Raw genomic sequence first — 109,024 nt, 5'->3', positions numbered from 1 at the left:
AAGGTGCAAACAGGGTCTGAGCGGAAGGTAGCTGTGTACAGGATCCCTGGACTGGAGCCTGGTGTAGTGGGCAGACCCAGGTTCCCCTAGCAGCCCCTGGGGAAGTGACCCTCTTAGGGCCGTGGTGGAGAAGACTGCCTGAGGACTGTTGTGGGGCAGGGCTTTGGGCCCGGGCAGGGGGGAGCCGGGCTAAGGCCACAGGGCTGAGACGCGAAGAGGAGCCGCAAATGGAGCATGGTGAGTATAACAGCAGGAAGGGGTGCTGGCCGTGCAGCGCTAAGCCCCAGGATGGCCAGGCAGGGGGGCTGCCTGTGCTGATCAGAGTGCCCTGTCCCACCTTGGACCATGGGGCATCTTGCCTGCTCCTTTGAACCGTGTGGGATTTCTCCCTGTGCAAGTAGCCCAGGGCCTTGTGTGATGCCCTGGCAGGAGGTGAGGAACACCTAGCAGGCCCTGCCCCACGACAGCCCAGCCCCCCCAGTGCTTGGCATGCCCACTCCTTTGTGGGCAATGCCCACAGGTGTCAGAGGCCAGGCTGTCACCTGCAGGAGACAGGCCCAGTGGGAATCCATGGCCCAGTGGGCTCCCAGTCCTTGGCCTTTGCCCACGGAGCTGTGAGCCCCCAGAGCTCCTGGCTTTCCAGCGGTCCAGCTAGCCTGTGCTGTCTGCTCTGGAGGAGCATTTTCCTGCCTGTCCCTTTAAATCTGGGGGAGGCACCCACCTGCCAGCCTATGGGGCTCCTCTGGCCCTTGCCAGCTGTGCCTCCCTGCCCATGCCCAGCCAGGGAGCCCTGGAGCCCTGCTCCCTTCCTCCCGTGCACGGTGCCTGTTCTGGGTGCCAGGCTGGGATCACAAAGAGCTCCGCCTGCCAGGGAGGCGGTGGAAGGCGACATGGTGCTAGGGTTGGCTAGATGGGGCAGCCAGCATGGCAGGGCTGCTTGGAGCCCTGCCTGCTCTCCCTGGGAGCTGCCCATGGGCCCTTCCTCCATCAGGCCAGCGCAGGGTGCGGGCAGGGTGCATGCCTTTCTCTCTGGTTTTGCTGTGCTGAGGAATTGGCGATTTGGGGAGGTGGATGGCCCTGGGGTGCTGAGTTGCACCCTGCAGGTGGGGCTGCCTGGCACCTGGCCTAGCAGGCATGGACAGCACTGGGTTTTGGCTGGCCAGGCAGGGTGCGGGGAGCCTCGGGGAATCGGGCCCAGGTGTCCAGCTGGTTTCCCTGGAATCTCAGAGCTCTGTGCAGCCAGTTGTGCTCAGGGAAGAGCTCAGTGCATTAGCCATTCACGTCCTGAGCCCCACACCCATGGTGCAGGTCTGCATTCTCCTCCTTGCTCTACATGTGGGGAGACCATTGAGTCACTGGGAGAGCTGCAGAGAACCCAGGAGTCCTGGAGCCCAGTCCCTGCTCTAACCACTAGGCCACACTCCCTCCTGTAGCTGGGAGGAGAGCCCAGGAGTGCTGGCTCCCATGCCCCAACTCTGACTAGCGCTCATCCCTGCCCAGAGAACCCAGGAGTCTGGTCCCGCCCCCCCATCCCTGGCTCTAACCTCTAGCCCACACTCTCTGTGAGAGGCAACCCCAGCAGGTGCCTGGGCAGCTGACTGACTGGGGGGGGGGGCATAGCTGTTGGGGGGTGGGGAAGGGGGGGATGCTGTCTCTGATGCTGTGGGCATTCCCAGCAGGGTGAGCAGCTGTGCCCCTGGGCTGAGCGGGGTGCTGGGCCCAGCCCGCTCTGTCACTCACCCGACAGCTGGGCCTTGGCCTGGAGGAAATGACCTCTCCGGTGCTAGCAGCCGAGCCTGAAAGGCAGCACCAGGGCATGGGAGGCAGGGGGCCATCTCCTGGGGCTGCCAGGGCAGCTGGGAGGGCCAGGTGGGGGGGAGGGGTGTGAGAGCAGGGGGAGCGTGAAGGGAGGGCAGACAGCCTGTGCAGGCCCCCTGGGGGGAGTTTGCCTGTGAAGAGATTGGTGGACGCTCACCACCTGCTGGAGGCGCTATAGCCCACCAGCTGCCCCCTGCCACACCCTGGAGCCCAGGGCCCCCAGGGCATCTCAGCCATGGGGGGCCTGCCCAGCAGCAATGCCTGGGGGGAGGTAGAACCCCAAGAGGGGCCCCTGCCTGGCTGAGATGTGGGGAACTTACCCCCCCCCGGGCATATCAGCTGGGTAGAACCTGGAGTGGGGGGTCCCTGGTGGCAATGCCTGGGGGTGAAATCCCCTTTACCCCTCTCTGGTGCCTTGCGGGGTTTGTTTGTTACGGACACTTTAGTTACCATAAAACATAGCTTTAATTTCAAAAATAACCCTTTCTTTGTACAAATAAATAGCTTCTGAGAGGCATGCCCCCAAGGGGGAGCCTGCAGACACCCCCAAAGGAATCAGCTCCCTCTGGTGGCTGTTTGACAGGGAGCCGAAGCTGCTGGGGCTGGCATGGGGGTCTGGAAACGGGCCTGGGGGGCCCAGGATTAGAGCCCTTTAGGACCCAGCTTGACCGAGAAAGGAAAGCCCAGGGGGAGGCTGTTCCTTCTGGTTGCCCATGTCCAGGCCATGCCCTGCCAAGGGGCACTCAGCTGCAGTTCAGCTTAGCCCTCTGAGGTGGGGGGGGGGCTGCATTTCAGCCCCATGTAGCCCCTGCAACAGCTGGGGGGGCTGGCCCAGACTCCAGGGAGCTTGGGAGGTGGAAGGGACCCCTCCGGTCTTGGCTGCCCCCCTGCCCAGTGAAGGCCTTGCTGTGAGGAGCTGGCTTTGGGGTCCCGGCATTCTCCATGGCAACAGGGTGTGCCAGGCTGGGTCCTGCTTGCTGTGCCAAGGGACCTGGCTGGCACCTGGCCCTGGTGCTGCCCTGTCTCCAGGCTGGCCCTGAATAGGGACCCCCGGCCAGTTCTCCTCTACGAGGGGGCAGCAGGGGTCCCGTTAGGTCTGCAAAGCTGCCAGTGCCAGGGCGATGAGGCCGGGCATGCTGCGATACAGCGAGTCGCTCTCCAGCCCCACCAGGGCGGGGAAGGCAGTGGCTTTCCCGCCAACTGTGGCCCGAACCCGTGCCCTGTACAGCCCCTTGGTGTTCTTGGAGCCCAGGTCCACCAGGATCTGTGGGGAGAGGGGAGCAGCATGAAGGGGGAGAGGGGGCACAGAGCCACAGGGGAGCCCCTGGCAGCATGGTGACCCGGGGCAGCAGGTGCTCCAGGCTGCACAATGCCTGGGCTGGCAGAACTGCCCTGAGCGTGGGCTGGGGGCCTGCCTGCCTCTGCAAGCCGCCTGCCCCACTGCTGTGTGGTGCAGCTGGCTGGCAGCCCCTGAGGGGAGCTGGGCTCAAGGGCTCCTCTGAGGGGTGGCACCCTCCCCACCCTGGCAGCAGGATTTGAACCCAGGCTGCATGGAGGTAAAGGTTAAAGGGCTCAGCCCCCAGCTGGCACCTGGGTCTGCCACCAGAGAGGGACAGACTCTCCCCGCCCACCCCCCCAGCCAGGGGATGGGGCAAGTGGAGGGTGGGGATGGAGACCAGGAGGGAGAGGCAGCATGTTGGGGGTATGGGGAGCGGAGGCCAGCGGGGGCAATGTGGGGAGCGGGGGAATGGTGGGGTGGGCCTCTCTGTGGCAGTAGCCCTTGCAGCCCAGGGGGGCCCAGTGGGAGGCAGGGTGTGATGCTGGGGGTTGGCTCAATACCCCCCAGCCCCTGTGTCCCCGTGGGGCATGGCTCACTCACCTCCTGGAAGGTCATGACCAGGTCCCCCTCCGGCACCCGCAGGACCCAGCGGTAGAGCTCCTGCACGGCGCGGACCTGCAGCGCTGCCTCCTGCAGCCCTGGGCAGCCTGCGCCAAGAGGGGGAGAGGCAGTCAGGGCACTCACCGAAATCCCCCAGCTGGTGGAGAGCCAGGCTGCCAGGAGCTGGTCCGGGCCTGTCCCCTGCCACCCAACCGTTGGCATTTCCCTGGCACCTTTTGTCTCAAAGGGGCCAAAAGGACTTGATGTGCTATACTGGCTGGGCAAGGATCACTGCAGCCACCTCTGGGATGGTGGGTAGCTGGTGTGTAATGGGGCCCAGCAATGCCACGGAGCCATTGGGGTGGGGGGAGGAATGTTTCCAGCTGAGAGGGCAGGGGGGTTGCATGGCACATGAGTCCAGTGCCCTGGACTCAACAACCCCCTAGCCTGGCACAGCCCTACCCCTGGGGCCCTGACCCCTGAGGGGGAACAGGTAAGCCTGGCCCCCCACCCCTGGGGTGGAGAGGGAAAGGCCTGGAGGGGGCACCTGGCTCAGCCAAGCTGCACGGGGCCCTCTGGGCTGATCCTAGCTGCCAGGCTGGGTGTAGTGGTGAGCTCAATATGGCTCTGCCCCAACAGGGCATGGTGGAAGCTAGGCACCTCTTGGCTGCAGCGGGGGGTCCCAGTGCAGCCCTCCCCCCCCCCGCCTTGGGTGGGGGAGGTGGGAACCCAGGCCCTGTGCCACACAATCGCTGCGGGGTGGGCATACCTCTGTGATCACCTGGTCCCTCATTGCTGGGGAGGGCTCCCCCCAGTTCTCGCCTCGCCCGCAGGGACGGGTCCCCCACAGCCGCAGATCCTGCCACAGAGAGAAAGATGCCCCAACTGCCCCACGGGGAAAGGCTCCCCCCAGGCCCCGTACGCTGCCAGTGCACCCCTGGCAACACAATGAGATGGCACCATGAGCCAGGTGGCATGGCTGGCACTGGAGTGCCCTAGAGCATCTGAGGCCAGGCTGCCCAGTCCACAGCCAAGCCCCCTGGCATGAGGCAGGGCAATGCCATGATGGGCCCTGCAGTGCCATCCAGGCTGAGGTCTAACTGGGCACAGCTGTGCCTTGCACCACCCCCTGCCGTGAGTAACTAGCTGGGGTGAGTGCCCCAGACATGCCCCCACCTCACCCCTCCGCAAGCACTTACGGTTCAGCGGGGAGGCAGCTCCTGGGGGTGGCCCTGCTCCTTGGGCCCCCAGCTGAGACCGCAGCTGCTGGAGAAAGGCCCAGCCGTGCCCCTTCAACGCCTCCACTGCCCCCTCGGCCTGCTGAAGCAGAGGGACGCAGGGAGTGAGTGGGGCCCGTATGGGTGGCACCCGCTGGCAATGCCAGTGACACCAGCCCCAGGCAGTGCTGGGTGCTGTGGGAGGAGGGGGCTCCCTGCGGCTGGGGGTTCAGGAGGGGGTGGGGATCGATAAGGTGCAGGGGATGATGGAGAAGGAGCTGACGGGGGGGAGTGCGGGGATCTGTGTTGAGGTCAGGGAGGGGGTGGGTTGATGGGGTGCCAGGGTCAGTTTGGGGGTGCTGGGGTCAGATGGGATTTCCAGCTGTTCCTGCCCCTGGGCTAGGGCCATGGTGGCCTGCGGGAGCTGGATTTGGGGTCCAGCTGAGTGGAGGCTGAACCGGAGGGGCCAGGTGCCCACGGGCAGCTTCAGGCTGCAGTGCTGCCCTCTTTGGAGAGGCTGGGGGTCCCCCCTCCCCAGTCAGAGCCCACCCCCCCTTACCTGCAGGAAGAGCTGCTCCTCCCCTCGGAGCTGCCCAGCGGCCAGTGCAGGAGTTGGGGGGGCTGTGTCGCCCCCAGCCATGGCGCTCAGCTCCCCCACCCAGTCCTCCAGCGCAGGGCCCACGGCCTGGAACAGCGCCAAGAAGGGTGGGGGCTGGGTCCTGCGATGAGGGGCAGGGTGAGCAGCGTCTCTCCCCCCCGCCCCCCCCGGCCAGCAGCAGAGCATTTTTGGAGGTGGGGGTCCCAGCAGCTCCGGGGTACGCCAGACAGCACCAGCCCATGAGACTATAAGCCTGCAGCCGGACCCTCTATTGCCCACCTTCGAGTCAATGCCACCCCCACATGCCCAGCCTGGGGGGACCGTGCCCTCCGTGGAGCCTGGCTCCCGTGGCCGGCTGGCTGTGCAGCCCCTGGCTGAGGGTCTGTCCAAGAGGTGGGGGATGTGTGGGGTGAGGGAGGGGTGGCACATGCCCCCTGGACCTTGACAGGGGCCACCTGTGTATCCCCCTGGCACTGGCCTGAGTCCCATGGCCTGTCTCTTCCGTGCCCCCCTCCCCCCCAGCCCCAACAGGCCTCTTCCCTCCCCCCCCCCCCAGCCCCTGATCCCGAGCCCCACACCTCCCCCCAATCCCTGGCCAGCACCTCTTTCCTCCCCTTCCCCCCCCCCCCCATCTCACACAGGGCCCCACCCAGCCCTGGGACTGGCTTTACCTGCTGGGGGCGCTCAGGACCTCTTCAGGGCTTGCCTGCCCCTCGGCCCCCAGCCCTGGGGAGATGATACAGGACTCAGTCTCGGCAGCAGGGCGCTGGGGGGTGTGTGGGGCAGGATGTGGGGCTGGCAGTGGGTGGGGCAAGTAGTGGCCATGCTGCTGTGGGCAGGTGCCAGGGAGCTGGCCCAGTGCCCCAGCCCAGCCCCAGCCATGGGCTGAGACAGCCCCTCTGCAGGCAGCTGGATGCTACGGGCGTGGGGGAGGCAGCCAGCTCCCGGAAAGACCCCGTACCCCTCGCAGTGCTGAGGAGGGACAGGAGGTGCTGGGCTGTAGCTGACCCAATTGGGGAGCCCATACTGGGGGTGCCTTCAAAGTCCCCAGTGGAGGTTGGGGGTGGGATCAAGGTTCCCGAAGCAGTGCGAGTGGATCCCCCTATGTCCTCGTGCGGGCCCAGAGCTGGGATGTGGGGATCCAGAGGCAGGGTATGGGGGTGGGGTGCAGGTCGGGAGTCCCGGCAAGGGCAGGGGAGGTGGGAAATCCAGGGGGCAGGGGTCCCTGCCATGTCCCAGGTGGGGGAGATCTGGAGGGCAGCTACCTGCCATGGCCTGGGGAGGTAGGAGATCCAGGGGGCAGGGGTCCCTGGTGTGGCCTGGGCAGGGGAGAAAGGAGATCAGGGCAAGGAGGTCCCTAGCATGGCCTGGCCGGGGGATGTGGGAGATCCGGGGGGATGCGGGTCCTTAGCATGACCTAGGAGGGAGATTGGGGGGAGGAGGTGGGGGTCCCTGGTGTGGCCTGGGTGGGGGAAGTGGGGGGTGGCAGATCTGGGGGGGCATGTACCTGCCGTGGCCCAGCATGTCTGGCTGGGGGATGTGGGAGATCTGGGGGGATGGGGGTCCCTGGCGTAGCCCGGGTGGAAGATTGTGGGGGGAAGGCGGGGGTCCCTGGCGAGGCCTGGGCAGGAGAAGTGGCAGATCCGGGGGGCAGGTACCTGCCGTGGCCTGGCACGTCTGGCCGGGGGATGTGGGAGATCTGGGGGGATGGGGGTCCCTGGCGTGGCCCGGGCAGGAGAAGTGGCAGATCCGGGGAGCAGGTACCTGCCGTGGCCCGGCGAACCCGGGCGGGGAAGAGATGCCCGTACAGCTGCTCCATGAAGCGGGGCAGGGTGTGGGTGAAGAAGGCGAAGTCCACCTGGTTTCGGAAGAACTCCTCGGCCCGGCGCAGGAAATCCAGCAGTGTCTGGGCATAGGCGCGCAGCTCTGTGGGGAACTGGGCGTTAGCGGGACGTCCCCCAGTGCCCCCGGCGCCAGGGCCCACAGAGCAGCTGGCACAACCCTGACTCAGCGAGGCCTTTGTCACCTTAGCTCCTCAGCCTGGGCCTGGGGCACTGTGTGCCCTCCCTGTCCCGCTCTGCCCCTACAGCACGTTATCAGCCACCCCATTAGCTATAGGACCTCAGCCTACCCCCCCGGCCCTGCTCTGCTCCCCCCTGCCCTTCCCCTCGGGTGGCCCCATCTGCAGAAGGTAGCTTTGCCCTGGGGGGCAAGGGGTTGGTGCCAGGTTGTGGGCATAAGCCTGAGGCCCGAAGAGTGCTGAGGGTCAGAGCCCCTGGGCCACAGCTCTGGGTGTGTCCCCCAGGCCTCCCAGCCTGGTGCCCCGGCAGGCTTTGCACCCTGGCAGCACCCAGCCCCTCCCGGCCAGCGCCACTCACCGCATCTCCTCCTCTTCATCCTGCAGGTCTCCTCGGCGACCCGGGCGCAGGCGGCCCGGCCTTGGGGCGGGGCGCACGACTGGGCATAGAAGGAGCACAGGTGGGCGAGCTCTGCGTGCTGGCGCTCGGCGGGCAGCTGGGATGCGGCCAGCAGCTCGAAGCAGGTGGGCTCTCTGCTCTCGGGTGATTCTGGGGAGGGCAAGGGGCTAGGGACGGAGAGAAAGGGCCACACCCCTGGGCACCACCCCCTCCCCTGGGGAACCCCCGGACGCCGCCCCTCCCCTGGGGGGACCCCTGGGCACCACCCCCTGGGGGACTGCCAGGGATCGCCCCATCACACCCTCCTATCCTGCCTAGGACAGAGACTCCGGTGTCCTAGTGGCTCAGTTCCCCGCCCTGGCGCTGCCATCTGGGCCCCTCTTCCCCCATGGCTGACAGTACCTGGTCCCAGCCAGGCAATGCCCATTCCTCGCCCGACCCCCGCTGTTATCCAGCTCATGGCCCTGAGGTTCAGGCTGCTCTGCCCTGGCCTGTGCCCCCCGCAGCCCCTGCTGCCGAGCCGGCCGTGGCACTCACTGTCCATCTGGCGGCGGATCCAGTCGGCGAAGGCTGTCACGCGGGTGTACACGCCCGGCTTGCCCTGCTCCCCGCAGCCATCTCCCCAGGACGTGATGCCATACAGCACGGACTGCTGCGACCCGGACTCCTGGCACGTCAGGGGCCCACCAGAATCTCCCTGGGGGAGAAGCAGCCACAGGCTGGCATAAAGCTTGGGCAGGGGTGGGCAAAGCAGGGACCAGCTCTAAGGTCCCCCAGGAGCACGTGGCCCAGGAAGCCTCCCTCCACCTGGCCCCATCCTGCCATTGGCCCCTTTGGGTAGAGGGTAAACTGAGTCACAGAGCCGGGCAGGCCCTGGCCAGCAGCTGAGCCGGCAATAGGACCCAGGAGTCCTAGGCTCCTCAATGGTCAAGACTAAGGGAGCCCCCCTGCTCTGCCCTGCCCCAGCCAGGCAACCCATGCCTGGGTCTGCCCCCAGGTCACGCCCGGTGGAGGGATTCCAGCCGGTGTGTGCCAGCCCCAGCAGCCAGCAGCTCCCAGCTCTGCCCTCTGGTGGATCGCAGTGGCACTGCTGGCCTTGGCACTGGTTGCTCCGTGGCACGTGCTGTGGCTCCATGCCTGGCCCATCGTGGGGGCACCCTCTCCTCACCCTGGGACCCCCCCAGCCGTTACCTGGCAGGAGTCGATGCCGCCGGCCAAGTAGCCGGCGCAAAACATGGCATTGGTGAGCAGCTCCTTGCCCAGCGCACTGCGGCAGGCGTCCTGGCTCAGCACAGGCACCCGAGCCTCCATCACCACCTTGGCCGACGGCCCCTCTGCCAGGGCAAAAAGCAAGTCACGGGAAGGGGCTGCTGTCCCCACTGCGCCCCCCACCCCTGCGGTACCTGGGCCTAGTGCCCGGGCAGCAGGGAGCCATCCCCGGCCTGCTGGGTTGGCTGAGATGCCGGATGCTCCGTCCCAGTTTCGGGGAGATGCCCGGGTCGCTGGGGCCCACTGGCTTCCAGAGGACACTACTCCGGCAGGGAAAGCACCTGGACCAGCCCCCACTCCCCTGGCCTGCCAGCAGGGGGCGCAGGAGAGCGCTGGGCGGAACTGCCCCGGCCCCGCACCCGACCTACCTTGGTAGAGGGACCCCCAGCCGGCGATGTAGCAGGGTGTCCCTGGGCCGGGCTCCTCAGGACCGTCGGGCAGGCACACCGGGCTCAGCCAGGCCGAGGGGGCCACCGGGCGCCCCAGCTCCAGCAGCGCCACGTCGCTGTGGAAGGTCTTGGGGTTGAACTGTGTGGGGAGAGGAGCAGGGGGTGAGGGAGTGGGGGTGCGGGGGATGGTCAGGGTGCTGGGGGATTGGGATGCTGGGGGCAGTCGGGGCCCCAGGGTGGTTGGGGGAGGGGAGGGGGCCGGGGGCCTCTGGGAACAGGCACTGGGGCAGGCAGGTGGGGGACATGCTGGGGGAGCCCCCCCCTTACCTTGGGGTGCGTGATGATGCGGTTGACGGGCAGCACCTGCTCGCCCTCGTCCCACTTGGCGAGATCGTAGTCCCCCACCACCACCGTCCAGGCCAGCTCGTTGCCGTTCCTGCGGGAGGGTGGAGCAGGGAATGAGGGGGGGCAGGCAGAGACAGGCCCCCCCTCCCGCTCCCCACACAGGGGACCTGGCCCCAGGCAGCTCTGCCAGCTGGGCCCCTTGGGGCTTCCTGCCCTGGGGCTCAGTTGCCCTGCGCCAGGCACCTTCCCCCCCCCCCCCCCCATCAGGGGACAGCAGGGCCCGGCCCGAGCAGTGGCTGGGCAGGGTGGCATGGTGAGAGGGAGGCTGCCCCATTGCCCCTGAAGCTGAGCTGCACAGGGGCCATGCCCTGTCTCTGCCCTGGGCTGGCACCGGCCAGCTGCACTCAGTGCTCCCATGGGAGACGCCCCCACTCGGCTGCAAGGCTGTCGGGTGCCTGTAGCTGCCTGTGCCCCCTGGGGCTATCCCCAGCCTTACCCGGCGAAGCAGTGTGCAGCCGTGAGGACCCAGGTGTCCCCCACCAGCACCCCGCCGCACATCAGCTCCCCGCCCAGCCGCACCGAGACCAGCCAGGGCCAGGCGCCCCGCGGCGCCACACTGCCCCCCACGATCTTGCCCTTGGTTGCTGTGGCATTGGGTGCCACCACCCCCCGGCCACACGTCCCTGGGGAGGAAGAGAGAGAGAGAGAGAGAGAGAGAGAGAAGAGATCAGATGGGGGGGAGAGAAGAGGCTCCCCTACAGCTTTGCCAATGTCCCTCACTCCCGACCCGCAGCCCCCTGCTATCCTTGTCCTACATGTTTCATGAGACATGAGGCTCAATTGGGCCCCAATATTCTTGGGTGCCACCGAGGGCCCAAACCAGGCTGGTTAGAGCGTCTGTTCCTTTAACAGGGCTCTGCAGGGGCGGGTCCAGCTGGGACTGGGAGCTGGTGTGGAACGGCCTGTCTTCATGGAGCTGTCATGCTTAATTCCAGGAGTGCTTAATAACAAGGGGTGTGTGTGTGTGTGTGTGCGTGCACGTCAGGGATGCACTGCGTGGTGCGTGTGTGTGTCTGTGCCAGGGATGCACTGCACGGTGCATGTGTGCGTACGTCGGGGATGCACTGCATGGTGCATGTGTGTGCGCGCGCTGGGAATGCACTGCATGGTGTGTGTGCGCGCGCTGGGAATGCACTGCATGGTGCATGTGTGCGTGCATTAGGGATGCACTGCATGGTGCGTGTGCGTGCATTGGGGATGCACTGCATGGTGCGTGTGCGCGTGCATCAGGGATGAACTGCACGGTGCGTGTGTATCTGTGCCAGGGATGCACTGCATGGTGCGTGTGTGTGTGGGCCAGGGACGCATGCAGCTGTGTCCTGGGGCAGCCCCGGGCGCCCCCACAGCCCTGCCGACGCCGACCTCGGTGCCCACCAAGGCAGCGAGCACTGAGGGGTGGTGCTGTGGCCCCATGCAAGCCTAGGCAGGGTGGGCAGAGGGTATGAAGAGCTCAGCAAGCTGTGCCCATCCATGGTGAACCCTACGGGGCAGCTGCCCCTGCCCCCATCGCCACCTGTTACTGAAGCTGGGGCACATGGGAAGGCATGTCCCTGCCTGGCAGCAGGGTGATGCCCAGCCCTCGCTCCTGCGCCCACCACACACCCATGGGGTGTGGCCCCAAATGCCTTGAGCAGCTGCAGACTCACCTGGCACTGGCTGGTCCGAGAGGTTGTTCATATCGTCCATGTTGCTCTCCAGCCCTGCAGGGGGATGAGACCTGAGGGATGGGCTGCGCTGCCGGGGACACATGCCACCCGCATGCTGGGGCCTCCTGGACTCCCCACCCACCCCCTCGGCTGGGCCCCCTCACAACCCCTGGAAATCAGCCTCCTGCCCAGGCTGGGGTTTCCCTGCCATTTGCTGTTTGTTATTGTAGGGGCTCCTGAGAGCGTGGGGCAGCGCATGCTGGTTTATTAAGGGGTCTCCCGGAAATGCTGGGGTTGCACACACTGGTGTGTTATCGAAGGTCTCCTGTGACTGTGGGGGCTGCTCACAGTGGTTTGTCTATTGTAGGGTCTCCCAGGAGCGAAACCCAGCTACGCAGTGGGCTGGGGTCATCCAGCTGGGGAGGAGCTGTGACAGCCTGGGACCTAGAGCTTCCCTCACTCTGTCCCACCTGTGGGCGGGGGCAGGGAGGTGTTTGCCCTGGCGCCAACCCTCTAGGAGGGGATGGGGCTGCAGGGCAGAGCAGCGGGCACCAGAGCCCAGTGCTGGGGCCTGATCTGGGCCTGTTTTCCCTGCACTGTGCACTGCGGGTCACTCCCACAGCACGACTTCTCTGTTGTCTGGGCTCCCTGTTTGTTATTGTAGGGTCTCCTGTGCGATCCCTCCATCAAACCAGCCCACGCCGAGCACACCGCTTAGGCTCAGCCCAAGGGAGCAGCAGTGAGCCCTGTGCTGCCCAGCGGCGCCCCCTGTGGATGCAGCTGAGGGTGGCGGCTGGCACAGCAGGCCAGGGGAGGGACGGGAGCCGAGCCACGTTCGGCACCCGCTCCTGGGCTAGGGCTGCTGTGGGGGGGATGGGCTCAGGCCCAGTGGGTGACCCCCCTCCAGACCCTGCTGTGAGGGGTCCCGGGATGAGGGGGCGCTGGGTCTGGAGTCACTTGGCCAGAGACCAGGTGGGCCATCCCCCTGCTCGGTGAACTCCACTGAGCTGCCGCATGAGGTTAGGATTCCCCCACCCACCCCATGCCGCCATTTGGGGCTGGTACCTACTGCACTCCTGCAGGCGCAGCTGGCAGCGCCTGGCCATCAGCCGAACGCAGGCGTCAGGGCTCAGGTCGTCAGCGGGGCACAGGCGCTGGTAGGGGGCACACGCCTTGCTCAGCGCCCAGTTCCTCTCGGCCTGCTCCGGGGTGGCCTGGGCTTCCAGGACAGCCTGGCAGCTGGGCAGGGGAGCCAGAGGGGCCTCCGGGGCTGGGGAGAGAGGAGACAGGTCAGAGTGGAGCCCACTCCCTGCCCACAGGCTATGCACGGGGCTGGGCTATCAGCTGAGGGCACCATGCTGCCGAATTTCCTTCCTTACCCTCATGCCCTCCCTCCGGTTCTTCCCCCATAGTGCAGTCTGAACATCCATTGGATGGGCCCTTGTTTGTTATTGTAGGGTCTCTCCAGAGAGCTGGACTGTGCACATGTAGGGTTTGCTATTGTAGGGTCTCTCGGGAGAGCTGGGCTGCACGCATGCAAGGTTTGTTGTTGTAGGGTCTCTCAGGAGAGCTGGGCTGTGCACATGTGGGGTTTGTTATTGTAGGGTCTCTCGGGAGAGCTGGGCTGTGCACATGTGGGGTTTGTTATTGTAGGGTCTCTCCAGAGAGCTGGGCTGCACACATGGGCTTGCTCTGGGGGGTGGCATGCGTGTGTTTGGGTCTGGGCATGCACGGCTGTGAGATTCCACGGCCTCTTACAGTGGTGCTCAGGTTCCCAGGAGTAACCTCAGAGCGGCCCCCGGGCTGGGATCCCAAGGGCCTCTCCAAGGCTCCCCGTGAGGGCTCAGCCCTTCCCTTCGCCTGGCAATTCCCACCCAAACAGCAAGGCGGGGTTTGGCTGCAGTGGCTGGGGTTTAGGGATGAGCCCACCCCGGACCTGGTATTTTGGTATGCAGGTTTGTTATTGTAGGGTCTCCAGGAGAGCTGGCCTGTGCACAGGCGGGGTTTGTTATTGTAGGGTCTCTCAGGAGCGCAGGGTTGTAGGGTGGTCTGTGGGGGCTGGTGCTGCCCACACAGGTTAGCCTTTCTAGCCCCCGCGCGTGGTGTTACCGGGACAGCTGTGAGGCCGGCTGTGCGGGTTTGTTATTGTAGGGTCGCTCGCTGGAGCGAACAGGCTGTAGGCAACAGCAGGGCTCCTGCTGCTCCGGCAGGTCACCCCAGCCTGCCCCACCGACGACCTCCCCGCCGTGGGACTGCCACTGACCAGGGGACAAGCCATGGGGCCTCATGCAGGAGCCCCCAGCCAGCCTGCGCTGCTGGTGTGTGTGGCTGGGCCGGCGGGGCGGGGGGCGGGCACTCACGGGCACACTCCCCGCTCCGGTTGCCGCAGTCCCCAAAGAGGCAGGGCGCGCACTCCCCACACTCCCGCAGCTGCCGCTCGTGCTCAGCCAGCGCCCCCTCCAAGGCCACCAGAGCGCTCTTCAGGGCGGCCTCCAGGACTAGCGTCCCCCGGCTGGAGAGTGCTGCAGAGAGAGAGAGAGAGAGGAGCCTGGTTAGCCCTAGCCCGCGGCCCTGACTGCCAGCCGCTTCGGCCTGGAGGGCGGCTCCAAGCCCCCTTGCCTCCCCTTGGGGCTGCTCTCACTTACGCCGCGCCTTGGCCGTGCCCCCTCCCTACCCCTGGCCGCGCCCCCCATCCCAGAGCACAGTTCCACCCCTCTTCTCCCCATTGGGCCTCTATGTGGCTGCGACTGAGGCCCCGGAGTGCAGAGAACAGACCAAAGCGGGTGTGAGGTTATGAGTGTAATAAAACCTTAAACTCACGGAACATTAAATCCCACCAAATGAGGGTAAATCCATCCTCATCATCGTATCCACTCATTATACTCCGCACCTGAACATAGCCATTATATGAACAACATACCCCCATATCTCAATGTCTGTACTTTGACCCGTTAAACTTTTACCCCCAGTTGGGGAGACTGCAGATTATGTATTCCTTACGCCACCGTCCTAAACCAAATTTCGCCCCCCTTGATCATCTGTACCTTATTCCCTGATAACCAGAAACTTCTATGCTTAAACTCTGTACCATTTTCTTTTTACTTCAACATCATCTTAATGAAATTAATATATCTCATTGAACGGTGACAGGGCCAGAAAGAGTTAATTAACTCACAGACTGACCTGACGCATTGCCGGACTTTGGTTAGGAAGAGATGGAAATAAACAGAGCTTTGAAATGCAAGCCTGCATTGTTAGAGATAGAAGGGTAGGTGTTTGCTCAGGGCTTGTGAGGTAAGCAAACAAGTCTTGTCTATTGCTATGGCTTTGATTCAAAGATCAAAAAAGGAATATTAACATTTAGGAAAACACTTGAGTGAAATAGTGTTATTGTCAATATGTCTCTTTGAAGGTTGGGTAACCTGCACGTGAACTACAGTATTGAATGGATAAATTACACTGTGCTAATTGCCATGATGTTTAGGAGAAGGAAAGTTAAGCCTGTTGTTTTCTCAGGCCAAAAGGCTGCTGGAAATGTATAAAGACCCTGGGACATGATCCTTCTTCATCTCCGATCTGCTTTGGGTTTCAAGAGGGGGAAACCCTGAGCCATAAGGATTGAGATCCCCAGTCACTGACTGGAGTCACCCTGAATATGGACATTGGACTATAACCTCTGGACTATTTCTAAAAGGACTTTGGGCAACTACAAGCTCATCTCTGCTCTGTATCTGGACCTCAAGAATTGAATTCAAGTCTGTCTGTGTATTGATCATAGAATCATAGAATGTCAGGGCTGGAAGGGACCTCAGGAGATCATCTAGTCCAACCCCCTGCTCAAAGCAGGACCAATCCCCAACTAAATCATCCCAGCCAGGGCTTTGTCAAGCCTGACCTTAAAAACCTCTAAGGAAGGAGATTCCACCTATTGATCTTTCAACCAACTCTCTCTCTTTTCTTTTTTAATACATTTTAGCTTAGTTAATAAGAATTGGCTCTGAGCGTGGCTTTGGGGTAAGGTCTAAGTTAGAATTGGAGCTGGGTGTGTGGCTGATCCTTTGGGATTGCAAGAACCTTTTCTTTTATATGATGAGACAAGATTTTCCGTAATCGTCATCGTATCTGACGTGGGTCTGGCTGGAGGCCGGAGGCTGGGCACTGGAAGGGAACTGCGTTGTTTGGATGTCTGAGTAACCCAGGAGGTGCTGCAGAAGCTGTTTTGGGCTGGCTTGGGAAATCGAAGTATTGGAATATCCACCAGCTTCTGGGGTTTGTCTGCCCCGTTCTGTTTGCAGTTCACCCTAATTGAGTGACCTCAGCAGGCTCACAGGGGGACAATGTCAGGCCCTAGCAGCCAGGGAGATCTGGGGCTGAGCTGGGTCCTCCTGCCCACCTCGGCCTCTCCTGGGCAGGTGGTCTCCCCTGCAGTAGTTGGGCCCGGTCCAACCCTGCGCATGGGGAGCCCGCTGCCTGGGATTGGCTCGCCCCTGGCGTGGGGCCTGTCTCCCCCCCCTTGGGGCTCAGGAGGTTGTGGCTGCTGTCCCCGCTGGGTGGGATCCCATCCCATGCCTGGCGGTGAGAGTCAGCGGGAGACGGGAGCCCCCCCTCCGGCGCCATGGCATCACAGCTGGTGAGCCAAGCAGGAGCAGTGAAGCCATGTGCCTCCCAGGTGGCCAGGTGCCGATAAGGAGGGTCTTTCCCCTGTTGTGCCTGACCCTCGGACAGAGCACGTGGCTGCCCCGGGGGGTCCTGAGGTGGGGCCCACCCTCTCACAGCGGGGCAAGCTGGCACACAGAGGGCGAAGGGCCTTGCCCACTGTCCCAGGTGAGTACGTGGCAAAGTGGAGAATAGGACCCCGGAGACCTGGCTTCCCCGTGTGCATTGTGTGCGTTGCTGGTCGGACAAACAGAGTCCTCCCCTGCAGCAGGGCACGGCGCCCGGGTTTCAGGCCAGCCACTTCCAGGCCTGTAGAGTCTGGGTGCCGAGTGCCAGGCTCTGGGAGCTGGAGAGAGCTGAGCTTGGGACCCGGTTCAGCCTGTCTGGGCACCCCACCCCTCCAAACGGCAATGGGCTTGTCAGGGCTTCGTGCCACAACACGGGCGTGTGCTGGGCACCGGGCATGGCGCTTAGCAACCAGACTCACTGCAGGGAAGGCGCCCTGCCCCTCCAGCCGGGGTTGGAGATGTGTTTGCACTGTGGGGGTGGGGGGGTTGCATTGCAGGGGTGTTTTAATGAGGGGTTGTATTGGGGGGGTTGTTTGCATGGGGGTGCCTTGGGGATTGCACTGAGGGGTGCATGCGTGTGTTTGCATGGGGAGAGAGGTTGTGTTTGAATTGTCTGTGTGTGGTTGCATTAGGGGGTTGCGTGGGTGGTGTTTGCATTGCGGGCTTGCTCTGGGGGGTGGCATGCGTGTGTTTGTGTCTGGGCATGAACGGCTGTGAGATTCCACGGCCTCTTACAGTGGTGCTCGGGTTCCCAGGAGTTACCTCAGAGCGGCCCCGGGGCCGGGATCCCAAGGGCCTCTCCAAGGCTCCCCGTGAGGGCTCAGCCCTTCCCTTCGCCTGGGAATTCCCACCCAAGCAGCAAGGCGGGGTTTGGCTGCAGTGGCTGGGGTTTAGGGATGAGCCCACCCCGGCCCAGGTATTTTCTTCGATTTACTCTGCAAAAGCCAGCAGGTGCATGCAGGGTGGGGACAGCTCCCGCCCCGACACATCTCCCCCTCGGCCCTTCCTGTTCCCGGCAGTGCCCCCCACGAGCCTGACCAGCCCCTGCAAAAAGCCCGGGGTGGCCCGGTGAAACCCACCAGGATGGGAGCCCCGAGCCATTACAATGAACCACACGGCCCTGGGGATCCCCAGGGGGGGACCGCGAAGGGGTTTGCCCACTGTCCCAAATGAGCAGGAGGCAAAGCTGGGAATATAGGACCCAGAAGTCCGGCTCCCAGCTGCCCTGCTCTAACCACTAGACCCCACTCCCGTCCCAGAGCCTGGAACGGGACCCAGGAGTCCTGGTTCCCAGAACCCCTTCCCCCCCACACCACTTGTCAGCTGTACCAATCCTGTAAGCAAAGCCCCCTGGCAAGAAATGAGTCCCTTGCCTGGAGCCTGGTTGCCCGGCGGGGCTCTGCCTGGGCTGAGCAGGGACTGGTGACCCACTGGCGCCTGCACTGACCTTGCAGGATGCTGGCTGGCATCTGGTGAAGCTCCTTGCCCACGGGGGCACCAGCCGTCAGCTGCAGGATGCAGACCAGCGGCAGCAGCATGGTGTGGCAGGTGGGAACACTAGGCTGGTTCTGGGCCGGCTCTTCCCCTCTGCCTGCCTGGCTGCTGTGCTGGGAGCTGGGCCGGCACAGGGGTCCCCCCCTCGCTCCTCGTCTCCACCGCTGCGTGCTCTGGAGATGACAGGGGAACAATGGGCCCCGGGGTGAACGGCGTTGTATATATACAGTGCCCTGGGGGGGGCCGGGGCCGCGCTTTCCCATGCTGGGGGACTCACAACAGCTGAATTCATTAAGGCAGCGCCCGGCGGTGGTGCCAGGGCCCTGCCGTGGGGATGGGCCGGGAAGGGGGAATAAAGGTGCCGGTAAATGGGGGCGGGAGGGCAGCTGATCCAGTTGGAATTCATTAGGGTAGTGAGTTCGCCGGGCCCGGGCTGGCTGGCTTGGGAGCAGGGGCCTGGCTGCAGCCTTCCCCGGTCTGAATGAGCTCATTGTTCCCGGCCCCCGAGCGGGCGGCCCCATCAAAGAGCCCCCTAATGATCACAGGCGACCCGCCTGGCTTGATCATTTTCACGCTTTTAGCCTCGCCAAGCCGTTGTTGTCAGTTCACATCACTGCGGCCCCGGCACGGACTCGGGGCCTGGGCCCCCCAAACGGCCCAGCCGTTAGCGTCGGCGCTGGGGGCTCAGGCTGAGAACAGGCGCGTCAGCAAATCCTGCCAAGGCCCCGGTCCCCAGGGTTCTGATGCCGACCCGCTCGCCCAGAATGATTCATGATGCAAGGCCTCGCTGTGCCCAGTGGCACCCGCGCTGTCCTGTGACCCTGCCGATGGCAGGGCCTGGGGGCAGGGACAGGGCCTGGTGCTTGAGGGTGGGTAATTCCTGGGGGCTCAGAGACCACACTGTCCTTGGGGTGGGGCTCTGCACAGCCCGAGCTATTGCAGTGCCCCCCAGCCAGAGATTCCCACTTGCTCCCTGGAATGCCCACGTGTCCCAACACACCTTCCGGGCCCCAATACTCCCCCTGCCGCTGTGCCCCCATCACCCCCTCTGAACATTGGGGCTGTTCAGCTTGGAAGAGAGACAACAAAGGGGGGGATGTGATAGAAGGCTATAAAATCACGACTGGTGCGGAGACCGTGAATAGGGATGTGTTATTTACCCCTTCACATCATGCAAGAGCCAGGGGTCACTTGCTCCCATTAATAGGCAGCAGCTTGAATACAAAGTAGAGGAAATACTTTTTGCTATAATGCACAATTCACCTGTGGAACTCCTTGCCAGGGGATGTTGTAAAGGCCAAAAGCAGAACTGGGTTCAGAAGAGACCAGGAGGAGTTGATGAAGGATAGTCCATCAATGGCTATTAGCCAAGATGGTCAGGGACACAACCCCATGCTCGGGGTGTCCCTAAACCTCTGACTGCTGGAAGCCAGGAGTGGAAGATGTGGGTGGACTGCCCCCATAATTGCCCTGTTCTGTACGCTCCCCCTGCAGCTCTGGTAGGAGCCACTGTCAGAAGCAGGATACTGGGCTGGATGGACCATGGTCTGACCAAGGAGGGCAGCGCTTATGTTCCCATGACGCTGCTGTATTTTGGAAGGGCCTGTCACCCTCGTATCACAGCTTGGGGTGCAGGCACAGTCGTCCCCAGGAGTCTGGCCTAGCGTGCTGGGATCCAGGGGCTGCAGGGACAACCCAGCCCAGCTCAGCAGTGACTGGGAGCCAGGCAGAGTCCCAGGGTCCCTGCCGGCGCTCGCTGTCTGCCTTGCTGCAGCGCCCCAGAGTGGAGGTGGGGGTGCCTCCCTGTCAGCAGGGGGGTGCTATAAACCAGGATGTTTGGGGAGCAGGGAGCGCAGGGACCGTCGGTGCCTGGGTCCCACCAGGATGGGAGAGCCGAGAGCTCCGTGTGCCCTCAGGCTGGCCGCTTGGCACCATGCACAGAGCCGCATTGTGGGGTGCTGGGAGCTCAGGGCCTGGCGAGTCTCAGGAAGCAGGGACCTGAGCAGATCCCTGCAGGCTGGGCCAGGGGGCATTGCCTGGCTCTGTCTGGGCCAGGGGGCATTGCCTGAGCTTCGGGGGGCATTGCCTGGCTCTGTCTGGGCCGGGGAGCTGCATTGCCTGGCTCTGTCTGGTCCAGGGGCATTGCATGGCTCTGTCTGGGCCAGGGGGCTGCATTGCACGGCTCTGTCTGGGCCAGGGGCATTGCACGGCTCTGTCTGGGCCAGGGGGCTGCATTGCTTGGCTCTGTCTGGGCCGGGGGCATTGCACGGCTCTGTCGGGGCCAGGGGCCATTGCCTGGCTCTGTCTGGGCCGTGGGGCTGAATTGCCTGGCTCTGTCTGGGCCGGGGGCCATTGCCTGGCTCTGTCTGGGCCGGCGGCATTGCATCCTCTGTCGGGGCCTGGGGGCTGCATTGCCTGGCTCTGTCTGGGCTGCGGGGCATTGCCTGAGCTTCGGGGGGCATTGCCTGGCTCTGTCTGGGCTGTGGGGGGCATTGCCTGGCTCTGTCTGGGCTGCGGGGGGCTGCATTGCACGGCTGTGTCGGGAACGGGGGGCTGCATTGCCTGGCTCTGTCTGGGCCGGGGGCCATTGCCTGGCTCTGTCCGGGCCAGGGGGGCTGCATTGCCTGGCTCTGTCTGGGCCGGGGCCATTGCCCAGTTGTCTGGGTGAGGGAGACACTGCTCCCCAGCTGGGCTGGGGGCCATTGCCTGGCTCCCCCGTCTCTCTGCCAAGGCACTGGGGGCCTGCAGCCTTTCCGGTCCCGCTCTGCACACAGGCTGGCTGATGACGACATCACGTTGCCTGGGCCTTAATTGTCCTACAATGTGTCCCTGACAATAGCCGATTCTCCGGCGGATCAAAGTGCGGTAATTGCCGAGGGTGAGCAAGCCGGGGCTGCTGGCACCGGGACAGGGGCAAAGGGAAAGATGAAAGGCCCCGAACAACTGATGCTGCTTCTGCATGTTCCCACCTCAGCCCCTCCCCGCTTCTGGCTGCCAGCCAAGGTGTGGGGCACGTAAACCCCTCTGGGGAGGGGGGGTTTCAGCTACCCCCTTTGCAGGCTCTGGGTGCCTGGGGAAGGTGCCCAGAACGCAGTCAGTTGCTCTCAGCCCACGTCAGCGGTGCTGTGTCTGCATCCCTGGCTCTGTGTCCCCCCATGACACCCCTAGGAGCTGGGACAGAGAGATCGCCAGCTCGAGTGGGAGCAGGGGCCTGTCTCCAATGGGGCCGCCCCATCCACTGCAGAGAAAGGTGCAAGGACTGTGTAACAGAGGGTTCTTGTGTGACCCTCTCCCCAACCCCCTGCTTGATTCCCCCGAGACATTCTGACCCTCTGCAGTGGGTCACTGCATGCTCTGTTTTTGACTCCAACCAAGCCCTTGGCCTCACTGATACTTTGTGGCAGTGAGTTCCACTGGTTAAACTGCCATTGGTGATGGCAATGCAGCCATCTACCCCTGGCCTGGCCTGCAGCCTGTGGCTCTGCTGGCCCAGGGAAAATGAGAGACACTCGCCCTGTGCCATGATGAGGGTGTGAGTGGCCCTGGGCAGCCCCCCTCCTCCTCCTTGGGGCTAAGGGCCAGGGCTGCCGTGGGGATGGAGCAGAGCCGTCGAGGGCAGAACCTGGCTGGGCTGGCGGGACGCTCCCAGCAGATAGCAACGTGCTCCCAGGTGGGAGTGCCACGTTCACATCGGGAGTGACCCAACGCCACCCTGGCTGGGGCCTGCCCAGCGGGTCTCGGTGCGGATCCTGCTGGCTGCGTCTGCATCGCCCCTGGCAGCACGTGCCCCCACAGCAGAGGGGCCGAGGGCTGACTGGCCTGTGAGCCCAGCTCCCCGCCAAGCCCTAGAGATGGTCCCTCGGGGGAGCATTGCGGCGTGTTGGCTGGGCACCGTGTGGGGGAAGTGTGCCTGCCACTGCCTTGGATACCCCGGTGCCATGCTCTCCCTCGGCCTCTCCGAGTCACCCCCGTGGCCTGGGCTGTGCCCCCCACAAGTCATCCTGTGACCTGCCCTGCGGGCCCCCATGTCACCCCCACAGCCCCTCACTGACATGCCGGTCCCGCCCCGTTCATTAACCTAATTGGCGAGACTCTCAGCAGCTGTGTCAGTGAGATCATGCTGGTTGTGTGGATCCCAGCCCTCCCGGCCCACCGGCTGCTGGCTGGGGCCCCGCGCTCCCCGGGCCTGACCAGGGCCCCTGAGCACGGTTCGGGGGGAAGGTGGGTCCCTGCCAGGCCAGCTGCGTGCAGCGCTGCTCGCTCATGGCTCATTGTCTGGTAATTGGTGTGAACAGCGGAGCCCAGCGGCTGGCAGGGGAGGCCTGGGAACCGGCCGCAGGGCGAGGGACAATGGAGGGCAGACAATGGCTGCAGGTTCTGCAAACGCCCTCCCGTGACAATAGGGCTTGGGAGGCAGCCAAGGCCTCAGGGCTCGCAGCAGGGCCCGGGGGGCCAGGAAGGGCTGGATCCTCCCCACCGGGCACGGCCCCGTCCACATGCACAGCAGCCGGGCCCGGGGCGAGAGGACGCTGCTGCCACCTGCAGGCCGACGGCTTGGCCCAGCCGGCCCTTCACGCTGTGCTGCCAGCCTGGCGCAGGGCAAGGTGGCATGGAGCGACCCCCTGCCCAGCCCGGCTCCGCTCAGTGCGGGCCTTCTAGCCCAGCCCAGGGGGAAACCCCCCCATGATGGTCCCAGCTCCAGCGCCAGAGGGAAAGTGTGACCCACTGGGGAGTGTTACAGGGTCCCTGTGTGCTGAGCCCAGGGCTGGGATGGCAGGGGGCTGTGGGTCAGGAGTGAGGGGCACCGGCAGAGCTGGGTGTGGGGCGCACAGGGCTGGGTTAGCAGGGGCTGTGGGTCAGGAGTGAGGGGCACTGCCAGAGCTGGGTGTGGGGAGCGCAGGGCTGGGCTGGCAGGGGGCTGTGGGTCAGGAGTGAGGGCACCGGCAGAGCTGAGTGTGGGGAGCGCAGGGCTGGGTTAGCAGGGGCTGCGGGTCAGGAGTGAGGGGCACCGGCAGAGCTGGGTGTGGGGAGCGCAGGGCTGGGCTAGCAGGGGCTAGGGGTCAGGAGTGAGGGCACCGGCAGAGCTGAGTGTGGGGAGTGCAGGGCTGGGCTGGCAGGGAGCTGTGGGTCAGGAGTGAGGGGCACCGGCAGAGCTGGGTGTGGGGAGTGCAGGGCTGGGCTGGCAGGGAGCTGTGGGTCAGGAGTGAGGGGCACCGGCAGAGCTGGGTGTGGGGAGCGAAGGGCTGGGTTAGCAGGGGCTGCGGGTCAGGAGTGAGGGCACCGGCAGGGCTGGGTGTGGGGAGTGCAGGGCTGGGGGGGCGGGGGGCTGCAGGTCAGGACTGAGGGTGCTCTAGCTGGGCAAAGGTGGGAGGAGGACCTACCCATTAGTGGCTGGCTGTAAGAGGGAGGCAGAGCCTCAGTTGACTCCCCCGGCTCAGCTCTCGGATGTGGGACCCTAAATCCAAGTTTTGCTCTACGGACCCTGGCACTGGTGGATGCTGGTCACTATCCCGGGGCAGGAGCCAGGGCATCGAGCTGAGCGACCAGCCATGCCACTCAGCAGCTGGAAGCCAGGAGGAGACCCTCCCCTCCCCCACTCTGCACAGCAGCAGCAGGTCCCTGGCGTGGCACGAGGACGTCTGGCCTAGGGGATTGTGGGCCGGGAATATCTGAGTTCTAGACCTGTCTCAGTGCCTGACTCCCTGGGTGACTGTGGGATTTCAGTGTGCTGCTCTGTGCCTCAGTTTCCCCCTATGGACAGGTGATGCGTGTTGCCTCCTGCTCAGACGGGCTTGGGGGGTCAGTGCTTGTTGTCACAGAGTGCCCGGGCGCTGCTCTGGAACTGCTCCCCATGAAGCCAGGCAGGACTCTGGGGAAGTCTCCTTTCTGGGAGCAGCCTGTCTGCAGGGCAAGCAGCTCACCCGGCTTCCACCTTCCTGGGTCTGACCTCGGAGCATTCAGCCTCCTCTGCCCCTCCGTGCGCTTCCCACAGCGAGTCCGCTCAGGCGGGGTCCTGGGGAAGCCAGAGGGTCCTGCCCCCCAACTCCGCAGTCAGACGTGACTCTCAGCCAGCCAGTAAAACAGAGGTTTATTAGATGACAGGAACATGGTCTAACACAGAGCTTGTAGGTGCAGAGAACAGGACCCCTCAGCTGGGTCCATTTTGGGGGGCAGGGAGCCAGACAACCACGTCTGCCCTTCACTCCATGTCCCAGCCAGCCCCAAACTGAAACTCCCTCCAGCCCCTCCTCCTCTGGGCTTTGTTCCTTTCCCAGGCCAGGAGGTCACCGGATTCCTTTGTTCCCCAACCCTTTAGCTCTCACCTTGCACAGGGGAAGGGCCCAGGCCATCAGTTGCCAGGAGACAGAGTGTCGGCCATTTATATACCCTGGCCCTTTGCAACAATTACACCCCTTATCCCACCACTTAATAAATGCACAGGGGAAACTGAGGCACCCCTACAGTATTCAGAGGAAACATTAAGAACAGTCCCACTTCGTCACACTTGTGCCTGTTACAGGCAATGGACCTGAGCTGATCTGGCCACCTCCTGCTGGGGGCGCCCTCACTCTGCCAGGACAGTACTTCAGGCTGGATTTGCTGCTGCCCAGCCCCATGACTCCTCCTTCACCCCGGCAGCACGGGGTCACCTTCTGGCCCCACTGAGCACGGGGGGCCAGGCCGGGGGAAATCGGGGCCAGTGGCTGCAAAACAGCAACGTGGGACTTTATTCTCTGGTAGCTAGAGGACAAGGCAGAGGACAAGCTGGGGAAGGCAGGGGGTGGGCTGAGGGGCCGGGGGGAAGGGGCCCGCTGATTTACAGCCACCGATTGCTGCTCTCCTCTTGTTTCTTGCTTTGTGAAGTGGCTCCGCATGCCGGAAGCGCTGGCGTCGGCAGAAAAGTAATTGCTCCAATGCAAAGTCCAGGCTGCTGGCGTGACGGGTGGGGGGCTGCGCCGGGGTCTGGGGAGCAGGAGGTGTTTTTCATACCATGCTGGCTTCAGAGCTGTGCAGCGCGTCGAGTGGCCCCCAGGCTCTGTCCTCTGCGCTGGGGCCGTGTCCCGCCCCAGAGGGGGCTGCATTTCTTCCCCTGAGGCACGAGTCATGTCACTGCTCCCAGGCCTCTAGGCCCCTCGCTGGGAACAGCAAAGCAGGTGGGGAGGCCGGGGTTTGCGGATCGGCGACCCGCTCCCCTCCCGGCCCATCGCCGCGGGAGTGATCCAGCACGTGTGTTGGGAGCCCAGAGAGCTTTGCCATTCGCCCCCTGGTCCTACACCCATTTCCCCACCCAGCGGGAAGGCTGTGCGAGAACTGCCATGGTGTGAAATGCAGACAGTGCCCTCCGGTCTGGCCCCGGCAACCGCCACCTGCCCAGAGCAGGGCACCCCAGCACGCCGGACGCCTGGGTCCCTTAGTTGTTTTTGACCCGCTGGCAGGTTGGTTGGTGCTGCCGCTCTCCTCCCTCTTCCAGGGTTGTTTCTGATCACTCAAGGGAGTTCCTGGCTCGTGCTGCCTTGTGTCCTGGAGCAGCCGGTGTTGCTACTTCCCAGTTTGTCCTCTGCTTGGACACACGGTCATTCCCACTGCGCTTGGGGGCTGCGTTGCCACCTCTGGTTCCCGGCCCCGACGCTGACCGGCATGAGTCGGCCTGCGCTTTGCACGTCCCCCTGCACCGGTGCGGCTGGCTTTGCCGCAGCTGTGCCGTGTCCCCAGCCCCCCACGGGGGTGGCTGTGTGTGATGACACACTTGTGATGCCCTGGTTCCATTTCAACCTCGGGGGCCTCCTCCCAGCCACGGCTCTGCAGGAGAAGCCGGAAGAGCAGGGTTGCCAGGTCTGAGGGCCGGGCCCAGCACCTGCACTTCCCCTTCTCCCAGGCCGGGCTGGAGCCCCGGGGCAAATCCTGCTCCCATTCAACTCAGCGACTTCAATGGAGCCTGGATTTCACCCTGGCTGCAGAGTTCCCAGGATGGTGGCAACTCCATCTATTTGGCAGTGAAAGACAGCAGCAGGGATGGAACACGGAGCCCCTCCAGCCCTGAGGCCCTGCCTCTTGAGCTAAAGGAGACTCTCCCTTCCCTGCTGACAGTATAGGGCTTATGACACACAGCCCAGCTGCTCCATTTCTATAAGGTAGGGGATAGCAGAGTGTGGCGCCAGCCCCATTCATAGCCTAACTGTCTGACTTGCAGGGACTGACTTATGAGGGAAGAATCAAACAGTTCAATCTGTCTGAGTGGGCTGAACAGTGTCTAAAAGGAGAACAGCCTCCTAATGACTGAGGGCCCAAGGAGGAGAAAGTGCAGGCTATCCAGGGAAAGGCCCTGCACTGAGGTGGACATGAACATGGCATGGCCTCTCTCCCGGGCCCCCAGTGAGTCACTCATTCTTGGAGTGTCCCAGAGGGTGGTGTCCTGCCACAGGTGAGGGTGTGACTAAATAGGAATTTCTGTAATATTTTTATGAAGCCTGTGTGTGCCTCAGTTTCCCCATATGGGTGCCTCAGTTCCCCCTATATGCTGCAGTGATACCTAGTGTGCGTGTGTGTTGGGGGCTGTTTGGTCTCCGCAGAGGCTCAGAGTCTCGGGGGGATGGCTCCTGGCTGTCTGGACCTTACCTATTAAAAACTGTATTTTCCCTCCAACAGTTACATTTTTCGTCAAAAGATTAAAACCACAGAAACACTTCGCTTTCTTAGGCCCCGGATCATGGAGCGTTTGCGAAGACAATGGCAAACCCCATCACTGGGACTTTGATACCTCGCGAGCAACTGCCACAGATGGCCCCCGTCTCCCGTGTACGCCCAGCTGGGGAACAAAGGCTGGGGGGGGGCGGATGAGGTGGAAGTTAAGTGTGGGGGGCAGTCTGGGCACACACCTGAACGGGGACACAGAGAGGTCACCGACGGGAGGGCTGTGGCTCTGGCTGACCAGGATGGGCCAGGCTGTAACTGTCTTTTCTCTGGGCTCACCAAGAAAATGGCGTAGAACCAGCTCCCTAAGAAGGACGTCACAACCCTGCCCAGGGACAGAGCGTCAGGCGCTGGGAAGCTCCACAAGGCGCAGCTGATTGCACAGCCGGAGAAGGCGGCTCGGTCCACGGCACAGGTTCCAGACCCCAGCGGGGCTCCAGGAGGGGCTGCGAGTGACAGGGGCTCGCAGGTCATGAGAGGGAGAGAGCGGACGGGGGGAAGCAGCCCACTGTGAACTGGAGCTGGAGAAGCGGCGGGCTGCGGGGAAAGACTGCGGGATGCCAATTCCACAGGGAACCTAGATACCTAAATGCCTTGGGAGACAGGCCAGTCCTCGCGTACAGACAGCCCCCCAACCTGGAGCAAATACTCACCAGCAACCACACACCACACAACAGAACCACTCACCCAGGGACCTATGCTTGCAACAAAGCCCGTTGCCAACCGTGTCCACATATCTATTCAAGTGACACCATCAAAGAACCTAATCACATCAGCCACACCATCAGGGGCTCGTTCACCTGCACATCTACCAACGTGATATCTGCCATCATGTGCCAGCAATGCCCCTCTGCCATGTACATTGGCCAAACCGGACAGTCTCTAGGCAAAAGAATAAATGGACACAAATCTGACATCAGGAATCATAACGTTCAAAAACCGGTAGGAGAACACTTCAACCTCTCTGGCCACTCAGTAAAAGATTTAAGGGTGGCAATTCTGCAACAGAAAAGCTTCAAAAACAGACTCCAACAAGAAACTGCTGAGCTTGAATTAATATGCAAACTAGATACCATTAACTTGGGTTTGAATAGAGACTGGGAGTGGCTGGGTCATTACACACATTGAATCTATCTCACACCTTCTTGTCAACTGTCTAAATGGGCCATCTTGATTATCCCTACAAAAGTTTTTTTCTCCTGCTGATGATAGCTCATCTTAATTAATTAGCCTCTTATAGTTTGTATGGCAACTTCCACCTTCTCTGTATGTATATATATATATATATATCTTCTTACTATATGTTCCATTCTATGCACCCAGTGAAGTGAGCTGTAGCTCACGAAAGCTTATGCTCTAATAAATTTGTTAGTCTCTAAGGTCACAAGTACTCCTGGTTTTTTGTTTTTGTTTTTTGTAGATACCAAATGGTTACCCCCATTAAAGGCAGGGGCGCGGGGGATAGATACCAACCCCAGTGCCTTTGAACAGCTTGTGATCTGAACCAGGTAGACCCCGCGGCTCAGCTCCGCTGTCTCACCCCTTAGTCGGTCCCAAACTCGGAGAGGCGGATGGACGGAGTCGATATTGGGGACTCCAAAGGGCTCAGCAAGGTGCCACTGCTGACCCTGAGGCTCATAGGAAGAGGTTTCGGGGTGTGCAAAAGACCTAGGGTGTGACCCACGCTGCTGGGAGAATCTCTCTGAGAATGGGGTACGGGTGCTGGGGTGACTATGCGGGAGGATTTGTATAACCCGGGGGGGTTGGAACAACTCTGTGAGATCCGTCCCCATGTGCTTAGTGGGCAGGGAGCCTGGGGATCTGTGTATCGCCGGCCGGTTGGCAGAGTTTGTGGGCAGTAGGTCCGGGGAGGAGAGACCCAAAGGGGACTGGCCTGAGAAGGGGAGCCAATGGAGGCATCCCAGAAGTGGGACTCGGGTGAACCCAAAGTGGGGGAGCGGCCAACGTGAGCAGACTCCCCCAAGGGACCTCCAACCCCTGCGGTGGAATATCTGTAGGAAGCCAGAGTGTAAGTGGGCAAAAGGCCCATGGGTGGATGACATGAGGCTGGCCCGAGATAGAGGGATTAACTGGGGGGCACAGGGGGTGGCAGACAGGCTCCTGGCACCAGCACACACCCGTCACATAGGGCTCTCTGGGGCTCAGCCTCACCTGACCCCCGGTGGGAGTGGACGGTGGTGGCCAATGGGGAGCCACCCAGGGGGGCGGAGAGATTCTGGGACGGAGAGACCCCTTGTCACGCCTCTGGCCCAAATGCGGAGCCACTTGCCCTGCCCAGGGCCCAGCTTGCTGTGCGGACCCAGGAAGGGCCAGGGTGGCTGGGAGCTGGGGTTCTCCTGGGTATCGGCTTTGACGTCCCGCTGGACTGCATCACGCCGAGACAAAGTTCAGTCCCTTCTTCTGCGCCACTGGGCTCAGCCTGCAGGCATGGGTGGAGATGCAGAGCTGGGCTGGCAGGGAGAGGGAGGGGTTCTTCTCCCCCCCCCCCCGCCCCCGCTCCCGCTTGCACCACCAAGGAAAGGCTGCTCGGCAGGAGAGGCCTTCCTGGCTTGTAACCAGACACCTGGGGCTGTGTGGGGCAGAGGAACGGGCCCCACCCCTCTCCACATGACTCACACCGGCTCAGGCTGTACTTCCCGGAAGCCTGGTGCCAGGGAGCTAGCGCCCCGGCTGAGCGTGGGGAGACTCAGGCAGGGCAGGACCCAGCCCAGATTCAAACCCAAAGGTTTGGGGGGTGGCAAAAAGGCAAAACTCCTCATGTGCCCCCTGCTAGTGCCATCGAACAGTCCCGAGCTAAGGGAGGCCAGGACGCTGCTCTGAACTGGGCATTGCCAGCTGGCCGTTTGATCGATTAGCAGCCGTGCTATAAGGATCTCGGAAGTGCCTGGTAGGACGGCCAGCAAGAGATGGGACAGGTGCTGTGGCAACTCTGGATAACACTGGTGGGGGTGGACTTCTGCAGGGTAAAGCCACCCTGCTCAGTGCAGCCTCAAAGGGGAAAGCGATGGGATGAAGGGGGAATTTCTGTAATATGTTTATGAAGCCTGTGTGTGCCTCAGTCTCCCCTGTATGTGGCTTGTTACCTAGTGGGTGGGGTGGGGGGGGCGGTTTGCTCTCTGCAGAGGCTCAGAGACATGGGTGAATGGCTCCTGGCTGTCTGGACCTTTGACCCCATATCAATGGAGCGTTTTGAGAAGACAATGGCAAACCCAGTCATGGGGACTTTGATACCAACGCCAAGCCTTGGTATTTGCCCAGCTGGGGAACAAAGGCTGGGGGATGGGGGGTGTCACGGAGTCCCTGGGCGATGCTCTGGAACTGCTCCTTATGAAGCCAGTCAGGACTCTGGAGAAGTCTCCTCTCTGGGAGCAGCCTGTCTGCAGGGCAAGCAGCTCACACAACTTCCACCTTCCTGATTCTGACCTCAGAGCATTCAGCATCCTCTGCCCCTCCGTGCGCTTCCCACAGCGAGTCCGCTCAGGCGGGGTCCTGGGGAAGCCAGAGGGTCCTGCCCCCCAACTCCGCAGTCAGACGTGACTCTCAGCCAGCCAGTAAAACAAAGGTTTATTAGACGACAGGAACATGGTCTAAAACAGAGCTTGCAGGTGCAGAGAACGGGACCCCTCAGCTGGGTCCATTTTGGGGGGCAGTGAGCCAGACAACCCCGTCTGCACTTCACTCCATGTCTCCAGCCATCCCCAAACTGAAACTCCCTCCAGCCCCTCCTCCCCTGGGCTTTGTCCCTTTCCCGGGCCAGGAGGTCACCTGACTCCTTTGTTCCCCAACCCTTTAGCTCTCACCTTGCAGGGGGGAAGGGCCCAGGCCATCAGTTGCCAGGAAACAGGGTGTTGGCCATTGTCTGTGTCCAGACCCCTGCACACACCTGCCCTCTAGGGCTCTGCAGTGATCATACCCCCTTATCCCACCACCTAGATACTTAAGAACTGCCTAGGGGAAACTGAGGCACCCCCACACTATTCAGAGGAACCATTAAGAACAGTTCCACTTCATCACAGGGGGTGAGATGGAAGTTAAGTGTGGGGAGCTGTCTGGGCTCACACCTGAATGGGGACACAGAGAGGTCACCGGCGGGAGGGCTGGGGCTCTGGCTGACCAGGATGGCCCAGGCTGTAACCATCTTTTCTCTGGGCTCACCAAGGCCGCCCTGTGCTGTGTCCTTTGACTAATAAACCCATCTGGGTGCCAGTGCTGGCTGGCTGAGCGCCCTGCGGGTACTGGCGGAGGGCTGCATTGCCCCCTGAGTTTGTACAGGTCTCCCTCAGGGCTCTGCCTCAGTGGGGCTGGCTGAGCCGAGCTCATGTGGGAAGCAGGGGGGCTGCAGGCCCAGGCCCAGCCTAAGGAGGCGGTGAAGCCGTGGGGCTCACCATGGAGGAAGATGAGACCCCTCGGGGGGTCTGGCACGCTGCAGGGGGCCTCCCAGAGACTGTTCCGAAGCTGGGCCCATGGCCCCGATCCTGTGGGTCTGTAACAGAGGGCTATGCAGGTTCTGCCCTATGCTTCTCTTTCCCTGCCTCCCTGGACAAGTGACACCCAAGAGTGGGCAGCCATGGGGCAGCCTCTGGCAGGCTGTGTGTGCAGAGAGCTGCCTTCCTGGCCAGCCCAGGTGATGCCATCTCCCCCACACCTCTGCTCGCTGGCAGGGCCCGGATCCCACCGAAAGCCAGACGCGTTCCTCTCCCCCAGCCTTCTTCTCCCCAGCGATGGGCTGGTGCAGAGCCGAAATGCCCCACAGCCCTGGTGCCCTTTGCTCCCGTGGGGCCCCTGCCGAAGGCCCCCAGAAGTCCTGCGAGACAGGCTGGTCCGTACCACGGCTCGCGCTGGGCAGAGGGAGCGGGCTGAGTGCCGGGCCCCGGATCTGAGAGGTCAGCTGGCAGAGCCAGGCAGCGCTGTGCGTGAGGGCCAGGTTTCAGGCCTGATGGTCCCCAGGGCAGGTTCTGGGCGCACTGGGCAGGCTGCCTGCAGCACCCCCTTTGGCTGTGCCTGAAGGGAGGCGTGACCCATCCGGCTCCCTGTGGTGGTGGGGGGGACCGTGGCATTCATGACAGGGGGATGGCTAGTTACATTGGGGGATCACGAGAGATCACAGGCGCCCCCAGCCCCTCCCGGGGCAGGGATGTCATCCAAGCTGCTGTGTAAGAGTCTCCTCTTGCCAGGGCGTGTTGATGCCCCGGGCTGGCCACTGCAGGGGAAGGAAGCAGAAGCCAGGAGGCGTTTGGAGCAGAGTTTGCAGCCTCGGAAAGGTTTGGCTTGTGCTTCTGAGTCTGTGAGCGCAGGAATTGCAGAAATCGACCCCCAGCCCTCGCTGGCAGAGGCAGGGATCCTCCTGGGGGGTCTGCAGAGCCAGTGGCCAGCCAGCAGCTGCCCCACGGAGTCAGGGGGGGATGTGCCCAGGGAGCCTCCTGGAGGGCAGCTTGGCAGCTGGGAAGAGAGGTGATGCCACCGCATGCCGCCAAGGCCCTGTCCCTTCCCCTTCCACCTGATCCCAGCCCGCCCCCTCCACCTGGGCACGGGTGAGGCGTTCTCGATTTGGACTGGCTGGGCCCCCTTGCAGTCAGGTCTTCACCTGACCCTTCCCTCAGCCATGCTCTGAGGTCCACAGGTGGCCCAGGCCCTTCCAGCCTCCCCTGGCTGCTTTGCCGTTAAACGCACCATTAGTGCATTGAGCGCTGCACACCCAACACGTGCCAGCAGGAGAGGCCATTTAGAGAACAGAGCCCGGCCGGGTCCCAGGGGTCCCCTGCCAGCATATGACATGCCCCCACAAGAGCAGGGGATGCACAGGACTGGCAGGGGTATGCACCACCTGCAGGACCCTGCACCCTTAGAGAGGGAGCTTTGTGCCACCTGCAGGGCCCATGGCATCCATGGTCCAACAGCCCTTGAAGCACAGGGGGAAATGCCCTGACAACAGCGCCCCCCGGAGCCCAGAGGGCGGGAGGGCACCAGCACACACACAGAGTGGCAGGGATCCCCCAGAGCTTTCTCCACTGACCCCACAGCCATGGGGCAGTGGCCTGCGTTTCAGGCTCAGCCCTGCTTCTGTGGGACCTGGGGGAGGTCGGCAAGCCGGGCGCAGCGTTTCCGAGCCGACCCCGGGCCACGGAGGGGTTATCGCTGCCAGGTTCTTGCAGGGCGGTGGCTGGAGGAGTCAATGCAGCGGGAACGGTCTGCGCTACTTTCAGGCATGATACGCACGGCAGCGATTGACGGGCCCGGGCACTGCTCGGGTTCAGGGGCTTCTGGGGCAGGTGCCACGGAGCTGCCTGGGATGCGATGACAGTGGGTGCCCCCAGGACTGAACCACCCACACCCAACAAGAGGAGCGTGTGAACTCAGCCTGGGGCTGCGGGGGCGGGGAGGGGGGCAAGGGACAGGGGAGGTGTCCGGTGGCTGGAATAAGTGGCGGCTTAGCCAGGATCCCTGCTCTGGCTTGAAAAGGCTGCCAGGCCTTGCTGAGGTGCACTGGTCCCTGAAGAGTGGCAACGCCTCTGAGCAGAGTCTGTCTCAGGTGGGCTCCCTGGGCCGTGTCGGAGGTGGCGAGGCCGTGTGGCCTGTCCTCGCGGAGGAGCGGGAGCCTGGGGAGGGTCTGGCACGCTGAAGGGGCTCCTCCCAGAGATGGGGGAAAAGCTGGGGCATAGCACCGATCCTGTGGATCCGTGGCAAGCTCCCGGCCGCAGCTGCCTGGAGCCCGCTGGAGTCGCAGGGGGGATACGAAGACAGCCAGCGCTTGGCAGCGTCGGTTCCTGTGGAGCTTTGGGCGTAACTGAACCCTGGCCTGCGCTGGCAGGAGCCTAGCTCAGCTGGGTGGTCCTGGCCCTGGCCTGGCTGCTGTGCACTGGGCTGGCCTGCCGCAGGGCTGGGGCCTCCCACTCCCACCTCCCGCTGCAGGAGACTTCCCGTGCCCGCGGACCCCTCGTCCAGGGGGCTGCAGCGCTGCTGTGCCCGGCGTGAAGGTTGGGCCCCACAGCAAGGGGGCTGGAGGCTGGCCGCCTTGCACTGAGGGGGCTCTGCTCTGCCTGGGCCCTGGGCTGCTGGCTGAGTTTTATTGTCTGGTTTAACTGTCCTTTTATTTTCTCTCTCTGATTATGATGGTACCCGGGAGAACTCCACTCTTCCAGGGGCTGCTTAAATCACCCAGCCGGGAAGGGAAGCGGGTGGGCTCGAGGGGAAAGGATGGAAGGGGGGTTGGAGGAGAGAGCATGGAGCAGAAAAGAGGCCAAGGCCGAGAGCGGGGTGGGGTGAGAGGGGGAGTTCAAGGAGAGAAGAGGGTGTGTGGGGGGTATGTGGGGTGGATGAGGATGCAGGGGGAGCAGAAGGCTACAAGTGCATGAGGATGTGGGGGGCACAGGGGTGTATAGGGACATCACGGGAGTGCAGCAGTGTATGGAGGTGAATGGGATGCAGGGCTGTGGGGGGTGAGGAACATGGGGGTTGTGGCTCTGGGAGGTGGAGAGGATGGGTGGGAAAGCGCTGTAAGGGGGACAGGATGGGATGGGGAGGGATGCAGTGAGGGGTATGGGGGCATAGGGGGTGGGATGGGGAGGGATGTAGTGAGGGGGATGGGGGCATGGGGGGATGGGGAGGGATGCAGTGAGGGGGATGGGGGCATGGGGGGGACGGGGAGGGATGCAGTGAGGGGGGATGAGTGCAGTGAGGGGGATAGGGAGGGATGCAGTGAGAGGAATGGGGGCATGGGGGGTGGGACAGGGAGGGATGGGGAGGGATGCACTGAGGGGGATGGGGGCATGGGGGACGGGGAGGGATGCAGTGAGGGGGATGGGGGCATGGGGGGACGGGGAAGGATGCAGTGAGGGGCATGGGGGGACGGGGAGGGATGCAGTGAGAGGAATGGGAGCATAGGGGTGGGACAGGGAGGGACGGGGAGGGATGCAGTGGGGGGGATGAGTGCAGTGAGGGGGATGGGGGGATGGGGAGGGATGCAGTGAGAGGAATGGGAGCATGGGGGTGGGACAGGGAGGGACGGGGAGGGATGCACTGAGGGGGATGGGGGCATGGGGGACGGGGAGGGATGCAGTGAGGGGGATGGGGGCATGGGGGGGACGGGGAAGGATGCAGTGAGAGGAATGGGAGCATGGGGGTGGGACAGGGAGGGACGGGGAGGGATGCAGTGGGGGGGATGAGTGCAGTGAGGGGGATGGGGGCATGGGGGGATGCAGTGGGGGGGCAGGGGTGGGGGGGAGGTGCCCAGAGTCCGGGGCGGGGCTGCCGGGGCCAGCGGCGGACCCAGGAGGACTGTCCCGGGCCGGGGGCGGGGCGGGGCGGAGCGGCCGGGCGGGGCTGCCGGGCCGGGCCCGCCCCCGACTCCCCGAGGTGGCCGGGCCGGGCCGGGCGCTGGGTTCGGGCCGGGCGGCGCCATGGCGGGCTCGGAGCGCAGCCCCCTGCTCACCTACCGCCTCTGCAGCAGCACCTCGGTGGAGGAGCCCGGGCCGGGGGCGGCGCGGGGCTCCCGCAAGCTGCGCACCTTCCTGGGCGTGGTGGTGCCCACCCTGCTCTCCATGTTCAGCGTGGTGCTGTTCCTGCGGCTCGGTGAGTCGGGCAGCCCCCCAGCCGGCCCCCCAGGGACCGCCCAGCCCCCCAGGATCCCTCCCAGCCCGGCCCCCCAGGATCCCCCTCAGCCTGCCCCCCCCAGGGACCCCTCAGCCCGGGCCCCCAGGATCCCCTACCTGGGACCCCCCCCCCCAGCCTGGTCCTCAACCGGGACCCCTCACCCTGCCTCCCAACTGGGATCCCTGAGGACTCCCAGGGGCACCCCAACCCTTGCCCTCAGTGACCCCCCCAACACCCAAACCTGCATCCAACTTCAGCCCCCCAGTGACCTTCCACCCCCTAACCCAGCCAGCCAACCATGACCCTCACACCAGATCTCCCCTAGCCTGGCCCCCCCGGTAACCAGCCCCCAAACCTGGCACTCCAGTAACCATCCCCTGAAGCTCTTCTGTTGCCCTTATCCTCCTGATCCTCTTATACCCTGGGACCTAACTTCTCTCAGCCCCCCTTCCTGCCATGGGCTGTCCTGGGGTGTCCGGGGGTTACTGGGCATGAGGGTGCCAGTATCCTCACACCTGCCCCACAGCCCCTCACGAACTCCCCAGTTCATCTCCACACAGCCCTGAACCTGCTCATCCCACCCAGTTCCTGTAACCCCCACTAACTTCCCATCATCTACACCTCCCCACTGTCCTACCATCCCCCAACCCCTCCCCCACCATCCGCAGCCCGGCCCTCAGTCCACATCCCCAAACCTGCTCTAGCAGCACCCCGATATCCCTGGCACCCTGTCCAAATCAGCGGCCTGTGTCCAGCGTTCCTGGATCGCAAAAGATCCTGCCTCAAGCCCAGGCCCTGTAAGACTAAGGTGCCTTTTCCCAGAGTTTGAGGAGCAAGTTTTAGCGGCTGGGAAAATAAAGCCCAGAGCTCGCAATGGTCCAGGTGGGAGCTGTCCGGCGCTGCGGAGTGCCCTTGTGCCACCCGGAAGGTGAATGTTGGGCTCCTGCTGGAGGAAAGCCCCCGGTTGTGTTCATGAACGGTGGGTGGGCACAGGCAGAACCTGCTGGAGACAGAGCCTGAAATGGCTCCCAAAGCTGGTGGCTGGGGAACTGCTGCCTGCTTGCGGCTGGGCTCCACCTTCCTAGTACAAATACAAACCAGAACTGAGAAAAGACAAAGCGCCAGAAACTTGGGTTTGTCCGGGGGGGGCTGGGCTGAAATGAGCTAGCAGCACCCTTTGGAGCCTCTCCAGCTCTCGCAGGGAATGTGGAAGTAAAACTGCTTTTGAGTTGCACTTTCTGGCTCCTGGGTGTGGTTCTCGTGAAGTTTGAGGCTCAGGGACCTGCTGTGAACTTCTGCTCCCAGCCCTTAACGTCTAACTGTGTCGTCACGGAAACCCCAGCCTGGCATCTCTGTGCCATTTTCTCTCTGTCTCCCCCTTGGTCTGGTGGATGCCCGTAGTTGGCGGTCGTGAACCGCGATCCTGGGTTGGCATGTGGGATGCCCCTGACAAGGGCAAAGACCCACCGGCCTAGTGCGATCCCCTCTCAGGGAGTATCCGCCTCACATCTGTTGGGACCTCAGGGATGCCCAAAGGTGTTTCACTCCTGCTAGGAGTGGTTCTTGGCCCCTGGCGCTATGGGAGAGCGATCTGGAGTCTGTTCCCTCGTTAGCAGGGTCATCAGCTAAGGTGCTGCGGACCCCTGAGCCTGTGCAAATTCAGTTGCCGGATTGGGGTGTAAATCCAAGACGTGTGGCTGGATTCTGTCCCCCAGCTCTCCCTCCACCCCCGAAGACAATGGGGGATGGCATGGGTGTAACCAAGGGCAGAATCGATCCTGCAGGATCTGTTCGGTGGGTGACGCTGCCCCAGCCAGAGGGAGCCCAGCGTGACTCCGGGAGCCCAGGCTGGGTTTGCAGGGCTGACTGTTCGAGAAAACATCCCTTTGCCTCTCACCTGAGCCGATCTGCTCCAGATGGATTGAGACACAGTGAGCCTGAACCCACAATGGCTTACGTACAGACAAGCTGCTGGATCCGGTTCCCCCTCCCCAGCGAACCCCTCACCAAATTCGCTTGGCTGAAATCCAGCCTCCTGTATTTCTCACCCCTTCTGGACCTGTCTCCCTCCAGAGATCCAGGGCTGCTGCCACACTCCTGGTTCTTCCAAGCTGTGCTGCGAATCATTCCTTTCCGTGCCCCCTCCCTGCTCTGCCAGGCTGGTCGGCCAGCACTGCTGCCCCTGACTCCTCCTAGCCTCGCTGTCTCCATTCATGCACACCCAGGGCTTCGCTCCACCATGAGGTTTGACAGATGCCCACTGGCAGGAGCCCCAGTGCCAGGCCCATCCACTTCTGGCGTCTTTATCACCATGTTAGCTACTGGAGCCTTAGCTAGACTATAGAATCCTGGAATATCAGGGTCAGAAGGGACCTCAGGAGATCATCTAGTCCAACCCCCTGCTCAAAGCAGGACCAATCCCCAATTAAATCATCCCAGCCAGGGCTTTGTCAAGCCTAACCTTAAAAACCTCTACGGAAGGAGATTCTACCACCTCCCTAGGTAACGCATCCCAGTGCTTCACCACCCTCCTAGTGAAATAGTGTTTCCTAATATCCAACCTAGACCTCCCCCACTGCAACGTGAGACCGTTACTCCTTGTCCTGTCATCTGCCACCACTGAGAACAGTCTAGATCCATCCTCTTTGGAACCCCCTTTCAGGTAGTTGAAAGCAGCTATCAAATCCCCCCTCATTCTTCTCTTCTGCAGACTAAATAACCCCAGTTCCTTCAACCTCTCCTCATAAGTCCTGTGCTCCAGCCCCCTAATCATTTTTGTTGTCCTCTGCTGGACTCTTCCCAATTTTTCCACATCCTTCTTGTAGTGTGGGGCCCAGAACTGGACACAGTACTCCAGATGAGGCCTCACCAATGCAGAATAGAGGGGAATGATCATGTCCCTCAATTTGCTGGCAATGCCCCTACTTATACAGCCCAAAATGCTGTTAGACGGAGGTGCTACCAGAGGATCAAGCCTTAGCCTAAGGCTAAGGGTGTGTCTGTACCACAGTTGCTGGGGTGGGTGGGGGTTCATCTATCTAGCTTGGATACTGGAGCAGAGAAGCCATAGCAGTGCGTGGTTTGGGGTGGACTGTACTGCGCAGAGCCCTGGATAACTTCTCACCGAGCTGCCGCAGCTTTGCCACTGTTTGTACACCCGCTAGCTGGATTAAAGCCATTTTGGGTACGTCTAACTTGAGCTGCCCCGGGACTGCTGTGCGGGCACACCCTAGCAAACTCCGGCCTTCCCCAGTGCCGAGGAGTTCTTCTTCCAAAACACTGGGACAGTTTTATCCCGTGTTCTCACCCCGTGCTGAGTCTTGGATTGGTAGGAAAACCCAGGCAGATGCATGAGTAAATCCTGCTGGCCGGGCAACCTGCAATTCTGTTTACCTCTCTATTGCTGTAACTGCGGCCAAGCCAACGCTGAATGGCGAAGGGTTTTACGCTCTGAGTCCTGCTAGATCCACTTCTCTGGGGTTCTCCTTCATTTAGGTTCCTTAATCTGTCATTTTGTGAGTGCCTGTCAAGCGCTTCCCACCAATAATTATTAAAGCCCGACTTGGGAAATTTCTGTCCTGGCTTATGACCAAGGGGAAGCTTGCTGTGGCCGGGGCAGGCCTGAGCCTCCAGCTTCTGCAGAACAGAAGCCTTAGAAGCTAGTTTCTAGCGTGTATTGTGGGAACAGCTGTGTGCATGTGACTGGAGTGGGCTCCAGGGTGTGAAATTCGCCAGTTTCACACTGCTGCACTGGGGGAAACCCTGCAAGTTACCAGAACTGGGTCACCTTCATGCTGCTCCTTGGGGAGCTATGAGCCCGGCTGCAGAGATGCCAGGGGCTGATTTTGCAGCAGTGGCCTCTTCTTTTGGGACCCCAGGGCCTGTCTCTGATCTTGCCTGCCCCAGCCATGTAGCGGAATAGTCCCATTGGCTTCCGTGAGTTGTTCCTGGCTCCTACTGGTGTAACTGAGTGGAGGAGGAGCGGGCCCGCAGTGCCAGCTTATCAGAGGTGCCGAGCGCTTCCTGCTCCCTCTGGGCCTGCTTTGATGGGCACCGATGACAGTCAGGCCATTGTGTCTGAAGATCCAGGCCCCCAGAAGGGGAGCCCCTCCCCCCTGATTAGATGCTGCATCTTGAAGTTTGATCTTGTGACTCTGGAGGTGCAGAAGGAACTGGGGAGGAGGGGGAGATGGGGATGGCGCCTCAGCAGGGTGTAGCCCCTGGATGCTGCGGGCCGGCCCTCGTGCCTCGCCCCAGCTTTGGCTTCTGGCAAACAGGATTCACGTCTGTTAAATTCGTCAAGCCCTGTGCATCAAAGCCTTAAGTACAAGGGAGGTCAGTGTACTTGGCAAGACCATCTGCCGCCCTGCATCCTGGGATGGCAACACGGAGCGCTCACCATCCCGTGTGTCGGTTCCAGGAGGATGGGAGCCAGCTTCTTCACCATGGGGCTTTGTCACTGTGGAGCTCCTCCATACGTGCAGGAGCCTGGCTGAGGTAGCCTTCAGGGTGAGGCGCCATGGCCTGCTGCTTCCCATTCGGGATGTGTCGGTTTCCTATCTGGTTCGCTTCCTGCATCTGCCCGGCTGCCTGAGCCCGCCGTGACTTGGATTTTAGTTCCATCATCTTCCCAGCTTGGGAGAGCCTTTCTAGTGAAGCGCAGTGGCCTTACGTCCTCCGTCCCGGTGCTCCCTGTCTATCCAGGCAGCCGGCTGATGTGGCGGTAATGGGCATTAAGAGGGGGCAACATGCAGGAAAAGGAGAGATCTAAGCTGCTGATTGCTCTGCACTGTCTTGCTCTGTTCCCTGGCCATGGAGGGATAAAGCTGTCCTGACTGCCAGGCACCCCCCCCATTCCGTCACTTCCCAAGCCGGCTCCCTCCCACCCCTCTGCAAGGTCTCCTCTGAGTCCCCGCTGCTGGCGTGCCTGGGGCTCTGTGGGCCATTAGAGGGCCAAGCCCCGGCCCTAAGGAGGTCACAATCTAATTAGCAGGATACCAGAACATGCTTGGGGAGGGGAGCCCTGCTCTTGGGCGGTGCAGGTCTTGCAGCGTGGCTCGTTTGGCCTGTTTGGTAACTGGTCCATGGCCCCTGATGACTTCCTGGGGGTGGCAAGGATAGAACTCAGCTTCCCCTGCTCCAGAAGCTCTGTCCTCTGCCTCTGGAGCAAAGGGAGAGTCTCTGGGAGCGGCGTGGGGCCTATGACGCCACTCCTGTGTGCAGTTCTGAGTCCATCCAGCAGAGGGCAGTGGTGCTCTCTCTCTCTCACACTGATCATGGCAACAGGTGGCCTGGACATTGCACAACATAGGCTGTAAAGTGCCAACAGTAACTACACACGCACACGCACCTGCCCAGAGAACCAGGCCAGTGCATTGCCAGGCCCCCCTGGCTAGGCCAGGCCTCTGTCACAGCTCACATTCCTCTCCCAGGTGTCAGATCTGAAACTGGGGCATTACTCCTGGGAGGAGCATCCTGGCCGGGGCCAGTTGGGTGGGGGAGCGATCCTGGCCCAATTTGGGGAGGGGGGGAGGGGAGTGATCCTGGCCCAGTTTGGGGTTGGTGGGAGGGAGGGAGGGAGTTATCCCAGACCCCATGGAGAGGACCCGACTGAATTGGTCTCTCCTCTCCATGATGTCTCTGAGTTCTTGCTGACTATCCGTGCAGAAATGACGTGGCCCAGGCAGGCCATCTCCCCTCCCGCCACCCCTTTCCTCTTCCGCTCCTTGGCCCAGGTGCCCAGCATGGCCGTGGCCTCTCTTCCTGGCTGGAGTCTCCAGACCCTTTCCTGGGGGTGGGTGTGATTCGCCTGGATCCCTTGGCAGGCTGGGTAGCCCTGGGCTGTGGGAACAGGGCTGTCAGCAGAGGCTCACCCTGCCTAGCGCCTTCCATCTGGGGCCTGCGCAGGCTGCGGAGGTCTCGGGCGCTTGGCGGAGTCCCCGCGATCCCTCAAACTGCCCTGCCCAGGCCCCACCTTCCCAGTGGGTGTTTACAGTCAGTGCTGCCGGATCAGTTTCCCCTCTGCACCGGCCTTTGGGTACGACTCCCCCACGGGAGTCACATACACGTAGAGCATCAGAATGGCCACAGTGGGTCAGCCCAATGGTCCATCTAGCCCTGTGTCCTGTCCTCCGGCAGAGGCCGGTGCCAGATGCTTCAGAGGGAGTGAACAGAACCGGGCAATGATCGACTGACCCATCCCCTGTCGCCCCCACCCATCTTCTGGCAATCAGAGGCTAGGGACACCCAGAGCATGGAATTACCTCCCTGCCTATCCTGGCTAACAGCCATTGATGGACCTATCCTCCAGGAACTTATCTAGTTTTTGTTTTTGTTTTTTTGAACCGTGCTATACTTTTGGCCTTCACAGCATCCCCTGGCAGTGAGTTCCACAGGTTGACTGTGTGATGTTTGACGAAATACTTCCTTTTGGTTGTTTGAAACCTGCTGCCTATTAATTTCATTGGGTCACCCCTGGTTCTTGTGTTATGAGAAGGAGAAAATAACCCTTCCTTATTTACTAAGAGAGTCAGGGCGCAGGCAGCCACAAGCATTGTAAACCTGCCTTTCAGAGCTGCACCGTCAAAAACCCTGTCTCACCTGGTGCAGCGCCATAGCCACACTCAGCGGGGCTGCAGCCAAGATCCCCCAAAAGGTGCCTGGAAGTTAGAGCTGTCTCTCTCCCCTGGCCTGCCCCTGGGGTAGATTTGTGCTGGGGACACCCTGTCACGGAGTCCGTGGGCGATGCTCTGGAACTGCTCCCCGTGAAGCCAGTCAGGACTCTGGGGAAGTCTCCTTTCTGTGAGCAGCCTGTCTTCAGGACACAAAACTAACACAACTTCCACCTTCCTGGGTCTGACCTCGGAGCATTCAGCCTCCTCTGCCCCTCCGTGCACTTCCCCCAGCGAGTCCGCCCAGGCGGGGTCCTGGGGAAGCCAGAGGGTCCTGCACCCCAACTTCGCAGTCAGACGTGACTCTCAGTCAGCCAGTAAAACAGAGGTTTATTAGACGATAAGGTTTATTAGGAACATGGTCTAAAACAGAGCTTGTAGGTGCAGAGAACCGGACCCCTCAGCTGGGTCCATTTTGGGGCCAGTGAGCCAGACAACTGCGTCTGCACTTCACTCCATGTCCCAGCTAGCCCCAAACTGAAACTCCCTCCAGCCCCTCCTTCCCTGGGCTTTGTCCCTTTCCCGGGCCAGGAGGTCACCTGATCCCTTTCTTCTCCAACCCTTTAGCTCTCACCTTGCAGGGGGGAAGGGCCCAGGCCATCAGTTGCCAGGAAATAGGGTGTCGGCCATTCTGTGTCCAGACCCCTGCACACACCTGCCCTCTAGGGCTCTGCAGTGATCATACACCCTTACCCCACCACCCAGACACTCAAGAACTGTATAGGGGAAACTGAGGCACTCCCACACTATTCAGAGGAAACATTAAGAACAGTCCCACTTTGTCACACGCCCGTCCCGTCTCCACCCGGTGGGTCACGGTGCCTGTCCCTTTTGCCCACTCTCATTTGGGGACTCATTATGCAGGTAGCTTATTGGTGCATAGTTAAAGCTGACAGGGTTCTGGGTGGGCAGGAGAGGATGTGGCATCACTCGCCCGCTTTGTGCCCGTCCCAGTTCTCTGTGGAACAGGGTCACTTCCTGCATTCCCCAGGATGAGCCTGAGTGCGCCGGGTTCTTCGCATGGCAGCGGTTCTCTTCCGCCCTTTGCTCCGTCTGGCACTGCCTGTGAATGCAGCCCAGGGGCACGTGGTGTCTGGCTTTGCCTGGTGCTGTGAGCCGTGGTGCTCTGCCCACATGTGGGACCCAGCGGGACAGTGACCCAAGTCCGGGGAGTCTCACTTTGATGTTCCACCGGAGCAGCTGGCTGTTTCTCTGCAGCGATTCCCTCCTGGGCGGCTGCCCTGCGGTGCCCAGAGGTAGCTGGTACCAGCAGGAGCAGCTGTGGGGCTGCAGGGAGCTGGGCGGGTGTCGTCCTTGCCCAGCGCAGGAAAGCAAAACCTACAAGAGCTGTGTCACGGAGTCCCTGGGCGCTGCTCTGGAACTGCTCCCTACGAAACCAGTCAGGACTCTGGGGAGGTCTCCTTTCTGGGAGCAGACTATCTGCAGGACGCACAGCTTCCACCTTCCTGGGTCTGACCTCGGAGCATTCAGCGTCCTCTGCCCCTCCGTGCGCTTCCCCCAGCGAGTCCGCCCAGGCGGGGTCCTGGGGAAGCCAGAGGGTCCTGCCCCCCAACTCCGCAGTCAGACGTGACTCTCAGCTAGCCAGTAAAACAGAAGGTTTATTAGACGACAGGAACATGGTCTAAAACAGAGCTTGTAGGTGCAGAGAACAGGACCCCTCAGCCGGGTCCATTTTAGGGGGCAGGGAGCCAGACAACCACATCTGCACTTCACTCCATGTCCCCAGCCAGCCCCAAACTGAAACTCTCTCCAGCCCCTCCTCCCCGGGCTTTCCCCTTTCCCAGGCCAGGAGGTCACCGGATTCCTTTGTTCTCCAACCTTTAGCTCTCACCTTGCGGGGGGAAGGGCCCAGGCCATCAGTTGCCAGGAAACAGGGTGTTGGCCATTGTCTGTGTCCAGACCCCTGCACACACCTGCCCTCTAGGGCTCTGCAACGATCATACACCCTTACCCCACCACCTAGATACTTAAGAACTGCATAGGGAAACTGAGGCACCCCCACACTATTCAGAGGAAACATTAAGAACAGTAGTACTTGTGGCACCTTAGAGACTAACCAATTTATTTGAGCATAAGCTTTCGTGAGCTACAGCTCACTTCATTGGATGCATTCAGTGGAAAATACAGTGGGGAGATTTATATACACAGAGAACATGAAACAATGGGTGTTACCATACACACTGTAACACAGAGTGATCACTTAAGGTGAGCTATTACCAGCTGGGGGGGGGAGCCTTTTGTAGTGATAATCAAGGTGCCCCTCTGCCGTGTACATCGGTCAGGCTGGACAGTCTCTGCGTGAAGGAATGGATGGATGCAAATCAGACGTCAAGAATTATAACATTCAAAAACCAGTTGGAGAACACTTCAGTCTCTCGGGTCGCTCGACTGCAGGCCTAGAGGTGGCAATACTTCAACAGAAAAACTTGGGGACGGACTCCAACAAGAGACTGCTGAATTGCAGTTGATTTGCAAACTGGATACAATTAACTTAGGCTTGAATAGAGACTGGGAGTGGATGGGTCATTACACAAAGTAAAACTATTTCCCTATGTTTATCCCCCGCCCCCCACTGTTCCTTGGACGTTCTTGTCAACTGCTGGAAATGGCCCACCTTGATTATCACTACAAAAGGTCCCCCCCCCTCCACCGCTCTCCTGCTGGTAATTGCTCACCTTACCTGATCACTCTCCTTACAGTGTGTATGGTAACACCCATTGTTTCATGTTCTCTGTGTATATAAATCTCCCCACTGTATTTTCCACTGAATGCATCTGATGAAGTGAGCTGTAGCTCATGAAAGCTTATGCTCAAATAAATTGGTTAGTCTCTTAAGGTGCCACAAGTCCTCCTTTTCTTTTTGCGAATACAGACTAACACGGCTGCTACTCTGAAACCTGTCATTAAGAACAGTCCCGCTTCGTCACAAGCTGTGTCTGGGATGGTGGGGGGGGGAAGGCTGGTACAATGACAGGAGGACGATCGGAAGGTGGGGGCAGTGACTGCTCCCTCCCAGCAGCCCCAGATGGAAGCTGCTTCTCCCTCACGCCCCTTAGGGGGCCAGGCACTTAGCAGCCACCGAATAGCCATGGTTGAAGCAGAAACCCCGTGGGGGGGGGGAGGCCAGACGCCAATGCCCGTGGGCAGCTTGGTATGCCAGCCTCCCCCAATCACCCTGTGCTCAGGGAGTGCCCAGGGCATTGTCCCTGCTGGAGGCTGGATTCCTCCCTGCTCCGGCTCTCCCCCTCCCTGGGGACACCATGCCGGGGTAGATGTACAGGGACTCGCCCTGGTGATTTGCTGGTTCCCCCCCCCCAGCCCTTCATGGGTGCTGTACCCCCACCCCCCCATGCTGTCTAAAGGCTCTCCCTGCACGTGGGGCTGAGCGTCGCTTTAATCCCCCGGCTTCGCTTTAAGCCCCTTGTGCCGCAGCTCGTGGGCTCTGATAATTGCTCTTTTCCCTGGAGCGGAGCTGCTGGCGCAGCATGGCCAGGCCGTTCAGCACAGCGGGGACGGGCGCCCAGGCTCCCAGCACCCCTAGCATCAGGTCCCTAGCGGGTCCCCCACTGGTCTCTAGCTGGAAGGCTGTTCCTACAGTGGGGGAGCAGGCCCATGGGGGGCAGGTTCTTGGGGCGGGAGGACAGACCCCTGGCCTGCCCAGGGCTCCTGCGCCATGTCCCTCACCCTTGCCCGGGGAGACGGGGGCAGGCTGGGCTGGCCTGGCTTCACAGGGAGCTGAGAGGAGGCGGGGGCTCCGTGCCACGTTCCCCTTACTTCCCCCCTCTGCTGGCAGGGTTTGTGGTGGGCCAGGCTGGCTTGTACGAGGCACTGGGCATGTTCGTGGTGGCCTACGTCATCATCGGCATGACGGTGCTGTCGGTGTGCGCCATCTCCACCAATGGGGCGCTGGACGCCGGCGGAGCCTACTGTATCCTTCCCTGGCACCCCCGCCCCGGCGCTGCCTCTCTCTCGGCAGCCCATCTGGCCCAGTTCCCCTTGGTCTGGGTCTGTGGGGCAGCAGCCTGGCCTGGCAGAGCTGGTCCCCTGGCACGTGCTGTGGGGGGCGAGCCTTGGGGCTCCGCAGACAGACTGAAATCCCCACAGCCCGTGCCCCCTGGCCGGCAGCCGTGTGCCCTGGGCAGGGGTCAGGCTGTGCCCGGTTGCCAGCCAGAGGCTTTGCTTCTCTGCAGCCACCCCTCCTCCCAGCACGTGCCCCCTTCCCAGCTGGGCGGTGGCCTCAGGCGGCCCCGTGGCGCTGCGGGGAGGGGAAATCCTCACCAGCTTTAACTGGAAGTGCCCTAGAAAAGGGAAGCTGAGGGCACTGGGCTCCCGCCCTGCTCACCGCAGCCAGCTGGGAGCTGATCCAGGTCGCTAGGAATGTGCCACGCCCAGAGCAGCCGCTGTGCCGGGCACAGGGACCCCCCTCCCCCCCCCCCACACACACCCTGTGCCATGGGCCGGCTCCTGCCGTGGAATCAGGGCATGTCAGGCTGGTGCCAGCGCCTGGCCCTGCATGGCCAGCATCTCCCCGGGCTCCCACTGGCCCGGGGGTGGGGGGTGGGGGGTGGGCAGGAGCTGCTGACCCTGGGATCCCCCCGCGCCCTTGGTGTTCCTTGACCCCAGCGCAGACATGATCAGCCGTGCGCTCGGCCCTGAGTTCGGGGGCAGCATCGGGATCATGTTCTTCCTGGCCAACGTCTGCGGCAGCGCCCTGTACATCCTGGGGCTGGTGGAGGCCATTGTCGACATCTTCGGGGTCCCTCTAGGTAAGTGGGGTCCCCCTTCCCTCCCCACCAACAGCCCAGCTCGGCTGCCCGGTCAATCCCTCCTCCACCGCCTGCCCCAGGATGGGCCCGTCTGACCCTGGCTCCAGCCCCCCGGTTGTGCCGGTGCCCAGGGTGGGTGGGCTGGAGGCAGCGCTCCCCCGCCCAGAGCTGAGGTAGGGGCATCGCCTGGGGTTTGTGGGCCTGCAGAGCTACTCCTTGGTTTGGGGGCTGCAGTTCCCCACGTAGCCAGAGAGTGAGCCAGGGAGCGGGCGAGGCTGCTGTTAGACCCCAGGAGACTGCCCACGAACCACCCTGCTCCTGGAGGGAGGGGACCTTGCCCGAACAGTGAAAGCAGGGGTCTTGGACACCTGGGTCCCTGCCCGCCTCTGTCATTGGCTCCCTTCCTGACTTTGGGCAAGGCCCTGCCTTGCTCTGTGCCTCAGTTTCCCCTGCTGTTACATAGAGGGCTTGTCTGGCCTTACCTGCAGGGGCCTGTGGGGTTCTGTCCATGCATGGTTTACGGGGGGAGCAGCCGTGGGGCTGCCAAACCCGGGGACTATGCTGCGTAGGGCTGAGCGCCACCTGCTGGTGCTATTGGCAGCGACAGTGCTGTGCTGGGTGTGGATGGCTGCCATCCCCATGGCCCCTGCACTCCAGCTTCCCCTCATGTGGCCCACGGGGGTGCAGGAAGGCCCCTGGCAGCTGCCTGCCGATTCCCCTCCTGGCTGCACTAGCCCTCCAGCTGCTCTCTCTGATCAGCCCCATTGGCACAGGGATGTGGGGCAGGGGGAGGCGAAAGGTTAAGGCCCCAAGGAGCCTGCCACTCCCAGGTAGGAATGCCCCCCCCATACCGGGTTACCTACCTGTGCCCGGGCAGTGATGGCCCTCTTGAAGCGGGGGTGAAGGTGACCCCCACCCTGGCATGCCCAGGGCTCAGGCTGCCCCCACTGCCCCACCCCGCAGCTTGGCCTCTCCAGTGCAGAGCAGATGCCTATGGCATAAGGCTGTGGGGCCCATGGGGGAGAGGGCAGTGACCCAGGAGAAGGGAAGGGGTAGGGGGTGCACATGGGGGGTAAGGACACCCACGCAGCCCCCAAGCCAGCAGCCACCACCCTTGGGGAGTGCGATTGGACCCTGGGGCAGAGCCCCTCACTTTCTGGGTATGGTCCTGCCCCACCCAGCATGGCAGCGCCTGGCCCTCGGGGCTCTGTGTAGAGAGTGGGGGGGGGGCTCAGTCTGGTGCCCAGGTGGGCACAGCGCAAAGCTGGCATGGATTGGCTCCCCCACTGGCAGCCCCAGCACAGGCCTGTGCTCCCGTCCCAAGGCAGGGGATGTGTGGGGAGCTGCCCCCATGCCATGCCCACTCTGGGCCCCTTAACCTGCCCCATCTCCCGGCAGGTCAGACCATGGGCAGCAGCTTCCAGGTCCTGCCCCGCAGCTACTGGTACGAGCTGCTCTACGGCACAGCCCTGCTGCTGGTCTGCCTGCTGGTCTGCCTGGTGGGTGCCTCCATCTACGCCAAGGCCACCTTCCTCATCTTCCTCATCGTCATGCTGGTGCTGGGCACCGTCTTCGTCAGCTTCTTCGCCGTGGGCCCCACCGTGGTGCTGCTGCTGCTGCCGCAGGGCAACGGCTCGCTGGCTGTCAATGGCTCCTTCACCGGCTTCCGGCTTGCCACCCTGCGGGGCAACCTGGCAGGTGGGCACCGTCCGGCTCTACCCTCAGCCCGGCAACCCCTCGCCCGGCCCGCCCGGCCAGACCGCCCCGCGCCCGACGCCGCCCGGCAACCCCTCGCCCGGCCCGCCCGCCCAGACCGCCCCGCGCCCGACGCCGCCCGGCAACCCCTCGCCCGGCCCCCCGCCCAGACCGCCCCGCGCCCGACGCCGCCCGGCAACCCCTCGCCCGGCCAGACCGCCCTGCGCCCGACGCCGCCCGGCAGCCCCTCGCCCGGCCCGCCCGCCCAGACCGCCCCGCGCCCGACCCTGCGTGGCAACCCCTCGCCCGGCCCGCCCGGCCAGACCGCCCTGCGCCCGACCCTGCCCGGCAACCCCTCGCCCGGCCTGCCTGCCCAGACCGCCCCGCGCCTGACTCTGCCCGGCAACCCCTCGCCCGGCCTGCCCGACCCGACCGCCCCGCGCCCGACCCTGCGTGGCAACCCCTCGCCCAGCCTGCCCGGCCAGACTGCCCCGCGCCTGACGCCGCCCGGCAACCCCTTGCCCGGCCTGCCCGACCCGACCGCCCCGCGCCCGACCCTGCCCAGCAACCCCTCGCCCGGCCTGCCCGCCCAGACCGCCCCGCGCCCGACCCTGCCCGGCAACCCCTCGCCCGGCCTGCCCGCCCAGACCGCCCCGCGCTCGACCCTGCCCGGCAACCCCTCGCCCGGCCTGACCGCCCCGCGCCCGACCCTGCCCGGCAACCCCTCGCCCGGCCTGCCCGCCCAGACCGCCCCGCGCCCGACCCTGCCCGGCAACCCCTCGCCCGGCCTGCCCGCCCAGACCGCCCCGCGCCCGACGCTGCCCGGCAACCCTTTGCCCGGCCTGCCCGACCCGACCGCCCCATGCCCATCCCTGCCCGGCAACCCCTCACCTGGCCCGGCCACCACCCGCCCGACCCTGTGTGGCAGCTCCTCACCCAGTCTGCCCGACCCAATCACCCCTCGCCCAGCAACCTCTCACCCAGCCTGCCCACCACACACCTGACCGTTCCTGGCAACCTTCAACCCAGCCCTCCCAACCCCGCCCAGCAATCTCCCACTCCACTCGGCCCCTGGCCCTGCCCCGAGTTCACCTCCAGGCCCCCCACCTAACCCTGCCCCCGGCTTCCCCCCAACCCCCTGGCACACCTTATCCCGTCCAGCTCTGCCTGCCCTGCCCCGCAGAGCCTGGCACTTTGCTGGGACTCACCTTGGGAGTTACAGTTCCCCCAGCCCTTAAAGGCTCAGGCCATGAGCCATCTTCCAGCTTTACTGCCAGAATGGCCGTGCCCACAATCTGCCCTTGCCCGGTGCCACTAGAGGCAGATGGCAGGGGCTGTTCCCTGGCTTTGCCCCAGCTGTCAGGGGAGCCCCACACCCTGCCAGCGTGGCTGCGCTGGGGAGCTCCCTGGCAGTGTGGCAGCGGCCCCCAAGGCTGTGCCCCGAGTGGCGCTGCCCCGCGCCCAGCAGGCTCCCATGCCAGTTTCGCTCGGCAAAGAGCTGTCTGCCGGGGTGACCTCGGCCCCGCCCTTGCCCAACGCTCTCAGACCGGCCTGACGCAGCGCTCGAGCCGGGGGGGGTGTGGGGGGACAGAGCCGGTGCCCGTGCTCCGGCCTGCGTTGGGGGCTTGGTGCTGGGGCTGCTGGGCCTTCCTCACCTCTCCCCTCCGTCCCGGCAGCCGCCTACGGCGTGGACTACACCACGGGGCGCCTGATGAGCTTCAGCACCGTCTTTGCCGTCATGTTCAACGGCTGCACCGGCATCATGGCCGGCTCCAACATGTCTGGTGAGGAGGGGGCCGGGCGGGCGGGGGAGGGGAAAGGCCAGGGGGGCCGGGGGCCATGGGGCAGGGCTGACGGCGTCCCCTCGCTTTCCCCCCGCAGGGGATCTGAAACGCCCCAGCTACTCCATCCCCAGAGGCACCATCGCCGCCGTGGTCTTCACCTACGTCATCTACAATCTGCTGGCCATCACGCTCTGCTGCACCTGCGACAGGTACGTGCCCCCGGCCCACGCCAGCCCCCCCCGGGGCGAGCGGGCTGCAGTGCCGTGGGGGCCTGCCGGAAGCCCAGCTCCCTGGAGGCAGCGGGTGTGGGGGAGCCCAGCTATCAGGGCGGAGTGGAGCCGGAGCCCAGGGAAGGCCGAGCTGATGGGCCGCAGGCTGGCTTGGGCCAGGGGGCTGCTGAACAATCCACCCGCAGAAGAGCCGCATTGATTTGGGGCTGGCAGGCAGCCAGGCATGGGCGGGCTGGGAGGCTCTGGGATTGGGGTCACCCAGAGCCATTGGGGGCCTGCTCCTCCCAGCAGTGGGCTTGCGGCTCTCAAGGACTGGGTGCCAGGGCCATGCCGCTGTGCCAATGGCACCACACTCAGAAGCACCTGCTTGGTCCAGCTGCGCTCCCCGTCCTGGAGCTGGGGCCCTGCAGGGTTGCCGGGCAGTGCCCGCCTTGCTATGCCGGCGCCGGGGGCTGCCCGGAGCACGCCCCGGGCTCAGCTGTTAATTTTCCATTCTGGAAAGTGGTGCCATAAATCGGGCCGGTGGCAGGCGGCTGGCAGGAATCGGGAGAGTTATAGCTGTCAGCAGCTAATATCTTAATGCACAGCCATTGCTCAGAGCGACAGGGGACAGGCCGGTGTGGGGCTGCCACTCAGGAATGGGTCATGGGCTTCGCTCGCCTCCCCTCCCCCCCCCCAACTAATTAGCGAGACAGGCCCAGGGCATGGCCCCCACCCCTGCCTCCAACCCCTGGGTAGTGCGGGGGTGGGGTGTCACTGGCTGAGCGATGTTGGGGCACCTAGTGCCTTGGGAGCAGGCAGCGGGCACGGCACGGCAGAGCTTGGGCAGTGCCTGGGGCTGTGCAGAGGGACAGCTCCACCAATGAGATCCAGGGCAGTGGCCTTGTGCCTGCTGGATAACATTGGGGGAGGGGGGTCTCCGGCTCCAGTCCTGCCCCCCCAGAGCCCTCTGGCTCCCCTAGGGGGGCCCCCACTCCCCTCCCCAGCCTCCCTCCCGGTGGATAGCTCCAGCCTGCTCGCTGCTCAGAGCTGGGCACAGCGGGCCAGCTCCGCAGGGGCTGGCCTGACCAGACTTTGTCAGGAGCGAGCACATGATGGGGAGCTGGAAACCTGGGGGCTGTGATTTACCTCCAGCGCCCGCCCACCCCCCCCCTGCTGCCACGGACAAGGCTCTGCCTCAGTTTCCCCCTCTAGTCACTAGGGATAGTAGGTCTGACTCAGCCCTGCTGTAAGTCCCATGGCTTCCCAGGAAGGGGGCTGCTCCCTGTTGGAGACCATTCACCCCGGGGTGGGGTAGCTGGGAGCCTTGCCCTGGCAGCCTAGCTCCGCCGAGCCCTGGGCTGGCATGGGACGGGGGTGGACCCCCGTCCCATGTGAGGACTTCTGGGCTTGGCTTGGAGCCTACAATTGCGGGTTCTCCCCCCGCCCCCATTCCCCCACCATACAGGGGAGATAGGCTAGCATAAGGCAGGGGAGGGCGAGGTTTCACACTTGGCCCTGTCAGCCTTGAGAACAAGCCTGCAGGAGCTGCTATTTAGCTAGGACCTACACAAAAACAATCCTCTTCTCATTTAGGGTGGCCTCACCAACCATTCTTTCTACAGCTCCTCCTGCACGCTTGGGGCCTGCCTGGCGGGGGCACCTCCCCAACGCCCCCTGCTGGCAGGCACCACACCCCCTTCATTCGCACTAGCAGTGCTACTTGGCAGGTTAGGGGCAGCAGCCTGCTCTGGGGAGGAGGACATCAGGCAGTGCGCGAAGACTCGGGGCAAACCCAGCCCCAAGGGAGAGGTCCTGGGGGGCTCCTGTCCCTGTGGAGAAGGCAGGACTTTGATTGCCAAGGGTTGGTGCAAACGCCCCGTACAATGGAACTGGGGCTGTCCAGCCTGGTGGGTGAGAGGCTAGGCGACCCCCCCACCCCCACTGCCTTGCAGGTCGAGCCAGCCCTTGAAATGCAGCCAGGGGGCAGCCAGCCAGAGCAGTGGGGCTGGGCCAGGATTCCCCAGTGGGTGTGTTGCAAGCTGGGGTGGGGGAAGCTTGTCCTGGGCCCCCACACTGGACCATCCGCTCTGCTGCCACTCTGAGCAAGGTGATCAATTTCCAGATAATTAGGTATTAATTGCCAGATACACTGAGGTTTCAGATCTGGGCTAATTTATCTCCCACCTGCTCTCAGACTCTTGTTAAAATCCAATTAAAAGCTGGGCCATTTGTATCCTTGTAAAGCATCGGCAAATGGCTCCTTCCCCGCTTAGTTCCTCGCTGAGTTTTGGCCAGTTGGCTGCTGCGGGGCTTTATGGGCCGCTGTCTCGTAAACCCCGGGTAGGTGGCTTCCAGCTGATCGATGGCTCCTGTGGCTTCCAACCCACAATGAAATGCTCGTGGCCAGGCAGCTCTGGCTGCCGAGCGGCTCTGAGAACCCACCCTTCGCGCCAGCAGCAGGAATCTGCCAAGAGGCTGTGTCTGCTGGCTGCGGCGGGGCCCGTGGCCCGGGATGTTCCTACCAAGCAGTAGTGCTACCCTGCGGGCATCCAGAGGGCAAACAGGCCATAACTGGGCACCGTGGGGCCCCAGAGCTGATGCCCCAGCCCGGATGCTGCCTCAGAAAGGATATTCCCTTCGCCCGCAAGCTGGCCTGGCCATACTCCCCCAGGGGAGGGGTTCCCAGGGCCTCCGAGAGAGTAGCCCTGAAATCCACATGTCCAGGAGCGGACACAGAGGCCTGGCGGGGCCAGGTCTCTCCCACGCTGGTTTTCTGACTCTGCAAGTGACGGGTGAGTTACCTGGACGTCCCTTCCCACTGCGATTTCCCTGGGAGTATTAGAGACTCCAGCCACCAGTGTGATGCAAATCACAGGGTGCCCGCCTCAGCCAGACACGGCACACGTGGTGTCCTGCTTCATCCAGCCCCCACACAGCTCTGACCCGCAGCCCCCTGCTAGCCCAGCCCTGTGGTCACTCTGCCCAGCTGCGTCACTCAGGGGTACACCCTGATGTGCAGAAGGTAAAATCTCCAGGTTCCCTTGCCCGTGTCTCTCCCCCGGTGCGGAGCCCGGCCCTGGCAGAGCGTTCGGGCAGCATCCCAGGGAGCCCGGAGCTGGGCCCAGTAGGCTGCCCCACCGGCAGGGCTGTGTTGGAGCCGCTGATCTGCCCGCCGGTGGCTGTGCCTTGTGCGCGGGGATGGGCGTGATGCCATGCTGGGGAGGCCACTTCGCGTGGCCTGGGCTCCTCGCCCTGCCGCCTTTACAAAACAAACCCCGGGCTGGAAGCGCCACCCGGTGCCAGCCTGATCCCAGGCACCCCATCCCTGTGTCCCTGACCGTGTCTCCGATGCCAGGCTGGGTTTGTCGGTGTCTTTTGTGCACCCCCATCGTTGCTGCGGGACAGGACTTGGCCAGTGACGTGCCCCAGCAGAGCTGGTCCTGCTGCGGTGCTAGCATGAGGGTGGGGAAAGGGGGGTGTGTTTTAGGTCTTCCTGGAAATCAGCTGCCTCGGGGCTGGATGGTTTGATTAACCCAGCGCCCAGCACGAGCCGTCTGCCAGCCTGGCCGTAACTGCTTTGCTATCGATCGGCCCTGGCCCGACCCGCTGCCTCCTGGGAGACTGATGGTAGCAATTGGCTCTGCTGGGCCCTGGCACAGTAATGGGCTGGGAGAGCAATTACCAGTGAGCCGCCTGGGGGCCCCGCTGAAGGAATCGTGCTCTGCAAGGGCTGCAGTGTTCAGGGGCTTGGGCAGGGCACCCCCATGCCCGCTCCCTCAGCCCGTCAGGGAACCCCCCTGCTCTGGCCCCCACCGCCTCAGCCTGTCAGGGACCCCCCGTGCTCCTGTGCCTGTCCCCAAGGCCTGTCAGGGCCCCCCCCCACTCCTGCCCCCATCCCCTTGGCCTGTCGGGGACCCTCCTGCACCTGCCCCCTTGGCCTGTCACGGACAACCCCGTGCCTGCCCCTCGGCCCATCAGGGACCCCCCCATGTGCCCAAACCTGGCCCTTTGGCCTTTTGGGGAGTCCCCCCCTCGTGCCCATCTCCTCGTCCCCTTGGGGACCCCCAACACTACTGCACCCGCCTGCACGGTGCTCATGATGGCCACCGCACTAACAAACAATAAACAAAGTGCTTGTGAGAGACCCTGCAATAACAAACCCCTCCGTGTAGGTGATGGAGCAGCAAGGTGTGTCTGTCCTGCAGCCAGAGCTTTCCAGTTCCCCTCTCTGGGGGGTGGCTGCGCCTGGCTCCTCGGGGAAGATGGGGCAGATTTCCCCTTCAGTTCTGCTCATGGCTCTGGTCCAAGAAGCGTGGGCAGAGTGCGGGCGCCAGGCGGCTGGGCAGTGCCTTGCGGGGAAGGGGGGTGTAGTGAGGTCAGGCTGGAGCTGGGTGGGGAGGCCAGTGCCAGGTCACGCTGTGTCTGCCCAGGGCTGCTGGCACTGCACTGATGGCTGCTCTTAGCATCGTTGCTTCTCCAACAAGCTCCACGGCCAACTTGCCCCTGGATCCTCCTGGCGTCTGCTTTTCCTGCTTCCCTGGGCCAGCCCTGCCAGGCACACGGCGCCCCCCTACAGGGGACACCCAGCCCCTACACCGGCTCCCCCACTCCCATGGCCTCTGTCCTCATCTTGCCCATTGGGCAGGGCAGCTGGTGCGGGAGAGGTGCCCCGGGGGAGGGGGTTGGCTCCAGGAGCTGGGGCTCTGGTGCTGCTAAGAGGGCCCAAGGACCCAGGCAGAGGCTGGTACGAGGGTTCGGGGGAGATCTCTTCCCCACCAACTCCCTGAGACGTCCTGGCCAGAGGGGGGCACAGACCAGCTGCTGGAGCCACTCTTCACCCTGCCTGTGCACGGCCGGGTGTGGGGTGGGTGGGTTAATTGCTCATTGTGACCCGGGCATGTGTGTGTGTAGGGCATGTCGGTGCATGCTGGCATATGTGGGTGTGCCCCTGGGCATGTCGTGTGCAGGGTGTGTTGGTGTGTGCTGGCATACGTATGGGTGTGCACGTGGCAAAGCGTGCAAGGGTGGCTGGTTGGCCTGCGGCATGCACGTGGGGGTGCCGCTGGGGGTGGCGTGTGCCCCCGTGCTCTCGCCGAGGTGCCCCGGCTCACCCCTCTCGCCCCGTTGACAGGACCCTGCTCCAGAAGGACTATGGCTTCCTGCGAGACATCAACGTCTGGCCCCCCTTTGTCATCATTGGCATCTACTCGTCCACCCTCTCGGCCTCCATGAGCAACCTGATCGGGGCCTCCCGCATCCTCTATGCCCTGGCCAAGGACGACATCTTCGGTGAGTGCCCCCCCTCCCCGAGCTCCTGGGTCAGTGAGGATCCCCCCCAACCCGACAGAGTCACGGGGGGGCGGGCCCCTGGGCATACCCCTCCCCCAACCCCCTAGATAAATGGGGATCCCCCCACAACTCCACAGAGTGACAGGGGGCTAGGCCCTGGGAATATCCCTCCCCCAGCCCCCTAGATCAGTGGGGATCCCGCCGCAGAACGACGGGGGGCTGGCCCTTTGGGATACTCCTCCCCCCAGGTTAACAGGAGGAGCACTGAAGCCATCCCATGCTCCGAGACAGCGCCCAGGCCCGTGCTGTATGGGGCTGACTTGGCTGCAGTCTCAGTGGGGTGGGGCAGCCCTGGGCACTGCAGCATCTGTGCCCCAGAGCTGTACCCCCTCTGGGAGCAGGGGGAACCCCCCACCTAGCCCACTGCCAGCACAGTCCATGGGAGAAGGAAGGGGCGTGCCAGGTCAGCCCCGCCACACAAAGGCAGCCAGGAGAGCCGCCAGTGTGGGTGGTTTTTATGCTGTGCACCTGTCCCCAGGAGCAGGGACTGAGGCCCACACAAGGGACACTGAGCCATCCCCGGGGCACGAGCCACTCCCTGCTACCCTGCCTGGGCTTTCCCTGGGGGAACAGCTCTGAACCCCCCTCGCCATCTGCTGTGCAGCCACCCTGTGGGCCTGGGCCAGATACAGCGTCACTAAGGTATGGCCAGGGAGAGAACTTGGAGCCTCTTCGGGGGAGTCTCCACAAGCTGTGAACTGTACGGGGCCTCTGACATGTGGGTGAGCAGTTCTGATTCCATCCAGCAGAGGGCAGTGGGAAAACACCCACACACTCATCCACCCACCCACACATGGAGGTGGCTTAGATTCTAGCTTCCAGTCCTGTGTGAGCAGGGGAGGGTGGTACTGGGCTTCTTGGCCCCATCCATCTGCTCCGCCCCGGTCCATACAGTGCCCTGTCACTCAGGGCAGTGGACAGGGCACAAGCACTGGGTAGGGTCTGATGGTCCATTCAGGGAAGGCTCTTTCCGTGGCTGGCTGTCCCTCCTTGAGCCAGCCCCACCCTCGCTGCTGGGAGGGTGCCACTCTCAAACCCCCTGGGTCTGCCCTGTGGTGCCCTCGGCCCCTGCAGCAGCCATGCCAGCCCCCCCACTCCAAGGGCACCCCCTTGGCCATCTGCTGGGGGGAGCAGTTCTTCTCACGCATTGGGCACAGAGCCACCCAAAGCCCTCGGCTCCCTGACCACCCTACTCCCGCCCCAAATGAGCTCTTCCCCACCCCCAAAATGGGCTGTCCCTGGGTGGTGGTGGGGGATCCCAGTCCCTTGCCCTTCAGCCCCGCTCCAGTCATATGGACCCTTGCAGCTGCTCTCCCTGGCTCCCCCTGCCCGCCCCCCTCCTCCCTCCACGCTCGCTAACAGTCCCTCTGGCTCCAGGCGCAGGTGCCCGCACGTCCTTTCAAGTCCCCTGGCCCCTTGGCAGCCTTCCCCAGCAGGTTTGCCTACAGCGCTGGAGTGGGGCTTTGGGGCGGGCACCCACCTTTGCTCAGCCAGCCCGTTGTTTGTGCTTGGCTGGCTGCTTGGCTGGTCCCGGGGAGCCCCGGGCCGGCATGGCTGTGCCCGTGCAGTGCTCTGAAGACATGAAGTACAGACCTGTGGGGGGCACCAGTGACTTGGAGTCCAGGCTGCAGCAGCGCCAGGCCCTGCCAGGAAAGAGCATGGGCACTTGGATTGCATTAGCTCCTCGGCCCACTTGGGCTTCTCCAGCCAATGAATAAATATCCCTTGGTGCTCCCTGCTCTCCCCCCACCACCGCCTTCCAATGCCAGGGGCTGCCAGCCCCCCGCTGGCACTCGAAGACCCCAGCCTTGCAGGGTGGAATGGGGGATGGTGCAGTGATTAGTGTGGGGGGGTGGGAGACAGGACTCCAAGGTGCCTTTGGTGCCTCAGTTTCCCCATGTGTAGTATAGGGACACCTCTGCCCCACCCTGGAGATGCTCAGATGCAGAGCACGGGGTTACCCCATGTCGTCGCTGAGGGCCTGCACTACAGAGCACTCCCGAGATGCCCTGGAGAGCTATGCCGAGCCCTCCCCCGGGACAGACCGTAGCTGTGCTTGGAGGGATGCCCAGGCCTATGTGTCCATGGAGTTCCATCCCAGGAGAGGGGCTAGTGAGCCCCTGGGGGGGTGGGACCCCCATGTGCTGACTGGGAGCCCCCCACTCAAACCCTAGACCATAGCTGTGCTTGGAGGGATGCCCAGGCCTATGTGTCCATGGAGTTCGATCCCAGGAGAGGGGCTAGTGAGCCCCTTGGGGGGTGGGACCCCCATGTGCTGACTGGGAGCCCCCCACTCAAACCCTAGGTGAGCGGGTTGCTGATGTGGTTCCTTCGATCCAATTGGTTCCTGTCGGGCCGTTGATTCTCAGCGATGCCCCTTCCCTGCCATGCAGAGCAGCACCCTTCTGCCCCGGGCTGCGTTCTCCTTGGCCTGGCGGGTGGTGGGCAGGAGCCTGGGGCTCAGCATGACCCAGGGGCAGAGCACAGCCCAGGTGCCTGCCCGTCTCTGATCCCCTGTGCATCTGTGACAGTGGATACCTCTGTCTCTCTGGCAACAGCTGGCGCCATTCCCTGAGCCCGTGCCCAGCAGTGGGGGTGTCGGGGAGAGGCCCGGCTTGGTTGGCACTGACCCGAGCTTTGCAGCCCAAAGGGAGGTGGGGGGCTGGCTCATGGGGAGCTGGCTCTGCCAGGTGCCGTGACGGTAACCAGAGAGAGGCGGGTCCATTAGGTGCCCTGCGGCGGATTTTGTTGGGCTGGGGTTAGAGCCAGGATTCCCAAGGACGTTTGTGACAATCACTAAACCCCCTGGAATGGACTAAACCAGGCAGCTCTGAAAGCCTCTCTGGCGGGTAGTTTATGTTCTCGCGGCCGTTGGCGGCATGAAATATTGCACTCTCGGCTCGCTAATGCATGCAGCCACTTAACCGTTTGCATAGCGGCTCGGCACTGGGGGGGGGCTGGGGTCTCTCTCCGGGGCTAGTTCGGGGAGGGGCCGCGGTGGCAGTTTGCACCCCAGGCCGGAGCGAAGGGCCGTGTTTTGGGTTGTTCCCCTTCTGGCACGGCACGTGCGACACTCCGGGCTCTAGGCGCTTTTCCTGTGTGCTAAGGCGTGTCCCTGCTCCACTGCCCCCGGCCGGGCGGCTCTCTGCTCCTGGGTAATGCGCATCAGCCACCCGGTAGCGATCACCAGCTGAACCTGCCGTGAGCCCAGGCCATGCGCCTGCTTGCCGGGGACGGGGGTTGGTGCACGTGTGGCCTGCAGCTGAATGGCCGTTGGCTTGGAGCTCCTCGGAGCTCCCCAGCTACGCCGGCAGGGCCACTTCCCAGGGCCCACAGGCACGTTACTGATTCGATATTCCCCTCTGAATCGGTGCTGTCCCCTCTGTCAGTGCTGACCCCAAAGCTCCAGCGTGATGCCAGGGGGCGCTGTGCTGCGGGAAGTGGGGCTCAGTAGGGGGCGCTGTCCCCTCTGAGTCAGTGCTGACCCCAATGCTCTAGGGGGTGCTGTGCTGCAGGGAGCAGGGAACGGGGCTCAGAAGGGGTGCTGTGCTGCAGGGAGTGGAGAGGGGGGCTCAGTAGGGGGCGCTGTCCCCTCTCAGTCAGTGCTGACCCCAAAGCCCCAGTGGGGCTAGGGGTGCCATGGTGCTGGCTCTGAGTTAATGCCCATTGGAGGTGCCGCTCCTGTGGTGACTGCTGGCACTCTGGGGCACTGCACCCTGCCTGCTGGCACAGGACTCCCCACTTCCTGCCCCCCCACCCCCAGTCACACTGTGGCTGGTCTCCCACCCCCCCAGGGACTGGGCTGCTCCGGCAGGCTGGGTCTTGGTGGAGGGCCATTGATGAGCGGAGTGGCCACCGAGGCCAGTGCTGCTGCAGCCCCTGGAGCCAGCCTGCGGGGACCTGTCTTGGCTGGCGCTCCCAGGCTGGTTTGTGAAACAGGGCCAGAGTAGGGCTGTGGGGTGGGGGCAGTTCCTGGGCCTCGCTGCCGCGTTCCCCGTATTGCCTGGGAAAGCAAGCCAGCTTTCGACAGGGCCCCGATCCGCTGGCTGGGGGTGGGGCCATGCCAGTCTGAGCTACACGCGCTGTGTATTTCAGACCTCGCGGTTGGCAGGGACTGAACCTTGTTCCTGCGTTGGCCCTGATCCTCCCCCCCAGGGATGCTGGGACCCGCTGGTTCTGCCACTGGGTGTGTGATGGGCCGGGGCGGGGAGGGGCAGTGCCTGTGGTGAGGGTCACACAGGCGAGGGCTGGACGGGCTGCGATCACTGGCTTTGCTGGCCTAGTGTCCCGGCTGGGGCCTCTGCAGCCCTGCCCTAACCGATGCTGATCCCTGCCCCGCTCCTGGCACTGTCTCTGCTCCCTTTGAAATCCTCTCTCACACAGAGCGTCTGGTTCCTTTTCCCCTGCAGGCAGAGCTCTGGCGCCAGCAAAGAAAACCTCCCGTGGTGGGAACCCCTGGGTGGCTGTGATCCTCTCCTGGGTGTTGGTGCAGGTGAGTTGGCTGCGCTCTTCATCTGGCACCTCATCGCAGAGGAGCCCAAAGCTAGACCCAAGCAGCAGTCAGATATGCAGTCACCTCTGGGGTGGAGAGCAGCAGCCATAGTGCCGCACGTCCATGGTGGGCCCAGACCCGTAGAAGGGCCATGGGATCTCAACCGTGAACTGGGCACAAGGCGTGTATTTAAAGGGGCTGGCTGGCCTTGTTATTAAGGCTCTGGGCTGGGATTCAGGAGGTCTGGGATCTTTCCACAGTCTCCCTATGGGACCTTGGAGACTGTGCCTCAGTTTCCCGCCTGTGAAACGGAGAGGTCAGTGCTTGGTGCGAGCACACAACCCTGCCCTGCTGAGCTGGTGCAGTGAGGGGCTGAGACACCAGGGCCTGGGCAGTCCAGAAGGGGGAATCACCTGGATCTGTGGGCCAACCGGGCCTTGGGGCTCCCTCCTGGCTGGCCGGTATCCGCAGCACAGAGATCCCTCTAGTTCTGCGGCCGGCAGGATCCCGGACCCACTCTTAACCCTTTCACTGCTGTGTGCCAGCGGCCACTCTATGCAGCATTGGCACCTGGTAACGCCCCTTGGCTGGGCTGCTTCCACTTCTGCCCCTTGGGGTGAGTCTGGCCCTTGGCTTGGCTCCCTGTGGGGCACTTGGGGCCTCATTTTCAAAGGAGTCTGCCCCCCACTGAAGTCAACAGGAACTGGGAGGGGGCACTTGGCCCCTTTGGCAGCCAGGCAGGCACCATGTGGGCCCTGTTCTCAAGTCCCAGCATGTCACAGGCATTAGGTTTTACGTGGGGGTGTCTCTAGGGATGCTGTTCAGTCGGGGTCCCGGGGCAGCAGCTGGGGTCCCAGGGCTTCACTCCCCAGTTCTGTGTGAAGCTGTGAGCTCTCCCCCCGAGACCTCCCAGGGGAAGGAAACAATCGCTCTAATTCCATGCGCAAAGGGCTCCCCGTGCGGGTGCGGGGGGTGTCGCTGTGCCGCCGCATGGATCATTGCGTTGTGCCCGGAACCTGCCATCAGCCAGGCTGCAGGAGTGGGGAGGCAGCGCCAGCTTCGCGACTCAAGAGCGAGCTCGTCTCCACTCCGCCAAATTGGACAAATATATGTAATGCTAAAAAATTGCCCCATTAGCCGGCAGGGAACATGGACACACGCATGCATGAGATGTCGCGCTGACCTCCGCCAGCTCAGCCCTGATTGGAAGTGGCTGGGATAACAATCCATTTCTGGGGCCTGGGCTCCCAGCGCCCACCTGCAGAGAGCAGGCACGTGACGGGGCGCTGGGGGGAGCCCAGTGCCAGCTCCATGCCAGTACAGGAGAACCAGGGCGATGGACAGCAGGGACTCACAGAGAGAGCCGCAAACCCAAAGGTGCCTAACTCTTATGGAAGCCAATGGGAGTTAGGAGCCTAAATCCCTTTGAGGATCTGGCCCTTTGTACCTTTGGCCACTGGCCACGTGTCCGGAGCTCTGGGACCACACCTGGTTGGCATGAAGAGGAGTGGATTGCTGCCAACGTCCAGCTAGAGCTGCGGCCCGTTGAGACTCCAGGTCCCAGCCCGCTGTGCCGTACAAACACAGAACCGAGAGACGGCCCCTGCCCCGGGGAGCTGACAGTCTCGGTGTAAGACAAGGGGCAGCTGGTGGAGACCAGGAGACGCCAGCGAGCTGCACGCTGGCCACTGGCCTGAATGCAACAGCCATCTGGGCCCAGTGCTGAATGGCAGGGCAGCGCCAGCCGGTGCGAGAGGGGGACCCGTTGCCTGGCCAGCTCCAGTCGGCAGCTGCTCCTGAGAGGAGTTTTTCTTCCTCTGGAGTCAATTGAATCACAAGCCCCGTGGTGTGTGGGAGGAATCGCCCTCCCCTGCCATTAGCTAATGGCTGCGTCTTGCCAAGGGGCCAGGCCCGGCCCCGGGAAAGGGGAGAGCGCCCACCCATGCTGGTGCGGGCCAGGCAGCAGGGAGCTGAAAATTGCCTCAAGGGGCTGGCGCTGGGCGGTCTCCTGCTAGGGGAGCGTCATTCTGCCATGGAGAGGGACCTGCCCCAGGCCCTGGCTGCCTGGCATCTGTCCCAGCTGGGTTGCCCTGGGGTGCTTGGGCCCAGAGGCAATGGGGGTCTCTCCAGCCCCCCAGGCACTCTGGTGACTCTCACATGAGCTCCAGACTGCAGATGCAAAATGGCGGGCGGCTGCCCTGGCTGATGGGCACAGCGTGCCCCATGGCACTGACACATGGCAAGGGGTGAGGGCCTCACACACGGCTGTTGAGAGAAATGCCAACCCCCTGCCCGAGCTGGCACCTTGGCGCTGCCACCGGAATCATGGAAGCTCGGCCTGGACAGGCCCCAGGCAGACCCATCCCCACCAGCTCCGGGGCCCAGGGTGGGGGAGGCCCCCCCGACAGACTCCAGCGATGGGGCTCCCAGGCCAGGAGCTGAACCCCAGCTTCCCGCCAGCAGAGGGTGACGTGAGCTCAGAGCCCAGTCCCAGCAGCAGGGCTGGGGGGGGGGAGCCCAGACCCAGACAAGCCAGGGCTGCGGGGCAGAAGTGAGGGGCAGCAGCAGAGCTGGGGGAGCCCAGGGCTGGGGTGGCAGGGGGCTGTGGGTCAGAACTGAGGGGCCTGGGCCGAGCTGGGGAGTGGGTGGGGAGCCCAGGCTGAGCTAGCAGGGGGCTGCCGGTCGGGAGTGAGGGGCACGGGCAGAGCTGCGTGGGCAGGTCAGGGCTGGAGTGGCAGGGCTGGGGCACCATACCAGCCCTAGGGAGTCACCCCATGTCCTAGCAGCTAATGGCCCTTGGCAGCCTGCCTGAGACAGCCATTTCCAGGCCTGCTCCCAGCCCCCTGCAGGTTCCCGTTCCACCCCCCATCTCCCCCTCCCAGCCTCCCCAAACAGCAGCTAGTTGAGGACTCCCTGATAGCAGCCTCTCCCGGCACCCCCTGCTGCCTTCCCCCCACCCCATGCCTGGCCCCCCTGCCCTGCTGGCTCTGGGGTTTGCTACCTTTCAGCTCAGATCCTTTCCCTTGATGAGCAGCTAACTGAATTATAAATCAAAGGCAAACGGCTGGGCGAGCGAGGGCGGGGGGTGGGGGACTCCATTAGCGCAGCCAGGCACGATTACCGTGGCTCGGCGCTATTAAGCTCCCAACGAGCTGAAATTCCCAATTGCTGAAATGGGTTGAATAATCTAAAGCGCCCCACGTGGAGTGGTTGCTGCGGGTCAGTCTGCACTGCTGGCTTCGCGGCTCAGAGCGGCTCCCGGCCGCACTGGGGTGGGGGTGGCTGGGGTGCAGCTCCCCAAGAGTGCAGCAGGCCCTCCCCGGGGGTGCGGGCACCAGCAGGCTCAGGATCATGGAGCTGCCGGTCACATCTCTTCAGTGCTTAGATCTAGCTCCCTCCATCCAGCTGAGGTGCCCCCGCTTTACCCCAGGACTGGGCGTGGTCCGGATGCTCCCCTGCACGTCCCCTGCTTTACCATAGAGCTGAGTGTGGCTTGCACACTCCCCTGCATGTCTCCCCTTTACCGCAGAGCTGAGTGTGGCTTGCACACTCCCCTCCATGTCCCCCCTTTACCCCAGGGCTGGGTGTGGCCCGCACACTCCCCTGCGCATCCCCACCTTTGCCCAGGCTGCTTGCTTCCCTCCTATGCCCAGGGTCTTGGGGACAGGCCCATCCATTGTTCTCAGGGCAGGAGCCAGATTCAGTGAGCCCCCCCACCCCAGCCTCCGATCAGCTCTTCCCCCAGGACTCAGTCGAGATCCCGGTCCAGATGACCAGACGCACGCGGCCGGGCAGCCTCTGAGAAGCTGTTTCCCGGCTGACGCACTGGGCTGGCTGTGACCCATGGCCCCGTGGACTCCCCAGGTGCGGGCTCCGCTGCTGGGCTCAGCCCACTGGGATCCCCAGCGCAATGCAGCCCATGTGGGGACAAACCTTCAGCCATGGCTGGGCTGATTTGGAGCCACTGGCCCGGCCCCTGTGGGAGAGGCTGTGGCCATGACTCGGGGCGCCCAAGCCAGCTGCCCCAATAATGGACGTAGCAGTAATGGCTGGGTGGGTTTAGCTGTCGAATACATCAGGCTGGAAGGGGCCATTATTCCCCCCCACAAGCCCGGCCACACTGCGCGTGCCCTGTCTCATGCCAGCGCCTCAGCCTGGGGTGCGGCCCTGGCACTGCTCCCCTCCCAGCAGGAAGATTTCAGCTGTTCAGTGGCTCTCTGGACCCTGAGAGCAGATCTGGCTCCCGCCCTATGCTGCTCCTCTCAGGGGGATGGCTCCACGGTGACCCCCAGGGTGGAGGGGCTGGATTTCACTCCTGGGGCCCCCCATGAGAGGTGAACGGGAAGGGCCAGCGTGGGGGGCATGGTGGGGCGCCGTGCCTGGGGTTGGGAGCCAGGTGAATGTGGTGCCAGTCCCTCCGTGCCGCACAGGTGGGCGCCGGAGGAAGGGGGGGCGCCCTGGGCGGAGATGCCAAGGGAGCCCATGGCAGGGGAGCTGGCATCCTAGCTTCCCTCAGAGGGCCATGGGGGCCCAGTATCTGGCTCAGCACTTTCAGAACCAGTGGGGCAGGTCAGAGCTGGCGGTGCCCTTGGGGTTGCCCAACGCTGCCTCCTGCCCTGCCGCTGGATCCTGCCCTGCTCTGGCTGGTTGCCCAGCCAGAGTAGCCTCCAGCCCTCTAAGGTGTGCGGGCTCCATTCGCCCAGCCCCGGGTGCCCCCGTAGCTCAGCCCAGGGCTGTGCCAGCCAAGGTGGCACCTGACACTCTTGTCTCCCCCAGCTGGTGCTGTTCTCCGGGAAGCTGAACACCATTGCCGCCATTGTGACCATCTTCTTCCTGCTGGTCTACGCCACCATCGACCTGGCCTGCCTGGCCCTCGAGTGGGCATCAGCCCCCAACTTCAGGTACCCGGACCGGGGTGGGAGGTGGGGGGGGGAAGAGGCTGTGGCAACAAGACTGTCTGCTAGCGGGGTGTCCAGGAGCGGCTGGCACCAGCCATTGTGACGCACTCACACCCCCGTGCCATGCCCCGCCTGGTAACCCCCGACTCGCAGTGCCACTAGTGCCCCCAGGCAGTGGGAGGCCAGGCTGGGCTGTTAATTAGGTACCCCATGCCCCCCAAACCCACCAGGGAGGGAGGGCAGGCCTTTCCCTGCCAGCCAGCACTGGGTTAGAATCTGCCAGCCCCACATCCCCTCCCTCACCCCGCCACCCTTCCCCAGGCTGCATGCGTGGAGGAAGCAGGTGGAGTGGAGGGATGGACTGGACGGGGCTTAGGTCCCCCTAGCCCTGCGTTGGCAGCCGCTGCCACCTAAGTCCCCCCTCTTGGGTGCCCCGTGCTTGGCAAACGGGGGCAGGAGCTTGGCCAGCAAGCGACACGTATGCAGGGGTTGTGCGGGTCATGCTGTCTCCCCTCTGCCCCACCTCCCTGGGACTGGGGGGCAGAGATACTCTCCTGGCTTGGTCAGCCCTCCCCAGAGCAGGGATCTTAGCCTGCACCGAGGTATCAGAGGAGATTCCCCCCTGCTTCTCACTGATGAACCTCCCCCGTGCTGGGCGCGAACCGATCAATGTGAGCCCCCCCCCCCCCCCCCCCAGCACGGTGTGATCTCGTGGTGTTGGGGGGGGGGCGCGTGTGATCAATCCCACCCACCTCCAATCCCATCAAGCCGAGCACGGCGCTGGGTAATAAGCATTTATGAGGCTGGTTAAAAAGCTTTTGCCCTTGAGCAAATTCCATTTTTAGTCAGGGAAAAAACCAACCGCCCAATGGAAACACAAGCCCCGAGCGCGCCGGGCGATTGGTGGGAAATTTATGGCTCGCGTCCTGCTGCGCTCCTGGGGCAGCGTGCCAGGCAGGGCTGGAGCACGCCTTCCATTAGCGGTAATTAAACCGAGGGAGAGCCCAGCCTCCTTCCTGGAACAGCACGGCCGCCCGCTGCCCTGCCCCCCAGCAAAGGCAGGGCGCTGCCGGGGGCAGCGGGGCCTGCTCAGGAGGAGGAAGGTGGCTGGGTGGTGAAGACCCAGACGGAGTCCTGGGCTCTGGCCCCATTCCCCTTGGTCCAGCCACTGCATCGCTCAGGGTTCACCCGTGCAACAGGGGTGGGTCCCCTTCTGCAGGGGAAGGGGCTAGAGGCTGAGATGAGGACCCCATGGTTAGAGTCTAGGATACCCAAAGGAGGCCCAGGGAGGGGGACGTCCTATCACAGGTCAGGGCAAAACCCAGCTCTGGTAAGCCTCAGGAAACGTCTTAACCACTAGCCTGCGCTGCCTCTCCCTACTGACATTCCCCTCCCCGCCCCCGTTAGCTGGTGCGTGCGTCCAGGCTGGGAGCGTGTGGGGCAGGGACTCTCTCTCGATGGGCACGTGCAGCGCCTGGCATAATGGGGTCCTGACTGCGGTGGGGTTCTCCAGGTGCTAACTACCAGACCCGGCTGCTGGAGGGGAAGAGCGAGTGCTGCGCCTATGGGGTGGATGCCACAGGTTTCCCAGGCCTGGAGAAAATGGCACTTGAATTAGGAAGAGTCTAGTGAAAACGGCCCAGTCTCTGTCCGTTTTTTGCGCCAGGGCCCGGGGGTCACGTGCTGAAGTTAATGGCTGGGAGTGGCACAGCCCTCCAGAGGCCAGGGTTCCTGTGGTTGGCATGGCTCAGGCTATGGCGCCCCTGCCTGCAGGGGACCTGGGGCTGGGAGCTGGCACTTCTAAGGCACCCTGGTGTGGAGTGTGGGCAGGGCTCCGCACGTCAGGCTGATCCGGTCTTACTCATCCTCGGTGTGGCACAGCCCGCATGGCCTGGTGCTTGCTGAGAACTGCTCTTCCTGTCTTGTGCTGCCCAGCGTTAAATGGCAATGGCGCCAGCAGCCTGTCTACACTATGGCTCCCTGCATTGCCGTTGCAGGAGGAGCACCTGGGGTGCTAGGGCAATGGAGGGGCATTTGCAGGAGATACTAAGGAGGAGCCTGCTGTGCCATGGGGACCCAGGTGAGGGGCCTGGCCGTGGGGGGCAGCACCTCAGTGGGGTTGGGTTCTCCCTGGGTACCTACTGTTTATGTCAGCGCTGATCTCAGCCACTTCACTCTGCACAAACCTGCGCTGTCCTCCCTGGGCCCCAAACCAGACCCCAGAGCGTCTCTCACTGCTGGGCAGAACCCCTGGGCCCAGAGCGGGCCCCCACTCCCTGGAGAACAGCCACTGCCACCCTGGAGGAGACCATTGGTCCATCTGGTCTGGTATCCTGCCCCCGGGCCTGGTCTGTCCTGTTCAGTCCCCCGGGTATCTGAGCACCTTCCGGCAGCTCATGGAGCTAGGGGTGCCGTGGGGTGCCCTCACTGCCTCGCCGGGGTCTTTCCTCTTTGTGCGGGCCATGCCCTGCGTGGGGAGGTTGGTCTGGGACCGGCCCCTGAGAAAGCCCTGAACTGATGAGCCTGACCCTGGTGGTGGAGAGTTCCTCTGGCCCGAGGAGCAGAGCTGCCGACCACGGTCCCATCCCAGAGCTCAAGGCTCTTCTGGATACCCTGGGCGCAGGGCATGGACTGCCTTGACGGGGAGGAGCTGAGGCCTTGAGAGTGGCCCTGTTCTGCGTGGGTGGGGTGGGCTTGCGGAAGCCTGTTGCCAAGGTGTTGCAGAGTGCTGGACTGGCTGGCGTTTGCTGAGGCCTCTGTGCCCAGGCCTGGCGCTTGGCTGTCGTCCTGCTGAGAGGTGAGAATAACCGAGGTCGGGGCGTCGTCCGCGGCGGGACCGTCTCCCACTCAGCCGCAGAGGGGGGAGGCATTACTCATGGATGCTGCTAGGCGAGAGCTCAGTGTCTTCCGGGAACCCAGCCGACTCCTGACCCCAGGCTGACTCAGCCAGCTGCGGTCGTGCAGAGCAGACTGTGCCGTAGCTGCAAACTCTGCTGGGAGCTGTCCTCTGCCCACCCGCGTCCCCGCTGGCTGGCTTGGTTCAGCCGCTGTCAGGAGCTGAGCTTGGCTGAGCCCTGGGCCAGCCGAGTGACGGTGGGGCCCTGCGTGTCCCCTGGTCGTGGCTTTCCAAAGAGCCTCTGGGCTGCCCAAGGTCTTGATTCTCCTGCGGGATGAGGTGCCAGCGTGTGCCTGCCCCAGTGCTGCCTCGGCTGGAACGCCACCGTCCCCGTGGGGCCAGGCTCCAGTGCAGGGCCCCAGAGCAGAGACAGGGCAGGTGACGGTGGCTTCGCCAGGGGTGGCAGGAAGCTGTGCCAGGCAGAGGGGACAGCGTGAGAAGATGCCCCGTGAGTTCCCGGGGCTGGGGCGAGAACGGAGAGCTGGCAGGGAGAGGTAGCCCCAGAGCCAGATGGGGGGGGCAGCCCCGAGCATGTGCTGAGGGGTGGGCGGCTGGGCTTGGTTAGAGTGTGGCTGGGGCTGGCCTGGCTAAAGGGCTCTCTGCCTGCCCCATCCAGCATCTCCCCCTCCCTCTGCATCGCTCTCCCCCTCCCCTGCCTCAGTGCAGCATTCTCCCCCCGTTCCCCACCGCTCGGCTCCCCCTCCTGCTCCTCGCCGACATGCGAAATAAAAAGGGGATTTTAATTACCTTTCAGCAAAAACAACAATTAGAGAAAATAACAGCTTCTGCGGGCCCGCCTCCTCTTTGCTCCCGTGCCGCGCCGGCTTGGGCGCCCTGGTCTGCTGGCACCCATCTGGCTGGCTCCGGCTGCGTCTCGTAGTGGAGCTGCCCCGTGGGCCGGGGCTCTTCACCTGTTCTAGCCACGCTCTGTCTCTCTCTCTCTTAAAGGTTAAGGGCCTGGGGAGCGGGTTCTGCTCCACGTTCGTGGCTCATGGATCTGGAGTGCAGGACGGCTCCATCAACGCTGTGCCTGCCGGGATCTCCCCTGCTTGGGGAGAGGCATGAAAGGGTGGGAGCCAGGGTGCCCAGGTGGGAGCCCGTCTGAGTCTGCAGCCAGCCTGAACTGAGCTCTGAGCAGGGCAACCTGCCCCACTCACCGCAATGATGGCGTTCACTCTGAAACCTACTGGTGGCCATTCACGTGGTTCTAGGGTGCCTTACTGCCCTGCTAGCAGAAGCTGTCAGCTCCATGCATATCCCACAACCCCAGTGCCGTCCCCCACCTCCCACCATGCACTGACCTGTGCCTTGGATTGGAGACGCCCCAGCCTGTGCGTGCCTCCTTCAGCGCCCCTAGGGTGAGGGGGCCGGAGGGCTGGGGAGCAAGTAGTGCGGAAGGAAAACTCCGCGCCCCCCAGAGGCGGCACGTCTCTTTCCAGCCAAGCGGCCAGGCCCCTCCCCTACCGATCCCCAGGGGCCAGGGTCACTGGCGTGGGATGGGGGGTGTGGGGGGTTGCCACGGCGATTGAGGGGGCTGCGGCTGGAGCGACCTGGGGAGGGGGCCCCTTGGCAGCGCTGAGGCGGAGAGCAATTTTCGCAGCTGGCTGCATTAGCGCAGGCGGGGGCCTGCTGGAGATGGTAATTGCCGGCGCCGGGCCCTGCCTAATGGATGTTGTGATTAAGCTCTTATTATGGAGCGGGAGATGGGAGGGGGTGGGTGGTGATGGGGGAGGGGGTGGGTGGCGATTGTGAGGGGGGCGCAAGCAACTCACGGCTTTGGAGATGGAAGGAGAGAGCCTGGGGTTTCTCTGCACGCCCCCCCCGTCCAGCCCCACTGGAACAGCAACCCACCCACTCCACGGCACTCACAGGCCCTGCCTCACATGGCCCCTTCCCCTCCCAAGGAGGTGCCACGGTCGGGGGGGTGGGGTGGGGTGGGCCGCTCAGCTGCCCCCCAGGCCCTCCCGCACCCCCAGCCACAGCCCCTTCTCTCCCCTCAGCTGACCTGAGCTCCCCACTCCAGCGTAGCTTCCCCTCCGGGCACCTGCCCGAGAAGGGGGCGCTGCGCCCCCGCAACCTCCCTGGGGTAGGGAAGTGTCCATCAGCCCCCTCTGGCAGAGGAGAGGGGGACTGAGGCAAAGGATAGCTCAGGGTCACATGCCACAGCTGTATGAGAACCCAGGAGTCCTGATTCCCAGACCCCGCCCGCCCCGCTCTAACCCACTACCCCCCCCACCTCTGAGAGCTGTGCACAGAACCCAGGGGTCCTGACTCCCAGGCACCCCCACTCTGCTCTAACCCACTACACCCCCCTCCCCTCTGAGAGCTGTGCACAGAACCCAGGAGTCCTGACTCCCAGGCACCCCCGTTCTAACCACTAACCCCTCCCAGAGCTCAGTATTACATGCCAATGCTGAGCAAATCCCCCACTTCCCTCCCGCCCCCCCCCCCAGTGACAGGGCCAGGCAGGTGACAAATAGCTTTTACCTCCTGCCCACTGCAGCCACCTGTAGCTGCCCAGATGCCGAGCCTGTCCTCCTGCCCGCTGAGGCCCCTTGGGCTACGCCTTGGCTCAGTGTGAGTTGTGATCACCTCTGGCCGGCCTCCCTTGCTCTCCAGGCCGGCTCAGTAGCCATCAGCTAGTCCCCAGCTGATGCCAGTCCCCGCCAACTCCCGGGGCCGTGGGCAGAGGAACAGGGGTGGGAACGCCTGGCCTTGCCCTGCGCCCTGATCACAGCAGCCTGGCGCCCAGCAAGCCCAGAGGGGGCCACTCCTGCCCGGTTGGGGCCACTTCATGCTGGCTCCTGCAGCCACAACACAGCCCTGGGCCGAGCCACCCGCTGGCTCTCCTGGGCTGGGCAAGGTGCAAGCAGGGGACGGGGATCGCTGCTGAGGCCAGCATGCTGCCTGGCCAGGGGGCTAGAGGCTGGCAGAATGAGGTGGTGGGTCCCAGCCCTGCCCCACCCAAGAGCGCCAGGGCGACCACAGCCATCTCGGCACAAGCGGAACTGGCTTTGTAGCCCCCAGGCTGGCGGGTGCTCCTTCCGGCTGCTCCCTGCAGGGGGCGCTTGGCTGGCGGCACCCGCCCTGGGGGGAAAGGGAGGCCTTCAGGCGCGGGGCCACTGGTCCAGCCCCATTGACACCCTCCGTCTTTGGGAAATAAGGGGCTTTGCCTTCACTTTCCCTGGTTCTCCTTCTGGTCCTCAGTTCTCTCGGAAACATCCTCTCCCTTAATTTCCTGTCGCCCCCCTTCTGGGCCCCCCATGCGCCCCTCTCCCTCCCCGCCTTGCCCTGGTCTGGATCCTGCAGCTTGGCCTTTCCTAGAAGGCTCCTCCTCTCGGCTTGCTGGAGCGCTGCTTGTGTTCCTGCCAGCCCCTCTCTCCTCCGTTGCAGCTGCCCCGGGTAGCGGGCAGATGGCAGTAGCGCTCTCTGCCCATGCCACCCGTGGGCACCAGCAGCAGACTCCTGTGCTGGGCAGTTCTGCACAGTTTCCAGACCAGCTGTTCCGGGGAGGCCGGGCCTCCTGCCTCAGAGGCCACGGATCTGTCGTCACTCAGTGCCCGAGTGGGATTGCACTTGGTCGATCTGGCTTCAGCCTTGGCCCCCAGGGCCGTTGGTGGGGGTCCCGCTTTGCCATGGTCGGAAGGAGCGAGGAGGGGGGGCGTTTTCCCCGAGTGCTCCCTGCCTTCCCACGCCCTGAATTCGCCCCATGCTGAGCCGTGCGGCCGAGGGCAGGAACGGCCCCTGGAGGATCTGCTCCAGCGAGTGCCGCTCGCCGGGCGCGCCCGTGCCAGGGGTTGGCGCTGATTCAGCCTGCAGTCTGTTGGCGGCGCAGTGGGTAATGAATTGTTTATGACCCATGCCTCGGCTTTGCAATGAGCTGAAACGTGTCAGATAATAAGTTGTTTATAAGCCGTAAATCTGGGGCACAATAAACCAAAGTCGGGTTGTTTAAGCATGAGTTGTGAGCTGATGCCCCATTGGGCCGGGCATTGATGATGAGTTGCGAGCTGGCGTCCCATTGGCTAGCGGTTCGGCGCCGAGGCACGGGCATGGCTTCCGTTGGGCGGCGAGCTGATGATGAGCCCTGAGCTGCGAGCCCATTGGGCAGCAGGTTGGTGATGCGTCGTGAGCGCCAGTCTCATTGGGTAATGGCTTGATGATGAGTTGTGAGCTGAAGTCCCGTTGGGTAATGAATTACGCAGAGACATATTTGCTTGGGAGAAGTAAATCTGGTCTGCACATTGTTGCCGAGTTGTGATTATATTGTACCACGCTCTGTAAATCATGGATAACGCCTTGATATACGGCGCCGAGAGCGGGTTGTAATTGAAACCAAATGCAGGCAACTCAGTGGCGCGGCGTCTCTCCAGCAAGGCCGCTTTGCTTCCCGCGCAGAGCGAAGCCGGGCAGCGATGCCCAGGGTGCAGCGTAGCTGGCATTTTGGGATGCCCTGGAGCTTCCCTGCCGGAGCCGTCTCCACCTTCCCTGGAGCTTCCCTGCCGGAGCCGTCTCCAGAACTCCAACTCGCCACCATAATCATCCCCAAAGAGCTCTCGGGCTCTGCCAGTGGTAGGTGGCGTTTGTGAGCTCACGGGCTGACCTAGGCTTGGGATCCCGGACTCCGGGGTTCTGATTCTGTCTTCGGACAAGTCACTCCCCCGCTTTGCCTCAGTTTGCCCACCTGTGAAATGGGGACGATGCTCTGTGCCCATCTCCCAGGTAGGTTAGGGATGAAGAAGTTAATGGGTCCAAGCCTCATGGCAACGGGATTCCCAGCCTTTGGCATGATCGCTGGCTCCCTCCCTCTCTCACTGAGATGGGAGATGGGGGTCCCCTTGGTGTCTCACTAGGGTGCCACTTCCTGCAGCACCTGTGCACTGAGCTCCCCAATGTGAGGAATTGCAAGCCCTGTGAGGGTTTTCTCGGCCAAACGCTGCCCTTTTTTTCAGCCCGGAAAGGAGATTCCCAAGAGGGAATGTGCCTCAGAGTTGTCCCCCTGCATGGTACGCTCCTGCTGCTTTAGGGCATGGCTCTGGCTCTGTGACCATGAATGGAGCACAGGTGCAGGCAAGAACATCTGTTGCAACAGTATGTATCTCTGATCATTTTAGACTGCAGTGTCTAAGGGCTAGACCCCAGCCTAGCGTCTGTTACTGCTCCCCGGTGCTCCTGGCAAATAGCTGGCCGTTATGGGGCAAGCAGCATAATGGGATGACGGGAAGCTGTTCTCGGGTGCGATCCCGGCGCTCACCCCTTACCCTGGGGCTAGGCAGAGGTCAGAGGAGGAGAAATCTCTGGGAGCCGGGGAACAGCAGCAGGGCGAGAGGAGCTGGCTGGCTGCAGCTCATGCACATAGCCTGTTGCTGGGGCGGCTGCTTCAGCCACACAAGGACACGTCAGGCATGTTCCCTCCAGGCCGCGGCTGTTCGCTGCTCTGCCCAGAGCAGCACTGGGCTCGTTTTCGCACAAAGAGCAATTAGCGGCTTCCGATGTAATTAGCTAACGATCAAGCAGCCTGACACATAAGGAGAGCGGGCTGCCTGGCTGCATTCTCCTCTCCCAGCCCTACGCTCGCCGAACCACCCGCCCGATTCACGCAGGATGCTGGGCTCAGGCTTTGGGGGCAACGGCCCTGAGCACCCCTTCCTGTTCACTAGGACATGCTCAAACCCTCCTCATGGGGAGCAGCCCCAGAGCTCGGGCCGGTGAGCAGGCAGAAGGGAGCCCCCAGTTCCTCAGCCTTTGGAAACCAGAGAGGTGGCCTGGCCCGGTGAGATCTGGCGTTTGCCCCATAGATCTGAGTGCTGGGCGGGCAGGGCGCTGGGCTGGGCGTGGCCTGTGATCTGGTGAGATGTGAAGCAACAGGGTTAAAACTCAGAGGGGGCTAGTGGCAGTGGCCCAACTCTGCGCCCTCCCCCGGCACACACACACGTGTGCCCACATCCACACACGCATGTCTTCAGCGTCCCCACAAAGGGGAGCTGGGCAGCTCTGCATGGAGGCACGGGAGCAGACAGGCTCGAGGAGCTCAGGATAGTTTCAGGTGTGTCTGGGGTCCCGCTGGCCCAGCTGTCCAAGCACAAATTACTAAGTGGATGGTAATTGACAGTCCCTGTCCTGCTCCAGTTTGCTGGGCACCGCAGCCAGCTGGGGAAGCCAAGAGGCCTCCATGAGAAGGAATTAATGATCCAGACACATTTTGAAGGAAAATAAGCCCCGAATTCGGCTTGACACAATCCTCCCCCTGAAGATCTGTGGGGAAACTGAGGCCCGGGGTCACACAGGGAGCCAGTGGCAGAGCTGGGAAGGGGCCTGTGATGAAGCGGGACTGTTCTTAATGTTTCCTTTGAATGTTGTGGGGGTGCCTCAGTTTCTTAAGTATCTAGGTGGTGGGATAAGGGTGTATGATCGTTGCAGAGCCCTAGAGGGCAGGTGTGTGCAGGGGTCTGGACACAGAGAATGGCCGACACCCTGTTTCCTGGCAACTGATGGCCTGGCCCTTCCCCCCTGCAAGGTGAGAGCTAAAGGGTTGGAGAACAAAGGAATCAGGTGCCCTCCTGGGCCTGGAAAGGGACAAAGCCCAGAGGAGGAGGGGCTGCAGAGAGTTTCAGTTTGGGGCTGGCTGGGGACATGGAGTGAAGTGCAGATGTGGTTGTCTGGCTCCCTGCCCCCCAAAATGGACCCGGCTGAGGGGTCTTGTTCTCTGCACCTACAAGCTCTGTTTTAGACCATGTTCCTGTCGTCTAATAAACCTCTGTTTTACTGGCTGGCTGAGAGTCACGTCTGACTGCGGAGTTGGGGGGCAGGATCCTCTGGCTTCCCCAGGACCCCGCCTGGGCGGACTCGCTGTGGGAAGCACACGGAGGGGCAGAGGATGCTGAATGCTCCGAGGTCAGACCCAGGAAGGCGGAAGCCGTGTGAGCTTCTTGCCCTGCAGACAGGCTGCTCCCAGAGAGGAGACTTCCCCAGGTCCTGACTGGCTGCGTAGGGAGCAGTTCCAGAGCAGCGCCCGGGGACTTCGTGACAGATCCATGGGGCCAGATTCTCAGCCCCATGCCCCCTGCTCCAGCCCATGCTGTCTGGCCGTGGCGTGGGGCTGAGGCTAGGAGTCTCCCTCTTCTGTCAGCACCCTGCTGCGTGCCCCAGGGCTTCCCAGCCCCTCAGCCCAGAGCAGTGTGTCCCCTTGCAGATAGCTCCTCCTGGGCCCATCCTGCAGGTGCTGGGTGCTTCCCCAGAGGCGCTGCCAGGCCTGCTCCTGTAGCCTCCAGCGAGAGCAGAGGCAGTGCCGCACAGCTCCGGATCGGGGCCCCTCAGCCTTGATTACGCGCGGGGAGCCTGGAGATGAAGGATAAAATGCCTTCCCCAATCGATCACTGCCGCTGTTATCAGACACCCGGCACCGGCTCTCCGCGGTGATTGGCAGGCCCCGGCGCTCCGAGTCATTGAATTCCCCTCACATCCTCCAGCCCTGCGTGCTCAGTGCTGCCCTTCACCCTGCCAGCAGGTGTCCGTGGGGGGCTGGTCCGGCTCCCATGCCCAGCCGCAAGGGGAAGGGACCCCGTGCCTGCCAGGAAGGGTGCCCTGGGCAGGGAACGCTCCTGCCGTGGGGGCTGAGGAGCAGACCGTGCGCCAGTGCACCCCTGGGCGGCCTGTGCCCACCCACAGCCCCCCCGGAGGGAGAGGATGGGTCCGTCTGGCTGCGCGGCCTGGCCTGCTGAGACCCCAGCCCAAAGCTCCATGGTACGGGCAATCGGGGCTGCCCCCGGCTCCCCACCCCGGGGCGACACAGGTACTGCTGGGGTCGAGTGGAATGGTCCTGGCAGAGCGGGACTTGGGACAGTCTGCTCCCCAAGTGGGCTGGTCCCCCTCGGCTAATGCAGCGTCCCCATGAGGTGCTGGATGGGGGGTAGCTGGTGCTCTGGTACCGTGGTGCTTCCGGGTGTACACCTCCCCAGCACGCTTGCAACCAGGCGGGCCCTGGAGATGGGCCCTGGTTGAGGGCGGGAGGGGCCTGGGGGAGCATGCATGTCACCTGCCAGCATCCTAAGAGTTAACATCCCAGCCGGCTCTTCTGCTGGGCTGGTGGGGGGAGCGTTTATGAGGATCGATTCCCCACTTAGCCGCAATCTCACTTTATTATTCACCTTTTTTCCCTTTAGAGCAGAAGCAACGCCCCCCCCCCCCCCACTGCCCCCGCCTCCCTCCCCTCTGGCCTTTGTCTCTGGTTTGCAGGGTTGTTGCTTGCGGCTGGGGGTGGGGAGCATCATTACCGGCCTTCCTTAAATCTTCCCAGGCAATCTCGCTCAGACAGCGGGTGAGATGAGTACTGGGTAATTAAGCCATATACGGCCCCCCCAAGCTGAGCCCTGCGCCGGCCTTTTAATAAAATGCACCATTGGAAATCCCAGCCCCTCTCGAGCGCTGGCCCCGGACTGGGGAACTGTATTTCTACTGGGCTCATCCCCAGGTCCGACCCCCCCATCCCCCAAGTATGAAATTAAAACAACTAAGGATTGCCAGTGATAAAGCAGCCCATGAGAGCCTTCGGCCCATGCCTCCCATCCAGCCACTGCTGCTCTGGGGGGCCAGGGAGGGCTCTTCCCCATGGATGCTGAGTGGGGAGACAGCCAGGGTGTGGTCGGGCTCAGGGCCCTGCTGGATGAAGGCAAGCGGCTGGCCAGCGTCTGTCCCGTTTTCACCAGCCAGAAGGCTGGGCTGGTGCCCGCTGGTGCCACAGAGCACGAGTGGCTCCTGCCATCACGGGCAGCTGAGCTGTGACGGATTTGCCATGCCTGGCTGGTCGGGGTGGTGCCCGGCCTAGGAGGTCCATCCCACAGGCCCCAAGCACTAGGTTTGAGATGGGGATTGGGAACCACCGGCTGTAATGCCCGGCCCTGGCGTGGCCCTCTCCCGATGCCCCTTCCCAGAGGGGTCAGTCGTGCTGGGTCCTGTTCTCCCCTTGGCTGCTCTCCTGGGGGAAAGATTCCCCCCGCCCCCGCACAAGTCCCCAGTTGAATTAGAACCAGCCCAACCCCGAGGCTACCCCCGCCTGAGCCCTCTCCCTGCCCCCACTGACTAGCCCTGGGCTCCCTCTCACTAGCCGAGGGGCCAGGTGCCTGTGCGGCTCCCGGCTCCAGCTGCCCGTGCTGAGAACCCATCTCTGCTGTCCCCTGCAGGCCCACGTTCCAGTACTTCACCTGGCACACCTGCGTGCTGGGCATTCTGGGCTGCGGGGTCATGATGTTCCTCATCAGCCCCATCTACGCCTCGGCCAGCATGGCCTTCATGCTGCTGCTTCTGCTGGCCCTGCACTACCTGTCCCCGAGCAGCAGCTGGGGCTACATCAGCCAGGCCCTCATCTTCCACCAGGTAAGCGTGGGCGCCTCCCCCGGTTAGGTTAGCTGGGCCTGCCCCCTCCCAGGTGTCTCCCTCCCTGCTGGGGATCGGGGGCACCTTCCTCCCTCACCTTGCCGCCTTGGGAGCCCCGGCTCCCTGCTCGTTCAGAGCAATCCCCTGCCCCGGCGCAGCCTGGGCCTGGCCCCATTCCCCAGCGCTGGGCTCACGCTCCCAGCGGCCTCCCCAGCCCCGGGGCGGGAGCCACCTCGCCCGCCCAGCCTGTCATTTCGAGGCATCAGATCACCACTGAAAACTCCCATTAGAGCTTAATGGACGGTACGCAGAGCACCGGGGCGGCGTTCGGGAGCTCGCGCCTCATTGCCGTTCCGCCGGGCGGTGTGAGTGGAACGGGAGCGGGGGGGTCTCCTCTCACTGACACGGGTGTAAATCCGGGGGGACCCTGCGGGGTCAGTGGGGCTGCTCCAGAGTCACACGCTTCAGGGAATGGCCAGCTGCCTTTGACGGCAGGTGGTGTCCTAGCAGCGGGCACCATCCTAGCAGCGGGCACTGTCCCCGGTGGGAGCCACACCCAGAGGCCGATCCCAATCTCACATTACTCCACAGGCCTCGGCGGTGTCACTCCTGATGACGCCAGTGTGAGATCAGTCAGGCTCCTAGTCTGTGGGGCTCAGGGAGTTGGCTGGGCGGGGTAAACATGGCTCAGGCAAGGGTATTTAGGTTCCTAATTTCCATTGAAAGCAATGGCATGAGGCTTGGAGGAGCTGGGCTGCGCCGTTTGCATTGCTGTGGCCCCGGGGCACCACTCACACCCCCCAGGAGCGAGGGGGAGAGCAGGGAAAGCCACTGAGGCTCACTAGAAGTGAGTGGGGGCGGGTGCCTGCCTTCCCCCCGGCATGGAGGGACCCAGAGCTCTGGCCTCTGCAGGGGACTAAAGCTGCCCATACCTGCAGCACATGGTGTGAGCCGTGCCCGTGCTCTGGGGGTGTCCCTGGGGTGGGGTGGGAGGAGCTGCCACCAGTGGGGTGCTGAGTTACCGAGAATAAGGATGTTGTTTTCTTGGGGCTGAAAGGAATGGGGGGGGGGGTGTAAAATGCGGGGGAGGGGCTGGACAACTTCCAGCATAGGAGGAAGCAAGCTCCTGACCTGCTTCAGCCCGACCTACCTAGCACCTCCCCCTCCCCAGGTGTGTCCTGTCCTTCTCCCCCCTCCCCCCCATGCAGCAATCTTGTCCATTTCATCCCAAAGCTCACGGATCCCCAGGATCAGAGCTACGCCCCCAGCTATGGGACAGGCCCTTTGCCGGGGCAGACCCCAGACTCCCCCGGGTCTCACTTCGGGGGAGGCCACACACCTCCATAGCCTGGACCACTGGGGCTCCAGCCCTCCTGCTTCACCCTGTGAGCTCTGTCCAGAGAGTCCAGCTGAGACGGACCCTGGTAGAGACTTGTCCACCCTGTAGGGATTAACGCACTAGGTGCCACAAGTACTCCTTTTCTTTTTGTATTTGCAGTGACGCTCAGTGTCAAAAACCGTCAGGTTTATCAGTCAATTGGTCACAGCCTAGGAAGTCCTTAGATGAGCACAGAGAACTGAAGGTTAAAGCATAGTCCAAGCCCATCCTGGTTAGCCCAGAGCCCAGCCAAGCTGTAATGAACTCCATGTTCAGGCTCTGTCTCTCTCTCTCTCTCTCTCTCTCACTCTGACCTCCAGGGGCAGTTCCCAGGTGAGAGGCCCGACTCTTTCCAACAGCCAACTCCGATCCCTCCACCTCACTCCTTCCCAGTTCTTTGTTCTCGAGCTGGGGGATTTTGCTCAGTTTCCCTGCTGAGCGGTGGGGAAACCCCTCTCCCTCTGGGCATCAGTTGCCAGGTGTCAATGTCCTGGTGACTGGATTTGCCATGGTCTTCTCAGATTTTCCACTCAGATGGGGTCAGCCTCGGTCAGTCCTTTTTAAGGATCCATTCAGGCTCAGATGGATGACATTCATACCCATGTCTCTCTCTCAGCCTGCCCTGAGAGCAAACGGTTCCTTTTCCCCGACCACTGGGTAGCCATGCGAAATACAGGAGAAACTGAAGCACACATGGGGTCATAAAAATGTCACAGTAAATTCCCACTTCATCACACAAACCGTCTGGAATTCAGTGCCTACGAGAGCCTCACCTCTGAAATGCAGCCACCTCTGGGGTAGAACATGGCAGCTATCTACCATGCAGCCATTTAAGGCAGGAAGCAAAAAAGACTTTGCAGGGGGAGACCAATGGTGAGCAGGGCTCAGGAGCTGTATGAAATCCAGCTGGGGGGTCCCGTAACAAACAGGCAAAGGGCTAAGCTGCCCAGGCCCGGGCCCCCGCGTCTTTGGGGCTGGTGTGAAGCAGTGATGGGCTCCTAGGTGTGCCACAGAGAGGCCCTGGCAGTGGGGTAGCACCCGCACTGAACTAGGCACTGCCCACAGGCAGAAACAACAGCTCCCGCCATCCCTGGTGTGGCTGGGGGCTGCTTGGCAGGCTGCAGAGATAGCGCCACCCGCAGGGGCTGGGCCTTGAGTGGTGGGACACTCCCGCTTGGCCAGACCCTGCCAGTTGGGCTCGCCCAGTCACCCCTTGGAACTGGGGTCCAATGGGAGTTAGGCACCGAAACCCCTTTCAGGAGCTGGACCTCAGGCCCCTGGTGGCTCTTCGCCAAGCCCCTCCTTGGGGCAGAATCATTCTGGCCATGGGGTGCCCATAACTGTCTGCAGCCTCCTTGGGGTGGGGGGGTCTCCTAGGGCCCTGCAGAGGGACTCTCCCCTCCCCAGGGGGTGATGCCTGAGGCTGTCTGCGCCCGTGGGGCAGTGTGTGCCCTAGTGTAGACGGGGCTTGGCCGCTGGTGGGACTTGGCGGGGAAGACGCTGCAGCCCCGCCTTCCCCAGCGCTCACACCACCCTGGCACAGGGCAGATACTGCCCCACTGGAATGGCACTGGCTCCCAATGGACCCCAGAGCTGAGTCGGCCCCTGTTCCTTGTGCCGGGGTGAGTGGGAGGGGTAGGGGGCAGCTGGGTGCGGAGGTGCCTATGCCAGGTACACAGACCATGCCAGGCTCCCTTCAGGCCGGCCAAGGGCTAACGAGATGCCATTGAATCTGGGGGGAGTCTATCCGCCCTGACTCTCCGCTCTGCCCCTGCCGCCAGGTCCGGAAGTACCTGCTGATGCTGGACGTCCGTAAGGAGCACGTCAAGTTCTGGCGCCCCCAGATGCTGCTGATGGTGCAGAACCCCCGGTCCAGCATCCAGCTGATCAGCTTCATCAACGACCTGAAGAAGAGCGGCCTGTACGTGCTGGGCCACGTGGAGCTGGCAGAGTTAGGTGAGAGCAGGGCCTGCTGCCCGGGCCCCCATGGCACAGAGGGGCTGGCACGCGGGGCTGCCGTGGTGACAGAGCAAACCCCGGGCAATCCAGGCCGTAGGGGAGCAGAGCTCAGGGGCTGGGGGTGACGCCAGGTGGGGGGACTGGGGGTGACGCTCTTGCGAGAAGGAGGACGCCTCGGACCTGAGCTCCCCCCGGGTGTGGGGCCTGGGGCTGGCAGCTCAGGGAAGGAGGCTATTCTCACCACCAGCCGCAGCGCGCAGGGGCTGACGCTGCCCCATCTCTCCCCAGACTCCCTGCCCTCCGACCCCCTGCAGACCCATGCCGACTCCTGGCTCCTGCTGGTCGACAGGCTGAATGTCAAAGCCTTCGTGAATCTCACGCTGGCGAACTCGGTGAGACACGGCGTCCAGCAGCTGCTCTTCATCTCCGGCCTGGGTGAGTCCCCGCCCACCTCGCGGATGCCGCTCGCCACCTGCAGCCCCCCGGCCGCATGGCCTGTGCTGGGCGCTGCAGGAGGGGGGCCCACGGCCCAGCCATCAGGGTTACCTCCTGCTGGTGCCTCTCCTGGCAGCTGTGGGGATGGGGCAGAGATGCCTGCCTGAACTGCCATGCCTGCTCCCTGCTCAGGGCAGCCGTGGGCCCTGGGCCAGTGTAGCCTGGGATTGCCCATGTTCCCCCCATGCCCTCGGCCCTGTCCTGAGCTGGGGGGACACTCTGTGTGCGTGCCAGGGCGTCTCATCTGTGTGTGGGTGTCACACCAGCCACCCCAGCCCTCCCCTGCCAGGTGGTGGGAGCCGGTGGCGACAGAGAGCTCGGGCAGGACATGGCTTCGCTCCCCCTGGGAGGCCAGCTGGCTCATCCCCCCTCCTCTCTGGGAGAGCTGGAGCTGACAACCCCTCCTTGCCCAGGGCATGGTGCTCAGCCGGGGCAGAGCGTGAGGGCTGGTGTCACAGACCCACAGGATCGGGGCCATGGGCCCAGCTTTGGAACAGTCTCTGGGAGGCCCCCTGCAGTGTTCCAGACCCCTGAGGGATCTCATCTTCCTCCATGGTGAGCCCCACGACTTCACCGCTTCCTTAGGCTGGGCCTGGGCCTGCAGCCCCCCTGCTTCCCACGTGAGCTCGGCTCAGCCAGCCCCACTGAGGCAGAGCCCTGAGGGAGACCTGTACAAACTCAGGGGGCAATGCAGCCCTCCACCAGTACCCGCAGGGCGCTCAGCCAGCCAGTGCTGGCACCCAGACGGGTTTATTAGTCAAAGGACACAGCACAGGGCGGTCTTGGTGAGCCCAGAGAAAAGACGCTTACAGCCTGGGCCATCCTGGTCAGCCAGAGCCCCAGCCCTCCCGCCGGTGACCTCTCTGTTTCCCTGTTCAGGTGTGAGTCCAGACTGCTCCCCACACTTAACTTCCACCTCAACCCCCCGCCGCCAGCCTTCATTCCCCAGCTGGGCAAACACGGCTTGGCGTTGGTATCAAAGTCCCAGTGACTGGGCTTGCCATTGTCTTCTCAAAACGCTCCATGATATGGGGCCCAGGCCCCAGACAGGCAAAAGCCATGAGTCTCTGAGCCTCTGCAGAGACCAAACAGCCCTTTCTTCCCCCTAAATAGCCCTGCAGCATATAGGGGAAACTGAGGCACACATCAGCTTGGTAACAATATTACAGCAAATCCCCACCTCCTCACTCCTGGCTCCGGGGGTTCAACAGTCCCTGGCTCTGCACAGTAGGGCAAAGCCGTGGTGCAGCGAACTGCAGCTGCCAGGCGCCGAGTCAGCAAGGCAGGCAGAAGGTGGCGCGGTGCTGCTCTCAGGGCAGGCCGGCCGGCAGCACAGAGTACCTAGAGCCCGAGGGGCTGCCCCCAAGCACCTCAGGGCACAGATGCGCTGGCCCCGCGCCCCCAGGCTGGGCTGGGACACCGGGAGCGCTCAGTTGGCAGGGTGATGTCTGTGAGCAGCCAGCCCCAGCAGCTAACTTTGGGCCGCGCTCTGTCTCGCAGGCGGCATGCGGCCCAATACCATCGTGCTGGGCTTCTACGACGGCGCGGTGCCACAGGACAGGCTGGCGCGGCACCCGGCCTTCGAGGGCAGCGAGGAGACGGCGCTGCTGAGCTTCCCACCCGTGCGGGGGGCCACGGCCCCCAGGAGGCTGTCGCCCCAGGAGTACGTGGCCGTGGTGGCCGACGCGGTGAAGATGCTACGGAACGTGATGCTGGCTCGCTCCTTCGAGCACTTCGACAAGGCGCGGGCGCCCGCCATCGACGTCTGGCCCCTCAACCTGCTGCGCCCAGACAGCGCCCGCTACGCCGACACCTGCAGCCTCTTCCTGCTGCAGATGGCCTGCGTGCTCAGCATGGCGCGCTCCTGGCGCCGCGCCCAGCTCCGCCTCTTCCTGTGCGTGGAGACCGGGGCCAAGACCCGCGGGCAGGAGGACAAGCTGCGCCAGCTGCTGAAGGAGCTGCGCATCCAGGCTGCCATCCGCATGGTGCCCTGGGACGCTGTGGTGGCCCTGCACTGGCAGAAGCAGCAGGAGCAGCGGGCCAGGCCGGTGGAGGCAGCCATGAACTTCCCTGGCAATGCCACCTGCATCTCCGACGAGTACCTGAAAGCAGCCAACAGGCTGATCCTGGAGCAGAGCCCCTCGCCCACCATCCGCTTTCTCTACCTGCCCCGGCCCCCCGCCGACACCAGCCTCTACCCCAGCTACCTGCACCAGCTGGAGCTGCTCACCCGGGACCTGGGCCCCACCCTGCTGGTACACGGCGTCAGCGCCGTCACCAGCACCGAGCTCTAGCCCGGCCCGGCCCCCAGGCCTGGCATAGCAACGGGCAAGGGGACTGCGGCACTGGGACCGGGCTGGCTCAGCACCTCCCTGTCTGGATTCTCTGACAGAGAACCCCCCAAGCTCTCCCCCCATGCTGCCCTCACCCGGGGACTCCCTACACACACCCCGCGCTCACTCAGGTCTCCTGCACCCCGGTGGGTGCTGTGCTAGTCATGCCCAGTCCTGGCTGGTGCGAGTGGCTGGGTAATTGCCGGGACGTGGACTGCTCCGCAGGTTCCCGGCCGTCAGGCCTCTCCCAACCCAGGCTCTGCGGCCCCACAGCACCTGGCCTGTGGCTGCAGCCCCTGCCCTTGCTCCTGGCCCCGCTGGTGTGGTGTGAGGACGAGGCCCTGGCAATCCCACGAGCCAAAGCACATGCAGCGGTCACTCTGCTAATGCCCAGCAGAGCGGCCGGGATGGGGGCTCAGGACGCCTGGGTTCTCGTCCTGACGCCGACTGTGGGCAAGTTGTTGAACTGCTCCGTGCCCCAGCTGGAGAACCGGTGAGCCCCCGAGAAGCTTGGGCAGCAGCAGTGATGGGCACGGAGACTCCGGCCGGTCCTGGTGGTGAAAGGCCGGTTGTCATGAGACACGAGGAGCACGTGACGAGCGCCCTGGAGTCTCTGTGTTCCCTGGCAGGCTGGGATCTAGGGGGGGCGTGGAGTCGAACAAAATCCCAGCAGGTGCAATGGCCCTAGCCCAGCGTGGACGATCAGCAGGGCCCGTGTCCTGAAGCTGCCAGTAACTTAATTTGCACTGAACCGTGTTACTGAAATAAATCTGCCATGGGAGGCTCCAGGCAGAGCCCTGGCCTTGGTTATTGAGTCTCTGGGTTTGATGTCCCCATGTCTCCAGCTGTCCCCCACACTAGCCCGGCGGGTGCCCCAGGGCAGGATGCGCCCACCCGCAGCCTGAGCCCGCCCTGTTTGCTGTAGGCATCCCAGGAAAGGAGAGTTTGCAAGGGGATAATGTAGCTTTGGAAGTGGTCCCGGGGAGCTTCTGCCAGGCCTGACAGGCAGCCTGGGAGAAAGCGCCAAGGTGGGCGATGGAGGCTGGCAGCATGGGCTGATGGGAGGCGAGCATCAGGGAGAGCTGATGAGGCGGGTGGACCAGGAAGGCAAAGACAAGCAGCTTGTGTGTGCGGCGCTGGAGGGGGGAGCGAAGAGAGGGGTGACGTGGCCCCAGTGCCGGGCTAGGGGAGAGCGTTCTGAATGGAGATGGTGGGGGGGGTGTTTGCCAAGGCTGGAGCGAAGGAGGCGGCCGTAAGGGAGGTGTACGCGGGGACAGCCGGGCCAAGAGCCGCTGTGCTTAAGGAATCAGCAGGGGTTGGACCCAGCCGGGCTGTGAGGGGCTAGAGAGTTGAGTGATGGGCAGGGTGGTGGGGCTGGAGGAAGGCTTGGGAGGGGAGATTAGGAGCTCCGGTTGAGCCTTGTCAAAGACAGGCTGAAATCTTAGTCTGCACAGGAGACCGGCCCGGAGGGGGTGGGGGAGCTGGAAGACCTCAGCATGGCGATGGGGGAAGCATTTGTCTTTGCGGATGAGATCACCTGGTGCTAAGGTGTGGAGGGAGAAGAGGTCCCAGGAACGAGCCTTGGAGAGCCCCCACAGAGCACTGGCGGAGGGGTGAGAGGATCCTCCCGGGGGACACTGAGGCAGCGATCAGAGGACAGTGGCGGGAGCCCAGGGAAGATGAGACGTGGAGAAGAGGAGCATGGCCGGCGGTGTTGAAGGCCGGGGAGGAAACTGGAGGGCTGGTTCTAGCTTTGGCCAGGAAGAGGTCGTTGGATCCTGGCGTGGGGTGGGGTGGACCTGTAGCTGCGTTCAGAGAGCTCAGCAAGGAAAGGGAGCTGGAGCGGCATTGGAAGAGGCATGTGGGGCCAAGGGTGGGTTTTCTGAAGCATGGCTGTACGGTGAGGGGCAAGCCGGGGGGGGAGATCTGGAGTGGGGGCCGGCTGTGAGAGCAGGAGTGGAGGTGGTGGAGGGCTGGCGGGGCAGACCATGCAGTGGGGAGGGCGGAAGAGGGACGGGTGGAGAAGAGCGAAGCATGGAGAGACACCACGGTACCGCTGGGGGCCAGGCCAGCTTACGACGCCGGTGATCTGTCTGTGATCTGGGTGTGAAGGGCTGAGGGGTGAAGTGCAGGTGGGGGGCGGAGGGGGGCCATAGTGACAGAGCCAAGTGGGGGAAAGACCTGGACAAGTGAAAGGCCGTTCTGGAGGGTGGGAGTGTTGAACCAGGGCTGCAGTGGGGAGGGTGAGGAACTGGGCAGCCAAAGGGGCGGCTGGAAGGGCCGGAAAGGAGGTGGGAGGCAGGCAGGGAAGGGATGGGGCAGGAGGAGGCAGATGGGGGACCTAGATCTGTGGGGGGAGGGGAAGAGGGGCAGGTAGAGCTGGTGGCAATTGCAGAGGGGCTGTTACTGAGCTCTCCAGCCATAGCTAAGGCAGGAGACTCCTGGCTGCAGCTGGGGAGGGCATGGTCTTGCCCCATGGGGGGCTCTGCTGTGCCCCATAAGGATGGCCCCAGCTTGGGCAGTGCAGCCTCCCATCTGGAGAGCCCCCCGATGGAGCACGAACTGCCCTTTCAGGCCCACGCTGCCACCCTGCTGCCGGGGGTCAGGGCTGTTCCCCTGAAGTCACTGCAGCACTGGGTCCAGCCTAGCCAGGGGGCCCTGCCCCTTTGAGCCAGTTCCTGGGGTGCAGAGAGCTTCCCACTGTCACGGAGTGTGGGGGAGTCCAGGCCCTGCACCCCTCTTCCTGGGATTCACTGAGACTCTCAGCCAGCCAGTAAAACAGAAGGTTTATTGGACAACAGGAACACAGTCCAAAACAGAGCTTGTGGGTACCCCCAGGACCCCTCAGTGAAGTCCTTCTGGGGGAGCAGGGAGCTTAGACCCCAGCCCTGGGGTTCCCTGTCTTCCTCCACCCAGCCCCAAACTGAAACTAAACCCACCGAGCAGGTTCCCTGCTGCAGCCTCCGTCCACATTCCTGGGCAGAGGTGTCACCTCCCCCTCCCCCTCCTGGCTCAGGTGACAGGCTCTCAGGTCTCCCGTCCCCAGGGCACATTCCCAGGTCAACACTCCCCCCTCCCTGCTGCGTCACATCTCTCCCCCCTTCGAGACTGAACTGAGCGGGGTCACTGTGACCAGTGACCTGGGGAAGTTCGGGGCCCCCTCTCCGGGACAGCGCATCCGCTATCAGGTTGGCACTTCCCTTCACATGGACCACGTCCATGTCGTAATCCTGCAGGAGCAGGCTCCACCTCAGGAGCTTGGCGTTGGCTCCTTTCATCTGGTGCAGCCAGGTCAGGGGAGAGTGGTCGGTGTACACGGTGAAGTGTCGCCCGAAGAGATAGGGCTCTAGTTTCTTGAGGGCCCACACCATGGCCAGGCACTCCTTCTCGATGGCCGCGTAGTGTTGCTCCCGGGGTAGCAACTTCTTGCTCAGGTACACGATGGGGTGTCTCTCCCCCTTTTCATCCTCCTGCATTAACACCACCCCCAGTCCCGTGTCGGAGGCGTCGGTGAACACCACAAAGGGCTTGTCAAAGTCTGGGTTTGCTAGAACTGGGCCACTGACCAGAGCCTCCTTCAGCGCCCGGAAAGCCTCCTGGCACTGCTCGGTCCAGACCACCTTGTCTGGCTTCCCCTTCTTGCATAGCTCAGTGATGGGGGTGGCTATGGCGCTAAAGTGAGGCACAAACCTTCGATAGTATCCTGCCATCCCAATAAAGGCTTGGACCTGCTTTTTGGTGTGGGGAGCGGGCCAGTCTCTGATCACCTCCACCTTGGCCGGTTCCGGCTTTAGGCGGCCGCTCCCCACCCGATGGCCCAGGTAAGATACTTCAGCCATCCCCACCTTGCACTTCTCCGCTTTGACAGTCAGCCCAGCCCCCTGGAGTCGGTCCAGCACTTGTCTAACCTGGGACACGTGGTCCTCCCAGGTCTGGCTAAAGACACAGATGTCGTCAATATATGCCACGGCAAAACTCTCCATCCCCCTCAGGAGCTGGTCCACCAGGCGCTGGAAGGTGGCCGGCGCTCCCTTGAGGCCGAAAGGCAGGGTCAGGAACTCATAGCGCCCCAGAGGGGTGATAAAGGCCGATTTCAGCCGGGCATCTGCATCCAGCGGCACTTGCCAGTAGCCCTTTGTAAGGTCCATGGTGGTAAGGTACCGAGCTCCTCCCAGCTTGTCTAGGAGCTCGTCCGGCCTGGGCATGGGGTAGGCATCCGATACAGTGATGGCATTGAGCTTCCGATAGTCCACACAGAACCGGACTGACCCATCCTTTTTGGGGACCAGCACCACCGGCGAGGCCCAAGGGCTGGCCGATGGCTGGATCACCCCCAAAGCCAGCATGTCCCGGACCTCTCTTTCCAGGTCCTGAGCAGTTTTCCCTGTGACTTGGAAGGGGGAGCATCTTATCGGCGGGTGCGACCCTGTCTGCACCCGGTGGACAGTCAGATTAGTGCGTCCCGGCTGGTTGGAAAACAGCTGTCGGTACGGATGCAGCACCCCCCTGACCTCAGCTTGCTGGGCAGGGGTGAGCTGATCCGAGAGGGGGATTGTTTCCAGGGGGGAACCAGCTCTGGTCCCAGGGAATAGATCTACTAAAGGGTCATCTCCCTGCTCCTCCCACTGACCACACACAGCTAACACCACATTCCCCCTGGCATAATATGGCTTCATCATATTCACATGGTACACCCGGCGGTGGTGGGCCCGGTTCGACAGCTCCACCACATAGTTTACCTCATTGAGCTGCTTGACGACCTTGAACGGGCCCTCCCAGGCGGCCTGTAGTTTGTTCTTTCTCACGGGGATGAGAACCATCACCTGATCCCCGGTGGCGTAGGCACGGGCCCGCGCCGTGCGGTCATACCAGACCTTCTGCTTCCTCTGGGCTCTGGCCAGATTCTCCCTGGCCAGGCCCATGAGTTCAGCCAGTCTCTCTCGGAAGGTCAGGACATACTCCACCACTGACTCTCCATCGGGAGTGGCCTTCCCCTCCCACTCGTCTCTCATCAGGTCCAGGGGGCCCCTCACCCTCCTTCCATATAACAGTTCGAAAGGCGAAAATCCGGTAGACTCCTGGGGCACCTCCCTGTACGCGAACAGCAGGTGAGGTAAGTACTTGTCCCAATCCTGCGGGTGCTGGTTCATAAAGGTTTTCAGCATCATCTTTAGCGTCCCGTTAAACCTCTCCACCAGCCCATTGGACTGGGGGTGATACGCTGAGGCCCAGTCATGCCGGACCCCACATTTCTCCCACAAGCACCGGAGCAGGGCCGACATGAAGTTGGAGCCTTGGTCTGTCAAGACTTCCCTGGGGAACCCCACTCGGCTGAAAATGGTCAGGAGCGCATCTGCCACGGTGTCTGCTTCAATGGAAGCTAAGGGCACTGCCTCGGGGAAGCGGGTGGCGAAATCTACCACCACCAGAATGTATTTCTTCCCCGACCGGGTCGTCTTGCTGAGAGGCCCCACGATGTCCATGGCCACCTTCTGGAAAGGCTCCTCTATGATGGGCAAAGGTCTCAACGCCGCTTTCCCCTTGTCCCGGGCCTTCCCCACCCTCTGACAGGGGTCACAGGATCGGCAATACTGCTGGACGGTGGTAAAGACCCCGGGCCAGTAAAAGTTCTGTAGCAACCTCTGCCGGGTGCGCCGGATTCCCTGGTGCCCTGCGAGGGGGATGTCATGGGCCAGGGACAGGAGCTTGCAGCGGTACTTCTGGGGGACCACCAGCTGCCTCCTGATCCCACAGGACTCCCCTTCCCCTGGGGGAGCCCATTCTCGGTACAGGAACCCCTTCTCCCACAGGAACCTCTCCTGGCAGCCTCTCCTCATGGTCCGTCCCTCACTGAGGTCGGCCAGGTCCCTGAGCTTCTGCAAGGAGGGATCTTTCCTCAACTCGGCCTGGAACTCAGCGGCTGGGGAAGGGATGGGGCCCGGTTCCCCCTCCGTGGCCAGGTCTGAGGCCGCAGCCTCTCTGAGCCGTGCCCCTCGGCGCTCCCTCCCCACCCGAGTAGGGTCTCGCGCCTCCAGTGTGGTACCCTCCCCAGGGTCAGGTCGCAGTGCCCCTCGCCGGCTCTGGCTACGGGTCACAACCAGGGCGGTCTGGGGGTCGCTTGGCCAGTCCTCTAGGTCTCCCCCCATCAAAACTTCAGTGGGCAAATGGTGGTGTACCCCCACATCCTTGGGGCCCTCCTTGGTCCCCCATTTCAGGTGTACCCTTGCCACGGGCACCTTAAATGGGGTCCCGCCCACCCCCGTCAGGGTCAGGTAGGTGTTGGGCACCACCCGATCTGGGGCCACCACCTCGGGCCGGGCCAGCGTCACCTCCGCGCCCGTATCCCAGTATCCATTGACCTTTCTCCCATCCACCTCCAGGGGAACAAGGCACTCTCTCCGGAGGGACAGCCCCGCACCCACCCTGTAAACCGAGCACCCTGAGTCCAGAGCCTCCAGCCCTCTGGCGGGGCTGGCTGGGGGTACTCTTCCCTCCTGAGCAGGTGGCAAACTGGTAGCCCCCCTTTCCTGGGTCGCCTGCCCCTCGTCCAGCTGAGTCCCTACCCAGTTAACCCTGGGTAGGTTGGGTCTGCTCAGTTTGTCCCTGAGCCCGGGGCACTGGGCCCGTACGTGGCCTCTCTGGCCACAGTGATAGCAGCTCAGGTCACGTTGGTCCCCTCGAACGGGTCGGAGGGGCCCGACACCAGGCGTTCCCCTTTGGAGGGGGTTCTCCCTATTTCCCCGCTGGGAGGCCCCATGGTGACTCTCTCTCTGCATTGGGGGGGGCCTGTTCTTTTGGGACTCCTCCCGGCTACCCCCTGACCGACTGTTCACAAACTCGTCGGCCAGCTGCCCTGCATGCTTGGGGTTCGCGAGCTTTTTGTCCACCAGCCACAGCCTCAGGTCGGAAGGGCACTGTTCATACAGGTGCTCCAGTACAAACAGGTCAAGCAGGTCCTCTTTAGTTTGGGCCCCCGCTGTCCACTTGCGGGCATATCCCTGCATCCTGTTGACCAGTTGTAGGTAGGTGACCTCAGGCGTTTTACGCTGACTCCGGAACCTTCTCCGGTACATCTCGGGGGTCAGCCCAAACTCACGGAGCAGGGCCTGTTTGAACAGTTCATAGTCCCCAGCCTCTGGCCCTGTCATCCGGCTGTACACCTCCACGGCTTTGGGGTCCAGTAAGGGGGTGAGGAACTGGAGCCTGTCGGCAGGGTCAACCCTGTGCAGCTCGCAGGCATTCTCAAAGGCCGTCAGGAAGCTATCTATGTCCTCCCCCTCCTTCCGCTGGGCCAGGAAGCACTTATCAAAGCTCCTTGCAGTCTTGGGTCCCCCCGCACTCACCGCAGCCGGGGCCCCACTGCTCCTCAGCCTGGCCAGCTCCAGCTCATGCTGTCTTTGTTTCTCCTTCTCCTGCTGCTCATGTTGACGTTCCCTCTCCTTCTCCTGACGCTCCCTCTCCTTCTCCTGACGTTCCCTCTCCTTCTCCTGACGCTCCCTCTCCTTCTCCTGACGCTCATGTTGACGTTGTTTCTCCTTCTCCTCCTGCTCATGTTGACGTTGTTTCTCCTTCTCCTCCTGCTCATGTTGACGTTGTTTCTCCTCATGTTGACGTTGTTTTTCATGATCCTCCAGCTCCCTCATTTTCCTCTCCCTCTCCCATTCCAGCCGCATCCGCTCCAGGGATGGGGAGCTCCGCTGGGAGGATCCCCTGCTGGCTGCTGGGGTCAGGGGGCCCTCGGTATTCGCTGGGCTTCCCACAACCCCTCCCCCAGGCATAGGTAGGAAGGGTCTCGGGGTGTCCTGGGCAGCAGTCTGACCCCTCCCAGCCTGGTCAGGCCCCAGGGCCCACGCTGCGTCCGCCGGGCGGCTTCCCTCAGGGACAGGGATCGGGTCATCCAAGCGATCCCTCTCCTCCAGCTGGGCAATCAGCTGTTCCTTGGTGGACCTCCCGACGCGCAGCCCCCTCTGCCTGCACAGCTCCACCAGGTCGCTCTTAAGGCGTTTAGCGTACATCTCCCGGCTGGCCACTCGCAGGCCGGGCAGCTGTCCACGGTTTCCAGGAAAAGCCCCTAGTGTGCCAGTCCTTCTTGAGGTCACCACCTCTTTGCCAGGGTCGAGCTGCAGACTCCTCCGCCCCTGGGACCGCTCGCTGCAATCCCCCGGGGGACCCTGTTACTGCAAAAGTCCTTCTCTCTGGTCACACACTCCCAGGGGTTAACCGCCCCCTGGAACCGTCTCTCTCTGAATCTTCAGCACGCCTGGTCCCCGTCAATCCCCCTTCGTTTTACTGTTCCCCAGTCACTTACTGCAGGAAGCGCCGTTCACGGGGTGCAGTAGATCCCACCGCTGCCACCAGTTGTCACGGAGTGTGGGGGAGTCCAGGCCCTGCACCCCTCTTCCTGGGATTCACTGAGACTCTCAGCCAGCCAGTAAAACAGAAGGTTTATTGGACAACAGGAACACAGTCCAAAACAGAGCTTGTGGGTACCCCCAGGACCCCTCAGTGAAGTCCTTCTGGGGGAGCAGGGAGCTTAGACCCCAGCCCTGGGGTTCCCTGTCTTCCTCCACCCAGCCCCAAACTGAAACTAAACCCACCGAGCAGGTTCCCTGCTGCAGCCTCCGTCCACATTCCTGGGCAGAGGTGTCACCTCCCCCTCCCCCTCCTGGCTCAGGTGACAGGCTCTCAGGTCTCCCGTCCCCAGGGCACATTCCCAGGTCAACACTCCCCCCTCCCTGCTGCGTCACATCGTCACACCCACTGGGCGACGTTGCTGGAAGTGCAGCATGCACACTCCTGCCCTGGCTGTCCCCCACCCCGTCGCTCCAGCCGGATGGGCCCGGCTAGCTGATGCCAACCTCTCAGTGTCCCAGCAGCACTAGGGCACCCGGAGAGGAGCATCCCGGGCCTCCCCTCCCCACCCAAAGCACACGCTGCAGGGACGCCACTCCCAGTGCTGAGTGGGGCCCGGGGGAGGGAGGAAGGTGTAGGACAGAGAGTGTCACGTTCCTATGGCTGAAGGGCCTGGGCTGAATGCCAAGCGGGTGGCATGATGCCAGGGTGGATCCAAGCCCCCCACCCTCTCCAAAGCACGCCCCCTTCCAAGGCTGGGGGCCCAGCAGCACAAGAGAGGAGCTGTCAGGGGAGAGACAAAGGCAGCTGAATTTAATTCGGTGTGTCCCCGCTACCCGCTGGCGCTGTCTCGCCATGGCGCCACCTCTCCTTAGCAGCCCCTGGAATTGCGCCAAACGCGCCGCTGGCTCTGGCTGAAGCGTGGCCAGATTGGCAGCCCAGGAGCCTTCCTCTTCGGGGAGACCAGTGCCTCATGCTCCCGGCCCCAGAGGCTGCAGCTCAGACGCTGACGGGCGTGTGGAAGTGGCTGGGCATGGGGGCCTGGCACACGTGGTACCGCTGTCCTGTCCTTGCACCCATCCCTGGCGGGGATGGTGTACAGCCAGCAGGACGGCTAGGGATCCACGCACTGGCAGAGACCCCGGGACAGCCTGGCTGGGGATCCATGCACAGGAGCAGACCCCGGGACAGCCAGGCTGGGGATCCACGCACCGGAGCAGACCCCAGCTGCCCCTTGCGTCTAAGCCGCTCTTGACACTTTACAAAGGGTGGCCAGCCACCCCAGGGATGGGCACTGAACTAGAGCTGATCTGGCATCATCAGCCCGACTTTACTGAAGTACCAGGTCACTCAGTCAGTGGCAGCGCTGGGGAGAGAACCCAGGCGTCCTGCCCTGGGTTTACCCACCAGCCCACCCTGCCTCCTTTAAAAGCAAGGGCTGCCGTCTGCTCCACTGGGCTCCCGTCACCTGTGCCCCCCACCCTCATCCTTGCTGTCCCTGGGGTGGCTCTGCCCCCACAACTCTCCCCCTCCCCAGCACTGACAGGGATCACCCACTGGGGGGGTCAGAGAAAAGGAGCAGGCCGGGCCGAGCCATAGGGCGTCACCCTGCCTGGGTCCCCACCAGTTCCAGAAAGGCCTGCTGGGGCCTGGCCCGGCCCCCAGGGCAGCGGGAAGTGCCAGGGTGGCACGGCTCTCCCATGGCACTGGGCTGTGCCAGCTCCAGCTCCGGTTCGCCCTTTGCAGCATTACAGCCAGGCGCCCCAAGCCCTGCACTGGGCACTGCAGCCACTCCAAGGAGATCGTGGGCCCTGCTCGTTTGGGACCATCAGCAGGGAAGGCTCCGGGACAGCCGCCCGCGGCAGCCGGGGCCAGCAATGGGGGCAGGCAGTGGGTAGGGAGGGGCTGGGTCCCAGAGCCAGGGCTACCACGTAACCCCTGCCTGTGTCCCAGCCAGGCAGATGCAGCACCGATGGGGCCTGACCCCGGACAGCCTGGTCTCTCTTAACAGTGGGGCAGCGCTTGCCTCCTAGGCTGCCAGGCCCAGCCTGCCCAGGGGCTGGGGCGATGGGGGGAACTGACAGTTGGATCATGCTGCTCAGAATCCCCCCACCCAGCTGACATTGTGGGTAATTCACTGCAGCGTTTTCCTGGCTGGTGCAGGGCCAAGGCTCCTCCCTAGGGAGCAGCTGAGTGTCCCCTCCTCCTGCTCCCCCCACCATCGACCCCCACTCCGCAGGACCCCGATCCCTCAGACGGCCCCATCACCACCCCCCATCGACCTCCCTGCTGGGCTGTGATCCCCCTGTGCCCACAATCACAGACCCCCATCTCCGCCCCGCTGGGCTCTGATCCCCCTCTGGCCCTCCCATCATCCCCCCCTCCTACCCCACCGTCCCAGGGGTTCCAGCAAGGATGCATGTGTGGGGCAGGCACATTGGGCTGTCCTTAGCCCCTCGCAATTAGCAGGGGAGCCCAGTGCTCCGGCCTCATAAATCACTCGGGTGAGTCAACGACAGCGCTGCTGGCAGGCCCCCGGCGCAGTGTGTGGCGGCTAAGCAGGGAACGCCGGGCCGGGGGCTGGGCGAAGGGCCCCGCCCGGGATCCCCCAGCCTCAGGCCGGAGCCTGGGTGCCAGCCCCGGGGCCTGCATGGCTCCGGGCCGCCGAGCCAGGCGGCAGCTCGAGCGGCTCTGCCAATTACGCCAGCCATTTCTCCTCCGCCTGACGGCGGTCGGGTTCGTCTCGGGCAGGGAGCTATTGATTAGCGGGAGGGGAGGAAATTGCCTCGGTGACGGCAGATAAATATATCAGCCGCCTGCCATGTCGCGAAGGGCTTTGCAGACTAAAAGATGATGGATCGCTTCCGATTAGCCCCGGAGCAGGTGGGGAATTGCAGCGGGCTTGCCGGGGGCTGCGAAGCGAACGTGCCGGGGGCGGGGGAGGGGAGGCAGGCAGCAAGAGCCTGGTCGGGGGCGCCAGCAGGAATTAAGGCCTGGGCTGGGTTGAGCTGGGGGGAGTTGGCAGTGCCCCGATGCAGCTCGGTTGCTCGGTCTCTCAGGGGTCCCCAGGGTGCTGGTGGAGGGGGGAGGCAGGAGGCTGCGTCATCCCAAGGCACTTTGCGCAGAGGCGGGAGAACCCCGGCGTCCTGGCCGGTCCTGAGTGCAGCTGGTTTGAGTGGGGGCTGGAGCAGGAGAGCTGAGGCGAGTCGCAGGCCTGCTCCGTGCCCGCCCCACCCCCGGATCCTGTAAAGGGTAAATGCCTGCTGCGATGGACGCTGACGCCCTCAGCTTCTCCCCAGGCCTGGCACAGTCTGGTGCCCGCTTCCCTGCTGCCAGCTGCTGCCCTGCCGTCGAGGGAGCGATGCACACGCAGCAACGCGTGCCAGGTCGTTTGGCCCGGGACACAGGGCGTGGGAGGCTGGGCAGAGACCAACCAGACTGGGGAGCAGCAGCCGGCTGGTGCCCAGCATACGTGTTGTCCTGGGGACAGTGCCAGGCCGGGCTGCCGCTCTGCTATGCGGGCACCTGCATGTCTCATAGCCCAGGAATGGCCATGGGGGGTGAGAGCGCCCTGCAGACATGTTGGCACGGGCCCAGCATCAGGCCCAGCAGCAGGGTGGTGGGTGCAGAGGTACCCGCGGGCCGCAGCTGCCCGGGCACCTGTCTCAGACCAAGCCCTGCTCGGGGTCCCTTGATTTCACTCCAGGACTGAATTGTCTGAGCAGGGCCCTGAACTCCAGCGTCGGCCAAGTGCCAGCATCCCCCCCACCGGCCCAGCCAGGACCTGAACCCCAGCGTCCCCCCAGCTGGCCCAGCCAGGTCCTGAACCCCAGCGTCCCCCCAGCTGGCCCAGCCAGGTCCTGAACCCCAGCGTCGGCCAAGTGCCAGCGTCCCCCTCGCCGGCCCAGCCAGGACCTGAACCCCAGCATCCCCCCAGCCGGCCCAGCCAGGGCCTGAACCCCAGAGGGTCCCCCCCGCCAGCCCAGCCAGGACCTGAACCCCAGTGTCGGCCAAGTGCCAGCGTCCCCTCTGCCGGCCCAGCCAGGACCTGAACCCCAGCGTCCCCCCAGCTGGCCCAGCCAGGTCCTGAACCCCAGCGTCGGCCAAGTGCCAGCGTCCCCCTCGCCGGCCCAGCCAGGGCCCTGAACTCCAGCATCGGCCAAGTGCCAGCAACCCCACCACCGGCCCAGCCAGGACCTGAACCCCAGCATCCCCCCAGCCGGCCCAGCCAGGGCCTGAACCCCAGCTTTGGCCAAGTGCCAGCGTCCCCGCCACTGGCCCAGCCAGGTCCTGAACCCCAGCGTCGGCCAAGTGCCAGCATCCCCCACGCCGGCCCAGCCAGGACCTGAACCCCAGCGTCCCCCCAGCTGGCCCAGCCAGGTCCTGAACCCCAGTGTCGGCCAAGTGCCAGCGTCCCCCCCGCCGGCCCAGCCAGGACCTGAACCCCAGCGTCCCCCCAGCTGGCCCAGCCAGGGCCTGAACCCCAGAGTCGGCCAAGTGCCAGCGTCCCCCCCGCCGGCCCAGCCAGGGCCCTGAACTCCAGCATCGGCCAAGTGCCAGCAACCCCACCACCGGCCCAGCCAGGACCTGAACCCCAGCATCCCCCCAGCCGGCCCAGCCAGGGCCTGAACCCCAGAGTCGGCCAAGTGCCAGCGTCCCCCCCGCCAGCCCAGCCAGGACCTGAACCCCAGCGTCGGCCAAGTGCCAGCGTCCCCCCCACCGGCCCAGCCAGGACCTGAACCCCAGTGTCCCCCCAGCTGGCCCAGCCAGGTCCTGAACCCCAGCGTCGGCCAAGTGCCAGCGTCCCCCTCGCCGGCCCAGCCAGGACCTGAACTCCAGCATCCCCCGAGCCGGCCCAGCCAGGGCCCTGAACTCCAGCGTCCACCCCTGAGCCCCAGCGTGTCTGTCATGTCCCCTCAACCCGTGCCCCGGCCAGCACAGCCCGGGCCTGAGCCCCAGCGTTGCCCTCTGAGACCCAGCGTCCCGTTCCCACACCCCCCTTCCGCCAGCCCCGTCAGGGCTTGAGGCCAAGTGTCCACCCACCGGCCAAGCTTTCCCCCTCCCCCGCCAGCCCAGCCAGGACCTGAGCCCCAGCGCCCGCCCCCCCTTCCCGCCGGCCCAGCTGGGGCCACCATGGGGTTGAAGGTGAGCGTCTCCCCCACACAGAGGCCCCCATCCTCCCGGCTGTGCCCCTCTCTCTGGACTCTGCACCAGCCCCCCCAGATGCGTCCGTGTGAGCCAGTGCCCGTGGCGGGGTGGGGGGCCTTGGCCGGCATTTGTCGTCGCCAGGCACCTCTGCCACGCGGCGTCTCCAGATAAATCAGCCGGGAGCCGGGGCCGTGCTGCAGTCGTCAAAGCTCGTAAAGAGCCTCCCCCCGGCCCCCCCCCCCGGCCTGTCGCCAGCAATTCCCCAGCAGGGGAAGCAGAGCCTGGCAGCGACGGCTGCTCCGTACCAAGGAGCCTGGCGCCACCTGAGCAGCCTGGCAGCGTGCATGGTGCCCCTGCCCGCAGGACCCGCCCCAGCCCCTCAGCCTGGGAGCGGTGGGGCTCATGGTGCGGGGGCGGGGGGGTCTTAGCACCACTCCACAGCCCCTCCCGGTCGGTGTCTGTGGTGTTAGCACCCCGGCCTCAGAAGGATGGTGCCCAAAATGGCGAGCGGTGGGGAGGAGACAAACTGCTCTCTTCAGGGGCAAGTCCCTGGGGCTTGGCTGGCACCACGGGCAGCCGCCCCGGGAGCAGAGCCGGGCCGCCAGGAGGGACGCCCGCGGCACTGAGAGCGACCCCAGGGAAGCGTGAGCAGAGGAACTGGGCAAGTTCCACCCAGGGGAGGGGCTTGTGCCTATTACCCAGAAGCACCTGCTGAACATGTGGCAAGGATGCAAGGGGTGGGCGGGTGACTGGGCCCGGGGCGGGGGTAAGAATGGAAACCTACCATGTTACCACTGGGCAAGCGGTGCCCCTGCCCTGGGGTCACAGGCACTGTGGATTCGGTCGGGGGGGTCTCCCTCCCATGCTGGAATCGGCAACAACGGGGGTCCCCAAACCTAGCACACTAACTAGGGACCCCTGGAGGGGCCATCTGTGTGACTGTTGGCAATGGGGCCTCTCCCCACGCTGCCCCCTGGCCGGCCGGACCCTGCGGAGGGGGACACGCTGGGTTTCAGGGAGCTAGGGAATGAAGTACACAGACCGGTCTGGCAGGGCCCGGGTGGCTGGTTTTATTTACGATCAGGCTGGGGCAGCACAGGGCCCGGGCCCACACTGTTAATTATCACGATGTAATTAAAAGCACATCACAAGCCGCGCACTGCATTACGTTCGCTTTCCAGGCTGTGCAAATTCGTCCTCCAGGAGAGTGAACCCTTGGCACCCCGAGGAGAGGGCAGCGTCCCGGCCGGTCTGGTCCCCCGCCACACTCAGCCAGCAAGGGGCACGCTGGCTGGCACAATTCCCCACCCCCCCAGAGTAACCTAACGCCCGAAATACTGCCTTGCGCTCTCTGTCTCTCACGCACGCACAGTAACCCGACTACACAATAAAGGCCACAGCATCAGCCACAATGCAGCTCTCCAAGCTACGTCCCTGGTCTCCAGCCCTGAGGTACCTGAGAGCCTCACAGCCCTCATTGGGCAGGGCCAGCTGTTGTCCCATTGTGCAGAGGGAAACTGAGGCACAGTGCGGCTAAGGGCCTTGCCCAAGGGCGCATGGTGCCTGTGGCAAAGCTGGGCTTTTGAGCCCTAACTTCCCACAACCCAGGGTAGGGCCCTGACCGTAGGGTCCCCCCACTCCACCCCCGGCGTAACAACACACACAAAACGCTGCACACTAGAGACGCACGCGCTAAACGCCTCACCATGTCACCCCCAGCCCCCGGCTGCCCACACACCACTGCCTGCCAAAGCACCTGCCCACTGTCCTGCCCGTGGCAACGTGCTCCCTAAACACACACACCTCCGAACCGTGTCACCCACTCCTGGCACAACCCCCGCACACACAGACACCCCTCTCTAGCCCCTGCTCCCCACGGCCGGTGGTCTCTTCTCACCCCACATTGGGGCTCTCAGCGCTCAGTGCTGGGATGGTGTGTGTGGGGGGTCACCCCTTCACTCCACACATTCCTGCAGCTGGTGAATTTAATTCCCCCTGACACCTGCCCCCCACCCTGCCCCAGCCTCCCAGCCATGGTTACCCATGCTTACAGCATGACCCAGCCCCATGGGGACACAGGCTCGGGCAGGGGGAGCGGGGGAAATGCAGCTAGTGGGGGAGGGCCACACACCTACCCCTCCGCGGCCCCACAACTCCCCCCCGCCCCACATCCCCCTCCAACATAGAGGTCACAGCTCAGACCCCGGCCACATGCCCAGCAGGGGAACCAAGCCGTTATAGGTCCCTGGGGGGCGCTATGCGGAGGGGCTGGGCAATCAACCCCCCCACACCTGCCAGATCCCAGGTTAGCCTTTGGGACCCACAGACGCTGCTGCCAGGAGAGATACAGACCGGGGGGGGGCTGCTCCGTGGAGCAGGTTAGCCTCGACTAGAGGGGCTGGCTGTGGTACCCTGGCTGCCCTGCCACAGGCCCCTTCCCGAACACCCCTGGACAGCGCCTCCCAGCAGGCCCTCCCGGCCCTGCAGCTGCACGTGGCGGGTCTCTGCTTGCTCAGTTGGGCCCTGGGCCCAGAGAGGGGCGGCCGAGCTGGGGAGGGAGCTGGGCAGGCTGCAAGGTCTGGGGGAGACCGACTGCCCCCTTCCCTCCATGCTGCCCCACCCCATGTGCCCCAAACACGCTCCCCGCCCTTCCCACAACCCCCCTCTGCAATCAGTGTCTCCAGCACAGCCCCTCCTACCTCCCGAGCCAGCCCGGTCTCCAGCCTGAACGTGGCGCCCACACCCCAGGCAGACTGGGAGCTCTGGGCCGGCCCTCCCCTCCCGGGCGCACATGCCAAGCACGCTGGCAGCGCCCACTCGGCCAGCCCCGCTGCCGGAGCTAGCTATCACCCCGTGCAGGAATGGCGGGGGGCTAGTGAAAACGTCCCCTTAGCCCCAAGACTGTGAGAAGGGACGAGCACTGGGAGACAATTGACACAGGCGAGCGAGTCGGCCTGGGGAACTCCCTGCTGCAGGAGAGCAGGAGCTGGGGGAGCAGTTATGCCCAGGGCGCCAAGCAACCCCAGGCTCCTCGCTTCGCCTGCAGAGGCAGCAGACAGGGCTGGATGTGGGGAGGGGAAGCTGAGGCTCCTTCATGCTGGCAGAGACCACGGCAGAGACCCTCCCAGCCACTGAGGTTGCGAGACCAGCGAGCCGATGAGCAGGGGTGGGGGGGCATCTTCGTTTGTTGGAGCCCTCTCAATACAGTGGGTCACTGGCCTGCAGGGCCCTACACTGGCAGCTCCTGGCCGATTAGCACCGAGCTGTCTGATTAGGGGTCTCTGTCACCTCCTCAGCGCTCCAGCTGGCTGTCCCTGCTCTAGCCCGGCAGCCCCCTCCCCGCCCGGCTCGGCCTGCACCTGGCGACAGCTGATGGAGCTGCTGGGGCAGGAGCCCTGCCTGCCCCCGCCCCACCACGACCCTGGGGACCGAGAGCAGGTGGGCAAGCCACACTCCCCCAGGCTGCTGGGGCCTTGCCCCTCCTCTCCCCGCCCAGGTCAAGGGGCCCCCTTCAGCCCTTCCCAGCACCAGGTGCAAACCAGGCCAGCTTGACTCCTGCTGGGCCCTGTGCCTGCCATGCAGGGGCATCTCTCTGGGGGAGCCAGGGCTGGACAGTCCCGCTGCTGATCCAGCTACACTCAGAGACCTGGGGGCCCAGGAGAGAGGAGCCGGGCGCTCGCTGGGCAGAGAGGGTCTGGGAGCTGGGCCCGCTCTGCGGGTGTCTTGCTCGCCATGGGCAGAGAGATGACACCGTCCGGTCGCTGACTCCCAGCTCAGCCAAATGCTGGGGTGCAGAGCTGGGGTTAACCCCTCGGGCAAGCCAGGAACGGCCACCAGCAAATCACTCCTAGTGGGGCTTAGCAAGAACAACACAGCCCCATGCCAGGTCAGATACCAGGGCACAGAGCGCCGCCCACACCCCCGACGGGGGCTGGAGCCCGGACAGCAGAGGTCAGAGGAGACACCACTAAAAGTGAGCACCCTGGCCCATGCTGCGGCCAGGCGGGCGGCTGCTCTGCGCGGCTGTCGGGGCAGGGGAACGGCACGTCGGCGTGGCTGTGGCATGGGCGTTACCGGACGCCGTGGCCAGCGGCATGGGGCTCTTCCAGCAGCACGGTGCCAATTAGGAAACGGTTCAGGAGAGAGCAACAAGGAGGATTTGAGGCCTGGGAAAGCTGCCTGAGCAGGAGAGGCCAAAGCAGCTCAGTGTCCGGGCTTTCTCCAAGGGGAAGTTAAGCAGGGGCTCAGCACCTCCCCAGGGAGGAGATGTCGGAAAGTCGAGGGCTCTTGGGTGCAGCAGCTGAAGGCAGGACAAGCCCCAGCGGCTGGGAGCTGACATGAGCCATGCTCGGACTAGAACCAAGGGGTGCTTTGACCAGGGAGGGGGTTAATCACTGAAACAAGGCACAGCTGGCTGGGGCTGCAGCTCCTCGCCCAGAGTCTTTCAATCAAGGGTGGGTGGCACTCTGGCTTCATCGGCGCTGAGGGGCGAGATGCAGCAATCCCAGGGCAAGTTCTCTGGCCGGGGCGATGCGGGGGAGCAGACGGGATAGTCCCTTCTGGCCTCGCAAGGGATGAATGGAGAGAGCAGTGACTCCGCTGCCAGGCAGGACTCAGCTGAAGCACCGAAACTGGCCAGCGATCATCTGCTGCCAGGGCTAGTAACGCTGGTTCGATCCAGGCGTACACTGCCACGTCCCAGCTCTGCCGGTGCCCCCCAATCCCGACCTGCAGCCCCTGCTCGCCCAGCCCTGGGCACCCCATACTCAGCTCTGCCGGTGCCCCTCAATACCGACCCGCAGTCCCCTGCTGTCCCATCCCTGAGCCCCACACCCAGCTCTGCTGTTGCCCCTCACTCCCAACCCACAGCCCCCTGCTACTCCAGCCCTGAGTCCCTGTGACAAAGTGGGACTGTTCTTAATGTTTCCTCTGAATATTGTGGGGGTGCCTCAGTTTCCCCTATGCATTTCTTAAGTCTCTAGGTGGTGGGATAAGGGGGTGTAATTGTTGCAGAGCAAAGGGCCAGGGTACGTAAATGGCCGACAGTCTGTCTCCTGGCAACTAATGGCCTGGGCCCTTCCCCCCTGCAAGGTGAGAGCTAAAGGGTTGGAGAACAAAGGAATCCGGTGACCTCCTGGCCCGGGAAAGGAACAAAGCCCAGAGGAGGAGCGGCTGGAGGGTGAATCAGTTTGGGGCTGGCTGGGGACGTACAGTGAAGTGCAGATGTGGTTGTCTGGCTCACTGCCCCCCCCAAAATGGACCCAGCTGAGGGGTCCTGTTCTCTGCACCTAAAAGCTCTGTGTTAGACCATGTTCCTGTCGTCTAATAAACCTTCTGTTTTACTGGCTGGCTGAGAGTCACGTCTGACTGCAGAGTTGGGGGGCAGGATCCTCTGGCTACCCCAGGACCCCGCCTGGGCGGACTCGCTGTGGGAAGCGCACGGAGGGGCAGAGGATGCTGAATGCTCCGAGGTCAGACCCAGGAAGGTGGAAGCCGTGTGAGCTACTTGCCCTGCAGACAGTCTGCTCCCAAAGAGGAGACTTCCCCAGAGTCCTGCCTGGCTTCATGGGGAGCAGTTCCAGAGCAGCGCCCGGGGACTCCGTGACAGCCCCATATCCAGCTCTGCCGGTGCCCCTCAATCCTGACCCGCACCCCCCTGCCGTTCCAGCCTTGAGCCCCGCACCCAGCTCTGCCAACGCCCCTCACTCCTGAGATCCCGGGATGGCGGGGACGAGAGAATTATTTATACACCTGCCTTTCTACACAGCCCATCACCGTGGCAGCCATGCACTCCAGAACCATGAAGGGTTAATATCAAAGAGAAAACCCCGGGGGTTGGGGTGGGGGGCACAAGGCTGTTACCTGTCTCAGGGCCTTGAAACAAGGCTCATAAAGCACCAGTCGAGGCCATGGGAGAACCTGGCCCGGGGAGGAGGAAAGGGCTGATGTGCCCACGTCCACACCACGGCTGATTGGGCCCAGCCCGGCCTCAGGAGTGGGTGCCCCCTCCCCAGCTCTGGCTACGGCCGGAGATTGGCTTCGAGTGCCGCTGATCCTATTAAAATAACTCTTCCCATCAAGCATCTGTAGCACTTAAACACTTGGCTCGCACAGGCTGACGCTCTGGATCATTTTCTTGCTCATAATTTTGTGGGTCACCTTGTCGAGAGCTGCGAGCGTCTCACCCGCTGGGGCCGTTAACAGCAGCTGCTGCCAGCAGGGCTGGGATTATTCTTAGCTGGGAGCCAAGAATACCTGGAGAGCTTCCTGCGGGGCGTACAGAGGCCGCCCAGAGCCAAGGAGCTGTCGGGTTCCAGCAGAGTGGTCGGGGGTTGGGGGGGTGGATGCAGTCCCTGGCCCACCACTAAGGGGAGGGCGCTGGATGGAGTCCCTGAAACCCTGGGCACCCAACGCCAGCTGCAGTGCGAAGAGCTCGTTGGAGCTCTGAGGACATTCTGGTTTGGGGGCATGCCCACTCGGAGGGTGGGAGGGATGGGTCCATGCGCCCCCCGCACCTGCATGGACGGGGTCAGGGAAATGGGGGGAGTCTGAGGAGAGATGGGGAATGCAGCAGAGACCTAGTGCTTCAAGCAGAGGACTCCCAGGTGTGAGACCCAGCTCCACCGCCCCTTGTGACCTCGGGACAGCCACATTCCTGCTTTGTGCCTCAGTTTCCCCATAAAGCAGGACTATGACCACCCCCCCCCGCCTCCTCACAGGTGAGCTGTGAGCCATCCCTGATCAATGGAGCAGTGGGGGGCCAGGGAGAGCTATGTGCTATGGGGCCATGCCAGTGTGGGGAGTGCAGAGTAGGGGCAGGGTGGGCCCCAGAGAGAAGTGGGCTCAGACAGGGTCTGAACCTACTCTGACCTAGCAGAGGTCCGTGCTCTGTCCGCCAGCAGCCCTGCCCCACACCGGGGCTAGGAGACCTTCACACTCTGCAGGTGCTCCTCCTGATGTGCACACCCCCAAAGCTGTGCAAGCCAAGGGCCCCAACCCCATAGTCTGTGCAGGGGAAGGGGGGGGCTGGCTGGGGAGGGCCCCAAGCGCCTGGGCTGGTGCAGGAGCTCTCCATGGTGCTGGGCTGACCATGACCTGGCTGGTGCTCCTGCCTGAACACCTCTCCTCCCCCCCCCCCCCCCCCCGCCCGCAAAGCCATTCCCAGCATGCTCCTGGGCAGCAATGCCCCCACTCCAGGGGCTCACGGCCTGAATGGAGGTGACCATGGGGACCCAACAAGGGCTGGGACAGGGCACTCTGGCCCTGCTCTCACTGAGCAGAGACGAGTTGGGGCCTGATGGGGTCACCAAAGCCAGGGCAGATCATGGCAGCTAAGAGCCCCCTAATGCTGGGCAATGGGGCAGGGGTGGGAGTCGGTGGGGTGGGTCCTACCACACTGCGGGGAGGGGGATGGACTCCTGAGGGGATGGGGACAGAGCGTTAAGGCCTGGGTCCCCCCTCCAGCCAACCGGCATCCCAGTGAGGGGACTATGCCATGGGGAGTGTGGGGGTTGAGACATGCAGAGAAGGAGACGCCCAGTAAGACAGAGAATAGATGCCAAGAAAGAAAGACAGATGAACATATTTAGGGCTGGATAAACTCACTGAGGGCTGAATGGAGAGGTGGCTCGAGACACAGCGAAAGGGAGAGAGGGATGAGCAGAGAGCGAGGGATCAAGCAGGTGATGGATGGAGGGACGGGCTGGTTCCGACCTCGCGCGCCTCCCTTCCCCCCCCCCAGCCCCTTTGTGGCAGGAACGCCGGTACGAGACAATAGACATTTTTATATTTCTTGGAAATTTCACGGCATTCATTTCAGTGCAAATAAAAGCTGTCATTGCCAGAGAAATGATACCGATCGGGCCTGAAAAGGCAGCAAATTACCCGCCTGAAAATGCACCGCGAGAGAAAAAATGCATATTAAACACACAAAGAGCCACTTTCCCATCAGCCGCGCTTCCCCCGACGCTACCGAATAACCACACTTTACATAATTCCCCCTCTCCACCTTCGAATTAATTTCACAGACAGTGAGAGAGAAATGGAACAAGCCCAGGGCGATGCACAGAGACGACTGGCAAAGGGGCAGGGCAGGGCCAGCCTCTCACCCCATAGCTGTCCCCTGGAGCAGTCCCCTCATGGATCCCCATGTCTCCCAGGGAGATCATTCAATAACTGTGGCACGGTGTGGCACTTTTTGGGGTTACCTGACGTGTCCGGGTGAATCCAGCATAAGGCAGCCTTGTCTTTGCTCACCAGGAGAAACCTTTCCTGACTACCACGAGTGCTCCGCTCTGGGCTCCATGAGCCCTGCTCTTGCCCAGTGCTAGCGAGAAATTTACCCACCCCGCTGGTCACACTCAGCTGCCCAGTCCGTGATCTGGACACCCGCCGTGTACACAGCTCTGCTGCCCCTGTGGAAGCAGGGTGCCCCCGTTCCCTGGTTTCACCTCCGTTCACCACACTGCTGAGCACAAGGCATGTAGATGTGTCTTTAGGAAAACCAAACTGGAGCTTAGTTAATGGAGCCTGAGACGGAGATTCAAATAAAAGCAAGTCGAAGGGTTTGGAAATGGACGGGTACAGGTGAACACAAAGTCCGTAGCCTGCATTTATTCACAAGTTACTTTCCTGTCTAATACAGCGTCACTCACCCAATGGTTAGTCCTTCTAGTGCCTTTCCTGAGACATCCGCGCTAGCAGAGTCTCTCCTTGGGCCATGTCTTCGGCTCTGATACAGTTACAGGCTATTGTCCATTAGCCCAGGGGGCCCCCTCTTCAGACAGCTCTCCTGGGGTTTGGTCGTATTTGTAAATGCCCAAGTTTCCGCCTGGCCTAGACAGTAAACAACAGTGTGTCTCCACGGACGGACGTCCCTTGTTCTCAGTGTTGATGGAGTAGTCCAGAGACCCCGTCACACCTCAGGTGATGAGTCTCACGCCAACGGTTTTGCAACCTAATAGTCTACATTGTACATCTTCCCCAGACAAACATCTGGCAACAGCCAAGACCATCAGCTGGTTCTTAGCTTTCAGCAGAAACACTGAGAAGATGGCTGGACACAGGGGTGACATATCTGCCTGGGTATGGCTGTGTCACTCATGGACATCCCCTTCCGCCCCCAAAGCATTCCAGATTGCGTGGCGCCATGATCCACGACTGAAATGCAGCCACTTCTGGGGTGATGCGTGGCAGCTGCTGACCAGCCACACAGTCACATGACACAACAAAAGGACGTGACATGAAAAATGCTCCATCCTTTTTAAGCGACAGGTTAGAACAGCCGAGGGTGACGATGGAGTTCAACGAGGGTTCCTGCCCTGGCTTGTGGGGAAACAGCCACCCTTGCTCCGGCCCTCGATTTACCGCCCACTCAGAGCCCTGGGGTCTCCTGTGGTAGAGAAGGGACAGGTCTCTGCTGTCGTTATAAAGAGGATTCTTTAGTGAGGCTGCTGGGATAAAGACAGAATATCTGGTTTCCCCAGCTCTACCCTGTGCTGCCAGGGGCCCTGGCCTCTTTGCAGGAGCGGGGCTCTGCCTTTCCAGGTGAAGGGGCGCTCTGTCGGAGACCCCTCACACACACGGGGGGGGGGGTGCCGGGGAAAGTGCTGCAGCATGAAATCAGGGGCACGACTCCATCCTAGTACTAACACGAGTGGTTTCTGCCATGTTGGCATTATGGCCCTCCAGTGGTGGCGAGGGGCAGCCTGGGCACTGCCAGGCTGATGGGCGAGGGTATGGAGACCACCCCATGGGTTATTATTAGTCCTGTAGCCCCGCAGCCCAAGGTGTGGAGAGCTGCCTGCTCTGGGATGCGGTGGCCAAGCAGGACGCGGGGATCTCGCTGGGTATTCCCACTGCGCTCACCCCCCGGGGCACATTCACCCCACGCTTTGCTCTGACCTCACCACGCCCCGCCGTCCGCCCCACCCTGCTGAGCCGCATAAGCCGAGAGGCGTCTCCTGTACGGAGGGGAATTAAGGATCAGAGCCCCGACAGCCCCATGCATCCAGCCTTCATGAGAGGTGGGTGCTGGGGCAGCCCTGAGCAAGGCTGGGGCAAGGAGAGAACATGTCAGGATTATTCTGGCACAAGCTCTCGCCTCCCCCATCCACTGGTCATTGTCCCCACTCCACCCCTTTCAGCATTTTCAAGCACTGCTTCCGCCACGCCCTGCCACCGCCTCCCTCACCCCAGCCCCCCGCCCTCGTGACAAGGTCACCAGGCCAAAAGATGCTGGGACACCATGGAAGCACAATGGGCCTTTTCTTGTATCCCAGCTGTGGCTGCCATGGCAACCCAAAGCAGCTTGTAGCTAAGAGCTGGGCCTCAGCCTTCACAGCTGTAACCAGCGAATGATTTGGGTGGGGGGGGTTCCGTTCCCTTGTCCCTCCCCCTGGGAAAGACACCGGGCTGAGAAGCTCCCAGGCCCAGGTGCTGAAATGCCTAGGAGAAGAATGAGAGCACGAACCCAAAAGGAAGAGCCGTCTCCTCTCCTGGGAAAGCTCAGGACAGGATTAGTGTTTTATTAACCGCCCAGAAAATCCGAGAGCCACTTTTTCCCTCTCCAGCGCACTCATTGATTCATAGATTCCCAGGCCAGAAGGGACCGCTGGGATCACCTACTCTGACCTCCTGGATAGCAGAGGCCAGAGCTGAGCCCTGCCCCGAAAGAATTCCCAGAGCAGATTTTCTAGAAAAAAATCCAATCTTCCTTTCAAAATTGTCAGTGCTGGAGAGTCCCGCTCGACCCTCGTCAGCTGTTCCAATGGTGAATTACTCTCGCCCGCTCTTGGATGGTGTTAGACCTTTCACTGCTAGATCAAAGAGCCCACTGGTAAATATTTGTTCCCAACATAGGTACTGATCGACTGGGATCAAGTCACCCTTTCTCTTTCTCTTTGGTGAGCTAAACAGATTGGAGTCCTTTGAGTCTATCACCGTGAGGCAAGTTTTCTAACCCTGAATCACTCGTGACTCTTCTCCGAACCCTCTGTAATCTATCAACGTCCTTCTTGAATTGTGGCCACCAGAACTGGGGACAGCATTCCAGCAGCGGTCACACCTGGGCCAAATACAGAGATAAAGTAACCTCTCTGCTCCGACTCGAGATTTCCCTGTTTAGACACCCCAGGATCCCGTTAGCTTTTTTGGCCCCAGTGTTACACAGGGAGCTCATGCTTAGCTGCTTAGCCACCATGATGCCCAAATCTTTTTCACCGTTACTTTGCAGAGCCCTTCTTTGCTTTGGTCAGGTTGAGCCGGGCAGCACCTCTAAACCTTGATTCTTATGAAGGGGCACAAAAAAATCTGGTTCTAAAAAGTGCCGGCCCATGCACAATGAACTGTATGTGCAACACCTGCCTCTGCACACCAGGAGCCTGTGCATGAAAACAGGCGTTGGTGTGGGGGAACGTCCGTGCTTGCAATGACCTGGACACTCCCAGGGGACCGTCTTTTCAGAGCAGCTCCGCTCTGGAATTAGAAGAACGTGGCACCGAACACAGCGCCTCAGAGGAATGATCCCAGAGCTCCCAGCTCTGCACCGGGGCCACCTCCTAGACGCTAAATATGAGGGTGAGGGAGGGTTGGCCCATGCTGGACTGTGGGGGCGGCTCCCCAGCGCCTCTCTCCAGGGCCGTAGCACGCAGGCAGGGGGCGCCCCCAAAGCTACAGGAGAAAGCAGGAGGCGGCTTTGGACTGAGAACAGCTAGAAGAAAGGGGAGTCAGGGTCCAGCCGGCAGCCTGAGGAACGGGAGGGGCTTAGAATGTGGGCGTGTCCCTTTGCATGATCTTGGCCTGCCCCCTGCCATGATGAACAGGACATAGGCCCGCCCCCTGCCAGGATGGACAGGGTCTTGGCCTGTCCCCTTACATGATAGGCAGAACTTTGGCCAATCCTCCCACCTCCACCATGACAAACAGAACCTGGGCCCGCCCCACCATGATGGACAGGCTATTGACCCACCTCACGGATCGGACCTTGGCCTGCCCCCTGCCTTGAGAGACAGGACTTTTTCCCGCCCCAGCCATGACAGACAGGATC

The 109,024-nt window shown here is 63.1% G+C and overlaps 2 protein-coding genes across 3 annotated transcripts; one reads left to right on the top strand and one right to left on the bottom strand.

Annotated features, from left to right (window-relative positions):
- Nucleotides 1–2,312: 2,312 nt before the first annotated feature.
- Nucleotides 2,313–17,900, bottom strand: PRSS56 (serine protease 56). Its single transcript, XM_074963220.1, has 17 exons — nucleotides 17,810–17,900; nucleotides 13,999–14,160; nucleotides 12,708–12,908; nucleotides 11,639–11,692; nucleotides 10,429–10,615; nucleotides 9,915–10,023; nucleotides 9,567–9,726; nucleotides 9,121–9,263; nucleotides 8,467–8,626; nucleotides 7,891–8,079; nucleotides 7,277–7,438; nucleotides 6,184–6,238; nucleotides 5,474–5,633; nucleotides 4,897–5,017; nucleotides 4,467–4,556; nucleotides 3,698–3,804; nucleotides 2,313–3,082 (listed from the first exon to the last, which is right to left on the bottom strand). The coding sequence occupies exons 1-17, from the start codon at nucleotides 17,898–17,900 to the stop codon at nucleotides 2,909–2,911; spliced, it is 2,325 nt and encodes a 774-aa protein (XP_074819321.1). The 3' UTR covers nucleotides 2,313–2,908.
- Nucleotides 17,901–34,915: 17,015 nt separating this feature from the next.
- Nucleotides 34,916–84,277, top strand: LOC141993772 (solute carrier family 12 member 9-like). Of its 2 annotated transcripts, none has more exons than XM_074963409.1 (13): nucleotides 34,916–35,136; nucleotides 45,643–45,777; nucleotides 46,478–46,615; nucleotides 48,014–48,313; nucleotides 49,987–50,094; nucleotides 50,192–50,303; nucleotides 55,438–55,595; nucleotides 60,065–60,147; nucleotides 64,924–65,048; nucleotides 77,121–77,313; nucleotides 80,473–80,647; nucleotides 80,939–81,085; nucleotides 82,646–84,277. In XM_074963409.1, the coding sequence occupies exons 1-13, from the start codon at nucleotides 34,965–34,967 to the stop codon at nucleotides 83,437–83,439; spliced, it is 2,640 nt and encodes an 879-aa protein (XP_074819510.1). In that variant the 5' UTR covers nucleotides 34,916–34,964; the 3' UTR covers nucleotides 83,440–84,277. The 2 variants fall into 2 exon arrangements, with proteins under 2 accessions (XP_074819510.1, XP_074819511.1); XM_074963410.1 differs by lacking the exon at nucleotides 82,646–84,277 and adding an exon at nucleotides 81,559–81,719.
- Nucleotides 84,278–109,024: the final 24,747 nt, after the last annotated feature.

The sequence above is a fragment of the Natator depressus genome, chromosome 9 (genome assembly GCF_965152275.1).
Source record: "Natator depressus isolate rNatDep1 chromosome 9, rNatDep2.hap1, whole genome shotgun sequence".
Taxonomy (NCBI): Eukaryota; Metazoa; Chordata; order Testudines; family Cheloniidae; genus Natator; species Natator depressus.
This window is presented reverse-complemented; position numbering and strand designations above follow the sequence as displayed.

Excerpts from the sequence above, each read along its gene's own strand:
- PRSS56 (XM_074963220.1), bottom strand. The coding sequence starts at position 17,900 with ATGCTGCTGCCGCTGGTCTGCATCCTGCAGCTGACGGCTGGTGCCCCC. Across the intron at positions 8,627-9,120 it reads GCGGCATCGACTCCTGCCAG|GGAGATTCTGGTGGGCCCCT; the intron begins GTAACGGCTGGG and ends CTTCTCCCCCAG. Across the intron at positions 3,805-4,466 it reads GGGACCAGGTGATCACAGAG|GCTGCCCAGGGCTGCAGGAG; the intron begins GTATGCCCACCC and ends CTCTTGGCGCAG.
- LOC141993772 (XM_074963409.1), top strand. The coding sequence starts at position 34,965 with ATGGCGGGCTCGGAGCGCAGCCCCCTGCTCACCTACCGCCTCTGCAGC. Across the intron at positions 60,148-64,923 it reads TCTCCTGGGTGTTGGTGCAG|CTGGTGCTGTTCTCCGGGAA; the intron begins GTGAGTTGGCTG and ends TGTCTCCCCCAG. Across the intron at positions 81,086-82,645 it reads GCTCTTCATCTCCGGCCTGG|GCGGCATGCGGCCCAATACC; the intron begins GTGAGTCCCCGC and ends TCTGTCTCGCAG.